General features: G+C 46.3%; 1 protein-coding gene across 3 annotated transcripts; it reads right to left on the reverse strand.

Annotated features, from left to right (window-relative positions):
• Nucleotides 1-16,270: 16,270 nt before the first annotated feature.
• On the reverse strand, nt 16,271-80,536 carry LOC147017327 (hippocalcin-like protein 1). 3 transcript variants are annotated; one of them, XM_085846875.1, is made up of 5 exons: nt 80,332-80,536; nt 72,854-73,003; nt 31,679-32,091; nt 31,312-31,417; nt 16,271-18,049 (listed from the first exon to the last, which is right to left on the reverse strand). In XM_085846875.1, exons 3-5 carry the CDS (start codon nt 32,054-32,056, stop codon nt 17,952-17,954), a joined length of 582 nt encoding a protein of 193 aa, XP_085703001.1. In that variant the 5' UTR covers nt 32,057-32,091; nt 72,854-73,003; nt 80,332-80,536; the 3' UTR covers nt 16,271-17,951. The 3 variants fall into 3 exon arrangements, with proteins under 3 accessions (XP_085703001.1, XP_085703000.1, XP_085703002.1); XM_085846874.1 differs by lacking the exon at nt 80,332-80,536 and adding an exon at nt 73,154-73,296; XM_085846876.1 differs by lacking the exons at nt 72,854-73,003; nt 80,332-80,536 and adding an exon at nt 33,236-33,255.
• Between the last annotated feature and the right edge of the window lie 26,964 nt (nt 80,537-107,500).

The raw sequence follows: 107,500 nt of genomic DNA on the forward strand, positions 1-107,500 counted from the left end.
TGCCGCGATTCGAGTTACGTGGCCGTCAGCACGCCGGCGGGCGCGAAAACCGCAACACTGGTGTCAGGTCGTGCGATACAAATTCATCGCCCTCCTCGCGGCACTGGTATTGGAGAGCGGGACAACAGGCTCTCCTGTCTCCAGCGAAATTCACGGGAATCGGTCCAGGGGTGAGAGAAGCGACCCCCGATTCCCTCCAAATTACGAGCGAGCAAATTAACCCTTTAAGAGAAGCAAGATGGCGTCTCAAGGCGAGCGGGAGCCGGGGGTATTAGAAATGGATGTAGAATGTGTAGAATCCATGGTCCAGGATGGAATCCCCGAGCAGGAAATGTTGATTGTGCAGGAACACGGACTCGCCCAACTGAACCCAGAGCCCGAAATGGGTGCGGCAGCGGCCGCGGTGTATGACACCTCCCCCCCCCTCCTCTCCACCAAAACCCTTCCCCAAACCTTGCCGAAACGGCTCACCCAAGCGCACCCGACATGGCCCAGCTATTCGCCATGCTGGCGGCAATGACAGCGAAAATGGATGCAAACGCAAATGAATTTATAAACGAAATGAAAAGCATGGGCAAGCAAATGAAAAAAGAAATGAAAGAACTACGGGGTGGGACGCAGAACATGGGCCGATGCCTGCAGGCGGGCATGAAGGCCGTGAGCAGGGAACTTAAAATGGCGACTCCACGTGTCGGAACAAACGAGCTGGAAGGGGGTGCAACGGCTGACAGGCCCGCGGTGGAGGCGGGTAAGGAAAAAGTAATTCGGGAGACAAGAGACGAGGTGAAAGTAATTGCGAGGGAGAGAAAAGAACAATTAATACGGAAAGCAAGGATGAGGTACGCGGAGATCGTGAAAGAGCAAGGAGTGAAAAACAGGGAAGGACGGGAGCGACTTAAAGAGAAAGCAAGGTTGACCTACATAAAGATAAGGGAAAGACGCCAGAAAGAAGCAGAGACCAATAAACACGATGAAGACGGGGTAAGTGACGCGCACACACACACGGAGGTAGTGGAGGACAATGGGGGTGAGCTGGCGGACTGTGTGGGGACCCAGTGCGAGCACCTGGATGGCCTCCTCCAGGAACGAGGGGAGGGAGTATGCCCCCTTGAGGAGAGTCACGACCAGGTGAGTTCGGTCGTGCTTTGCGAGGTTGAGGGGAGGAGTGCTGCGAACGGGTGCTTGGAGAGCTTGGGGGGTATAGAGGCCCCGGAGACCCTTGTGGGGACTCGAATCCCCAGTGTGGTTGTCCCTGTGTGTGTGGTGCAAGGTGTGAGTGCGTCCCTGTGTGTGGAGGCGACCCCGTGTGTGAGTGGTGTGGTGGCGATGGTGCCGGAGTACGTGCTTCCCAGCACGCCATGTGTGGATGAGGCACCGTGTGTGAGTGTCGCCGTGTGTGTGAGTGAGGAACCGCGGGTGTGTGCCCCCGCGTGTATGAGTGAGGCACGGTGTGTGGATGAGGCACCGCGGTTGAGTGCCCCCGCGTGTATGGATGAGGAACGGAGTGCGAGTGAGGCACCGCGGGTGAGTGTCCCCGCATGCGTGAGTGAACGGCTGTGTGCAAGGTCGCTGAATGCAAGGGAGACCGTGCGTGTGAGAGAGCGGTATGTGAGGGAGATGTCGGTTGGCATGCGGGAGCACGCAGCCGCATCTCCCGGTGTGAGTTTAATGGTGTGGACTGTGTGCGTCGTAACACGCAGGTATGCGTGTGTGGAATGGAGACGGAGACTGCGACAGAGGAGAGAAAGCCGAGTAGCGGCTGTAGCTATTTCGGGGACCGTGCCGGGTTCACCCAGCAGTGAGCACGAGGTTCGTGCTGTGCAACGCACGAGACCACCACGTGCTCGCTTGCGAGAGTGAAGTCCCGGTCCGGAAACGCACGCGGTGGATTTGCCGATCCCGCGGACGGACAAAGTTTAGGCAGGATAATGGATTTGGACCGGACGGGTTCTCCACGCGATCGTGTGTGTTAAGCTCCAACGGGCAAAGCACATGTGTTCGCGTGGGGAACCCCTCGAGACGTGGGGCTTGTTTTTTTTCTGCGCACGGTGACGTCATGGCTGCACGTGGGGTTGGAATCCGGCAGGAGGGGTATCTCTGCCGGATGGCACCGTCCAAGGAGGGACGAGGAACACGTGCAGCTGCATGACGTCACGGGCAGGTGCAAAGTGCGCGAGTTGCCGCGCAGGTGCTGCGCAGGAAAAAAAAAAAGGAAAAGCAAGCCTCACTTTCGGGTGCACAGGATTCCTGGGCAAGGGGTGAAAGACCCCCTTACCCTGGGCACAGGATGGAAACTAGTTAGGGGGAAGGGTTAGCTTAGTTAGACCGACTTCATGGGGCAGGGGTAAGTCCTCATGGAGTCCGTGGAATGGATTAGTTAGAGGGATTGTAGCCAGATTTAGGTTGGGAAATTGATTAATGGGATTATTTGGAGACAGTGACAGACTTGAGGATGTATAGAGGGGACGTAGTTTAGCTACGTAGTGTTAAAAGGAACGTGCTATTAGTGTAAGGGACGACGTGGGAGCACGAGTTAGTTAGGGGAGGTAGTTAGGAGGATGGCAGAGTTCGGTGGTGTGTGTGTTGAAGAGTTGGTGAGTTGTGAGGTGAGTACATGATGAGTGAGTGAGGCCAGCGGGTCTGTGTGAGTGGAGCGAATGGGGACTGCATGGTGCGATGAGTGATTGGGGGGAGGAGTGACTCCCGCCCAAGGGACCCCGGGGTCAGTGTAGAGTGAGTTAGCTGGGTTAGTCAAATTGAAAAATGGAGGTCGTTTTGCTGTTGGTGGGAATGTAGGCTCGAGACCCATTTGGAGGGGTGCAGGAGCCCTGTTGACGGGCTTGGGAGCGTGGCTGCGAAAGGTGAGTATCGCTGAGTGGGTACCCCGGGCACCAGGCTAGTCGGCCGCGGTAGGCCATGGGCCCATGGGGGGCCGGGATAGAGTAGTGGGCACGGGTGCGCCTGCTTGGTGCGGGGGCCCGGGGTGCCATTAGCCGCGTGAGCAGTGTTGTGGGCACGGGTGACCCTCGGAAAGGGGCCCGGGAGGCCGGCCTGCCACGTGTGCGTTTCAGGGGAGGTGCCATGGGGGGCACTCCCCGGTGTTACGGAGCTGGTAGGCTCGGAGGCAGTGTAGTGCCCGGGGGTGCCATAGCGGGAGATTCGGCAGAGGGTCGTGCCTGCCAAAGGGAGCCACGTGTCCCAGCCAGGAGACCGTGTGAGGGCACGGAGCGAAAATTGGGGGGCGAGGCCCGAAATTGTGAGGACACCAACACAGGCGACGGGAATCTGGGTTGTTAGAACCAATAGTTTAAGCGAGAGGCGCTTGTTGAAAGCCCCGGGGTAGTTTAACAGTTAAATGGTTAGGGTAGATTAGGAGATGTACCCCTCCGCACCATCCATCCCCTCGCTGTCGTTGTGGGCCGCTGGACCCACTTTGGTTATAGATCGCCGAACTCTGGGGAGGCCGTTCTGAGGCTTTGTTGGGCCTCGACACAGGACGTTAGCTCTCCCTTGTTCCCCTCCGGGAAGGGAACGTAGGGGTTGGGAGTAGGCTAGGTGACAGGATAGGTTAGCCGAACAAGGACGATAAAGGGGGTTAGGGGACGATTTATAGTGGGGGAGTAAAAATAAAAACAACAGAAAAAAATTAAGTTGGGGCTAAATTGGGGTTTGACAAATTAAGGGAGTGGGTATGTACAGTGACAGGCAAAGGCGATAGGTTGGGAGGGAGACAGGTAGGTAGGTCCAAGTGGCCAGCACCACCGCACTCCCTCCACCAACCTCCACTGAACGGCAAAGGCTGGCCAGCTTCATCTGCAGCTGCTTAGCTGCAAGGCCTGTGCCGGCTGGATCGTCTGCCGGCTGGCTGTTTTTCTGCAAGGCCTGTGCCGGCCAGTTCATCTGCTGGCTGTTTTTCTTCAAGGCCTGTGCCGGCCAGTTCATCTGCCGGCTGTGTTTGCCTGCAGCGGCCTTCTTCTGCGGGCTGTGTTTGCCTGCTGCCTTTGCCATGCCATGCCCACTGCCCACGTTCACCAGCCCCGTTCAATTTTTGCTTTGCCCCCCCCCTGTTCGTTTCCATGTGCGCCAGGATCAGAAAGCAACAGTTTGCAAGCTGCAAGAACTGCCCTGTTGGCAGCTACAACACGGGCCTGCAGTGGCGGCCCGTGCACCGTGTTTGTGTCCATCCATTCGTTGTGCTCATTGCGTGTGCCACTTGAGCTGGCACGGAGACTGCGTTGTGCAGCCCATGCACCTTTGTGGTTCACTGCGTTCAGTTCAAAAAGGAAGGCCTTGGACTGCGTGTGAGCGGCCAGCCACGTTCCCTGTCACCTGCATTGTTTGAGCCAGAGACTGCATGTGGGCAGCCTGGCTCCCTGCTAACTGCTTTCTTTTTGCAGAGTTCATTGATCCTGGGCCATGGTTTAGCGTAAAATTTGTAAGTTAAGGTTAAGATGTACTGTAAATATGAGTGCGCCCCCGGCATGTCTGTCTAGCGCCGGCAATTTTATTTAAGTCGTCCGTGTGAGTGAGTTTGTTTAGGTAGTTCCGCAGCCCTCAGGTTATTTATTTTGGGGACACGAATACCATGAATGTCGCACTCAGGGATCCGTAGGTAAAATGTACTAGGGGAAAACTACACATGATGGCACACGAAAATTTGACGACTCGGGACGAGTCTGTAAAAAGGGGAGGGGGTAGTGTTGTGGTTACCAAATTCGCAAACCACCATTCAGGTCCCTTAGGTGAGGTATCTCGGTAAGTACATGTGTAGTTAGGCCCAAACCCGTTGTCTAGTGGGAATACATGTCATTTATGCGTGCTGCGACTCTTCAGGATAGCCGTTTTTCTTTTGCTATCTTTATTTTGGACCAACCGCCATGATTACCACCACAACCACAACATCAACCACCAACCACAACGCCGCTTCACCACAACCGCCACGACCTTCCCGTCACACCTCGCAACCGTCGCATCGCCACCGTTCTTGCCCCGCTGTGGGTACCGGTGTTGGACTCGTGCAGGGCGCGCGCCGAACAGCGTGTACAAAATCACGGATTTTGTGCTTCAAAAACGACACACGCCCACTTTTTGCCGTCCAATCGGTGAGCGAGGGGCGGGTGGCCCGCCCCAGGGCGATCGATATATGCAAATTTATGGATCAAAAAGCCTTCACGCCCACTTTTTCTCGGGCCAATGGGGAGCGAGGTGAAAGGTCGAAGGGAGGGGGTCAAAGATGAGAGGGCGAAGCTACGGGGCGGATAAAAGGACCGTGTTCGTCAGTCCAGAGAGTCGAGAGGCGGAGAGTAGGGGAGTCCAGAGGCGGAGAGTAGGAGAGTCCAGAGGCGGAGAGTCCAGAGGCGGAGAGTAGGAGAGTCGGAAACAGAGAGTCAAGACTTCGCGGGCGGTGGAGTTGGCAAGAAGGAGCTGGTCGTCGTGTGCATTGGAGTCGGAACGGAGGGGACGGAGCTGTGGAAAGGCAGCGACACCAGACGAGGGGGTGCTCGCGTCGGGAGCTGCACCCCAGGGAGGCCGACAGCGCGACCTGGCCGAGGTGGAGACGCTCGTCGCGGGATAATAAAAATCCTCTACACCCCGAGCATCAGCAACCCCCTCCTGTTTCCCCCCGCGCTGAGATAGTGCGACCAAGGGGGCCCCTTTCCCACCCCCTACCAGACACTGTCCGCGAGGCCCGCGGAGTTGAGGCGCCATCGCCGCTCCGCGTCTCATCACCAGACGGGTAGGCGCGACCCGGTCTCGGCCTCAGGCCCGCCTCATCTTTGAGGGTATTCTTTTCCTTGGTTTTGGGTATGTGTTGTCGGCGCCGTCTGTGAAGTAGAATTGTATAAGTGTTGCCGTGTGCTCGGTAGTCGGTATTAGCTCTGCATTGTGTTTTCGCTTTTACATTTGCTTTTTGTGTAAATTACATTGTGTCTTTTCTGTGTGCATTTGGTGGAATTGTATATGTGTGCTCCCGTGTGCCGCGAATAAATGTGCTTTGTGTTGAACTGTTTCCCGCTTCGCTTCGTCTTTTCCTCTATTGAATCCCCATCTTGCTTCACGTAAAGGGTTGGTAGTGGGCTGAATACGCCCGATAATTAATCGAACCGTCGAGGTCGACGATAACACCGCTCGGTTATTCTGATAGTACGGAACGGGTCGCTTAAGTGGCCCGTGTCCGAAGTCGACCTGCGGCGAGGTGCGATCGCCCGGTCTACCCTCCGCGTGGGTACTTAGGTAGGTCGAATTTGGCGAGCAACCCTATCCCACGCGGGGGCTGATTGGCTCGATCGCGGTGAGACCGAAAGGTCCACCCGTGACTGGTTCCCGGCGTTAGTCCGAGAGGGTCACGACTGGATTGTCCGTCCGGTGGGCGACATGCCGCGATTCGAGTTACGTGGCCGTCAGCACGCCGGCGGGCGCGAAAACCGCAACAATATATATATATATATATATATATATATATATATATATATATATATATATATATATATACATATATATATATATATATATACATATATATATATATATATATATATATATATATATATATATATATATATATATATATATATATATATATATATATCTATATATACATATATATATACATATATATATATATATATATACATATCTATATATATATACATATACCCGACTATTGTCCCGCTCGATGGACCGCTTTTTTATGAAACTGGCTGCTCACACCACAGGTTTAAATTTAGTCAAATGATCTGCAGATGCTTGCCTACTTTGCCTTGCACTTCAAATTAATGCATGGATATCACAATCCTGGAGTATGCACTTCCCTCACCCCCACTGTTGGCCTTTGCTGATGATGTCTTTTATTGGAGTACCATGCCAACATCACCTTTGACACCGTTGCTCGTGAAACATCAGCAAGTTGAGCTGTCTTTATCGCTGAAGCTCATGCCAAGTGTGCCCCAACAATCACCTATCTTTCAAAGTCACTGAGGTCTCCTCTTGCAGCCATAACTATAGGCAACCACGCCTGTGCAGCATTTTTATACATGACTAAGCATGCAGGGATGTTATTTGCTTAATTAACAAATAGGCCATACCTGTGTATATATAAGAAGATGCATATATATATATATATATATATATATATATATATATATATATATATATATATATATATATATATATATATGTATATATATATATATATGAGTCAGGTCAGGTTCGATCTGTGACCTGCTACAGGTACCATGTAAACCTGCACTAACCTGTTCCATGGTCGGGTTGTCGGCGACTAAACCGTCTCCCCCACCATGTTTTGTGGTGAGGGGGGTGTTTGGATATGGACACCCAGCAGGATTAAAAACAAAACCTGTCAAAGGGCGGGGGAGCTCCTTGTGAGCCAACGGCCATCCATATCTAGTGCCCAACTGTGTCTGCAGACGTCCTCCTGCAGTTGGGTTACTTCTTATTAGGAGGTTGGTGGCAGGATTTGCACTCCGGCCACCGTAAAACCCTTCATTACGCAAAACGTAAAAACGCAAAAAAATCTGAAAACCCACTCCGTGGGAGTACCTCCTGTGCAGCTTCCCTTCGCAGGGCAGCTCACCGGATGACGGGATTGGGGCAAAGCCTTCGGGACCCCCAATCTTTGATCGGAGGGAAACCACGGGGTAACATCCCTGGGTCAGATTGCGGGAGAGTGTGTCCGAGTGGTGCTGAGGTGTCGTCCACCAGACGGCGGTCTCCTTGGGTTAACCTGAGGCGGTCCCTTCGGGTGGGTGCCTGGAATGTCCTATCCCTAAGAGAGGATGATCACCTGTCTCTGTTATCATCTGAGCTCAAGCGTTTGGACATTGGGATTGCAGCTCTCTCTGAGGTTCGGAGACCGGATTGCGGCGAGATAATGGTGGGTGGTTACACCTACTATTGGTCTGGTCGCTCTGATGGTTACCATACCCAAGGAGTTGCTGTAGCTGTGTCCAATAAGCTGACCCCAATGATAATTGAGGTAACACCGGTCAACGAGCGTATTATGAGATTAAGGATTCGTCACTCCTTAGGTGTCATTTCCCTGGTCTCTGTTTATGCTCCGACTGAGGCGAGTGATCTCACCGTGAAGGATGCATTCTACGCCACACTCGAGTCTGTGGTTGATCAGTGCCCCAGACAAGATACACTTCTAGTCTTGGGGGATTTCAATGCATCGACTGGAACTGATAGGGATGGTTATGAGGTGTGTGTTGGTCCCCATGGGTCAGGAACTATGAACCAGAATAGCACTAAGTTCCTTGACTTTGCAAGAAGTCATGGACTTAGGGTGGCTGGTTCATGGTTTCAGCGCCCACAAGCTCATCGCTGGACTTGGTATTCCAACGCTGGCGGTGTGGCAAAGGAGATTGACCATGTCCTCATTGACGGTCGTTGGAGGATGATCCAGCACTGCAGGGTCTACCGGAGTGCTCTGTTCCTCAATACCGACCACAGGCTTGTTGTAGCAACTCTAAAGCTGCACCTTAAATCCTGGAGAATGGTACCATCCCAGCCTAGGCTGGATGTTGCCAAGCTCAGGGATGAGAGAGTAGCTGAGGAGTTTGCGAACAGGCTGAGTGGACACTTGGGGGGTCTGGGTGCTTTGGGGGGTCCTGAAGAGTTGTGGAGCGCCTTCAAGACCACCGTCCTTGATGTTTCCGGTGGATGTCTTGGAACTCACCGCAGGGCAAAGAAGAATTTTTTCTCTCGAGGGACACGGATACCATTGATCAGAGTCGCAGGGCCAGGCTGAATGGCAGAGCTGAGCTGTTCAGGGAGCTGAGGCGTAAAACTGTACGTGCACTGAGGGTGAACAAGGAGGCCGATGTGCGAGGAATCTGTGAGGGGGTAGAGCATCACCTGTGGACAGGTGATTCTCGTCCCGCTTACAGGGGAATTCGCGCATTACGTTCATCCAAGCCCATCCCTCGGAGCACTGCAGTTCGAGCAGAGAGTGGTAGGCTCTTGACAGAGGAGTCTGAAGTGAAGGCCCGCTGGGCCGGTTACTTTGAGCGGTTGTACCAGGCTGATCCCCCAGCTGTCGAGTTGGACGTCAAGGGTGTTACAATCCCTGTTGCTGACCCTCAAATCAACTGTGGTCCACCTTCGCTTGTGGAAACACGGGCTGCGGTGAACCAGTTGAAACGGGGCAAAGCTCCAGGGATCTGTGGCATCCATGCCGAACTTCTCAAGGCTGGTGGAAATGCTGCACTCGTGTCGTTGCATGCAGTTTTGTGCTCTGCCTGGAACACAGGCATCATCCCAACTGACTGGAAGAGGGGCCTTGTTGTCCCTCTCTGGAAAGGGAAGGGTGATCGCCAAGACTGCAACAACTACCGAGGGGTGACGCTGCTCTCAGTGCCGGGCAAGGTCTTTGCTCGGATAATTCTTGATAGGGTTCACCACCATCTGCTTGAGCACCAGCATCCAGAGCAGTCAGGCTTTACACCAAAGAGGTCAACGATTGACCGTATCCTTGCACTTCGTGTCCTCACCGAACGCAGACGAGAGTTTTATATACGCAGACTGGATTTTAGGGAGGATGTCGGAGAGATCAAGTTGCGGTGCATCGTTTGGGAATGTCAAGATCTCGGACCTTGATTTTGCAGACGATGCAGTCATCATTGCGGAGACTTTAGACATCCTTTTGGGGGCCCTCGAGGTGCTGAATGAGGAGTCGGAGCCGCTGGAATTACGGGTTTCTTGGGTCAAAACTAAGATCCAGGCTTTCGGTGACATCTTGGATGCTGCTGTCCTGTCTGTGTCTGTTTGTGGTGAGGATGTTGAGGTCGTGGAGAGATTCACTTACCTTGGCAGTGATATTCATGTCTCTGCTGGCTGCGAGTCAGAGGTCAATAGACGTCTGGGTCGGGCCTGGGGAGTCATGGATTCACTGGTTCATGGGGTGTGGCGCTGCCGGTACCTGTGCGGGAGGACGAAAGTCCGAGTCTTCAGGTCCTTGGTACTTCCAGTCTTGCTCTATGGGTGCGAGACTTGGACTCTGACCAAGGATCTGAGACAGAGACTTAATTCCTTTGGTACCAGGTCTCTTCGGAGAATCCTTGGCTATCGCTGGTCGGATTTTGTATCCAACGAGCGGTTGTTGAGAGAGACTCGGATGAGATTTGTTACCTGCATAGTCCGTGAGCGTCAGTTGCGGCTGTATGGACATGTGGCTCGTTTTCCTGACGCTGATCCTGCTTACCAGATTCTCTCAGCGAGGGAGTCTCATGAGTGGAGGAGGCCAGTGGGCCGACCACGTGCCTCATGGTTGCAGCAGGTTGACCATCATCTCAAGGAGATGGGGATGGGCCTGGCATCTGCCTGGGGGATGGCCAGATGGAGGCCCCTGGAGTACCGGCGGAAAGTGGACGCAGCGACGCGCTGTTCTGGCACATGCTCCCATACCTGACCTGGTTGACACCCAGTTCAGCAGCTCTATGGACGATAACTGGCTCTTTTTCATATTGGGCTGAACATTGAGGTGATAATTGTTGACGTTTTATGAGCGCTTCACGTTATCACTCAGTCATTCTGGCAAATGGCTGCTTTCTGCCGTTCATCCAGCACCACGAACATGGCATCATAGGCCAGGAATGATCGCGGGACGGGCAGGTTGTCACGTGCAACGATGCGCCAATAGGCAAGGTGGATTTGACTGAAGCCTGCTTGAGGCTCCGCCCAGACGGGCTGCATATAAAGAGGACGAGAGGACCGTTTTTTTCCCAGTCAGTTAGCGATAGCTGGTTGCGGTTCTGACAGCTTTGAGAGTTTTGCGACAGTTTGTGTCAGTTGGTGACAGCTGGGCAACGGCTATTTTAAGTTCCAGTCAGACGGTTGCTTCGTCAGTTCCAGTCAGACGGTTGCTTCGTCAGTTCCAGTCAGACGGTTGCTTCATCAGTTCCAGTCAGACGGTTGGTGAGATAGCGATAGTTGAGTTTGTGACAGTTGGTGACGGCCTTGCAGCCTTACAGTTTCTCACAGCACCTCAACTTCTCACAGCTCCTAACAGCTGTACGTCGGTTGTGGCTCCTGACAGTGGGTGATGCTCCGACCGTTAATGCTGGTTCTGCTCGAGACCTGTTCTTGGCGTACCTGATTCTTGGCGTCCGTGGTTCCTGGGGGTGACGACGTGACATCAATTGGCGTTCCTGCCTGTTTGTGAGTGGGTGCATGGCCAGGCAGGGCGCTGGCAACAGACAAGGCATGTTCACACATTTCAGGACATTTTATTTGACGTACGACTTCTATTTGGTGAGCAACACTGGATTTCTCTTCCCCCTGAATGATCTGCTGCGTACCCTTGTCTCGTGTTTAATTGTTAAGTAAGGCATAGTGATAAGCATCTGCTCTTTGTCTCTTTTTCTGTCAATGCCTGATTAATTATTTATTTGCTTGCGATTATTTTGATAGATTTGAATTTACTTGTATTCACCCCAAGGAAATATAAAGTTATTTTTTCCTTATTAATAAATTCCAGGTTGACGTTACAACCTGTCCGCGCTTGTCCTTTCCTTCCATTGATCCAGTATTGTCCGAACCTAGATAGACTGGGAGGTAATTACCAAACTAAATGACCTGTCATAGTCAGCATGCATCAGCAGTTAAACGCTCGGCCACCCTCATGAATATCTAATCAAGATAAGATTGGTGCTTTGCCGAGGGCACGCTCCCCATTCAGGAAGCCACGTGACCTCTAGTTAAACAGCAAAATTAGCCGGTGGACACTGGAACTCGTGGTTATCTGATTGGTGTTCGTGGTTCTAAAGCAACCCACCATACCACAAAGTTAATTGTGAGTGGTGGCCCCAGGTCCGGTTCTTCTGAGGACAAACGGGGATTAAACCCCCTCATAATACTCGGTACCAATGGCAGTAACAAACTGCATATATATATATATATATATATATATATATATATATATATATATATATATATATATATATACACGAAAGACCCACCCACATTTCTCACCTGTGAATGGAGGGAATAACCAATCAGCTCTCACCTCATCAATTAAATCCAGATGGGTAGGATTATATAAATAAATCGACTCCTCCCATGCTCTTCTGATCAAAGGTGTTTACATGCAGCTTCTTCAGGTAGAAGAGCATGGGAGGAGTTGAATATTCATTGTTTGGGACTCATTTTTGTGTTTTGCTTGTTTGTGTCTAAAAAAGCTGATTTGTACATTTTTTTTCTACCCTAATATAAATTGAAGCATGTTACTGGGTTTTTTTTCTTCTTTAATGTGGATGTGATCAGTTGCTTCACTTATGACTTTGATGTGCTGGAATAAGCAGAGATAGCTCAATCAGCTGTATGAACCTTTGTTAGTAATTAAATTGGGAATGCAGAAGTGAGAAGGGTGGTGAGATTGGAGGTCCCAAGGATTGGTGGCATATCAGTTGGTTTATTGTATCATTTGCTATTCACTCAGTTTGGATTTATTGTTTGACTTCTGTTGATAACAGAACATTATAATGACAACACCTGGTCACTGCACTGACAGATAGTGGACAAAAAAATGGAAACACCAATGTAAAATGACATAATAGGGCGTTGGGTCAATATGTGCAGCCAGTATGGTCTGTATGTGCCGTGACAGAGTCCACCAGCATCTGAAATTCTGCAGGAGGGATGCGGTACCATTCAATTTACTCACCTTTTTGATGGAGGTGGAAAACGCCGTCTAAGGCATCGTTCTAGATATCCATAAATGCTTGAATGGGTTCATATCTGGTGACTGAGAAGGCCATGACATATGGATAACATTGTCATGCTCATCAAACCATCGGGCGGCCACACATGCTCTGTTGATGGGGGCATTATCATCCCGGAAGAAAAGAAATGCTGCAACATTGGGTGGAGATGATCACTCAGTACCATTAAGTAGCGATTGACATTGACCTTGCCCTCAAAGGGAATTACTGCACCTACACCATTCCAAGAAAATGCAGCACACATTACAGAACCACCGGAACCCTTCAATGTTGGAACCGAGCACTCAGGGTTGTGGAGTTATTTAAGTTGGTGCCACACGTGCACTCGTCCATTTGTTGAGAACATGGTGAAGGATGATCCATCTGACTATATCACATTTCTCCACTGCTCGGTAGTCCATTGCCTTTGCTCTTTGCACCACTGGACTCGCAAAAGTGCATTGCCAGGTGTGCTGAGCAGTTTGTGCACTGAAACCCGACTATTGTCCCGCTCGATGGACCGCTTTTTTATGAAACTGGCTGCTCACACCACAGGTTTAAATTTAGTCAAATGATCTGCAGATGCTTGCCTACTTTGCCTTGCACTTCAAATTAATGCATGGATATCACAATCCTGGAGTATGCACTTCCCTCACCCCCACTGTTGGCCTTTGCTGATGATGTCTTTTATTGGAGTACCATGCCAACATCACCTTTGACACCGTTGCTCGTGAAACATCAGCAAGTTGAGCTGTCTTTATCGCTGAAGCTCCTGCCAAGTGTGCCCCAACAATCACCTATCTTTCAAAGTCACTGAGGTCTCCTCTTGCAGCCATAACTATAGGCAACCACGCCTGTGCAGCATTTTTATACATGACTAAGCATGCAGGGATGTTATTTGCTTAATTAACAAATAGGCCATACCTGTGTGGAAGCTGTTGCTTCAATACACTCGATGTCCCTCATTTATCCAAGTGTTTACATTTTTTGCCCACTGTTTGTACTTTCACCTTGTGCCAGCATTTTCCCTCATATCTAGTTACTGAATTCCATCAAGTCGTGTCTGACTCAAGTGACATTCATGATTACATTTCTCCAAACATCCCGATCCTGCACTGCTTCCTGAAGCTCAGGCAGAGACAGCTTGGTTGCATCCTTTATCACATACATGGTCTTCCACTTTCTCTTCTTTCCTCAACCATATCCAACATGGTCGATTTCTCCAGACTCGGTTTCTGAACGCATGATGTGTCCAAAGTATGACAGTTTCTGTTTTCGCATCAGTGCTTCTAATGTACATGGGGTCCAATTTCCTCAAGCACTGATTTGTTTGTTCTTATTGCAGTCCATGGGATTTTTAACATTCGTCTCCAACATTACATTTCCAACTGTCAATCTTCTTCCTATCTTCCTTTTTCACAATCCATGACTCACATTGACATTTTGCAACTGGAAATACCAGAGCATTCACCAGCTTCATCGTGGTTTGTATTGTCACATCTTTCTCTTTCCAGATCCTTGTCAATCCTGATATTGCTGTTCTTCCCAACACTAACCCTCCATGAATTTCTTCTCTGCATTATCCACTCACATCAATCTTAGAACCAGGAAGATGAAACTTTCCACATGATCGTCTCCCAATCTGAACACGTCGATCTTCTCAGTTGACAAGATTTCAATCGTTCATTTTATGAGGTTTAAATTTACAAAAAAACAGCTTTTTCACTTTCCTTCTTCACGGTCTGCAGCTGTTTCATCAAGTCCTCTTTACTTTCTGCCAACAAAATGGTATTGTCAGCATACCTTTCTCTGATAACGACTTCAAATATGCTGAGAATTAGATCGTCTTACACATTTTAATGTTGGCAAATATAAGAAGATGGAAGGTTGGCTTACTCAGAAAATCAGGGGAATTGCTTAAATTTTCCACCGATTCCACTGACACACACAGAGATTGCTTGACTTGTAGACTAGTGTGTGGCCGTACGTGCGGGCCCGTATGTGCGTGGCCATACGTGCAAAAAAAACTTTCAAACCACGTGCCAGAAACAACTACACAGGCCGTTCCTTCGCTCTTGCGTGCCCATACCTGCGTGACTGTACGTGCAAAATAAAACAAAAAAAAACTTTCAAGCCGCGTGCCAGAAACAACAACCACACAGGCCGTTCCTTTGCTCTCGCGTGCCCGTACGTGCGTGCCCGTACGTACGTAAAAATAACTTTCAAACCGCATGCCAAAAGCAACAACCACACCAGGCCGTTCCTTTGCTCTCACGTGCGTGGCCATACGTGCAAAAATAAAAATAGAAAAGAATTGTGACGTCAAAGCACCGTGTCCTGTCATTGGTTTGGTAAATAAATGGCCATAACTTGGGAACCACCTGTCCGATTAATATCAAACTTTGAAAAGGCACATACTCAGGTCCCCAGCAATATACCTGGCAAGTTTCAATGAGATTAGACCAGTGGTTGTCGAGAAACAGCGGTCACAGACAGACACACACACACACACACACACACACACACACACACAGAGAGAGATTGCTGGAATTATAGATACGAGTACGTGCCCGTAAAAAAAAAAAAAAAAATTGTAAATAAATATTCAAACCGCGAGCAACAAACAACAACCACACAGGCCGTTTCTTCGCTCTCGCGTGCCCGTACGTGCGTGGCCCGGAAGTTCGCATATTATTCGCAATTATGATTATTCGCAATTTAGTTTTAATACCCAATTATTCAATTAGCGCCAACGTATTTTACCTTTTCGCAATGTCGTGGCAAGGAAAAACAAAAAGAGAAGAGAAGAGAGAAAAAAATTTACTTCCTGGTTTGGAGCATACCAGCACTCTGATGTTACTGAAATTTATGCACCGTCTAATATGAAAACGATCATAACTTGGGGCATTGTGTTTCTCGATAAATGCGCATAAGAAATCGAGAAATTATTAGAATACACGAAGTCATCATTATCCGGAAGCCCGTACGTTGTAACCCGTAATGTGGACCGCGGCTGAGCTTCCCTTCCCCATCGGCCACACCCACGCAACAACGTGTCTTGTCATTGGTTTGGTAAATAAATGGCCATAACTTGGGAACCACTTGTCCAATTAATATCAAACCTTGAAAAGGCACATCCTCAGGTCCCCAGCAAGTTTCAATTAGATCGGACCAGTGGTTGTCGAGAAACAGCGGACACAAACACACACACGCACACACACACACACACACACACACACACACACACACACACACACACACACACACACACACACACACACACACACACACACATTGCTGGAATTATATATATATATATATATATATATATATATACATATATATATATATACATATATATATATATATATATATATAAATTAATAAGGTATTTGCTATAACATTGGTATATTTTGCCGATTCCATCCCATGTTGCCCTCCTCCTCAGTATCATTATTCTACCAGGTGAGCGTCCAGGGGTAATGCCCCTATTTTTGAAGAATCAAGTCAGGCACAAATTTTAGTCAGTATTGAAAGCCAGGAAGCAGATCCATAGCACACAGCCACGCCTAGCTTTAATAGTGCAGTGGTCATGTTCATTGCAAACACGCCTCCAAGAAAAAAAGCACAAAAATAAGAAACTCTACAACATAAAATGACGCTTTAAAGCCACATTTACTAAAGCAAACATCAAAAGTAACGCTGGTGTTCCATCTTAATCAACTCACCATGAGATCCACCAAACATATGGTGTATGAATTAGGGACGTTTGGAAGTGCTGGACGTGATTCTCAGGTGACGTTTCTAGAGGCTGAGTATGAGTGAGTATTGTGTTTCATGTGTTTGGTATGTGTACATAAATGAGCACATCAGATGTCATGTGATGGATCTTGGGTTTCAAAAACGATCAGGTGACGCTTTTTGCTCACAAAGGTGACACTAAGCAGAGTGAAGATGCATGGGCAGCTTTATGTGGTTGGTGTCAGCTTTATGTGGTTGGTGTCAGTATCCAACATGATTTTAGCAGAGTGCACAGGCACAACAATAACCTATCACAGGAAATAAATAACTACATAATGCAGAATTGACCATGCTACTAATAACTATAAAAACAGTCGTGACTGGCTGATCAAGAAACAGTACAACCAGAACCATTACAAAACAAGTTAACAATATAAAACTACCAGATTCACTTACACCCGCAGAGAGACCAACGGTGGGATTTTACAACAATACCTGCAGTGTTCTGCTGCCTCAGCCTGAAGCTTTGAAATAATGCGAGTGAACGCTTCTTATGATATAAAAGCCAAGGGTACAAAGCAAAGTGTCGAAATGGCCGAATCCTTCAAAGAGTACAACGTGCTGCAAGTTACTACTGGTTAAGACAACATTGGCTGTACAAGTCTTTAAAGCAAATCGGTCCAGCCAAAAGTTACAGCCAGTAAAGGCAAGGAGGAAAGTGATATTTGTTACCTAATACTATTGTAACACTTTGGGTCATCAAGTAAGTAAAGTGCCAAAAGGTCATGGGTTTGCAAGAGTTGAGTTCCTTGCAGGTTGATAGGAAATAATTGGTCCAGCCAATTTTCAATTTCATGAGTGTTTTTGTTTCTAAGAGCTGGACCAACTAGTTCAAGGGGGGCTTCCGAAGGCAGGTATAATCATCCCCTGACTTAACCACTGCAACAAAGATTATGCTTGGCCATACTGAGCACTAAATGGATAAAAAACAAGTACCGCAGCTGATAACCTCCTGGATTTAGAGCAATGTGGGTTCAGTCTGTGCCTTGACATGAGACACACACTGGGATGATGTAGTGGGGAGTGAACAAAGCTGTGTGCAACTGTGTTGACCAATATTACAAGTGCAGAGCATGCCCTGTAGTAGGAAATTGTGATAAAAAGAGTAGGCAGTAATGTAGACTACAACCCGCGAGGTTTCCCTTCTTATAGAAAATGACTGATGAAGGAAATGAATACAAGTGGCCATGGTATATTCTCATGAGCCAATGTCTGAAAGCTAAATTAACCTCATGGGCACCGCTCTAATAGCATTAATGGTGCAATTTATTTAAAAAGTTAAAATAACTTGTGCAATCATTACCAAGGGATTTTAAGTTTGGTTGTGATGTGAGAATATTGGTGAACTAGTTGGAAAGGGGGGGGTGGGGTTCGGGATGAAGGGTGGGGGGAGTTCAGAGCTTCTGCAGTAATAGATCAGTGGGGGTGCTGCTAGATCTGGCTTGGGCTGCTTGGATCACACTGCAGCAAGCGTACAATAGAAGGGTCGCTCTTTGCTCCACGAATGAACTCATCCAATGATAGTTTGCCTGCGGAACAAGAAGCAATTCTGAGAGAATAGTAGGTTTATTTTATTCCAAGTGTTGATGCTCAAAGAAGAATAACAGGGGGTAAAAGGGTTAACAGACAAAAAAAGTGAGGTAAGGGGAAACAGGACAAGAATGTATGGATTCACAACAGCATGATTAGAGGAGATGCAGGTGAACGGGAGACAGGGACTCAACAGGTGTAGTAAAGCTTAGCAGTATTAAATAGGAGAGACAATGAGGTGACAGTGGCCAACAGACTTGAAGTACTGGATATAAGAGAATGAGACAACAGACTTCAAAAGGGACAGTTCCTGTAAAGTATCAAACAGACAAAGCAGTTCGAGTGAACTGTCAGTCTTTTATTGTTCTCAAGATACTCAAACCAAAGAGCCCGTGGAAGGCCCACCTCCACTGGATGAACATATGCCCCTGTCCCCTTGGGCTCACCAGACTTCCGCTTGATCCAATACACCCCATCAAGTGTGTAGATACATTAAATGAGGAATACAAGAGTATTGAAGACACTAGTGAAGCATACAAGGATCATGAATGTATGAGTATCAGCTAGAAATCAAAGTGGTTTGGTGCCTTTTGAACTCTGGATGATCGTCGGAGTGAATACCATTCAGGTGGATGAATTCAGTGATCGTCAGGGTGCAAGGCCAACAGATGGCTCCACTCATGATGCTGCAACATCGGAGTCATTATTGGGGATTGCCTCAAGGAGTGGTGCAGTACCATCTGTAGCAACAATGTCACTGTTCACAGGTTCAGGGAGTGGCAAGACATCATTTGTGAAGATGACAGGATTACAAGACCAATACGGACATGATCAAGGTGTCTCCGGATGCCTCGACTGAACTCAAGTTTGATCGTGTAGGACAATGACACCTCGTTTTTGTAAACCCTCCCTGGTAACCAAATCTGTCAGACAAGTTTCTCACAAACAGCGGATCCCCGATGTTTATCGAGCACTGTACGGCATTTTTTTATCGTGATGAAGTCTCTGCTCACATTGATTTTGGTACACGACCGATACAACGTCGGGTCTTAGACAATTCAGTCGTGTTCATCAGCTGGAGTCACCCTCATTGTAGTATGGGGAGTGATATGCCGAGTGAAAAGCAAACGTGATAAACTGCAAAAGCCTTCAGACCAGACCATCTTATTTCGATCAGACTTAACGAAACTCATCGAGCTTTCAGAGAGTCCATTTGAAGCTTGATGGTGTGGGCTAGAAAACCTGTGAATTATAACATTCAGGTGGATGAATTCAGTGAATTCTGAGCTCGAAAAACTGGTTCCAATGTCATGAATGATCATGCAAAACATTGGCGCAGCATGAAGTTGCTTCATGTTACATGAGCATCCATCCATTTACTCTGAGTATCAATAACAAGGATCATACGGCCTTCAATGGGTCCAACAGTCCAGTTGAATCCTCTGTCGTGGCTCAATAGGCCATTCCCAGGGGTGTGGTGATTCCTCAGCAAGGGCGGTTTGGTTGCTCTGGCATGGATAGCAGTGTTTCACACGGTGTTCAATATCGGAATCGAGGTGAGGCCACCAGACGTAGTTCCGTGCTAGCGATTTCATTTTTACAATGCCTTGATGACAATCGTGAGGCTGATATAAAATCCTTGTATGCAAGTTGGGGGTAATGATGACTGCATCCCACAGCAAGCAGCCATTCTCGATTCTTAGCTCATTTTGTTTGGTCTTGTACGAATACAATTTGGGGTCAGCATCATGTAGAAGTTCCCACCCATGCTCAGTAGCACGAATGACTTTGGAAAGAAGTGGGTCACGTCTGATGTATGTCCATACCTGGTGAGCATCAATTGCATTGGCATTCAAAAAAAACTCCATCAGAGATATCGCGTTGCCAGGTAAAGGAGGGTCGAACACTGTGCCTGGAAGTGGTAGACGACTCGTGGCATCTGCATTTGAAATTGTGGAGCCAGATCTATACATATCGTTGTAATCATAAGCTGAGAGTCAAAGTGACCAGCGTATGATTTAAAGCCGTCAGACCTCCAAGGTTTGTGGTCCATGGAAATTGTGAAATGCTGACCCAAGATGTACTGGTGAAATTTCTTCACCGCAAATACAATGCCAAGCCTTCTTTGTCCAGCTGACTGTAGTTATTCTCTGCAGCAGACAGCATCCAAGATGCAAATGCGATTCATCTCTCTGTGCGATCGGGCATGATGTGCAACAAAACGGCATCGACCCCATAAATAGCTCATATCACATGACAGAACCATGTCTTTGACTGGGTCGAAGTGATCTTGCACATTTGAAGACTGCAGTACGTCTTTTGACTTCTAGAAGGCTGATGACTCCGGAATGTCCCATTTCCAGCTGACGCTCTTTTTTAATGGGCGATATAGAAGTCCAAGTATGGTAGCAATGTTTGGGATATACCTGCTGTATTACTGTCCCGTGCTAATGTAAGCTTTGATTTCAGAGATGTTGGTAGGAGTAGGGCATCTTCGATTGCTCGGATCTTCTCTTCATTGTGATACAAGCCTTTGGCGTCAATACGGTGGCCCAAATAGGTTACAGATGGAACCATAAACTCACACTTGTCTCGCCGCAAGCAAAATCCAGTCGGAAATAATGCGTAGCACACGTTCGAGGTTGTCAAGATGATGGTGCTCTGAGCGGCCATTGACTAGGATGTAATCTTGGTGAACGACAACATGAGGTTCAGCGGCGAACAGGCTATCCATACAACGTTGGTATATTCCTGGAGCCAACTTGACACCAAAACTCTGGCAGTTGTTTTTGTAGAGCCCCCGATGTGTGTTGATGGCAACATATTCTTTGGACTCCTTGTCCAGAAGAACTTGGAGGTAGTCCAATCTCATGTCGAGCTTGGTGAAGGACTGTCCTCCACTCAGTTTTGCATACAAGTCACCGATCCTTGGTATGGGATATTTGTCTAAAACAGAACATTTGTTGGACCGTCGGTCTTTCATTGTGCTCACGATACTCAAAACCAAAGAACCCGCAGCAGGCCCATCTTCACTGCATGATTGTCTGGCCCAGTCCCCTTTGGCTCACCCGACTTCCGCTTCATCCAATACACCACAGTTCACATGCAAGAAAAGAGTGCGATGAATGAATGAAGGTGACAGTTAAGCTTAAGAATGAGAAAGCGTAATCAGGTAAGGGTTTTCTTAGGAGAAATGACCTTGTAGGGAAGGGTTTGAGCAGAGAGCCGAGTGGACAGTAGAAGCAAGACCAGAATATATCGCATAAAAGACAGCAAGGTAATCAATCTGCTTGCAGTAAGCAAGACGCAGACCCTGAGACTCGTCATGATATGCAAGCAACGTGGAGGGCCAAAAATACCATGGCCTAAAGAAGGGCAAGATTAGAAGAGGCAGTACCCGTCCGAGGGGGGGGGGTGGGGGGAGATACATTATGTTGTGTTGATAGAGCATGAATGAAGCAGGATAAACGTCGTAACTCCAAGGAACTCCATGAACAACCATTTAATTCCAATTCCAGGATGATCCAGAACTGCAGGGTCGACTGGAGTGCTCGGTTCCTCAATACCGATCACAGGATTATTGCAGCAACTCTGAAGTTGCAACTTAAATCCAGGAGAATTGTACCCTCCTAGCCTAAGCTGGATGTTGGCAAGCTCAAGGATGAGAGGGTAGCTGAGGAGTTTGTGAACAGGCCGAGTGGACATTTGGGGGGTCTGGGTGCTTTGGGGGATCATGAAGAGTTGTGGAGAGCCTTCAAGACCACCTTCCTCGATGTTGCCGGTAGATGTCTTGGAACTCACTGTAGGGCAAAGAAGAATTTTGTCTCTCAAGGGACACTGGATACCATTGACCAGAGTCGCAGGGCCAGGCTGAATGGCAGAGTTGAGCTGTTCAGGAAGCTGAGGCATAAAGCTGAACGTGCACTAAGGGTGGACAAGGAATGTGCGAGGAATCTGTGAGGGGTTAGAGCATCACCTGTGGTCAAGTGATTATTGTCCTGCTTACAGGGGAATTCGTGCATTGCATTCCTCCAAACCAGTCACTCGGTGTACTGCAGTTCGAGCAGAGGGTGGTGGGCTGTCGACAGAGAAGTCCCAAGTGAAGGCCTGCTAGGCCGATTACTTTGAGCGGTTGTACCAGGCAGATCTACCTGTTGTTGAGTTAGATGTCATGAGTGTTACAATCCCTATTGCTGACCCTCCAATCAACTGTCGTCCACCTTCATTTGTGGAAACACAGGCTGCGATGAACCGGATGAAATGGGGCAAACATCCTGGGATCTGTGGCATCCATGCTGAACTTCTCAAGGCTGGTGGAAATGCTGTACTTGAGTCGTTGCATGCAGTTCTGTGCTCTGCCTGGTACACAGACATCACAACTGACTGTAAGAGAGGCCTTGTTGTCCCTCTCTGAAAAGGGAAGGGTGATCGCCAAGACTGCAACAACAACCGAGGGGTGACGCTGCTCTCACTGCCAGGCAAGGTCTTTGCTTGGATAATTCTTGATGGGGTTCGCCACCATCTGCTTGAGCACCAGCACCAGCGGTCAGGCTTCACATCAAAGAGGTCAACGATTGACCGTATCCTTGCTCTTCGGGTCCTCACCGAATGCAGATGAGAGTTTGCGCAAGGGCTGCTTGCAGCCTATGTTGATCTCTGTAAAGCGTTTGACTCAATGAATCAGGATTCCCTCTGGAGGATTCTTGGTCTTCGTGGGGTGCCACCAAAGCTGATCAATCTGATGTCTAAACTCTACTCTGGTACTGAGAGTGCTCTGAGATGTGGTGTTACCATCTCTGATTTATTTCCAGTTGTTACTGGAGTTCGTCAGGGGTGTGTAGTGACTCCCACATTTTTCAGCACTTGTATGGACTGGATTCTGGGGAAGATGTCAGAGAGATCAAGCTGCGGTGCATCATTTGGAAATGTCAAGATCTCTGACCTTGATTTCGCAGATGATGCAATCATCTTTGCAGAGACTCCAGATATCCTTTTGGGGGCTCTCGAGGTGCTGAATGAGGATTCGGAGCCACTGGGATTATGGGTTTCCTGGGTCAAAACGAAGATCCAGGCTTTCATTGATATCTTGGATGCTGCTGTCCTATCTGTGTCTGTTTGTGGTGAGGATGTTGAGGTCATGGAGAGATTCACTTACCTTGGCAGTGATATTCATGTCTCTGCTGGCTGTGAGTCAGAGGTCAATAGACGTCTGGGTCGGACCTGGGATGTCATGGATTCATTGGATCATGGGGTGTGGCGCTGTTGGTACCTGTGCGGGAGGACGAAAGTCCGAGTCTTCAGGTCCTTGGTGCTTCCAGTCTTGCTCTATGGATATGAGATCCTTTAGTACCAGGTCTTTGCGGAGAATCCTTGGCTATTGCTGGTCAGACTTTGTGTCCAACGAGCGGTTGCTGAGAGAGACTCAAATGAGATTTGTTACCTGCATAGTCCATGAGCATCAGCTGTGGCTGTATGGACATGTGGCTCATTTTACTAATGCTGATCCTGCTCACCAGATTCACTCAGCGAGGGAGCCTCGTGAGTGGAGGAGGCCAATGGGCCGACCACATGCCTCGCGGTTGCAGCAGATTGATCAACATCTCAAGGAGATGGATATGGGCCAGGCATTGTCTGGGGGATGGCCAGACGAAGGCCCATGGAGTACCGGTGGAAAGTGGACGCAGCGACGCGCTGCTTCGGCTCATGCTCCCATACCTGACCTGACCTTGGTGGAGCATTCGTCGTTTTCAAAATCACACTATTCAACACCAGAACCCTCCTGTTTGGGAAATTGAGTTCCATCGAATCGAGCTAGTCGCTGAACATTCCATGCTTTGCCATCTTTGGTTGCATAAGTATTCAAACAGAGTTGAGCACTTATTCAAACAGGGCGTGCGAATTTGCTTTCACCTTTGGGAACCGTGTCCTTTTTGAATTTTTTTTACTCTTACAACCTCACCTGGCTTGAATACTGTACATTTCACACCTCTATGCTTATCTTTTTCATACGCTTTGCGAGACTTGTTTCTTCTTCACTATTTCAAACAATCTCCTCTCCACAGAAAGGAGTCTTAGATGTTCCAGAAATATCTAACTTGGTCCTCAATGGGACATTGGTGAAGCAATGCAGATGATTTAACACCAGTAGAACTGTGTGGAGTACATCTGTACACAGCTACAAAATTGCGTACACAGCGAACCACAGGGTGGTGTGTAATTTTAGCAGTTTGTACAGCCTCGTTCAATACCTTGTTAAATCTTTCGATATCTCAATTCCCTTCAGGGTGGTCAATGGCAGAATGTGAATGTTTAACACCTCTTTCAGCACGAAGGTAGAGAACTCATAAGAATCAAATTGTGGTCAGTAATGATCTCAGTGCGGTTAACCACAGCCTGATGTCACAGTACACATTCATCAGTGATGACCTCATCTAGAAAAACTTCTCGACTAAAACCAGAGCTGAGATAGTCTACCATGACTGAAACTGCCATAGAGTGAGTGAATGTAACTTCTGGCCATTTACTATAGTAGTCAATAAGAGTGATAGCGAATCTGTTGTCATATCATGGTAAGCATGTGGTCTGACAATATCTAATCCTAACTTAGTCCATGCATTAGAATGAGGTGGAACTGGTTGCATCAGACCATTACGACAAGTAGCAGTCTTATCGTTCATCTGACAAACAAAACAATTTTGAATAGCACAGTGAACCTGGATGTCCATTTTCGGCCACCAATACAACTCAATTGTTGTTTTGTGCAAACAATGCCTTGGTGGTCAGCATGTCCAATGTCAATCGGTTGAGTAGTAAGGGAATTGGGGATAACAACTTGATAACAACTTGGGGGGAATATAACATCATTGACAACTCGTCACGATTTATTATTGTGGTCAGCCTCTGGGAGAAGTGCAGTTTTATGGGTTCCTCGGCTACACCACTACTGGTGAATTGACAACTCGTCACGAATGGGGAAGTACGGTTTCAGTGTCATTGACCATTTCAGACTGGGACGGCCAACAATGTTAAACGTACCATTTCACTTATACTTGAGTGTCATCAGTGCCAATCGCTTCAACTAACTTGTCATGAAAAATAAAAGAGTCTTTGCGAAATACACCTGAAAACTAGAATGACACTTGGTAGAGTGCATACTTCTGCCAGGCTGAACAGTTTATGTTTTAGATCCCACCGATAGGCCGGATCTGGATCAGGACCTGAACAAAAATTGAATCGGCCTGTTCTTGTCATCTAATCAACCTGTCCACCAAGTTTTGTCACAACTCGTCCACAAGTTTTTGAAATATCGTGCCTATATATATTTATTTGAAATATTTTGTTATTGACCCTATCTCCAAATGGTGATGAATCACTTAAAAGATGTTTTTTTTTTTATTCTAGTTTCTGGATCTTCACCAAAATCGAATTATTCATCTTTATCATACACCCAACTTGTCCACCAAGTTTCGTCTGAATCCGTCCATAACTTTTTGAGATATTGTGCTATATATTGTTTTTGGCCCAATCTCTCAATGGTGAAGAATCACTTTAAAAATTCCAGTATCCCGATCCGGACCTTCACCGAAATCAAATAATCTCGTCTTGTGAAACACCCAACTTGTCCACCAAATTTTGTCCGAATCCATCCACAAGTTTTTGAGATATCCTGTTCACAGGCAGGCAGACAGACAGACAAACAGCGGTGATAAAATAACCTCTAACCACCTTCAGTGGTGGAGGTAATGAAACGGAAGACCAAGAAGGAACCCGAAGAAGTAAAGAGCAAAGATGGAGTCATCAGGAGGAACCTGGATTGGATTCTGGTTTCAGCCGCTACTACACAACCCTCAAAACCCATCCAGGTGCAGCCAAGTGAGTCCAACAGAAAAATTTCTGCAAGAATTCACTTCTCCTTGGAGAGATAGCAAACGAATGAGAGGAATAGAGAGGAAAAGAGCTGAAAGGAAAGAAAAAGCAAGAATTAGAATGAATAAAGAGAAATGTGAAAAAAATAGAAAGAAGTGTGAAAGGAACAAAGTACAAAGATGTCGGGAAGATCCCGGATGGATAGATTTCAGCAGTTACTCCCCAGGCTCAAACGCAGCAACATGTACAAGCTTCCAGGGGTCCATCAGCGGGGAAGCACAGTCCACACATCAGCATATGGTACAAACATAACAATCACACTTTGGATGAAGGCCTTGTACATTGTTACGAGCTGAAATGAGCAGAGGGAAGACATGGCACTGTGAAGAATTCTGAGGCAGTGGCTGGCCTTGTCAGCCAGCTTGGATATCTGATGTACCCAAGGTACATTATAGCTAGTGGTGTAGCCGAGGAACCCATAAAACTGCACTTCTCCCAGAGGCTGACCACAATAATAAATTGGGGGATTTGCCAGTCGGTCCTTTGATGATGCGTTTTTGTTGCATGGAAAGACATCTTCCAGTTCTCAATATTGGCAGAGAGGGATAGTGTGCATGGTGAAGAGGAGAGATAGTACCCTGCACAAAGCGGTGTCATCTGCAAAGTAATACAATGAATTTCCAGTGATTATGAAAGCTCATCGATGTACACGAAGAACAGGATTGGTCCCACAATGCTAACTTGAGGGTCACCAGACTTTAGAGGTACAGGATGGGATCAAATGCCATGCAAAGAAGCTCGTTGCTTGTGAGTACATAGGAAATCTGACAGCCAGTCCCAAAGTGAAGCCTACATGGAAGTAGTATGTCAAATGACAAATGACGTGGGTGGAAGCCAAACTGTGGTGATCGGAGATAACAGAGTGAGAGAACAGACGAGTCTTGATGTCTGCCACAATGATCAACTCCATACTCTGCTCATGATAGGGAGAAAGCTGACAGTACAACGACTGAGGGGGTACGTTTCTCACACCATTATTGTGAATTTTGGGAACAATGACAACTTTCCATGATTCAGACTGTTGGTCCTCAAAGAATGCATGACCTGGAAAAGAGCAGAGAAAGAGGAGTAAATAGAGCAGATGAATTTGTCTCAAGTACTAAAGTGCTGATATAATCAGGTCCAGAAGCAGTGGAGGAATCAAAAGTAACTCGGAATTTCTCCACCTTTGCAGGAGAAAAACGAGCTCATATGCTGGAGGAAGAGAGGGAGCCGAGGATGGGTATGAGAGGTTAGTGACCATGGCCTTTTCCACAAAGGCAGTCAGTCTATTGTGATTTCCTTCCTCGAGAGTGATGGAATGGATGAGGTGTTTGTAAATTGATTGTTTAAAAAGATATATGAACAGGACACTCACAATAGTCGACGAAACAGCAAAAAAAAAAACAACCAAAAAAAACGAGTTTTCAAAAAGAATTTTGCATATTACTATATATTGAAAAATATACCTGAAACAGACTTGACCAACTTCCCACCTAATTTTTGTCGACGGTGAGAGACTGAAGACATCAGGTGGGCCTGTTCTTGAGCTCTGGTACATCTGATGATAGAAGCACAATGACTTGAGTTTCATGGAGAGATCACAGTTTCCCATCAGTGGGGATGGCTGTCCAGGAGGAAAAAGACAACCAACTTTCTGGAAATGACCTCACCAGGATGATATGCAGAATAGATGAAGGTGTGAAGGCATGAACTGATGAAGGAGAGAAATCTCAGTGTTGAGAAACAAGTCTTATGCAGTGTATTTCTAGAGATTAAGAGCTCGTGTATCGGGAAGTGGAAGAATGGTGGGCTGCAAGTCAAACAAATCTGCCCGGTTAAACTGCCAGACACACATCACACGCCTTGCTAGTTCCCTGAAGATCACCAGTGAAATGGTCAGGTCAGGTATGGGAGCATGTGCCGGAACAGCACGTTGCTGCGTCCACTTTCCGCTGGTACTCCGCGAGACCTCCGTCTGGACATTACAATCTCCTTGAGATGCCGATCGACCTGCTGCTACCACGAGGCACGTGGTCGGCCCATTGACCTCCTCCACTCACGAGGCTCCCTCACTCAGAGAATCTGGTGAGCAGGATCAGCGTCAGGAAAACGAGCCACATGGTCATACAGCCAAGCTATAATTTGAAAGAATGCTCGAGTATTTTTTGTTATTACAGTCTGGCATCCTGCCTTACTCTCCGAACTGTCTGCCGATGGAATCCAAGGCCAACTGCACTCTTGGATTACTGACTGGGATATGGAAATTTGGAATTTCAGTGAAATGGACACTTCCAAAATTAAGTGATTTGAGGAGCCAAAGGAGGCTGACAAAGAGCAGCAAAGGTTGAAGGGGAAGTTGGACATAACTAAATGTAGCACAGAATGGGAGCCATTGTGGGGAAATATTGGATGAGACTCCAACTGATTTGGTAACAACCAAAGGATCACAAAATATGTTGACTGTAATACCACAGAAGTGGTATGAAAATAAATGATAAGCAGGTTGGAATGGCAGCTCTTAAGTTACTGTAATTAGCAAAAAAAAAGAAAAAGAACTGGGATGGAAGCATCAAAATAAGTTTGGGTTGGAAACTCCCTTTTTCTGACATAGTCCTGAGTGTCCCCTGTCCCTGTGTTCTGATGTAAACTGTCCCCTGAGTAATCATGCTAAGTTTAGTCAAAATTGGCCAAACACTGGAAAAGTAGTTTCACAAAACGAAGAAACAGATAGTCCATTCCTGCCTTGAAGAAGATAATCTGCAAATGAGTTGTCAGTGCTACCAAGTGGACTGGAAGGATGTTCTAGCTCGAGTTACACACACCTGTCTCTAAGCTGTCTAGTCTGGGTCTGAATACCAACCCGGCTATAAACTGTAATCCAGTGTTTCACAGGCAGGGCGATCATCAAAGTGTGCCGTCCTTCAAATGCACATTCAACTGGGTGTTCCGTCTGCCAGCTTTGAAGGGTGGACATTAATGATCCCACAGTGTTCTTCATGAAGAGTAGCTGAACTATCTGTCCAAATTCCAAATTCCAAATCCTTAATATCACCTACTGGGTTATAGCAAGAATTTGGAATTTCAGGGTATACTGTGAAATGATATCATCCCTTACTGACAAACCCTGCTATTCGCGGACCCCACATATTCGCGCATCATAAAGTGACTGCTTCGACAATCGTGCTTCGTGCATTCACAGATTTTTGTTTGTTTGTTTGTTTTAATTTACCTGGGGAATTAGAAATCAACCAACATCACTGCATTACATAAACTAGAAGGGCACTCAGTAGAGCGCATACCTCCACCCTGTAATGCCTGATCCACGAGAACGTATTTGGCCCAATACATTTTTGAAATATGCTACATATCGTTTTTGAACCCCACCTCTCAATGGTGAAGAATTACTTTAAAAATTCAAGTCATCAGATCCGGATCCAGATCTTCACCAAAATCTAATCAGTTCGTCCTTGTCAAACACTGAACTTGTACACAACCTTTTGAGATATCCTGTACACAAACAGACAGACAGAACGGGGTGAAAACATAACCTCCTTCACCTTCAGTGGTGGACGTTAAAAAAGTACATATACGGACGGATTCCGTTAACCGCAGCCCAATTCGCTGACTGTATTTCCAATCATCAGCAGGTTCATGGAATCCATCATTGCAGTTGACATATCATTCCTTTTCTCCAACAACCTCATTTCAGTTCATCAATTTGGATTCAGACCTGGTTGCTCTACCTTGGAAATGCTGCTTCTACAATCCCAACAATGGATGAAGGCCCTCAATGTCAGACATGAGATCAGCGCAATCCCTGGACATATCTCGAGCTTTTGATACAGTCTGGCATCCTGGCCGACTCTCCAAACTCTCTGCCTATGGAATTCAAGGCCAACTCCACTCTTGGATTTCCTCCCCTCTCGTAAACAATGTGTGGCTCTCGATGGAATATTTTCATCTCCTCCTCTCCTTGTCAAGACTGGAGTACCACAAGGCAGTGTTCTCGGCCCCATATTATTGCTGACCTTCATCAATGATCTCACTGACTGGGAAAATCCTCTTTATCTCTTTGCTGATGACTCCACTCTGCTGTGATATCCCTTATCCTTCTGACAGACAGGCAGCAGCCTCTTCACTCTCATCAGACCTTGACAAAAATCACCAACTGGTCAAACACAGTTTTGCCGATATACCATATCATCCACCCTTTGCGTTATCCCTTAGCCCTTATCGTTACCTACATCCCTCGTTTGTCCGTCTCCATCTACTTTCTCCCTCCTCCCTGCTGTTGTTGTTCCCCCTTTCTCCTGCTGTTCCCTTTGTTATGTTGTGTCCTGACTTGTACTGCGTAATCGCCCTTCATGTAAAAAAAAAAATATATATATATTTTAAACAATGCCCTGACATTCGCAGTATTTTTCAAGAACGTATCCCCCGTGAATAGAGGGGTCCGACAGACAGTAACGTCTGTGATCTGTTTGTGTCTTAGGAGGGAGAAACTTTGCCTCATTTATCGTGAGCACAGTTTATAAGTCAACATGAGTTGAAATTGCGTGTTGCCATTAAAAAAAAAACAGATAAAAATAAAATCTTAGGAGAATAAATTGTTTATCAACTGAGTCGGTCAACAAACACAACAATATGCACTGCAATTGGAAGGATTTTCTGCTCACATCAAGATCCTGGTGAGACTGGATGAAATATCATCGTCAAGAATGACCTCACCATACATAATGTAAGTGATCCAGGGCGGAGCACGTTACGTCTTTAGGGTGATCCTCGTATTCTTCATGCAAAGATCACCCAACTTTAAGGGGACTGTTTATCACGTCCCAGGAAAGTATGTTATGCGAACACCGATGTTAAAATCTTTTGCACAGTTCCACACGGGAAACCTCATAATTTTCACAACTGCAAATGGATTCCACCCACAAGGATGCTGCAACTTCAAATGAACAGCAAGAAAATGGCAATACATAATGAAACGACAAGCTGTGCTGTTCCTTCACTAACGGAGACAGATCAGTAGAACAGGCATGAGAGATTAGAGATTTTGCCAGTTGTCTTAGCGACAAAGCAACGTTGCGAATCACTGATCACAGCATCTCTCATCTCCATTTCCATCTCCCACTCTCACTGCCGGTCCGGATAAGAAGTGGAGATTGTGACAGGGATGCAGTTCATCCACGCCTACACATGCGATCCTACAAAGCCTATTTGGCAAGCGGATATTCAGCTCAGTTAATATTAAGGACACAGTGACTTGGAACAATGAATAACATGTGGATAGACGCAGGTAATAATTAAAGGAACACTGGGATGCGGTATGTTGAAATAGGATGTTTCTCACCATCACGGTTTGTGTCCATTTGACGAAATATTTTGTCCGTACGTTTCTCCGGCGTAGACTCGTCTTCTGGCATCTTCATTACAGATGCGACCATCTTGTAGATGGCCTGGCAAGTTAGGAAGATGGCATTACATCAAGCGGTTAGGTTACAATTTCCACAAAGGCACCAACTTACAAGTGGCAACTAAATGGTGGGTGGCTGCAAAATTCTTAGCAGTTGATAGGCCATCATCACAATTACTATTATTTCCCATTAGCGATCAAAGACATTGTCCACCTATATGCTACACGTACATACATACACTCTGCACATCAGCAAATATGCGTTCCATCACATGGTCTCAGTCTTAATGGGAGAAATGCTCACCTGTACGATTTCAAGCATTTCGGAGTGGCTGATGTAGCCATTTCCATCCAGGTCATACATGCTGAAGGCCCATTGGAGTTTTTGCTCAAGGCGTCCTCTTGACGTCACACTCAGCGCCACAATGAACTCACGGAAGTCTATTGTACCATCACCGTTTGTGTCAAATGTGCGGAACACATGCTCAGAGAACTTTGATGCATCTCCATATGGGAAAAAGTTTCCGTAGATCTTCTTGAACTCCTCCACAGTGAGATTCCCACTTGGGCAGTCTTTGAGAAAGCCCTTATACCACTCCTGCAGCTCATGCTCTGTGAATTCGGTGTTCTCACGCAGGTCTTGCAGAACCTCCGGGCGCAGCTTACTGTTCTGCTTTCCCATGGGGACCCAGTGCAACTCTGTTGAGCTTTGATCGTCTGTGAGCAGAGCACAAGTGGACACGATTAGACGGACTACGATTTCTGTAACAAAGCACAACGAAAGCTTGACGTTCGAGTACAGGCTGCCTGAGGCAGGAATGTTTTTGGGGAGATTAGTGATGTTACTCTAATGCCAGAGGTCCTAATGACAATTCGCTTCGTGTAAATATACCTCCTTCCTTGGCCTCAACTATCAAAACACAACGGCGTGGTGCATCTTGTTTGCCAACACTGATCTTTGTCAGCATGGTGGATAATTAAGAATTTTGACATGTCCATCTCTGATGTTTCTGTGAAACCATGTTTGTAACTGCTCCCCAGTAGGTCAAAAGTCAATCGTGTGATGGCATAGGGGGAGCTACATTTGCATGGGAGGGTGGTGGGAGATTAATTTGAAAGAATAGAATTTGAGAAAGGGAAGAGAGGGAGAATGATAGAAGAGAGATAGGAGGTTCGTGGAGTGTGCACAAAGTGGGAAGAGTAGGGAAAGGGGTTTCGAAGGAAGTGGAATTAAGGGGAGTGAAGGGCATGTATGGAGCATATGGGTAGGTTGGAGAGGTCAGACATCATCATATTTATATACGTAACTAGAAAGGCACTCGGTAGAGCGCACACCTCCACCACACAATGCCTGATCCACGAGAACATATCGGGCCCGATACATTTTTGAAATATCATGCTATACAGTGCATATCGTTTTTGGCCAAATCTCTCAATGGTGAAGAAATACTTTAAAAATTAAATAATTCTCGTATCCAGATCCGGATTCGGATCTTCACCAAAATCGAATCAATTCGTCCTTGTGACACACCAAATGTGTCCATCAACTTTCATCCGAATCCGTCGACAACTTTTCGAGATATCCTGCACAGACAGACAAACAAACAAACAAAGACAGAGAGGGGTGAAAACAAACTCCTTCACTTTCAGTGGTGGGGGTAATGAAATATTTAATGCTATTGTTAAATAATGAAGATTTTCACCACGAATCTAGATCAAATATGATTTGCTTAAAATTTTTTTTTTTTTTTTTTTTTTTAAAACAACCTTGAAAGACTCAAGTTTACTTGGTACATAAGACTAGTGTGGGTCAAGAAGATCATGTCCTTTTAAAATGTACAAATAAAACTGCAAAGTCCACCTGTGAGAAAGAAACAACGCCGAGAGTCTTTTCATTGCAGATCCAAGGTTCGTGGAAGGGTCATACAGTATACTGACGATCAGGTGTACAGAGGGAATGTACAGACAGCATGGAAGTCAGTTAGCCAGGTGTGAAAGTGTACAGAAACAAGTTATGATATAATTTCTCATGAGATATAACAGAAATCTTTTCGGCTCTTCCACAAGTCTCAACCTCGGTAAAAAAAAACAAACAAAAAAAACTGAATGCATTTTAGGGAGCAGGAAGAGACAGCATTGACCTCATTTCATGGCAAATTAAATTAATAGCACGGCAACATCCACTGAAGTGTCCAATGTGTTTCAAACCGAACTAAAGGTAACCAATTGTATATGGTATTTCTGACTGGTTCTTCATTGTTGAACACACTACTGAATAATTTGTTGAACATTTCAGCTTTATCTTTATCAATCTTCACTTACATTATGTCCTCCAGCTACAAAGAACCGATGCTGGAAGGATGCGATTCATAAATGTGTGTGCCATCTGTCAGATGGACGTGAAACTGAGTGTCACGTCTGCCGGCATTAAAGATCCCACGGTGTCCTTCGTGAAGAGTTGGCAAGCCATCACTGGCACCATGGCCAAAGTACAAAGTAATATACTAACTACTGCTGGGAGAGGGAGGGCAAACCACCCAGCATGACCCCAGGCCAAGAAGCTACTTTGGTAGAACCAACGCTCCATCACAAAGTATGGTACGTCGGATCGGACTTTTGAGTTGACACAACGCCAGAAATCTTTGGGATTATATTTGAAGTTATGGAGGAGTTTCTTCTCGTATTCCTTGTTGAGGTTCAGAGTTGCATTATGTCAGCTGCCACTCACCCTACGGTAATATTGGTGGTGTCCTCTATACCCAGAATCTATAAATCTGTACCATGCTTGATGCTTGCAGCCAGAGTCCACCTGGTAGTGTACATTTGTTTCTTTTTACGCCTTGTAGTGTCCTTGGAAACTGGAGCAAATTTGTCAATTGCATTCTGAAGTTGCTCCTTAAACACATTCCAAGAATCCCTACAGTCCTGGCCGGCAAAAAGATCAGTTCAGTTGTCTGACATCTTATCTCTCAAAGCACTGTGATTACCCGTGTAGTACCGTCGGCACTAAATATTGTCCCATTCTACGATGGGGCTAGATTCAGTGTTGATGTGGAAGTGCAGACAACAGTGATCGCTACATCTATGTTTGATCTGGGCCATGGTACAAAGCTGTGATCATTTCAGGCTTATTTGTTATCACAAGATCAAGGATGCTACAATGCCGTCCCTCTCTACACCTGGTGGACTCTTGAACAAGTTGATGCATGAAGGCTTCCTGCAGAGCATTCAAGAACCTGTGAGCTGTATAATTACCTTGACTGTTGACATGCCAGCTTTGCCACTCAATTTCTGGAAAGTTATAGTCTCCCACTATGATTACAAGTGATCATACTTTGTTACCCTGTAGTGTGAACTGAAAAACGGGGTTAAACAATTAGTTCACTTTGTTTGTTTGTCTGCGTCTATGTCTACATACATCAATCTATGATCGAGTAACAACTTAATTTCAATTGAACGGTATATCTTGAACAATGTCGAACATGAACCTGTAGTTTCGCACTACTTTGGCAAGTTGTACGGAATCTCGTCTTGATCGCACATGCACAGAGAGGAGTAAGGTAATTGTTTTACTCTGTCTGCCTGTCTGGCACTCAAACAAAATTGAAAAATAATTCCAAACAGGAAACGTACTGTTTTTAGGAAAGTCATAAAGAAAACAAACTACAGGCATGAAGAACTCATGTAACGTGTTAAATGAGGTGGTGTAAAAGATGCTGCATCAACGGCAGGAAACTTCCGAAAAAGGGTTTCTTTTGTCTACAACCGATTAGACCTTTGTTTTATTTCAATTTAATTATATACTTGAACACGGTAGAACACAAACCTCCACTTTAGCAGTACTTGGACAAAATATTACACCATTTTACGCCATCTCTACCAATCAAATTTGCTGCACTCGCTCTCAGCGTTGGGAAATATCAACATTCAGCCAAAATGGCGACTCGTAGGAAATATAGATTGTACTCGCAGAAGCACAAAGCAAGAAGATCCTTGTCATGTCCTTATTCTCAAGACTGCGTGGGGTAAGGTGCTCTCTGAACTCTCTATAGTTGGTACTTCTTTTTTCAACTATCATTTTTGCTCTGCAGTCATCTAATTAAAAAAAAAAATTTGTATACATAGGTGAGGTTCGTGGAAGAGCTGGTGCAATGAATGGATTAGAAAACAACAAGACGCAAAATAATCAGTACAGACACATGTAAAATGAACAGTAGAGAGGGGGGGACACCAACAGCAGGGTTGAAGGCCAAGAAAGAGGTAGGCTTGGACAAACAATGGGTGTGGGGAGGAATGGGAGGGCAGGGGAGGATGCATCGAGTGGACAACATGGATACAGAAGGAAAGTCCAAGAAATTTGTAAGGAGGAGGGATTGGGGTGGGTGGGGGTGGGGCGTTAATGAGGGTATAAAAAGATCATGGTTTTGGATTGGGACGATCTGAGATGATGGTGAACAGCTGTCGTGAAGGGCTAGAGGGAAGAAGGAGATTGAAGAGTGTGGAAGTTGGTGTTCCACAGGTGGGGAAAAAAATTGGAACGAATGACTGGAGGTGAGCAGTAATCCTTGATTTTGGGAGTTTCATGAGAAGGGGTTGATAGTGGACCGTGTGAGCCCTGCAGATACCAGTGCGAGGTGGGGGGGGGGGTGACAATGCATGAAAAGAGCAGAAGGTGCACAACCAGAAAGAAGAAAGAAGGCAGCCAATGATCTTAGAGTCCTTGGTTTCCATGGTGTCAAGCTGAGCAAGGATGGGGTGCAGGAGAGCAAGCCCAGAGGGGACAGCAGTACTCCATCAAGCTATGGATGAAGGCCTTGAAGGTGGATAGGAGCTCAGGTGTGCCAAGGAAGGACTTTGTATGATGGATGATGCCCAGTTGGCAGCTGTCTTTGGAGGCCAACTTCAAAATGTGGTTTGCCCAAGAAACATCGTGGCTAATAGTGAGACCCAGGAGTTTGAATGATTTAACTTCCTCAAGAACACTGTTAAGAAAATAGATGGGGGGTTTTTGCCAGATGGTCCTTTCAGAAATAATGAGGTGTGAGGAGTGAAAGACATATGCCAAGTGTTTGATCAGCTTGTGATTTTTTCAAGGACTGAAGATAGGGAAGAGGCCACAGCCTGCCTGTCTGAAGGATGAGAGATGTCATGGCAGAGGGCGAAGTCATCAGAAATGGATAGAGGATTTTCCAGTCAGAGAGATCGTTGATGAAGATCAGGAATAGGAGTGGGCCCAAAACACTGCCTTGGGGCACTCCAGCCTTGACAGAGAGAGAGGAGATGAAAGGATTCCGTTGAGTGCCACACATTTGTTACGAGAGTAGAGGAAGTCAGTAAGGTAAAGCCATGTGTAGAGTTGGCCTTGGAAGCCATAGGCAGACATTTTGGAGAGTAAGGCAGGATGCCAGACTGTATCAAAAGCACAAGATATGTCTGTCCAGAAAGACGGCCCTGATATCATGTCTGACATTGAAGGTCTCCATTCATTGTTGGGTGAGAAGAAGCAGCATGTCCAAGGTGGATTGACCAGGTCTGAATGTGAATTGGTGATCTGAGATGAGGCTGTTGGAGAAAAGGAAGGATTTTATATCAACTGTGATTATGGATAACATGACGTTGCTGATGATTGGAAGCAAGCTGATAGGTCTGTCATTAACAGAATTAGTTTTTGCACTTTTTTCATGTAATGCAGTGATGTTAGCCGATTTCCAAGCAAATGGAAGATGACCAAGGTAAAAGAGGATGCGGAGAGCAGGTTTTTAGGACACGCAAGCTGATGTTGACCGGTCCATTGACTTTTGGCTTTGAATTTCCATCCTTGGCTAGTGTGAGGTTTTCTTTTGGATCGAGTGTGGAAGCCATTTAACTATATACTAACTGGATTGGCTGTCACGGCTGAATGTTTTTTTTTTTTTTGTATACCTTGGTCGAGGCTCGTATGAGAGCTAACACACAACTCACAGCAAGGAGGCATGAGACAAGAGGGGCGGGAGTGGAAGGGACAAAACAGTGGGGAACAGACACATTAGGTGAACTGTGGAAGGGAGAGGGATGGGGATGGGACGGGGAACATGGCGAAGAGAAGATGGACATTTCAGGGACTTTCAGGAAGGAAAGTAGGAGAAATGAAGGAAGTGGGCTTGGGTGGATTATCGGGGGTAGAAAAGATCGAGGATTTGGATGGGGGAAGATAAGAGGTGGTGGTGAACAGCTGTTTTGAAAGCCTGGAGGGAAGAATGGGAAAGAATAGAGTGAGGAAGTTTATTCCAAAGGCGGGAAAAAAGAGGAATGAAAGAGTGAAGATGAGCAGTGATTCGTGATTTTGGTAGTTTTACCAGAAGGGGTTGTTGGCGGACCTTGAGCGCCCTGTGGAAATGTGGTGGGGACAAATCGCAGAGAGAGCAGGGGGGGCAAGGCTGGAGAGGAGTCGGTAGAAGACAGAAAGACCACCGACCAACCTGCGGTGATTGAGTGAGAGGCCCAAAGACTCAGCTTCATTGCGGGAGATGCCGATGATCTTAAATGCCCTGGTTTCGACAGCGTGAAGCCGAGAAAGGTGGGAGGCAGGAGCACCAGCCCAGAGGGGAGAGCAGTACTCCATCAGGCTACGGACAAAAGCTTTGTAAGTGGTCAGGAGCTCAAGAGGGCCGAGGAAGGACTTAGCACGACGGAGGATTCCCAGTCGGCGACTGGCTTTTGAGGCGAGGTTGGAAATGTGACTTTCCCAGGAAAGGTCATGGCAGATAGTGAGACCTAGAAGCTTGAAAGAAAAGACTTCTTCCAGAGGATTGTTGAGAAAGTGGATGGGGGGGTTTTGTAAACGGTCCTTTCGAAGAGACATAGTGAGAGTGTGAGATTTGTCTGGATTGAAAGACATGTTCCACGTGTTGGACCAGTTTGTGATTTTATCCAGATCTGCAGTGAGTGAAGAAGCTGCTGCTTGCCGGTCTGAGGGATGACAGATGGTACGGCAGAGGGTGGAGTCGTCGGCAAAGAGAAATAGAGGATTTTCCAGAGAGTCCGAGAGATCATTGATGAAAACCAGAAAAAGAACAGGGCCCAGAACGCTACCTTGAGGAACTCCAGCCTGCACAGGAAGAGGGGATGAAAGAACTCCATTTAGGGCCACACGTTGACTGCGACAGGAGAGGAAGTCTGCGAGCCATGAGTGGAGTCAAAGATGGATGTTGAAGTCAAAGCGCCGCCATATTGAGATCCAAAAAGAAGCGAGCAAACACATTGTTCATGTCAATTGCCCCTAACCTGCATGGAAATTTTACCAAGGAATATCATTCACCAGGACTGGCAGGATGACCTAGACTCCCAGAGGTACATACACTCAAAGCTGTCTAGCCTGGGTTTGAATCCCGACCCAGCTATAAACTTTCATTTCGGTGTTTCACAAGCAGGGTGATTCATCAATGTGTGTGCCGTCCCTTGGATGGATGTTATACTGGGCGTACTATCTGCCGGTCTTAAGTTGATGGACTTTAAAGATCCCACGATGTGGTTTAAGAAGAGTTGGTGAGCTATTGCACGTACCGTGGCAAATTCCAAGTTCCTGCCCGAACTGCTGCTGGAAAGGCAATGGCAAACCATCCAGTATTGTTGTGAATCTGGAAACTATGAGCACACAACATTCAGGTCCTATAGATTAGATATATCGGTAAGTAGGTGTTTTATAGATAGCTCCCGTCCCTTGTCTAATGGGTAAATAAATGTAAATGCGTTTTGAAGTTATTTTAATAGTCAGGTTTTCTTTTAGTTTACTTCTACACTCCCATCGACGCCAGCCACAGCTTCACCTCGTTCTGCCCGACGCCATTATCCTGATGCGTCCGCACACGTACGAGGGCGGAGTTAAAGGAGGAGTATCGCAGTGGCGCTTGACCAATCGGAATGCATCGAGTGGCGTGACCGTCGCTCGGCCAATCGGACTTCCCCGACTGTGTGAGGGGCGGTCCGAGTGATGTCACCACGCCACCTGGCCAATCGAAGGACTTGCAGCCCGTTTTGGCCAGTGAAAGCGACGGCGAGGATGTGCGTGCCAAAAACAGGCCAGCGAGAGCGACGGCAAGGGTTATGCGCACCAAAACTGGCCAGTGACAGGGCGACGAGGGATTCTGCGCACAAGACCGTCCGGTGTGGAGAAATGGGGAGGGCGGAGACACCCCCCCCTCCGCGGGGGACAACGAAATAAAAGCACAGACGGCTGGTCTAAAAAGAAGAAAAGAGATTTCTCCACTGTCCTCGTCCGCCGCCTCCTCCTCCGAATGATCGCGAGCTTAGGCGATTACCTCGACTCACCTCAACTGGGTTCGGCTGCGCTAGTCCGTCCTCGGGTGACCAGAGTTCCGGGAAAGAGTGGACGCCAGCCGCGCGCTCGCGGCCAGGTAGCCAACTACCCTGATCTTCAGCCCGACTGTCCTCCAGGCTGAGATCCAAATAAAGACCAATTGATCCGATTATTTGGGTGTGTGCGTGTGTGTGTTTGTGGTGCCAGTCTGGTAAGTAGTAAAACTGTTAAGTACTTTTGCTGTATATATTTGTATTTTCATTTCTATTATTTGGTTTAGCTCTGCCCTTACGTGCTACTCTAGTTCCCCCCATTATTCAATAAATATCCCCATTTGTTCAATGTTTCAGCTCGTTCGCGTCCATTCTTTCATTGGTTTGACATGACGCGTGATTGAGAATTAGTACGGCAGTTTCGGGCCGGTAAATTGTCATTTGGTCCGGCTCGACTTTGGTAATTCCGCTCGGTTACGTCGGATCAAAGTCGGCGATCGTGAATCGATTCGGCCAAAATCGGCCGAGGGTGAATTTCCCCAGTAGATTCTCCGCGTGGATACTTAGGTATATAGAAATTTGGCTATTCACCCGATTCCACGCGGGTGACCTGTTGGCGATCTTCGGTCCGATAGAGGACCCGTCGGCTCCGGACTTATCCAGGGCGACGACCTATACATTCCGAGCGATCGGTCAGGTCGACTTGCAGCTCCATCTAGCGGTCGTGCTCGCGGCCGACATCCGGCCCGGCAACAGTATAACCCTTGCCAAAAGCTACTTTGGCAGCACTAATGCTCTGCAACAGAGTATGGTACATCAGAATCATTCTTCAAAGTCTGCGTTGTGAACAAACAGCTGTTATTACATGAAAATAGTATCCCAAATTACCTTTGCCACCGAAGGTGGAAGGAGGTTATATGTTTTTACCACTGTATGCTTGATTGTTTATGATAAAAATTGAAAGTTTTCATCATACGTCAGTCTGTCTCGTTTGTATGTTTGTCTGTGTGCAATAACTCACAAACGCTTTCAGCTATGTTCGTCAAACTTTACCAGAGGATTCCGAAGTATAAAAGTGAGGCTATCAATGTTTTTTGACAATATATATATATATATATATATATTATATATATATACATATATACGTCAAAGGTCAAGGTGATAGTGACATCATTTGCATAAAACAGATACGACCAAAAGTGTTTGCACTACATGACGGCAAATTTAACACAAATGAATTGGAAAACATCGCCTACAAATTCCGAGCAGATTTGAAAATCCGATCGTTATTTAAACTCAAGATTTCTGTCGGGGCTTGGGGACAGAGGACGCATTTCCAAAATGGCAGCAATCCGTTGACGTATAACGTCATTTCCATGGCAACGAAGTCACCCATGTTAAAGTCTAGGGGATTTTTTTTTTCGGGAACAAAAAACACATATATATATATATATATATATATATATATATATATATATATATATATATATATATATATATATATATATATATATATATATATATATATATATATATATATATATATATATATATATATATAGTTACGAATTCGCGCCCGCCGTCGTGCGATCAGCCGCGTTTCTCTAATCGCAACCGCGTCGCCCACTGGACGGACAATTCAGTTGTGACCTTCCAGAACAACGCCGGAACCCTGTCACGGGTGGGTCTTCAACCCCACCACAGCCGAGCCAATTTTCTACCCGCGCAGGATAGGGTCAATCCCCGAATCTCGATATACCGAAGTACCCACGCGGATAGCTAACCGGGAGCCATACCTCAGCGCAGGTCGGCTGGGACACGAACCGCTGAAGCGGTCCGTTCCGTTCTGCAGTGATAACCGAGCGGGTATTATCGCCGACCTCGCCGGATCTGATTCCATTGAACGGGTATTTAAAACCCAACTATTCATTCCACGATGCAAGATGGCATTTCCAATAGGGAGAGGACGCAACGAATGGGGTACATTTGAACCAAGCACATTTATTTATAATTTACACACAACACGTATACAGTCAAGGCGATGAAATAATCATACACGTATGCAAAGAGACAAAAGTAATCACGTATACAGACAAAGCAAAAGCAAGGGAAAGCACTACGACCGAATATAAGCAGTAATAATTTACAGGCACTTAAGCAGTTCTACTTCTCAGACTCGGCACCACAACATTCATTCGGAAGCAAGAGAAAAGGAAAAGACCACCCCCATAGACAGGGGGGTCAGACCGGGTCCGTAGACCTTTATGTGCGTGGAGCCTGGCTGACCGAATGGGCCCCACGAGACCGACGCTGGTTACCTGCACCCTCGTGGTGCGACAGTCGGCGAGCTCTCTCCGGCACTCTCCTCTCGTGCGTGCCTCGACCCTGGACCACCGCACACAACCCTCACGACTTGGCGCCCAGAGGGAAGGCACCCGGAGCTCGAACCACCACGAAGCAGCAGCAATCACCAGACCAGAAGAGCTCGATGACGCCGAAACCACCAACGACCCCGAAGAAGCTGAAACCACCAACACAATCCAGAAGCTCTCCCAAAGAGATGACAACGACGACGACCAAACACACACACAACTAAAGGCTCGACGACAAAAGGGCTCGACGACGTTCAAAAAGCACCAATGTCATGAAGAGACGAAGCTCCCTTGAAGAGCCAACAACCCACATGATCACCCCCACCTTCTTCGAGCTCGACTGCGTAAGGCTCCACGACGAAAAGTGCACGATGACAAAAAGGCTCGACGACGTTCAAAAAGCACCAATGTCACGGAGAGACGAAGCTCCCCCGAAAAGCAACAACCCACACGATCACCCCCTCCTTCTTCGAGCTCGACTACGTAAGGCTCCATGACGAAAAGTGCACGACGACAAAAGGCTCCGACGACATTCAAAAAGCACCAATGTCACGAAGAGACGAAGCTCCCCCGAAGAGACAACAACCCACACGATCACCCCCTCCTTCTTCGAGCTCGCGTCCTGTCCGTCCTTTTCTCCCCTGGGGTCCAACCCCTTGCTCCTCCCCGTTTTCTGCTCTGCCCCCTTCCAGTTCTTGCGAGAAGCTTCCAGAAAAGGGGCGTTCCTCCGTTCCCAGCGCCTCATTCCAGGAACCGACCAATGGCGAACGATCTGCCTCGCCCTTTCCAACACCAAGTGCGAAGAAAACAGGCGGGAATATTGGGCGGGAAAAATCCGTGGGCCATCGAAGTTCCTTTGGTTTCCTTTTGCTTGCATTTATTGAATGAATGCGGAGAGATGGTTGTAATGTGTCTGTGGAGAAGAAGGGAATTGATAGCTGGCGTAGCGGCGAAGATGGTTAAGTGGTTGGCGGTAGAGGGGATCGTGGTTGTGGCATTGGTGGCGTGGTTGGCGTTGTGGTTAAGGGGAGCTATTTTGGTTGTTGTAATGGTGGTGGAGATGTGGTTGGTTCAAAATAATGATAGAAAAAGAAAAACCTACCTCAAAGGATCACAGCTCTGTGACACAAATAATTCCCATTAAACAACGGTGGGGAAATCTAACTGAACACGGACTTATCGGCATAACTAACTAAGAACCTATATGGTGTTCTGCGAATTTCCACAGCCGTAACAAAAAAAAAAATATATATATATATATATATATATATATATATATAAATATATATATATATATATATATATATATATATATATATATATATATATATATATATATATATATATATATATATATATATATATATATATATATATATATATATATTGTTGTGGTTGACCAAATTCGCAAACCACCATTCAGGTCCCTTAGGTGAGATATCTCGGTAAGTATATGTGTAGTTAGGCCCAAACCCGTTGTCTAGAAGGAATAAATGTCATTCATGCGGGCTGCGACTCTACAGGATAGCCGTTTTTCTTTTACTATCTTTATTTTGGACCAGCCGCCATTATTACCACCACCAACCACGTCTCAACAGCCATCACAACAACCACCAACCACAACACCGCTTCACAACAACAACCACCAACCACAACGCCACTTCACAACAGCCACACCACTTTACCGTCACAACTCGCAACCGTTGCATCACCACCATTCCCGCGCCACTCGTGGGCACCGGTACTGGACTCGTGCAGGGCGCGCACCGAGCATCGTGTTCAAAAACATCACGGACTTTCCGCAGAAAAACGGATCAAAAACGACTCACGCCCACTTTTCCTCGGGCCAATGGGGAGCGAGGTGAAGGGTCGGAGGCAGAGGGTCAAGGGTAAAAGAGCGAAGCCACGGGGCTTATAAAAATGACTGCGTTCGGCAGAAGAGAGCAGTTCGCAGTTGGCAGTTCGCAGTTGGGAGTTTGCGGAGCTAGTGAAGAGTTGGGACGAGTCCAGAGAGGAGACGGAGAGGGCGATCGGACGAAGCTGTGGAGAGGCGGCGGCGGCGAAGGCGGTTGAGGGGGTGCTCGCGTCGGATTCGGGGAACTGCGGAGGGAGAGGCCGGCGGCGCGACCGAGGTCGTGGTGGAGACGCTCGTCGCGGGACCCGAGATTTTGTGAAATCCTCCTTTCCCCGAGCATCAGCAACCCCCTCCTGTTCCCCCCCGCGCTGAGATAGTGCGACAAAAGGGGGCCCCTTTTCCCACCCCCTACCAGACACTCCGCGAGGCCCGCGGAGTTGAGGCACCACCGCCACTTCGCGTCTCATCATCAGATGGGTAGGCCCGACACGGTCTCGGCCCCAGGCCCGCCTACCCCCCTCATCCTGGAACGTGGTTCTCTTTTCTTTTGCTTTGGGAATATGTGTTGTCGGCGCCGTCTGTGAAGTAAAATTGTATAAGTGTTGCCGTGTGCCCGGTAGTCGGTTAGATCTGCTTTGTTGCATTTGCTTTTTGTGTAATATTGCATTGTCTTCTTCTTTTACATGTGCTTTTGGTGGAATTGTATATGTGTGCTTTCCGTTCATCGCGAAATAAATGTGCTTATTGTTGAACTGTTTTCCCGCTTCGCTTCGTCATTTGTTTCATTGAATCCCCATCTTGCTTCACGTAAAGGGTTGGTCGTGGGCTAAGACGCCCGATAATTAATCGAACCGTCGAGGCCGACGAATAACACCGCTCGGTTATCCCGATAGTACGGAACGGGTTGCTTAAGTGGCCCGTGTCCGAAGTCGACCTGCGGCGAGGTGCGATCGCCCGGTCTACCCTCCGTGTGGGTACTTAGGTAGGTCGAATTTGGCGAGCAACCCTATCCCACGCGGGGGCCGATTGGCACGATCGCGGTGAGACCGAAAGGTCCACCCGTGACTGGTTCCCGGCGTTAGTCCGAGAGGGTCACGACTGGATTGTCCGTCCGGTGGGCGACGTGCCGCGATTCGAGGTACGTGGCCGTCAGCACGCCGGCGGGCGCAAATCCGCAACACTGGTGTCAGGTCCTGCGTTACAAACCCATCGCCCTCCTCACGGCACTGGTAACGGAGAACGGGAAAACGGGCTCTCCTGTCTCCGGCTAAATTCACGGGAATCGGTCCAGGGGTGAGAGAAGCGACCCCCGATTCCCTCCAAATTACGAGCGAGCTTAATTAACCCTTTAAGAGAAGCAAGATGGCGTCTCAAGGCGAGCGGGAGCCGGGGGTATTAGAAATGTATATGTGTAGTAATGTAGGATCCATGGTCCAGGATGAAATCCCCGTGCAGGAAATGTTGGTTGTACAGGAAAACGAACTCGCCCAACTGAACCCAGAGCCCGAAATAGGTGCGGCAGCGGCCGCGGTGTATGACACCTCCCCCCCCTCCTCTCCACCAAAACCCTTCCCCAAACCTTGCCGAAACGGCTCACCCAAGCGCACCCGACATGACCCAGCTATTCACCATGCTGGCAAAAATGAATGCGGAACTGATCGAAAAGATGGATACAAACGCAAATGAATTTATAAACGAAATGAAAGCGAGGATGGATGCGAATACACAGCACATGAAGGAAGAAATGAAAAAGCTGCGGGGTGAGACGCAGAACATGGGCCGATGCCTGCAGGCGGGCATGAAGGCCGTGACCAGGGAGATAAAAATGGCGACTCCACGTGTGGGAACGAACGAGCTGGAAGAGGGTGCAACGGCTGTCGGGCCCGCGGTGGAGGCGGGTGAAAAAATAATTCGGGGGACGTGTTGGGCGAGGGTCGTGACGATGACCGAAAGGGAAAAATTAAATGGGGAGACCAAAACGTGTGAGACGAGACACGAGGTGACGACAACGGAAATAATAGTTGAGACAAGGGAGGTAAAGGGTGAAGAGGTGACTGAGTTGGCAGAGACACGGGAGATGGGAACGATAGAGGGAAGACTGCACGATGAATTGGACAAGGTCAGTGACGCACACACACACACAGAGGTAGTGGAGGACGATGAGGTTGAGCTGGCGGACCGTGCAGGGACCCGGTGCGAGCAGCGGGATAGCCTCCTCCAGGAACGAGGGGAGGGAGTATGCCCCCTTGAGGCGAGTCACGACCAGGTGAGTTCGGTCGTGCTTTGCGAGGTTGAGGGGAGGAGTGCTGTGAACGGGTGCACGGAGAGCTTGGGGGGTATAGAGGCCCCGGAGACCCTAGTGGGGACACGAATCCCCAGTGTAGTTGTCCCCGTGTGTGTGGTGCAAGGCGTGAGTGCGTCCCCGTGTGTGGAAGCGACCCCGTGTGTGAGTGGTGTGGTGGCGATGGTGCCAGAGTACGTGCTTCCCAGCACGCCGTGTGTGGATGAGGCACCGTGTGTGAGAGAGGCCGTGTGTGTGGATGAAACGGCCAGTGTGGATGAGGCACCGCGGTTGAGTGCCCCCGCGTGTGTGAGTGAGGGACGGTGTGTGGATGAAACACCGCGGTTGAGTGCCCCCGCGTGTGTGAGTGAGGCACGGTGTGTGGATGAGGCACCGCGGGTGAGTGCCCCCGCGCGTGTGAGTGAGGCACGAGTGCGTGGAGTCACGTGTGCGAGGGAGACCGTGTGTGTGAGAGAGCGGTATGTGAGGGAGATGTCGGTTGGCATGCGGGAGCACGCAGCCGCGTCTCCCGGTGTGAATGTAATGGAATGGAGTGTGAGCGTCGTAACACGCAGGTGTGCGTGGGTCGAATGGCGACGACGACGGCGACATGTGAAGAAAGAAAGCCGAGTAGCGGCTGTAGTTGTTTCGGGGACCGTGCCGGGTTCACCCAGCAGTGAGCACGAGGTCCGTGCTGTGCAACGCACGAGGCCCCCACGTGCTCGCTTGCGAGAGTGAAGTCCCGGTCCGGAAACGCACGCGGTGGATTTGCCGATCCCGCGGACGGACAAAGTTTAGGCAGGATTACGGATTTGGACCGGACGGGTTCTCCACGCGATCGTGTGTGTTAAGCTCCAACGGGCAAAGCACATGTGTTCGCGTGGGGAACCCCTCGAGACGTGGGGCTTGTGTTTTTTTTATGCGCACGGTGACGTCATGGCTGCACGTGAGGTTGGAGTCCGGCAGGAGGGGTATCCCTGCCGGACGGTACCGTCCAAGGAGGGACGAGGAACACGTGCAGCTGCATGACGTCACGGGCAGGTGCAAAGTGCGCGAGTTGCCGCGCTGGTGCTGCGCATGAAAAAAACAAAAACAAACAAACCTCACTTTCGGGTGCACAGGATTCCTGGGCAAGGGGTGGAAGACCCCCTTACCGGGGCACAGGATGGAAACTAGTTAGGGGGAAGGGTTAGCTTAGACCGACTTCATGGGGCAGGGGTAAGTCCTCATGGAGTCCGTGGAATGGATTAGTTAGAGGGATTGTAGCCAGATTTAGGTTGGGAAAGTGATTTTTGGGACATATGAGGACATGGATGACTTGTGAATGTGTAGAGGGGATGTAGTTTAGCGACGTAGTGTTAAAAGGAACGTGCTGTAGTTTAAGGGACGACGTGGGAGCACGAGTTAGTTAGGGGAGGTAGTTCGAAGGATGGCAGAGTTCAGCGGTGTGTGTGTTGAAGAGTTGGTGAGTGAAGTGGAAGCATGTGCTTGGTGAGTGAGTGAGGCCAGCGGGTCTGTGTGAGTGGAGCGAATGGGGAATGCATGGTGCGATGAGTGATTGGGGGGAGGAGTGACTCCCGCCCAAGGGACCCTGGGGTCAGTGTAGAGTGAGTTAGGGGGTTAGTTAAATTGAAAAATGGAAGTCGTTTTGTTGTTGGTGGGAGTGTAGGCTCGAAACCCGTTTGGAGGGGTGCAGGAGCCCTGTTGACGGGTTGGGAGCGTGGCTGCGAAAGGTGAGTATCGCTGAGTGGGTACCCCGGGCACCAGGCTAGTCGGCCGTGGTAGGCCAAGGGCCCATGGGGGGCCGGGATAGCGTAGTGGGCACGGGTGCGCCTGCTTGGTGCGGGGGCCCGGGGCGCCATTAGCCGCGTGGGCAGTGTTGTGGGCACGGGTGACCCTCGGAAAGGGGCCTGGGAAGCCAGCCTGCCACGTGTGCGTTTCAGGGGAGGTGCCATGGGGGGCACTCCCCGGTGTTAGGGAGCTGGTAGGCTCGGAGGCAGTGAAGTGCCCGGCGGTGCCATAGCGGGAGATTCGGCAGAGGGTCGTGCCTGCCAAAGGGGGCCACGTGTCCCAGCCATGAGACCGTGTGAGGGCACGGAGAGAAAATTGGGGGGCGAGGCCCGAAATTGTGAGGACACCAACACAGGCGACGGGAATCTGGGTTGTTAGAACCAATAGTTTAAGCGAGAGGCGCTTGTTGAAAGCCCCGGGGTAGTTTAACAGTCAAATGGTTAGGGTAGATTAGGAGATGTACCCCTCCGCACCATCCATCCCCTCGCTGTCGTTGTGGGCCGCTGGACCCACTTTGGTTATAGATCGCCGAACTCTGGGGAGGCCATTCTGAGGCTTCGTTGGGCCTCGACACAGGACGCTAGCTCTCCCTTATTCCCCTCCGGGAAGGGAACGTAGGGGTTGGGAGTAGGCTAGGTGACAGGATAGGTTAGCCGAACAAGGACGATAAAGGGGGTTAGGGGACGATTTATAGTGGGGAAGTAAACATTAAAACAACAAAAAAATAAGTTGGGGCTAAATTGGGGTTTGACAAATTAAGGGAGTGGGTATGTACAGTGACAGGCAAAGGCGATAGGTTGGGAGGGAGACAGGTAGGTAGGTCTGAGCCCGCCTTCCAAATGGCCAGCACCACCGCACTCCCTCCACCAACCTCCACTGAACGGCAAAGGCTGGCCAACTTCATCGGCTGGCCGTGTTTTGCTTCAAGGCGGAGGCCGGCCAACTTCATCGGCAGCTGTTGTTTTGCTGCAAGGCCTGTGCCATCGGCTGGCCGTGTTTTGCTTCAAGGCCTGTGCCGGCCACTTCATCTGCTGGCTGTTTTTCTTCAAGGCATGTGCCGGCCAGTTCGTCTGCCGGCTGTGTTTGCCTGCAGCGGCCTCCTTCTGCGGGCTGTGTTTGCCTGCTGCCTTTGCCATGCCATGCCCACTGCCCCTGTTCACCAGCCCCGTTCAATTTTTGCTTTGCCCCCCCTGTTCATTGCCATGTGCGCCAGGATCGTAAAAACAACAGTTTGCAAGCTGCAAGAACTGCCCTGTTGGCAGCTACAACACGGGCCTGCAGTGGCGGCCCGTGCACCGTGTTTGCGTTCAGTTCAAACCATGCACCCATCCATTCATTGTGTTCATTGCGTGTGCCACTTGAGCTGGCACGGAGACTACGTTTGTGCAGCCCATGCACTGTTGTGGTTCACTGCGTTCAGTTCAAAAAGGGAAGGCCTTGGACTGCGTGTGAGCAGCCGGCCAGGTTCCCTGTCACCTGCATTGTTTTGAGCCAGAGACTGCATGCGAGCAGCCTGGCTCCCTGCAAACTGCTTTCTTTTTGCAGAGTTCATTGATCCTGGGCCATGGTTTAGTGTAAAATTTGTAAGTTAAGGTTAAGATGTACTGTACATATGAGTGCGCCCCCGGCATGTATGTCTTAGCACCGGCAATTTTATTTAAGTCGTCCGTGTGAGTGAGTTTGTTTAGGTAGTTACTCAGCCCTTAGGTTATTTATTTTGGGGACACGAATACCATGAATGTCGCACTCAGGGATCCGTAGGTAAAATGTACGAGGGGAAAACTACACATGATGGCACACGAAAATTTGACGACTCGGGACGAGTCTGTAAAAAGGGGAGGGGGTAGTGTTGTGGTTGACCAAATTCGCAAACCACCATTCAGGTCCCTTAGGTGAGATATCTCGGTAAGTATATGTGTAGTTAGGCCCAAACCCGTTGTCTAGAGGGAATAAATGTCATTCATGCGGGCTGCGACTCTTCAGGATAGCCGTTTTTCTTTGACTATCTTTATTTTGGACCAGCCGCCATTATTACCACCACCAACCACGTCTCAACAGCCATCACAACAACCACCAACCACAACGCCGCTTCACAACAACAACCACCAACCACAACGCCACTTCACAACAACAGCCACACCCCTTTACCGTCACAACTCGCAACTGTCGCATCACCACCATTCCCGCACCACTCGTGGGCACCGGTACTGGACTCGTGCAGGGCGCGCACCGAGCAGCGTGTTCAAAAACATCACGGACTTTCCGCAGAAAAACGGATCAAAAACGACTCACGCCCACTTTTGTTCCGTCCAATCGGTGAGCGAGGGGCGATTTGGCCCCGCCTCCAGGGCGTTGGAGGGCGGTCGCTATATGCAAATTCATGGATCAAAAAGCATTCACGCCCACTTTTCCTCAGGCCAATGGGGAGCGAGGTGAAGGGTCGGAGGCAGAGGGTCAAGGGTAAAAGAGCGAAGCCACGGGGCTTATAAAAATGACTGCGTTCGTCAGAAGAGAGCAGTTCGCAGTTGGCAGTTCGCAGTTGGGAGTTCGCGGAGCCAGTGAAGAGTTGGGACGAGTCCAGAGAGGAGACGGAGAGGGCGATCGGACGAAGCTGTGGAGAGGCGGCGGCGGAGAAGGCGGTTGAGGGGGTGCTCGCGTCAGATTCGGGGAACTGCGGAGGGAGAGGCCGGCGGCGCGACCGAGGTCGTGGTGGAGACGCTCGTCGCGGGACCCGAGATTTTGTGAAATCCTCCTTTCCCCGAGCATCAGCAACCCCCTCCTGTTTCCCCCCGCGCTGAGATAGTGCGACAAAAGGGGGCCCCTTTTCCCACCCCCTACCAGACACAGTCCGCGAGGCCCGCGGAGTTGAGGCACCACCGCCACTTCGCGTCTCATCATCAGACGGGTAGGCCCGACACGGTCTCGGCCCCAGGCCCGCCTACCCCCCTCATCCTGGAACGTGGTTCTCTTTTCTTTTGCTTTGGGAATATGTGTGTCGGCGCCGTCTGTGAAATAAAATTGTATAAGTGTTGCCGTGTGCCCGGTAGTCGGTTAGATCTGCTTTGTTGCATTTGCTTTTTGTGTAATATTGCATTGTCTTCTTCTTTTACATGTGCTTTTGGTGGAATTGTATATGTGTGCTTTCCGTTCATCGCGAAATAAATGTGCTTATTGTTGAACTGTTTTCCCGCTTCGCTTCGTCATTTCTTTCATTGAATCCCCATCTTGCTTCACGTAAAGGGTTGGTCGTGGGCTAAGACGCCCGATAATTAATCGAACCGTCGAGGCCGACGAATAACACCGCTCGGTTATCCCGATAGTACGGAACGGGTCGCTTAAGTGGCCCGTGTCCGAAGTTGACCTGCGGCGAGGTGCGATCGCCCGGTCTACCCTCCGTGTGGGTACTTAGGTAGGTCGAATTTGGCGAGCAACCCTATCCCACGCGGGGGCCGATTGGCACGATCGCGGTGAGACCGAAAGGTCCACCCGTGACTGGTTCCCGGCGTTAGTCCGAGAGGGTCACGACTGGATTGTCCGTCCGGTGGGCGACGTGCCGCGATTCGAGTTACGTGGCCGTCAGCACGCCGGCGGGCGCGAATCCGCAACAATATATATAAGATAACTTTGAAACGCTTAAAGATACAGGTATCAAATTGCAACCATGTTCAAAGGTCAAGTTGACAGTGACGTCATCTGCATGGTTTTTATCATGCATTTTATCTGCATTTTATCATACCTTCTTGTCTGTCTGTGTCTGTGAGCAGGATATCTCAAAAAGTTATTGACGGATTTGGATGAAATCTGGTGGACAGGATGGGTGTGTGAGAGGAACGAATTGATTAGATTTTGGTGAAGATCCAGATGTGATAATTTTTTTAATTATCAAAGTTGTTCTTCACCATTGAGTGATGGGGCCAAAAACGGTATATTGTTGCGGGGCCGGGAATCGGCGAGGAGCACGACCGCTAGATGGAGCTGCAGGGTCGACTCCACCGATCACCCGGAATTTATAGGTCATCACCCCGGATAACTCCGGAGCCGACGGGTCCCTTATCGGACCGAAGTTCGCCGATAGGTCGACCATGTGGGGTAGGGTCGATTGCCAATTTCAATTTACCTAAATACCCACGTTGTCCAACTACCGGGGAAATTCACCCTCGACGATGCCAGTACGGGACGAGTCGCTCGCGTACTCGAACCGTGTACGACCCGAGCGGACGGTCACCGAGCTTCCGTCGGTCCCAATGTCCCTTTACAGCAGCAACAGCCTGGCTAATTCTCAAACACGCACCGTGTTAAACCAATTAAAGAAAGACAAAAACGAACCGATACATTTAACACATGGATTTATTTATAATGGAGCAAGGGGGGGGGGGGGACGTAAGAAGCAGAGTTATCTGAATATAAGAGGCACGTATGTACAGCAAGGAACTTGTAAACTTTCTACTTACTGGACTGGTGCCACACACACACACACACACACACACACACACACACACACACACACACACACACACACACACACACACACACACACACACACACACACACACCCAAAGTGGTCTTTATTGAGGCCTCCAGCTTGGAAGGAAAGGGCGAGCTGAAGACCAGATTCTGCCTCGGACCTGTCCACCTCGTGTGGTCTTCGCGCTGAGTCGAACCTGGGACCGGCGAGAGGTGAGCCGAATCCAGCAGCAGGGACGCGGCGCGCAACCCCCGCGGCTCTCGTGGGGGATGGTGTTTCTCAAGCTCTTGATCATGAGGAGGAGGAAGAGGAAGAGGATCTCAGTCCTAACGCGCCGCACCCTTATTCACCCTGTCTCCGGGGGGGGGGGGGACGCCTCCACCCCACCCGCTCTCCCTGACTGGATGGTTTTTGACGCGCAGAACTGCTCGTCGGCCTGTCATTGGCCAAAACGAGCGGCAAGTCCATTGATTGGCCCAGGGGCGTGGTGACATCACGCGGACCCCTTTCCTCCTGTCGGGGATCCGATTGGCCGAGCGGCGGTCACCCCACCCATAGCACGCTGATTGGTCGAGGGCCGCGACGAGGCCCCTCCTTGAACTCCGCCTTCTTCCAAAGGACCGCCCCTCCAACAGGAAGTTGAACAACATGGTTCTGTGTGGGTTCCGCCCACCAAACAGCCAGAGGAACTGTATTCTGCGTGGGCTCGGCCTACGTACGTACTGACACGCACGAAGGCATGGCGTCGGCCAGAGTGAGGCAAAGGTGATGCTGGCATTGGCGTAGTTATGAGAGGTGTAAAATAAAAGAAAACCCTGACTATCAAAGTAACTCACAGCACATTTACATTTATTCACCCATTAGACTAGGGAAAGGGAGCTATCTATCCACATTCACTTATTGAAGTAACTGAGCTGTAGGACCTGAATGTTGTGTGCTCATGGCTTCCAGATTCGCAACAATATAGCATGATATCTCAAAAAGTTATGGACAGATTCGGACCAAACTTGGTGGACAGGTTGGTTGTAATCACGTAATCGTCCCCTTCCTATCTGACTGCTTTCTCCATTCGTTTGCTCTCCAATTGTCACTTATTCCCTGCAAAAATGATAATAACTAATTACCGTCTAAATTCCATGGGCTTGGAAAATTATAGTGATCACATTTCCTCAAAATCAAATCGTAAAGACAAAAATAAGAAAATTAGAGGTATTTATGTTTTCCAACTCTGTACACATTTATGTAGAATGGTAGATTATATATACTTTAGACAGGAAACCCAAACATTGGCAAATTAAGTTACTCCCTGCATCCAAAATATTAAGTGACATTTTCTAAATGTGAGCATTACATTCATGCAAAGTTCATCGTACTACATCGTAATAAACAATGGTAAAGTATCACGTGCACATCTGTTTGCACTTCCTGCAAAAAACGTGGAAATGTTTTGGAAATGAGTCATTCCAACTCTGGAAACTTATGATGCCTTTTTTTGCATGTAATAACATCCAATATCAAGCCTCCATACTCATATGATAATATCCTATTATACATTTTCATAGAAGTATCTAATGAAGTGTATTACAAGTAGAATAACAGTAAAATTGAAGGCGTGTCATTGCAAGTACCCAAGATTCCCACGTAAAGCAAAGTTGAAAGATGACAAAAGTTCTACCAGGAATGACCTAATATGAAATTTTGAGTTAAAAAGATGTTTTTTGCTTTTTTACCCCTGTGACCCGAAGTCCCAAACCCCCTGGAGAATGAACCTGGGGTCAAATCCCCAAAATTTTTACATATTTCATGTACCCCCAATGTTGATTGTGTCTACAAAGTTTCATTTCTAAACGTTTTAAAATGTGCCAACCATTGCATTTTTCAGTGTTTCACCTTTTGACCCCACCCCAGGGAGTAGGGCCAAAAACGACACTGCTCTTACACCTTCTTGCCATGTGGTGATCATCAGTACCAAGTTTGGTGACTTTCTGCCCACCTGTTTAGGAAGACATCGCATGACGGATGGTCGGAGTCAATTTCAATATCCTCCCCACCGTTTTTTTTTCAAAAAGCGTGGAGATAATTATATTATAAATCGACTTTTTTAGAGAAGTGTATTATAAATCATGATACATTCATGTCTAGACAATGAAGGGGAAGTATGTTGCTTGTATGATGTCTGCATGTTGTATGTGTCATCTACTCCGCTGAAATGATTTGATAAAAAATGGCAAGATGGGTAAAATGAAGCTGAAACTTTCAGGGATTAATAAGGGCACCTTAAAGTTGTGCCTGTGCAAGTTTTGTTTGATTTCATCAAATTTTAATTTTAGAAAATTTCATTCATCTTGGCATTTTCTTCCTTTCGGGGAGGGGGTGATTTGGAAATATCTGAGCTACATGACCATGATGTAATATATATTCCATAAGGAGTAAGCATGTTTTTCCTTCATATATGTAACCCAGGATGTGTTCCTTGACCAATCAACTTGGAGAGCGCTCACCAAATGAGTTAAGCACTCCAACGAAACGGTTGATAAGGAACGGCTCTGGCACGGCGAGCGATAGCAAGCAGATTGGTATAATGGAACAGACCCCCAGGTTATTTTTTTATTTTATTTTCGGGAGCGATTGAGGCAGCGTTCTGTTGCCTATACACTGCCCCAATAAAGGGATGTGTTGGAAGAACGTGGTGCGTGCTTGGAACAAGATCGCCTGTACATTGCTAGTCATTATAATTTGAGAAGAGTGTGTGTGTGTGTGTTTTTTCTCACTTCCATGCACTCCTGAACTGCTGGACAGAATGAGTTGAAACTGGAGGTTGTACTCACGGTTTGCAAGGGGAGGTTTACGGCAAGAAAGAACATTAAGTCTCAGCTGTTCAGGGTGCGGGGACACCAACTCTCTCTCTCTCTACGAACAAAGAACCCATCCTTACGGACAGGTTTATTTCCCCAGAATTAGGACCGGTTGATTCCCTCAGAAATAAATAAACAAATAAATAATAAAAAATTGGCCCATTTTAATTTTTGAGTGACCACCTCGTACCGTAGAGCATTATACTGCACCTCAAGCCACATGTGTGGCGGGAAAACACACATTGAGGAATTGGCATAGGTAACTTTGACACAATCCATAATCGGGTTGAAAAATCAACTTATCAAATTAGATGGAAAAATATGATCGATGGTTAAAAACAATAACTTTGTCTGACCATGACGAAAGGCGAGTTAGGCTGCAATATTAAAATATCCTAACACACACACACGCACACACACACACACACACACACACACACACACACACACACACACACACACACACACACACACACACACACACACACACACACACACACACACACACGTTGAGTGTGAACATGGAAAACAAAGCCTTGTGACCAGACACCGTTCTCAGGAACAAAAAGGAAAAGGTAGCATTGCTGATGGAGATATCAGTACCCAGCAATTTTGGCTTAAATAATGGAGAAATCAAGAAAATGACCAAATATCAGGACCTCAAAAAAGAGATCAAGAGATCTTGGGAGCTGAAGAGAATCAAAATTACACGATCAGTGATAATTGGAGCAACAGGAATAATAATAAAGAACCTCACTGAGATTTTAAAAAGCATCCTTGGGAATATTACCACAAAGGAACTACAACTGGAGGTAGTCTGGGTTCGGTGATGATCCTGAAAAGAGCTCTCCAAACGAAACCCTGAGAACAACAAAGTTGAACAGCTTGGTCCATGAACTGTGATCCCTTACCAAAGCAGAGGTGCATACTTTGAGTCCTGGGAGGACTTCGCTCCATCTCCTTAAAACCGCAAATGGAGATAACAAGCAACGACATTTTACACACAATATATATATATATATATATATATATATATATATATATATATATATATATATATATATATATATATATAAAAGGGTGGTCCAAAAAAGTCGAAAAAAATAGAATGTTGCTCCACAAGCTTAAAATTCTTCTAATATGATCCAATAACACGCATAATTTTTTTTTTTAGCTTGATCGGAGGTGATTTAGAGGTCGCTCCATATGATGACTTTTAGTCTCATGACTTGAATAAATTCGGGTATGGTCAGGTACGATTACGGGTACTTCTGGATGTCTGAGGTGGAAATGGAGTGCATTTTCTAACTCTAAGAAATGATTGCTCCGACATTGAAATCACGACCATTTCGAAAATATGACCTAACACAAGATTTATCATTACTGGAGTTGAGTAACTAATCCTACTCATTTCGATATTTTCTAATGTAATTAATTTGTGGTCCGTCTTAACATTTCTTAGAGTAAATCGACCCCACTGAGTTCGAAAATGCAGTCCATTTTCACCTAGGAAGTTCAGAAGTGTACAGATTCGCATCTCACCAAACCCAAAATTAATATAATAACTAAATAAATAAATAACATATTTTTCGTGAATCATTGAATCTAAAACACTGGATGTTGGGCCGGCTAGAAATAAGTTCAGACGGGAGTGGAGACAGCGATAGAGGCGGAGATGATAGTGGTATTTGGTGAATGAGACGAAATATTCTAATAGTTTGTAATTCCATTGATTGAAAAATTCCCACCAGACTGCCCGTAATTGTAGGCCGTCGCACACGGATAGTTCCATGACGCAGCGGGTCGCTTAACCAACCGTGAACACCAATAACTCAACCGCGTGACCTTGGGTCCTCCCGTCTGTGGGTTAATCGGGTTACCTAATTAATCACGTGGTTTAATTACCGGGGAAACATGCCCTCGGTACGCCTTGTCCGAACCGGATCACTTTACCGGTTCGGATGCAGCCGAGCGACACTGCCAAGGACGTACCGGCTAAAAGGAACAGATCGTTGGGAATAAAGTCCCGGCTGCACTTGGATTCGGACCATGCTGGATCAATGAAAGAAAAGACAAAAACGAGCAAGGAACATTCCTAATGATAATTATTTATTAACAAGTAGGCGAGGAAAGCTATGTGGCACAGTGATGATTTCTTATTGGGGTGTGTTGTGCAGAGACAGGAAGAAATGTGTTGTGCGACAATAATACAAGCAACTTACAAAAGCAGACACAGAGCAGACTTGATGCGAAATTAATAACAATAATGATCTTCTACAGACTTACTTAACCAGACAGGCACCAGGACACACACAAACACACACACAGACACAGAAAAAGAAACCACGATGAGTTGGGAGTTTTGCAGCCAGGGAGCGAGGGGAGTTGCGGTTATGCTCTCGGTACCCGTGCGCCCGATGCACCAACAATACGTTTCGGGGGGGGGGGGTGGGAATGCTCTGTGATGCGGTACCCAACAGTAGTCGCGTTGTCTCTGGCCCCAGCTGCACACACAGAGACTGTGTTCTGAAGGAGCTTGAGTGGAGAAGGGGCGGAGTCCAGAGTGCGAGGGTGGAATGGTGGGCGGGATCAGGGAGGCGGGTGGGGTCGACGTCGAGGCGTGGGCAGAGACAAGGAGACGGAGTCGAGAAGCAGGAGGCGGATCGACGAGGCGAGGCATGGGCGGAGACGAGAAGCAGGAGGCGGGAATAGGAACACCGCGTGAAAACGCACACACGAGATGGAGGAACTTCTCCGTCTTTTATAGGGCCCGAAGCTCGGGGGGAGGGGCCATGCCAAATTCAAACGTCATCGCCCGAATCGGGCGCTCTGATTGGCCCCGACCCCTCACGTGGCCCACCAGCTTGGGCCGGAAACTGCCTCATTCAGTTTCCGGCAAGGCCATCCCCAACAGCGGGAACATTGCGCTCTGACTCCACAAGATGACAAGAATCGCCAACACCGAAATCTGCACGCGAATCACAAGCAAATCTTCATCGGGTCTGGACCCCTTGTCCTGTGTTCTGAAGGAGCTTGAGTGGAGAAGGGGCGGAGTCCAGAGTGCGAGGGTGGAGTGGTGGGCGGGACCAAGGAGGCGGGTGGGTCAAAGGACAGAGGAGCTCCTTGTGAGCCAACGGCCATCCATATCTAGTGCCCAACTGAGTCTGCAGATGTCCTCCTGCAGTTGGGTTACTTTTTTATTAGGAGGTTGGTGGCAGGAATTGCACTCCAGCCACCGTAAAACCCTTCATTCCGCAAAACACAACAACGCAAAAAAATCTGAAAACCCACTCCGTGGGAGTACCTCCTGTGCAGCTTCCCTTCGCAGGGCAGCTCACCGGATGACGGGATTGGGGCAAAGCCTTCGGGACCCCCAATCTTTGATGAAAGAAGGGAAACCATGGGGTAACATCCCTGGGTCAGATTGCGGGAGAGTGTCAGAGTGGTGCTGAGGTGTCGTCCACCAGACGGCGGTCTCCTTGAGTTAACCTGAGGCGGTTAACCCTCTAAGAAGGTCCTCTTCTCCTCCTCCGCTCGTCCCTCTAAGAAGTTAGTCCGCCGGCCACGACGGGGTCGCGGAACTAGTTAGCGTGTCGGAGTCTCGCTCGTTATCGGAATCAACCAGACGGATCGCTCCACCAACTAAGAACGGCCATGCACCACCACCCACAGAATCGTGAAAGAGCTCTCGGTCTGTCAATCCTTCTCGTGTCCGGCCCGGGTGAGCCCGGGTGAGGCGGTCCCTTCGGGTGGGTGCCTGGAATGTCCTATCCCTAAAAGAGGATGATCACCTGTCTCTGTTATCATCTGAGCTCAAGCGTTTGGACATCGGTATCGCAGCACTCTCTGAGGTTCGGAGACCGGATTGCGGCGGGATAATGGTGGGTGGTTACACCTACTATTGGTCTGGTCGCTCTGATGGTTACCATACCCAAGGAGTTGCTGTAGCTGTGTCCAATAAGCTGACTCCCAATGATAATTGAGGTAACACCGGTCAACGAGCGTATTATGAGACTAAGGATTCGTCACTCCTTAGGTGTCATTTCCCTGGTCTCTGTCTATGCTCCGACTGAGGCGAGTGACCTCACCGTGAAAGACACATTCTACGCCACGCTCGAGTCTGTGGTTGATCAGTGCCCCAGACGAGATACACTTCTAGTCTTGGGGGATTTCAATGCATCGACTGGAACTGATAGGGATGGTTATGAGACATGTGTTGGTCCCCATGGGTCAGGAACTATGAACCAAAATAGCACTGAGTTCCTTGACTTTGCAAGAAGTCATGGACTTAGGGTGGCTGGTTCATGGTTTCAGCGCCCACAAGCTCATCGCTGGACTTAGTATTCCAACGCTGGCGGTGTGGCAAAGGAGATTGACCATGTCCTCGTTGACAGTCGCTGGAGGATGATCCAGAACTGCAGGGTCTACCGGAGTGCTCAGTTCCTCAATACTGACCACCGGCTTGTTGTAGCAACTCTAAAGCTGCACCTTAAATCCTGGAGAATGGTACTATCCCATCTAGGCTGGATGTTGGCAAGCTCAAGGATGAGAGTGTAGCTGAGGAGTTTGCAAACAGGCTGAGTGGACATTTGGGGTATCTGGGTGCTTTGGGGGGTCCTGAAGAGTTGTGGAGTACCTTCAAGACCACCGTCCTTGATGTTGCCGGTGGATGCCTTGGAGCTCACCGCAGGGCAAAGAAGAATTTTGTCTCTCAAGGGACACTGGATACCATTACTGGATACTCAAGGGACACTGGATCGCAGGGCCAGGCTGAATGGCAGAGCTGAGCTGTTCAGGGAACTGAGGCGTAAAACTGTACGTGCACCAAGTGTGGACAAGGAAGCCTATGTGCGAGGAATCTGTGAGGGGGTAGAGCATCACCTGTGGACAGGTGATTCTCATCCCGCTTACAGGGGAATTCGCGCATTGCGTTCATCCAAGCCCATCCCTTGGAGCACTGCCGTTAGAGCACAGAGTGGTAGGCTCTTGCCAGAGAAGTCTGAAGCGAAGGCCCGCTGGGCCGGTTACTTTGAGCAGTTGTACCAGGCTGATCCCCCAGCTGTCGAGTTGGATGTCAAGGGTGTTACAATCCCTGTTGCTGACCCTCCAATCAACTGTGGCCCACCTTCGCTTGTGGAAACACAGGCTGTGGTGAACCGGTTGAAACGGGGTAAAGCTCCAGGGATCTGTGGCATCCATGCTGAACTTCTCAAGGCCGGTGGAAATGCTGCACTCATGTCGTTGCACGCAGCTTTGTGCTCTGCCTGGAACACAGGCATCATCCCAACTGATTGGAAGAGGGGCCTTGTTGTCCATCTCTGGAAAGGGAAGGGTGATCGCCAAGACTGCAACAACTACCGAGGGGTGACGCTGCTCTCAGTGCCGGGCAAGGTCTTCGCATGGATAATTCTTGATAGGGTTCGCCACCATCTGCTTGAGCACCAGCATCCAGAGCAGTCAGGCTTTACACCAAAGAGGTCAACGATTGACCGTATCCTTGCTCTTCGGGTCCTCACCGAACGCAGACGAGAGTTTTGGCAGGGGCTGCTTGCAGCCTATGTTGATCTCTGTAAAGCGTTCGATTCAGTGAATCGGGATGCCCTCTGGAGGATTCTTGGTCTTCGTGGGGTGCCACCAAAACTGATCGATCTGATGTCTGAACTCTACTCTGGTACTGAGAGTGCTGTGAAGTGTGGTGGTACCATCTCTGACTTATTTCCAGTTGTTACTAGAGTTTGTCAGGGGTGTGTACTGGCCCCCACACTTTTCAGCACTTGTATGGGCTGGATTTTAGGGAGGATGTCGGAAAGATCAAGCTGCGGTGCATCGTTTGGGAATGTCAAGACCTCGGACCTTGATTTCACAGATGATGCAGTCATCTTTGCGGAGACTTGAGATATCCTTTTGAGGGCCCTCGAGGTGCTGAATGACGAGTCGGAGCCGCTGGGATTACGGGTTTCTTGGGTCAAAACTAAGATCCAGGCTTTCAATGACATCTTGGATGCTGCTGTCCTGTCTGTGTCTGTTTGTGGTGAGGATGTTGAGGTCATGGACAGATTCACTTTCCTTGGCAGTGATATTCATGTCTCTGCTGGCTGTGAGTCAGAGGTCAATAGACGTCTGGGTCGGGCCTGGGGAGTCATGGATTCACTGGATCATGGGGTGTGGCGCTGCTGGTACCTGTGCGGGGGGACGAAAGTCCAAGTCTTCAGGTCCTTGGTGCTTCCAGTCTTGCTCTATGGATGCGAGACTTGGGCTCTGACCAATATCTGAGACGGAGACTTAATTCCTTTGGTACCAGGTCTCTTCGGAGAATCCTTGGCTATCGCTGGTCAGATTCTGCGTCCAACGAGCGGTTGCTGAGAGAGACTCGGATGAGATTTGTTACCTGCATGGTCCGTGAGCGTCAGTTGCGGCTGTATGGACATGTGGCTCGTTTTCCTGATGCTGATCCTGCTCACCAGATTCTCTCAGTGAGGGAGTCTCATGAGTGGAGGAGGCCAATGGTCCGACCACGTGCCTCGTGGTTGCAGCAGGTTGACCATCATCTCAAGGAGATGGGGATGGGCCTGGGATCTGCCTGGGGGAAGGCCAGATGGAGGCCCCTGGAGTACTGGCGGAAAGTGGACGCAGCGATGTGCTGTTCTGGCACATGCTCCCATACCTGACCTGACCCTTGTCCTCGGGTGAACCGACCATGGACCTGCGGTCTTCCGGAGAACCTCCCAGACCGACCACGTATCCTCCATCTGAGCCGCTTGCGGATCCCGGGGGTGTTCGCTCTGAGATCTCGGGCCATTGCGGACCGCACGTCATGTCAGGTGAAGGACGGTACGCTGTGGTAAATGAGATGAGGGGCAAGCAGGGCAGAGGGAACCGTGGATTGTCTTGCTGTCAAAAAAACACCATCCGTGCAGCCTCTTCAGAGGTATTTGTTTGCATGCCTTTCCAATGCAATCGGCAATTCTCCCCAGCTTCTTGGAAGCTAAAATGGACAGTCCAGCACCGAGCGCACATCACTCGCCACACATGCCGTGTTTCGGGCTCGCCCGGGAACGAGACTCCGGGTGCAGTGGATCCTTCACGGAGGCACGGCAGTTTGCCCACCTTACAACGAAAGCGCACGTGACTGATTTATCCCAGGAAAGAAATGAAGTGGGGATGAAATGAAAAAAATGGATTTAGCAACCCTAACTATTAAATCATTGCAACGCACTCCCTGTTGTCCCGCTAAACAAAACAAAAGAACTATCTACACGTATAATAATGGCATAACTGTCTTGGGAGACCTATCTGTTGTAGGCATGCGGTTCCGAGAACCGCAACACGACCCCCCTCCATTTTGCTAGACTCGACCTGAGTCGTTAACGTTCGTGTGGCATGCAGGTGTGGATTGCCCTAATACATTTCACCTCTGGATCCCTGAGTGCGACATTTCGAATACATGTCCCAAAAATAAATGAGCTCGTGCGTTGCGCAACCAAATTAACAAACTCATACGAACAACTTATCTACATTGCCGGAAATTTGAACGAAACAAACAGGTGGGTCAGAACTATATACATACATGTATGTGTATATATATATATATATATATATATATATATATATATATATATATATATATATATATATATATATATATATATATATATATATATATATATATATATATATATATATATATATATATACACACACATAAATGCATACACCACCGGTCAAAAGTTTTAGAACACCCCCATTTTTCCAGTTTTTACTGAAATTATGCAGTTTAATGTTTCAATGTACTCTGATATAAAAGCATTGAACAAATAAACAATTGCAGTTAAAAAAGAAATCATGGAATCGTTTTGTTGAACAAAATTTAATCTAAATTTTGACACATCAAAGTAGCCACCTATTGCACATATAACAGCCGAACATACTCGTGGCATTCTTTCTACAATGGAAATCAAATATTGTTCGGAAAGTTCTTCCCAACACTGTTGCAGAAGTTCCCACAAACGTGTTCCACTTGTTGGTTGCTTTGCTTTCACCCTTCTGTCCAGTTCATCCCAAACCAGCTTGATGGGGTTTAAGTCTGGAGACTGTGCTGGCCATTCCATGATTTGAAGCCTCCCGTCTTGTTCTTTTCTTCTGAGGTAGTTCTGACATAGCCTGGAGGTATGTTTTGGGTTGTTATCTTGCAGTCGGATGAACCCCTGACCAACTAGGCATGGACCAGAGGGTATTGCATGGCACTGCAAAATGCTATGGTCGCCCTTTTGGTTCAGGGTGCCAGTCACTCTGTGCAAGTCACCGAGTCTGGATCCAGCAAAAGAGCCCCAGATCATCACGCTTCCTCCTCCATGTTTGACAGTTGGTGTCACACACTGACGAACCATCCTTTCGCCTACTCAACGGTGTACAAAAACCCTGCGTGATGACCCAAAGATTTCAAATTTTGATTCATCGGTCCATAAGACCTTCTTCCAGTTTTCAGTAGTCCACTGGTGGTGATTCATGGCCCAGGAAAGCCTTTTTTTCTTATTTTGCCATCTTAGCAATGGCTTTCTTACTGCCACTCGACCTGTCAAACCTGCAGCTTGAAATCTTCTCTTCACAGTTGAAACTGAGACTTCCTTACTTTGACCAGTGTTAAGCTGTGCTTGAAGCTGCTGTCCTGTGAGCCGCCTATCATGCAAGCTGTTGACTCTCAGAAACTTCTGTTCTGATTGTGTTGTGGCTTTAGGTCTGCCAGAGTTTCCTCCAGTTTCCAAGTGCTTTTTGATTGTGTCAGAAACTGTACTCACTGACACCTTGGCTTACTTTGCAATTTCTCTCAAGGAAAGACCGACGCTTTTAAGGATTATATTGGTTTGTCTGTCTTCCTTTGTTAATTGTCTTTTTCTCGCCATTATGAGAGCAATATACTACTTCCTGCAGTGCAATATTGTCTGAATAATGCTTCAGAGGGTGTAGCAACACAGTTTGCTCCAACACTGCTTTTATACAGACACAGGGTTTGCAACTAATCAACAAAAGTTGGGACACCTGTTGGAATTGTTTGCATCAACTTTCAAGGCTTAATTTACTTCCATTGCTGCATAACAGCTGCAGTTTCTAACCCATTACTTGTTCCCTGAAAAGAGCCCTTTGTTAACAACTCTGAAATTTACATTATTTTTCAGTTTTTGGTAACCTAAACTTTTTTTTAACCTCTGGCAGTTTACCGCTTAGCTTTGTACCATTTCAGGTTAATCACTGGACTTGAACTGCTTAAATTTCAGTAAAACCTGGAAAAATGGGGCTGTTCTAAAACTTTCGACCGGTAGCGTATATGTACATATATACATCTATATACAATAAGACAAACGCCAAATTTTGGTGCCAATTTGCGGCGCCAAATCACATCATAGCCTCCGGACAATTGGCAGGTATTTACTTTACTATCTGGAAGGGAGCTTAATGTAATTTTTGTGGTGAATTGATGCTTATCTTTCATGAAATTCAGGGCTGAAAATGAGCGTCCATTTCAGTGACATTACCCGTCTTCGACGGGTACCCTGCTAGTATGTATATACATGATGAGAGTCTTCGTAATATGTAGATATATACGTATACACACACACACACACATAAATATGGATATATATTTATACAAAGGAACACACACACACACACACACACACACACCTTTGAGAATGTGCATTGCTGTAAAAACCAAAGCAAGGAAAGAATGGCATCAAACCATGTGAAAGGTGTGTGATATCGCAAGAGGGACATGAAGGGTGTTGGGTTTGTTCGAATTTTAAAAACATGTCCAATGTTGAGTGTTTGTTTGATTTTTGGAATGGTAATCTTACACTAATAAAGAAGCTTCGTACACATATGGCACGAGTACAGGGACATTATATTGACGGTGGATAAATCAACACGTAGTCACAACATGAGCACGTGCTGAGATGACAATGCCAAACACACTCTTACGAGCTAGGGTGTGTGCAGCGTTGTGAGAAATGTGCGGGATCATACTACCATATATAAAATTTGAAAAGTGTGTGTGTGTGTGTGTGTGTGTGTGTGTGTGTGTGTGTGTGTGTGTGTGTGTGTGTGTGTGTGTGTGTGTGACTTCAATGCATTCCTGAACTGCTGGATGGAATGTGTTAGAACTGGCGGTTTTATTTGGGGGTGTGCACGAGGAGGTTGGAAGTGGTAAAAAAAAAAATTCATAATCTCGAGGGTTCGAGGTGGGGGAGCACCAGGATTCTCTGTGTGTAACTACGTCGAGCAGAGTACCGCTCGCAATGGGACCAGGTATGACAAGTCAAACTAAAACACCTGTACGCCAATTCTTGGGGAATTATCCTGTCTGTTAGGATGGTGTCTTCACTGGTGTTATAAATTATCTGAAATGTCAGTCTACAATTGCTATCTGACTGTGTCTGTCTGATGCAAAATCCCTACATCTCTGTTCTACTTCTTTTAATATTCCATCTTTCCCAAAGTTTCCTGGAGAAGCTTCTGCTGGATACATGTATCATGCAGGACATCAGTGGACAGGAGCATACTCAACACTGCATAGGATGTGTGCTCAGATGGGAAGACCAACCAGGTCAATCCAACTCTCTTCTTAATTTCATATCATCGGATGGTCTTTACTCGAGAAATAAGGGGAAGTGCATAAAAGGTGAAAAGTAGGGATGGGTGAGGGAGTTGGGGGGGGGGAGGAGGAGGTGAGGGTGGTGCGAGGAATTGAGCTTTGCATAATCCTGAAAAATCACCTTCTGCATACTAATGGGCCCTTTTATGGTTCCAGCAAAGAAAACAAAATGATAGTTTAATTTTATCCGGCTTACAATTAAATATATTCACTCATCTCTCATTTGCAAGAAAGACCCTGGAAGCATTGTAATAGATTATAAATAATTAAACCCTTTTTTTCAACCTTATTTCAAAGGTCACATCAGTGCTCTGCTGACACATTAGCAAAAATGTCACACGGTTTTTGCTTTTGAAAGTCCACGACGGGGATTGACAAGGTTTTTGTTTTTGAAAATCCACGACGGGGATTGACAAGGTTTTTGTTTTTGAAAGTCCATGACGGGGATTGACAAGGTTTTTGTTTTTGAAAGTCCACGACGGGGATTGACAAGGTTTTTGTTTTTGAAAGTCCATGACGGGGATTGACAAGGTTTTTGTTTTTGAAAGTCCACGATGGGGATTGACAAGGTTTTTGTTTTTGAAAGTCCATGACGGGGATTGACAAGGTTTTTGTTTTTGAAAGTCCATGACGGGGATTGACAAGGTTTTTGTTTTTGAAAGTCCACGATGGGGATTGACAAGGTTTTTGTTTTTGAAAGTTCACGACGGGGATTGACAAGGTTTTTGTTTTTGAAAGTCCACGATGGGGATTGACAAGGTTTTTGTTTTTGAAAGTTCACGACGGGGATTGACAAGGTTTTTGTTTTTGAAAGTCCACGATGGGGATTGACAAGGTTTTTGTTTTTGAAAGTCCACGATGGGGATTGACAAGGTTTTTGTTTTTGAAAGTCCACGATGGGGATTGACAAGGTTTTTGTTTTTGAAAGTCCATGACGGGGATTGACAAGGTTTTTGTTTTTGAAAGTCCACGACGGGGATTGACAAGGTTTTTGTTTTTGAAAGTTCACGACGGGGATCGACAAGGTTTTTGTTTTTGAAAGTCCACGACGGGGATTGACAAGGTTTTTGTTTTTGAAAGTTCACGACAGGGATCGACAAGGTTTTTGTTTTTGAAAGTCCATGCCGGGGATTGACAAGGTTTTTGTTTTTGAAAGTCCACGATGGGGATTGACAAGGTTTTTGTTTTTGAAAGTCCATGACGGGGATTGACAAGGTTTTTGTTTTTGAAAGTCCACGACGGGGATCGACAAGGTTTTTGTTTTTGAAAGTCCACGACGGGGATTGACAAGGTTTTTGTTTTCCTTTTGCACTTTGACTTGGCTCATTAGGGAGCTGCATGTTCAATTACAGTGTCTGCAGATCTTTGGACCTATTTCACCGTGTGCCATTGGGCTAACCAGACCAACTGCCTTCAATGAACAGCTCGACATTGCGACGAGATGTTCTCTGAGTGTTAAATTCCAATTCTGCACCGAAGGAGGATTGAATAACCCCAAAACGGCTGCCAATCCACACAAACCATGCTGATGTGCAGAATGGTATTGCCATTGTTGCTCGTTTATCGAGGGGAAAATATACCTGATAATTGCTTACTGGGGTCTGATAAGATAGCGCAGAGGTCGGATACTCGCTTTGGAGATGCCAAGTCTGGGTTTTGTTTCCAGCCTGCCTGCAGACTATCATCCTGGTGCTTCACAGGTAGGACATTGCAGCGATGAGTATGATGTCATCATTTGAGGGGACGCTAAGCCGACTGTCAAATGTGCTAACATTTGCTTCCGAACATGAACGATTACAATTCCCTTATCGTATCAGTTGGGGGCACTGCATCGGCGGTATCGGCATTCTCCCATACAAAACAACATGCAGCTAGGTGTTGATACACGTCATGTGAAGATTGCTTCCTGCGGACAAATCCTCCTTTACTTGTTGGCACGAAACACACACACACACACACACACACACACACACACACACACACACACACACACACACACACACACACACACACACACACACACACACGTTTCCATTTCTGTTCCTCGTTGGCTACTCCTAAGGCATAATAATATAATTTAAAGGATTACTATAAATGATGTTACTTTCACAACATCCGAGAAATTAAACTACTTTATTTAAATTGTAAACCTCAAAACAGTTGTCTTACCTAGAGTAAGAACATTAACCTGTAAGCAATTGAATGGTTTCCCGACTCCAGTTTCCCGATGCATCATCACCTGGGCACCGTTCTTCCTCAAGGTTTCAATCCTTTTAGCCCAGAACCTCTCCAAACGGCAGATCCACATCAGTAGATTACCTTCATCAGCCGATCCACAACTTCAGTTGCGTCCGTACAGTCAGTCAACCCATCAATGCAACATTACTAATCAGACTTCACTCGATAGAAGATTTAATGGATTACAATACAATTACGTATTTATAACTCTCATAGCACATTCCATGATATAACAAAACATTAAATGATGGACATCTCACCTTAAAAATAACCTGTCTACCAAGCAGCCCGACCACCCCATGTACCACTGAATCGAACTGTCATTCGAATATTGAAACTGTCATTTTCAACATGCTGGACTGCGTCCCCTCGCAACCATTGAAAATATTTTTTAAAATCTATTTATATAAATCTTTCATTAATAATATAATCTATATATATAATGGAGCAAGTCTATGTGATTATGTATGTATGTATGTATGTATGTATATATGTATATATGTATGTATGTATGTATGTATGTATGTATGTATGTATGTATGTATGTGTGTATATCTGCTCTTCACCCATTGGCTGGACAGCTGACCTGACGTCACCCACAAATGTAACCTAAAATGCTTAACCTGCAGTACCCAGAGGACTCAAACGACCCCCACCCCCCACTTCCAAGGACCAAAAGGACCCAAACGACCCGGAGGACGCAAACGATTCCAAGGATACAAAAGACCCCAAACACCCTTAAATACCTAAAAGACCCTGAAGACCATTAGAGACCGTAAAGACCCTGAAGACTCTTAAATATCCAAAAGACTTCGAAGACTCAAAAATGCCCCAAAGACACAGAACACTCAAAAGACCAAAAATACCCCAAGGACCCACAAGACACAAAAGACCCAACAGACCCTTAAGACCCCGAGAAACCAAAACACCCAAAAGACCTCGAGGACACAAAAGACCCAGAAGACCCAAAATGACCCAAAAGACCCAACGGACACAAAAGACCCAGTGGGACTATCCAGGACCCATGGAAATTCTGCATAATGCAAATGTGACTTCAGGTCCCGAACCCCTTCTCCCACCACACACACACACACACACACACACACACACACACACACACACACACACACACACACACACACACACACATACACACACACACACACACACACACACACACACACACACACACACACACACACACACACACAATCCCAAGTCCTCAAACTCAGGACCCTAAGATCCTAAGCTCGTCACCCAAACCATGAAGCCAACACCAGGCTTTGTTGCCTGGAATTAAATCAGGCTTTATCAACCTTTTGTTTTTCACTTGGAAGTTGTGGGTTATGATGTGCATTTAAACATCGTAACCCACAACTTCCGAGTGAAAAATAAATTCTACAAATTTCAGAAAATTAATTAAAAATACAAAACGAGAATATCTTGGATGGATAGGTGTCCACCCCCCCTGAGTTAATACTTGGCGAAAGCACCTTTGGCAACAATTACAGCTGTGAGTCTGTTGGGATAGGGCTCTATCAACTTTGTACACCTTGATTGGGCAAATTCGCCCATTCTTCAGCACAACATTGTTCAAGCTCAGTAAAGTTGATACAGCAATCTTCAAGTCATGCCACAGATTTTCAATTGGATTTAGATCAGGGCTCTGACAGGGCCACTCAAGGACATTTATCTTTTTGTTCCTCAGCTACTCCAGTGTAGCTTTGCCTGTGTGCTTTGGGTTGTTGACATCTTGAAAGGTGAACTTCCGTCCCAATTTCAGCTTTCTTGCAAAAGGCAACAGGATTTCCTCTTGGATTTTTCTGTATTTTGCTCCATCCATTTTCCCTTCTGTCCTGACAAGTGCCCCAGTCCCTGCTGATGAGAAACATCCCCATAACATGATGCTGCCACCACCATGCATCACAGTAGGGATGGTGTTCTTTGGGTGATGTGCTGTGTTGGGTTGTCGCCAAACATAACGTTTTGCATTTAGGCCAAAAAGTTGAATCTTTAATTCGTGAGAGCACAAAATTTTTTCCACATGGCTTCAGAATCTCCAGAGTGGTTTTTTTGTATACCTCAAACGGGACTCATGGTGGGTGTTTTGAGTAATGGCTTCCTTATTGCCACCTGACCGTAGAAGCCAGACTCGTGGAGTGCTTGGGATATTGTTGTCACATGCACACAGTGACCAGTCTTTGCCATAAAGACCTGTAACTCTTTCAAAGTTGCCATTAGCTTCTTGGTGGCCTCTTTGATCAGTCTCCTCCTTGCTTGGTCATCCACTTTGGAGGGACGGCCTGATCTAAGCAGGGTCTTGGTGGTACCGTATGCCTTCCACTTCTTAATGATTGTCCTAATTGTGCTCCAAAGGATATTGAAGGCCTTTGAAACATTTTTATAACCATCCCCTGATCTGTGCCTTTCCACAACTCCAATCCAGCGGTCTTTCGAAAGCTCCTTGGTACTCATGGTTGAGTCTTTGCTGTGAAATGCACTACCCAGCAGAGGAAACCTCCAGGAACAGCTGATTTTATTCTGAAATAATCACTCACTGCAATTTAACACAGGAGGAGGGCAACTACCTTGGTGTGTGATTTTGAAGGTGATTGGATACACCTGAGCTAACTTACAATTGATATTATAAGGGGGGTGGACACTTATCCAACCAAGATATTCTAGTTTTGTATTTTTTTATTAAATCTATGAAATTTGTAGAATTTGTTTTTCACTTGGAAGTTGTGGGTTATCATGCGTAAATAAAGGTGGAAAAAGTCTGATTTAATGCAAATTAATTCCAGGCTATAAGGCAACAAAAGGTGAAAATTTTGAAAGGGGGTGTGGACTTTCTGTAGGCACTGTGTTTAGTATACGTCTGACTAGTTGTTTTTTTTAATCTTTTGACAAGTTCATGGTATATTCGTATACGTATAACTAGTTTTAATTGATTGACAAGTTCGGTGATATACTATTATAGTCTGACTAGTTGTTTTCATGCATTGATAAGTTTGGTGTTGTGAGTGGTTGCTCTCATGGTCGTCATTATTTCACCTGAACTGCCGAATTACGCTTTCCATTTGTAACCATCTCACTGCATCATCCTCAATTTTCCTTGCAAAACAACTCACTCTCGTTCCTCCCTCCTCAATAAGCAATAACCCACATGACCATCTACATACCCAACAAATTGCATTCTACATCTGCAATATTCCGCAGACCATTCTCTAATCCGAAATCCACATTCCATTCTAAATTCCAATTAACCCCCACCCCTCTCTTCCCCAACCCGATTCCATTCTGCTTCCCAAATCATCCGCTTTACTTTAAACATCTCAATAATCCACACTCTATTCTACATTCCTTGTAAAATCCCCCATGAAGCCAACTAAAATTTGTTTAAAATCCATCTTCTATCCCAAATATGGGTATACAGGTCTATCCTCTTTGATGCATCTTATACGAGCACCGAACTCATGATGATGGATCCCAGGCGCAAATCTCAAATACACGACACTGGTTTGTCCATCTATACAATACGCTTGTCAGTCTCTTTGTTCTTCTGCCACATCTCGCAAGATGGTGAATGAAACGTGTGTGTGTGTGTGTGTGTGTGTGTGTGTGTGTGTGTGTGTGTGTGTGTGTGTGTGTGTGTGTGTGTGTGTGTGTCTGTGTGTGTCTGTGTGTGCAAACGAAACGTCAACTTTTTGAATATTGTTGAAGTCACATTTTACATTGCATGGAATTTTTCTGGGTTCCTGATAGTTAGTTGTATACAAATGTCCTCGTTTGTTTCTTTTAGGTTCTACCTGAAGGCAGCCCCATGTTAAGGATTGCATTGGGTTGCTTATCATTGCCTTTGCAGTGGTAGTCATGGCAGGAATTTGGAATTTGCTCCAGGATGCTGGCGATAATTCGCCTACTCTGAATTGAAAGACACCGTGGGATGTTTAACGTTCACCAACGCAAGCACTCAAGACCGCCAGCTTAATGTCCATCCACACAATTCCCAACCTACGAAGCACTATAGTCTGACGGTTTATAGTGAGGCTGAGAATTAAACCCAGACGAGACAGCTGAAGGACATGGACACAACCTCCGCACCATCCTGTTTGACTACAAATGCCCTTCTAATTCATGCAAAATTGTCCTGACGTCTCCCAATCTCCTTTTCCTGCATTCAACTTATGTCTGACTCCAAGAGCCTATAGCTGTAAAAAAAAAATATATATATATATATATATATATATATATATATATCAAAATTACAAAACCTTACCCCCCTGGCCAACCCTACTCACAATGTCCTGCTGTCTGAGTAAAGCTCCAAAAGGCAATTCAAGCGTTATTGAACACAACAATGTTCGCAGTGACAGTCAACATACCCACAAACGTAACTTTTGCTCTGCATTTGTTAAAATTCCCCTCTTTTTTTCCCGTTGATAAGCTGACACAATCACTGGGATGCGCTTTAGTACGTACAACCCACGTGCACAGTCATTCAGACAGGAATCACCAATTTTGCTCATAATACGGTTATAAAGGATATAATCAAATAATGACGAAAAGAACAAGATCTTCCCATAAAAAGGGCAATCTGCTCACCTCCTGAACTAGTTTGCTTTAAACAACCTGACATTTCATTCAACACCCACATGCAATCACCACCTGAACAATTCCTCACTTACCGTACTACAGGACAAAGAAGTCACCTTGGAAACCTCAGGAACCCAAGCGCTGCTGGGGCCAGGTATCCAGGAATAGGTGGGGCCGAGATCTGGCCAGCGGGGGAGTCTCCGAGAGTTGAGCTCGGTCGATGATCCTCAGAGAGAGCACGTCTGCAGTGCACAGGGTGAAGTTGCGGTTAAGAAAAGCCGAAGCAACAGCGCTGCACACTTGGTGTGACACATGCACACACACACACACACACACACACACACACACACACACACACACACACACACACACACACACACACACACACACACCCAGGTCTGTATGCACGAGCGTCAGGGCCAGCACCGAGGCGGTGCTGCGTTGTTGAGGGGGTTCTTAGAGGACAAGCCAGTCTTTACTGCTCCACAGGAGCTTTATTTGGTGGCAGCTCCGCCTTTTATACAGTGGAGAAACATAGGCGACCGTGGGTGGAGGTAGGAGGCGTGGGATGGCGAGAGCAAAGGGAGGGGGAATTGTGAGATGGGGAATGAGCATGCAGCTGGACCTCCAGCTGGGCCACGGTGATGCTGTGCAGCCGAGCTGCACGGAGTGCGTCCATTAAATTGCATTATGCTGCTGGAGAGCATCACAAACTCGATGATCTATACGAGGCCAGGGAGGAGGGCCAGTGAGGTCTCCACAAGGTAGGGGGGGGGCGTCTAACGTTGCTGCAATATAGCTTCACAAGTGGAATTGCACCACCGAAGGTCACTTCGTACGGTACCGTAAAAAAAAAACCACAAAGCATTTTTGGAAAATGTTATCGCATTCCCGACAACCGCGGCAACCCCGCACCACTTGGAGCCAATAGCTCTCTCCCATCCGCAGGCAAATGCAGTGTGAATCACATGACCCGGTCGTGCGCACATTTCCACCGAGATTTCCAGCCATCACAGTCCGACACAGCTCGGAGAAGGAATTTAAAATAGACCCGAATTTGCTTTCCCTCCCCTGGACCAGCAGGAAAGGTTGTTCAGAGGCACGGTGCTTCTGGACACGATGGTGGGATTGCAGAGTGGGCGTACACAGGAGGTCATGGTGTTACAGCTACAGTACCTCCAACACTGCATGGATGCAGAGCCTATAGTGTGGAATACCAATTTTAATTACACCTCTCCTTCCCTCCTGGAGACAGGTGATGCAATGCACTGTACACCGTGATGTACAAAATTACAAATACCTTCCCAACTGTTTCCATTGAAGGGAACATCTTGCCACCATTAAGCGAACGCATCGCCATGTCCTTAGGACCGTTCTCAGAATTTTCTCAATGGGTGAAACTCCTGCCATAACGTGTGTTCCCACAATTGCCTTCGGGCCTGTACATCCCGAGTTTATTGTGCATAGTTTTTTTTTTATTATTGAGAATGGCTTGGGTTTATTTCGCATAATTTCCCTCCAGCCCTGCACCACATCCTTCCTCGGCCCATAAGCATGTCCACACGAGTTGGAAAAGTGCAGCACATTGTGTTTTAGGCCATTGCTTCGACTACAGTTTGCACTGTTTCTTATACATTTCCCTCTGAGTATTTATACTGCTACGTTTGATTTGTTAGCACTTGTTCATCTCCTACATGGGCTCACTTCCTCTGATCAATATGCACTTTCTGCAGGAGCACCAGGGCTGAGGTTGTCATAGCAACAACTCAATCACATATGATTGTTACACTTCCACCGTCATCGCCCCCCCCCCCAGCCTCACTCGTTCCACCATTGCATTTCTCCAACCCATCACCGTGAGCTCTTCCTGCCTACCATACCCCTGGCTTTCTCATCCACATACTCACCGAAGACCGGGTGAAGCTGCCGTGTAACCCAAACTGCTGCTTGTACAATTGTTCGAGAAATTGTGTGACAAGAGATAAATCACTTGTAATTCTGACTATATGGTTTGTTCGGCCACACCATTTGCTGCAACTGCACAACGAATAACCACATAACGATCAACCATAAAAAGGGGTGCAAGTGGTGTGCAGTGCGCCAGCAAAAGGATGTGTTGCACCATAAAGGGGAAATCTGTGCGACGGTTCTAAAAGTCCAGACTTTGGAACTGAATTGCTGTTTGGCTCAAAGTCAAGAGTGAGCAGCATTGCATTTGCCATGGCTCTCAACCTACAAACAAATTTCCGTGTTGCATTACTAATTGGCCAAAGTGGTATTCTCTAGTAACGTCATTTCAGTGGACAGGGAAGAAACGTGACCATGATTTGGATTACATAGGCCTTCAGGACACCTTATTCCAAGGTGACAGAGTGAACTTATTTTCACACCCTCCCCCAACCCAACTTTACTCCTCAATCCCATATCCGTACAAATATGACTGGATGTGATTACTGTTCTGTTGTAAATATATATATATATTTTTAATGAACCAAATTCAAAACCAAACACTTGCCGATGATGCATGTTGTGCAGGTAGACAAACATACCGGGGTACCTGTTTATCACGTACCGAGTGGCTTGCAGTGGGCCAAGTTGACAAAAATAAAAAATATATTATTACAATTGCAGAATTTTACAAGCAAATGCAATGTCCCCCCTCCCTCCTCCACTTTGACCCCAGTGAAATTGAAAAAGAGACACCAAATCACTATCTGTCAGCTTTTGCTCTGCAGGAGTTGTGGCAAGGTATGTTTGTGCAGGTCTTGTCTGCATTGGATAAAAACTGGGAGATGCCAAAACCCTGAATTCCTCCACCAATTTTGAACTTTTCCCCCCTGTAAAAAATCAGAAACAATACACCAGACAAATGTTTACTTGCTTTAGTCTGAAGAGGCTGTGGCAAAGTATTGTTATGGATCTGGTCCAGGGGGGTAAAAGGGGAATAGATTAGAATAGTTATTTCCCAGTACATGTTCGAGTAAGTGTGATGCAATTCTCCTGAGGGATAAAGTGTGTCGAGCACGTGTTTAGAAAGATGTTGTCTCCCCTCCCCCAGCATCTGTATCGAAGCCTCGCATTTCCCCCCTCCCGAGAATCTTAAACCTTCCCGTCGTACATCCTGTGGTGGTAAATTTGGCCAAAGGTCACCATCTGTCACCGCAGGGCCATGAAAAGTGCTGGTGAATATGCCCATATATGGACATCTGACAGGCTCTACGCCATCGGACTGTCCGTGACGTGAAATTTCCCCGGCTTTCCAGCCAATCAACACGGCCCATAAATCATCATCCATCAGGCGCATGGACCGATGGGTGTGCGCCACACATGGTCTGAGGGGTAGCGCCTACCTAAACAATAGTGCTGCATACTTGTTGTGACGCTGCACAGCAACAGCCCTGCAGGATGGAATACGCATGTACGGTGGTTCTCGGTGGTTGGCCGTTGTTGGTTCCTGCCTGGCTATTCGTGGTACTGTAGTGCACGGTGGTTTGTGGTTCGGCTTCGTGGCACAAGTCACGGTTCACTGCAGAGTTGGTGAGCTGCGAACACCGCTTGGGAAGCATGTGCGGAAAAGCTGGCGGGGTTCCGAGAGCGTGAGGGATTAAATTATTTATTATCATTGGTTACCGACTGGAATTGCCGCCGTTTCTCTGCATTCTTCTTCCTCCCCCCTTTACTTCCTGTTAATAAATATTCTCGTTTTGATGAAACATCGTGTGGTTGGCGGGAGCGCGCTCCATAGCGTTTAGTGGAATTGGCATATTAATCCGATAGACAGGCAGATTGAGTTGGTGCTAAACCGCAATAAACGCAGATCACTGATAGGCTCAACTCAGCCAACTCACTCAGCAGATTCGCCGAGGTTGTGTGTTGAAACGCCAATTGGCACCAAACTAACCTGATGGATGTGGAGATCATTTTGTCCCATACCCGCAGGCGCCGTGCCCATCATTGAACACGTGCGTCTGTTACAGTATTTCTTGTGGCGAGTCTTCTGTGGAATGTTTGAAATTTAACCATTTAGCAGGCCAGAAATCTTGATTTGTGACCAATTTTGACATTTGACCCCTGTGAAATCCAAAGAAAGGCAATAAACTAATGTCTGGCCACTTCAATCTATAAAAACTGTGTTGAGGTATCATTTTTTTTCCAATTCATGTCTGGACTACGGAGGCATGGCAAGCCAAAAACCTCAATTTTGTGACCGATTTTGATCTTTGACCACTGTATAATCGAGAAATAAGACGAATCCAAAAAAAAAAATATCTCAGGAACCCTATAGGGGCTGTTTGAATGCACCTTCATGCCAAATCGGATCTCCATGGGCTAAATGCAAGGAAATGGAAAGGCAAAATGTGTGAATTTTTTTTGGTGCTTCGCCTTTGTCCCCTTAAAATGGAAGCGTGGCCCAAAATCAAAAAACAAACAAGCAAGGTCTCTGGGTGTATTAATTTGTTGAAAAGAAAGAAATATAATTAAAAAAAATATATATATATATTGTATATCTCTCCTCCCGATTGAAGGGATAATTACCGTTCCACCGTTGGGTGTCCACAAATTACCATTCCAAATTTAACCGGTAATAAAAAATAATCATGAAATGGGATGCAACGATGCGGTTCACTGCATGTGAAAGAGCATTTCTCAAAGTTTTATTGACCTTTTTTGGGGCCATTATTTGCACCAAGCGGAGTCATTGGATCATTTTTCCTTGTTGAAGCCACTGTCAAGTCTGTCAATTACCGGGATATGTTGGAGAACGTTTTACTCCCACAATTGGCGGACCTGCAACCAGAGGTAATTTACCAACAAGATGAATCTCCCCCACACTGGATTCTGATAATGTGCGATTTCCTCAACAAACACTTCAATGATCGATGGATTGGGCGTGACGGTCCGATTCTGTGGCCACCATGTTGGCTGGACATAACCCCACTGGATATTTTTACCTCCGCCACTGAGGGTGAAGGAGGTTATGTTTTCACCCCTCTCTGTCTGTCGTCTATCTGTTTGTGTGCAGGATATCTCAAAAAGTTGTGGACGGATTCGGACGAAATTTGGTGGACACGTTGGGTGTGTGACAAGGAAGAATCGATTCAATTTTGGTGAAGAATTGATTCAATTTTGGTGAAGATCCGAATCGGAATCCAATAATTTTTTAAGTGATTCTTCACCATTGAGGGATAGGGCTAAACTGATATATATCACGATATCTCAAAAAGTTGTGGACGGGTTCGGATGAAACTTGGTGGACAGGTTGGCTGTGTGACAATGACGAATAGATTCGATTTTGGTGAAGATCCGAATCCAGATCTGGGTACGAGAAATATTTACTTTCTTAAAGTGATTCTTCACCATTGAGAGATAGGCCAAAAACTGTAGGAATGCTGAACTTAACCTGTAAGGAGATAAAGTATCGCCTCAACATGTTACACGTGACACGGGGTGCTCACAAAGAAGTGCACTGATGAAGATCAATGATGATCTTGACAATAAAACTTTCTTCTTCTTTCATGTACAGCACAAGGCTGCAGCGTAGCATCTTTAACTGAGAATGCGGGTGTGTTGCTGATGCAATGCCCGCTGTAGGTTAGGGCAGGAATTTGTAATTTGTTTAGGGTCCTGGAGATAGCTCGGCCAAGATTCAAACCCAGCTACACAGCTTAAAGGCGAGTGTGTGTACCTTTAAGCCATCCTGCCAACCCAATTAAACTTTGAGAAATGTTCTCTCACACGCAGAAAACCACGTCGTTGTATTCAATTTCATTATTTTTTATTACGGATTGAATTTGGGAAGGTAATTTATGGACACCCTGTATAGAAAAAAGAAAATAGGAAGACAAAGGGGTGATATTGTTGCGAACTTGGAAGCTAACTGCACACAACAGCCAGGTCCTATAGATCAGCTATATTGGTAAGTATGTATTTCTAGTTAGGGTCCCGTCCTCTGTTTAATGGGTGATTAATTGTACGTGCGCTGTGAGTTATTTTATAGTTTGGATTTTTACATTTTAAACTTCGACAACAACAACGCCCATCTTCGCTTCTTCACCATCGGCCTTTCCCACGCGCGTGCATGTCAAGCACAGCCGTGGGCAGAGTCCAATGTGCCAGGCGGGATTTCTTTGGATGTTGGCGTCTTGGATTTCGCTCCAAATACGGGCATGGCGCCAATCTCAGCCAATGGGAGGGGTGCGAGCACGTCTGCCGCCTCTCGGCCAATGGGGAGCCAACGCAACATATTGCTGCTCGACTTCCTGGTCGAGGGGTGGAGACATGAGCACCCTCCCCCCCCCCAATCTCGGACAGCCAGGAGATCGCCCAACATGCCTGTCCAATTAGGGGAATGGCACGGACGGATCCCTCCCACCTGTCAAGAAAAAGAGATAATTGTGTGGGGGCGACCCGCTGAGAGAGTCGTCCCACCTGAAATCGCCTGCCTGCGAGCCGGAGGAGAATCGCTTGCCTGCCTGCCCAGCTGACTTGCTTTGCCTGCCTCGTCGCCTGTTTTGCCGGTGGAGCGTGCCAGCACCCGACGCTACACTTCGTACCCGGTGCTTGGAGCGGCATAGTGTTGCGGGTTTGAGTCCAGCCGGGCCAGATCGTCGAGAACCGCACAAAGCGGGAAGGTCCAAGCCAGTCTCTTACCTCCAGCTCACCTTCCCTCCAAGCTGGGGGTACCAATAAAGGCAGTGGCCACCATTTATTTTTGGGGGGTGTGTGTCTGTGTGTGAGCCCGTCTTTTAAGTGCCGTGTGTGTAAATTGCATTCCTTTTATTCGGTTAACTCTGCCTTCTTGCGTGCTCCCCTGCCCTATTATAATATAAATAAATATCCCTTTTGTTAAACGTTCCAGCTCGTTTCTGTGTTTCTTTCATTGGCTTGGCACAGTGTGTGTTGAGAAATAGCGAGGCAGTAAATTGTTCATTTGGACCGACAGGCCTTGGTAACATCCGCTCGGGTTACACACGGTTCGGGCACGGTGACGGCTCGTTCCGCTCGAGGTCCGTCGAGGGTGTGAATTCCTCGGTAGCTTTGCCGCATGGGTAATTGGGTATATTGAAGTTTGGCAATTGACCCTACCCCATGCGGTCGAATTATTGGCGATTCATGGTCCAGTAAGGGACCCGTGCCTTTCGGACTTATCCAAGAGTCACGACCTCAATTCCGGTGGAGCAGACTCCACTGCTCCCCCAAGCGGTCGTGCTCGCAATTGATACCCGGCCCCTTAACAATACGAGGTAGTTTCCGCCCATGAGTGTGGGAGACAATTGAATGGTAAAGCAGAAGGAAAATAGTCTTGTATATGGAGCAGACAGGTGGGGTGGAGTGTTGGATGTTAGGGGTTAAGGTAATACCACAATCTCAAAATTCCATTGCATTTATGGATATAATAAAGTTGACCCCATCAATACAAGGTAAATGTTACATATTTCTATACCACAAGCTCAACTCATCACCTATGTAGCTCTATTCCCATCCCAACAGAACAGTTCTTCTTCTACAGTTCATCTCATCTTTGAGTTCTTCCTCATCTCATCTCCCATTCCCCCCCATCCCAGCTTACCTGTCCACTGCTTGTATCACCTGACCATGAGAGAGCATGACGCAGAGTGCAGAGTTGGGATGACAGAGTGAGCTGGGGTTTTCAAAAAGAAGGGAAGGATGGAAAAGGTATATTGGCTTGAGAAGAATTGGAGAAAGGCAAAGGCAATGGAAGGGGCCGTGGGAGGGAAAGGTGGATTTGAGAAGGGAAAGAATGAGAAAGCAGGAGAGTGGGACTTAGTTATGGGACAGCAGGAGCAGGCGGAGTATCACGGAATGGAAATAGGTTTTGGAATGGGCGGAAAGCAGTAAATATAATGGAAATTTAATGATAAATAAAGCATTTATATCTTGATAACTGGATTGCAGGTCGGCCAGCATTGCTGACACTTGATACTGCATGACCCGTTCAAACGAGCTGATTGACAAATGTATGGACTGATATAGATCGCACCTTCTGAGTGTTTGATTAATCGCGGGTTCAATATATATTGGAAAGGACTTTGGACTGAATCTTGAGCCTGAAACGAGCTCTCAGTTCCAGGTTAATGATAAGCACAACTTGGAGGCTCTTTGTATCGAGGGCTCTGAGAGCATGATTTGTGTGATCATGATGATGAGACAAGTTCATGTTCTTTTTTGTCGGCTTATACAAAGTCAAGGCTCCTGGAAAAGTTCGGATCAGGATACAACAGAACAAAAGTAACAATAGAGAAAGAGGGGAAACACCAACAGCAGGGTTGAGGGACAACATCGAGGGAGATAGACAAATAAATGGGTGTGGGGAGGAGTGAGGAGAAGGCGAGGATGCACAAGGTGTACAAGATGGGTACAGAAGCAAATTCTCAGGAAGGAAAAATTGGAAATTTGGAGAGAGGTGGGCTTGGAGAGGGTTAATGAGTGTGGGGGGGGGGGGGCTGGGCAACAGAAAGAGCAGAGTGCAAGACTATAAAGGAGGCGGTAGAAGACAGAGAGACCACCGACCTGTCTGCGATAGGAAAGTGATAAGCCATGAACTCAGCTTCATCGTTGGAGAGTCCAATGATTGTGATGGCCTTGGTTTCCAGGTGGTTAAGCAAAGCAAGATGTGAGGCAGGAGTACCAGCCCAGAGGGGAGAGCAGTACTCATCAAGCTGAGGATGAAAGCCTTGTAGGTGGATAGTTCAGGTGTGCCAAGAAAGGACTTTGTATGAGGGAGGATGCCCAGTCGGCGGCTGGCTTTGGAGACCAACTTAGAAATGTGGTTTGCCCGAGATTGTTTCTTGTTGCTGAGAATGCAGCCTGTGGCTGTGCTGGTTGCGTCATTTTCTGGAAGCACGCTGTGCCACTGATACAATGCCTTTGTTGCGAGTAAGCTGGTACTCATTTTGCCGACCTTGGAAGGATGACAGGCTGAGTCAACCCAGCTGGTGTTTTTTCAATGGTACAAAGGGGCTCCAACTCAAAAACCCAAGATCTGAAGCCAGCCATCTTCACCCCAAGATTGCATCTTGTTATGATTCCAGCAACCTCGTGTGGGTAAAAAAGGGGTTCATCTGACCCGGCTATAAACCGTCATCCTAGTGTTTCACAGGCAGGGTGATTCATCTATGTGTGTGCCTCTCTCAGATGGACGTTAAACTGGGCATCCCGTCTGCCAGCATTAGTTAGTGGATGTTAAAGACCCAACGGTGTCCTTTGCGAAGAGTAGGTGAGCTATCACTGGCACACTGAACAATTTCCAAATTGCTGCCCTAACCACTGCTGGGAAGGCAATGGCAAACCACCCAGTTTAACCCTTGCTCAGGAAACTGCTTCGACGGGGGAGAGAGATTGTGGAGTTGGTTGTCTTGTTCTGTTGCCCTTACCACAGGTTTGGATCCCATTCCCAAGGCTGCTCATGGTGAAAATTTGCCCACAATGCGATGTAATGGAGACCTTTCCCACATTGGTTCTAATTTATTAACAACGGAATCGTTCACGTGTCATGGACACATCATTCCCCTCCATGATCTCCCAAGAGTAGACAGATCTCCATCGGAACAATAGACATTGTATTATTGTACGTCATGCAAGAACTTGTATCCCTCAGTTTCGTTTTTCTAAGAATATAGATTAGTGTTTCCAGGTTGCCCTTCAGGATGTTGGTGTGCTCCTTGATGCCGCACCCCCGGTGGCACCGTATCAGAAAACTCAAGAGCTCAGTGTGTGCGGAAAAACAATCATTGTGATGGCAATGACGTCATAAACGAGTTTATTTAAAACCGAAGTTCAACGCTCCTCCGGATAATGTGCTGCAGAAGTCAGGAAACAGGTGGGCGGCACCACAATAGACCCAAGATTACACTTTTCTTTGGCCCACGTACTGGTTTATAATCGAGCAGTAAACAAAAGCAAATGTCAAAAAGGTACTTACCAGTGCAATAGATGAGAAGTAAAGATTGGCAAGTGAATCACTGGAGTCTGGAGGTCGAGCTAATTATGAAGGAATACAAACAGTACTGCTTTATGGAGAGAATGAGACACATGAACCTGATGAGAAATGCGAGGTCACATTTAGGGCTGTTGGGACAGAGATTGGTGAAACAAAAGCTGAAAACGACGATGCAGAGTTCGCAAGCAAGTTTACCATCAGCTGCAGTATTTGGCTTTGCCACAACTTAGCCTCAATCACCTTGGCCAAGGGCCAGCCAAGTGGCTGTGGGCACATTCTTTAAAATACCAGAGCAAGTTGGCAGAACAAATGGTCGCTTTGCTATAGGACTTGCTCCTATCTGAGTTTAACACCTCCGACATTTCTTGTTCAATGCCTGTTCCAATCTGAAGATGCATCTCTTGCCACTGTGTTGGTTCCTCCATTGTGGACTGCACTGTGATGGTTCTTTATCCTGCCTCTGGTGTGCACGCACTCTCCACAAGACAAAAGCATTGTAAACCAGAATGGCACCCGGCAGAACGCATACCTCTGCCACGCAATTCCTGATTCAGTAGAACATATCGGGGAGTTTTTGGCCACATCTCTCCTGGTGAAGAATCACTTTACAAATGAAATAATTCTCATATCTGGATCTAGATTCGGATCTTCACCAAAATTGAATCAATTCTTCCTTGTCACACCCAACGTGTCCAAGTTTCATCCGAATCTGTCCACAACTTTTTGAGATATCATGCTATATATCATTCTTGGCCTTATCTCTCAATGGTGAAGAATCACTTAAAAAAAAAAATTAAAGGAGTCAGATGCGGATCCGGATCTTCACTAAAATCTAATCAGTTCGTTCTTGTCACACACCGAAGCTATCTACATTTCATCCAGATCAGTCCGCAACATTTTGAAATATCCTGTACACAAACAAACAAATGAAAAAAAAATCACTCAGAATGACAACTTGGCAAAACAACACAAAGTAGAACGGCAATCGGTCGAGCGCATATCACTGCCAGGTGGAACAGTACACATTTTGTATCCCACTGATGGGTGGATCCAAACCAAAAAGTAATCCGCTTGTCCTTGTCATCCAACCAACTCATTCCATCCACCTTGTTTTGTCATCTCGTCCACAACATTTTGAGATATAATGATAGATATATATATATATATATATATATATATATATATATATATATATATATATATATATATATATATATATATATATATATATAGTTTTTGGCCCTATCAGTTTTAGAAATTAGGCCTGTGTTGACCTTTTGACCTTAAAATTAATTGGTTGTTGAATTCAGTGACCTGATATGCAAATGCTCTTCAAATTTCAAGTCAATGTGATTAAAATTGAGGATTTTAGAAATTCGGCTTTTGTTGACCTTTTGTCCTTTCATGACCTCAAAATTAATTGGTTGTTGAATTCAATGACCTGATATACAAATGGTCTTCAAATTCCAAGTCAATCTGATTAAAATTGAGGATTTTAGAAATTCGGCCAATGTTGACCTCAAAAATAATAGGTGGTTGAATTCAGCGACCTGATATGCAAATCCTTTTCAAATTTTACATCAATAGGATGAAAATTGAGGATTTTAGAAAATTTGACCTTTTGGCCAAAGTTGATCTCAAAATTAATAGGGGTTTGTATTCAGCGACCTGATACACAAATGGTCTTCAAATTTCAAGTCAATTGGATGAAAATTGACAATTTTAGAAGCAATTAAAAATTTGGCATATATTGGGTTGACCTTTTGGCCTATGTTAACCTTAGAAGTAATAGGTGGTTGAATTCAGTGACCTGATATGCAAATCCTGTTCAAATTTCAAGTCAATCGGATGAAATTTGAGGATTTTAGAAAATTTGGCTCAAATTGCCCTATTGGCCAATGTAGACCTTTTCGATCGACCGGATTTTACAAAACTTCAATGCGGAACCGTCGCAGAGTTGGGTGACATTTATCTCTGAAAATTTCAGAACGATCGGTTTGGGCCGGAGGCGAGCGGACAGACAAACAAACACACAAACACCAAAACACCAAAACAAACAAAAGGAGGTGATCAACCATACTTGTCAAAAACAAATATTTTTTTGCCAAGTAACACAACAGACAGACAGAAAGGGGTGAAAAAAAAACCTCCTTCATCTTCGGTAGTGGAGGTAATGATAATACAAGTTTCCTTACAAGGAACAAACTCATCACTGGAGGCCATCTCTGCGATGGTTGCCAACCTATGGTTGTTTGTCCATGCTCTCATGTTTAAATTGTTGAGCATCAAGCAAGGGAGCAGCATATAGTGTAGCATTTTAAAAGTCTTTGGGATGACACGGCTGGGATTCGAATGATGGACCTCAAACTCAGAGCGGATGTGCTCTCTGACCATGTGCTTGTGTGATGTCCAGCTTTTCCACGAGTATTATAAACCAGAAACAGATGTATGTGTTCACGACGTGTATGTTTCCTGGTTTCTAAGGATGCAAAAGCTGGGACACAAAGCAACACATAATGCACATGACTAAAGACAGCACTTGACTCCAGACAAGGTTTGGAGGAAGGAAGTTCCAGGAATACACTTATGGTGCCCTCTCGCGGCTACATTTTCCGCTATGTAGAAAGTAGGGTAATTTTCTTTCAGCAGTGAGGCTCATGAAAGAGCAAGGTGGAGCTGAATGTGCCACAAACATCACGGGGGTGAAACGAGAGGTAACACTGAAACTACCAAGTAAGATGCTTGGGTTGGGAAAGGTTAATGGGGGTAATAAAGATCATCTATACGAATAAAAGCCTGTGTGTGTGGTCCATTAAGCATAACATATTCTTTCTCCTAACTCCTCTCTGGCTGTCTCCGGATGCGTCTGGGCAATGGTTGCGTCTCCTCACGAGGTTTTACATAGTTCCTAGTGCGATGTTCTCGCACGGTTCTTGTGATATTTTGGAATAATTAATAAAACGCAACTTCTGAAATGATGTACGACTGCTAAATGAGGCATTTCACACATGCGTTGTGTTTAGTGACTCAGTTCTGTTCCACAGGAACTATCCCTGTATGAGAGAAATTGGGTTCATACAATTTCTGGTTAATACAAGCGAGCTGGGGCAGTGGATATAACACACACACATACACACACACACACACACACACACACACACACACACACACACACACACACACACACACACACACACACACACTAATCGACTTCTACTCACCGCCAAAGGTTGATGACTTCAACCAGGATGGGTGGTGTCCCGTAAGCTGTTGAGCTTGAGTTACATCAAAGGAGACGCAAAGCACCCTCCCTTTATATGGGACAGTTTCTCTGTATGCAACTTTATCACAGGGACTGAAAATTCATTTCTCGGCTTCTACAAGACGAAATTGGCTGCAAATATCAGAAGTTAATCCTCTGAACGTCGAGGTAAAGTTTTCCAAATTTCAGCAACGTCCATTTCTGCATTCTGCAGTTTTAAACAAAAACCCTCGAAATCAACGTTGGTGTCTGTCAGTCAGTCCACCCAAAATGGGTTGGTGCTTATATCTCAAAGGCTATACATTGAAACGAGCTTAGCCTTGGAATATACATCGGACAATACATCTAATTAATGGATTCCAAAACAAATTCCACCTAAGTGCCATCATGTTTGCTTTTGTGCTCATCAGGGCAACACCAAAAACTTGGAGATCAAAAAATTTCGACTCTGGTAATAAAAGTCAAACGCGAGAGCTCATAACTTATTGAACTGTTGGATGAAAGTTCGTGAAATTTTGAATATGGATAGAGGGACACTTGTTGAGACTTCGAAGTTACCCGCAGCCCTATAATTAGGGACATCGCAAAAATTATGGGCACTGTAAAAGTAGACTTTGGGAAAAAATATCGGTTTTTCAGATGCTCCAATTCGAGACAAAAACTGGCTGAAACATGGAATACCATATGTAATACAGAGAAACCGTTCCATTCTTGGTAAAAATGCCAGGGACATATAAAAGGCCCCTTGAAATGATATGTGCAAAAGAAGGAACATTCCATGGATTGTAGAAAATGCCAGACAATAGAAAGTAAGGCACATTAAAAAAAAACATCTCGTGTGAATGCTGTACTGCCCTTGTGTTCTTCGGAGGAACCAAGTAATGCTCCAGAAAAGTTAATATGAAGGGTTGCTACACATATATAGGTTAAAACCCATGAGTAGGTAAAGTTTTTTGTGGACCTTAAAAACGAAAACACACAAGACAATGTGCATGTGTGTGATTGATATGTTTAAAAATAATAATGATTAAAAACACAAATCACACGGGCACATTATCTTAGATTCCCCATTGAAGGAAGCATAGAACAACCATAAAGGAACTCGGTAGAGCGCGCACCTCTGACACGTAATACCTGATCCATTAGAACATATTGGACCCAGTACATTTTTGAAATATCATGCTATACAGTACTATATCGTTTTTGGTCCCATCTCTCAATGGTGAAGAATCACTATAAAAATTAAACAACTCTCGTATCCAGATCCGGATTTTCACCAAAATCGAATCAATTTGTTGTTGCCACACACCTAACATGTCCACCAAGTTTCGTCTGAACCTGTCTGCAACTTTTTGAGATCTCGTACTATCAGTTTAGCCCCATCTCTCAATGGTGAAGAATCACTGAAAATACTTATCAGATCCAGATCTTCACCAAAATCGAATGAATTCTTCGTCACACTCAACCTGCTCAGTAATTTCATCTGAATCCGTCCACAGCTTTTTGAGATATCCTGCACACAGACAAACTGACAGAAAGGGGTGAAACCATAAACTCCTTCACCTTCGATGGCAGAGGTAATGATGTGTATGTGTGTGATCAATTTGTTTTAAAAAATGGTACTCCTTTATATGAAATTCTCTAGAACATTACTTTGCAAGTATTTGTGTCACACCAATGACATGTTGACAAATGAAAAAAAAAAATACAAGTTACAAATTTGAGCTAGCTTATAATAATTATTAGAGTTCAGAATCATAAATTGCCGAGCTCCTGATACAAAAACATGTACAGTGCGTTTTGTTAGCACCCCAAGGATGTCTCTCTCTCCATGTTCCACCATTCAAATTTGAAGGAAGCATTGAACATTTTATAATGTCATCGTGTTGACTAGAATATATTTGATGTTGGTACAGTTGTAGAGGTGAGTATTAGATATAGGAATGTTTTGTTGGACAGTTCAAATCACAAGCAGCAGGTCATTCAAAATCCAGGAATATATAATACTCTCCAGCATTAACTAGAATCAGGACAACCAGCATCTTATCTCTGGTGTATACGATTTTGGCCTCCAATTGAGTAGCCAGCAAACACCATGACAGACACTTCATAGTTATGGCCTTGAACATCTATTATTTCGCCAGGATACTGCTCACCATCATAGTAAACAACACACCAGTCATTGACCTTGATGTCTTGCAGGACAGTTTCAGTTGGAAGTGATCCTTCTTTTGCATCCTTCATCAAGGTGAATGGGACAGATTCCCCATTGATGACCCTAAGTTTAACTGAATTGGACAATTCAGCACAACGTTTGTCAGCGAGGCAAGTGTAGACACAATTATTTCATGTTCTTGGATGATGTCGGATGAAATTCATATTGGTATAGTATCCTATCGTTCATTGCCTGTTGGAACGACGACAACATTCCAGAATTTGGATCAAAGGAAATATCCACCAAAAGCTATAAACTGAAGTCAAAATGACACTGTTATTCAGGAAAATGTTTATGGAAATGAAAATCACATCAAAAAAATTATATGTATATACACACACGAGCAAGTCTACACCCTGAAATGAAAGCGAGAGAAGAACCTTCAGTGTAGGCTTTATTCCATTTGATTGAAGCCGCTTCTACGGGCAAATCAGGGAATACAGGTGCAGCAAGGAGTACATAAGCAGTAAGGTATACACGTGCAACTAATCACTGCAAAATAAATCAGTATAAGCACGGAGTCCGATATACTCTCAATTCTCACCATTCAACGAGCACCAAGTGAGCCGCCGCCGTAAACGACAATGCCCCTGGGACAATCCCCCCGACTGAGCGGAATCTTAGCTTTATCTATTCCGTGCTCGAGCCGTGCGACATGTGATCACACGTCACGTCCTTCAATTCACCACATTTTCCCGGTCTTTAAAATGTAACTAGAGGCCCAACTAACGCACCATGATTACTTCAGCACGATAGGAGTATACATTTCAAGCAAAGCGAACTATCTAAACTACAGAAGCATACATGCCAAGCAGTGAGGATTATTTTGAGTTGTAGGAGCATGGTAATGAGCATCGATATATTATGTAACGAGCATATAGGAGCATGAGCATCGAGGATGCCGATAATCCCCTTTACAGATTGAGTCGGCGAGGGGGTATTATCCGTCGACCTTTCCGGGAGTAAATGGCGGTTTCACTTGAGGGAGGCTTCCGATCCTCTTGATGAGCCTCGACTCGTGCCGGGGATGACTCCCCGATCGCTCTCGGGTGGAACGCGGCAGCTCCGTCGCCACCGTTCCCGGGTGGAGTTCCTGGGGGGGAAACACCTGGGGAGGGGATGTCAGAGGGAGGAGTGCCAGATGGTGGTGTACCTGCGGGAGGAGTACCTGAGGGAGCCAAATGGCGAACCGACACAGTGGTCTCCCTGCCATCTGGGAGCCTGACATGAGCATACTCTGGATTAGTATCGATGAGTTCGACCCCCTCCACCATGGGTTCATACTTGCTTTGTCGTACCGGGTGCTTCATGAACACTGCTCCGGGATGGGTTAGCCAGTTGGGCACCGATTGGCCGTCAACATAACGTCGCTGGTGAGTAAACATTCGTTCGTGAGGAGTTGCATTGGTGGACGTGCAGAGCAAAGAGCGTATGGAATTCAGAGCGTCGAGAAGGGTAACCTCCCACCGCTCGGGCCCCAGTCCTCTTGATTTCAACGCCAGAGTTACGGCTTTCCAAATAACTCCATTATATCGTTCCACCTGCCCATTACCCTGTGGGTTGTAACCCGTCGTTCGACTAGTTGCTATGCCGTGCTCTAATAGGAACTGTTTTAGCCCGGCCGACATGAAACACGGCCCTCTGTCTGAATGTATGTACGAAGGTTTCCCAAACATAGCGAAGAGGTCAGACAGACATTTCACGACAGTGCCCGAGGTCATATCCGAGCACGGAAATGCAAAAGGGAACCTTGAATATTCATCAACAACAGTGAATATGTATCTGTTGTCTGTCTCGGTCGGCAGGGGCCCTTTGAAGTCAATGTTTAGTCTCTCGAAGGGAGAAGTGGCCTTGATCAATCTGCCAGAAGCCGCGCCATAGAATCTGGGTTTTAGTTCAGCACAAACAGGGCATGAAGCATTCATTTGTTTAATATCTTCGATAGAATAGGGAAGGTTTTGTCTGCGCACGAAATGTGCCATTCTGGTTACCCCCGGGTGGCACAGAGACACATGGAGGTCTTGCAAAGCCCGACTGATTGTCGCCGAACAGTAGACCCGAGAGAAGGTGTCTGCAGCAGGGTTTTCCCTCCCGGGCCGGTAAACAATGTCGTAACTATAGCAGGCTAGGTCTATCCGCCATCTCATAATTTTTTCATTCTTAATTTTCCCGTTATTTTTCCCATTAAACATGAATGCCACAGATCGTTGGTCCGTGACAAGCGTGAAATGGTTTCCCAGTAAATAGTGTCTCCATTTACGTAGGGCTTCGACAATAGCGTACGCTTCCTTCTCTATTGCTGAGTGTCTCTGCTCGCTTCCAGAGAGAGTTCTCGAGAAGAACGCGACGGGTCGCCCAGACTGATTAAGCGTCGCAGCTATCGCGTGATCAGAAGCATCTGTTTCCACCACGAAGGGCACCGAGCTATCGATCGATAATACCACGGAATTACTGATATCATCTTTGAGGCTGTGGAAAGCTTTTACAACAGCGGCATCTGGTGGGAAGTTTTTGCAATGCACTAGGGGATGTATTTTCTCGGAGTATTGGGAAATCCATCTCGCGTAGTAAGCGAACATGCCGATCACCCGGCGCATTGTCTGCAGGTCCTGAGGTGGGGGTAGCTCACGAAGTGGGCGCAATCGTTCAGGATCAGGCTTTATCGTGCCGTCGGCTATTGTGTAACCGAGAAGGTCAATTGACCTTGCCGAGAATACGCATTTCTCGTAGTTGAGGGTCAGATTATATTTTCTGGCAATGCTCAAGAATCTGTCCAGATTCATATCATGTTCCCCCTGATCCCTACCGCACACTGTGACATTGTCCACGTAAACAAAAGTGTCTGAGGTTTTCATCTGAGATTATGTCGTCCATAACTCGTTGGAAGCAAGCTACTCCATTCGTGACACCGAACGGAATCCTCCTGAATTGGTAGAGGCGTCTACCTGCCTGGAATGCGGTGTAAGGTTTGTCTTCCTCTCGGATGGGAATTTGATGATAGGCGCTTCGCAAATCGATGGTGCTGAATATCTTATAATTGGCCACGCGTTCGACCATCTCGTCTATGCGCGGCAAAGGGTAGGTATCGAGTTGGGTGAAACGATTGACCGTTTGGGAATAATCGACAACCATTCGTTTCTTATGATTCTGATTGGCGGTGACCAACACCTGTGCGCGCCATGGCGAATCGCTCGGTTCTATAATTCCTTCTTCCACTAATCGCTTGGTCTCTGAAGTGATGAAGTTCATATCAGCAGTGGTATATCGCCGTGATTTGATCGCTATCGGTTTACAGACCGGTGACAAGTTAGCAAACAGCTGGGGGGGACGTTACCTCTGCGGTGGTCAAAGCATTTAAAATTAGACGAGGTTTGCTTCCTCCAAAGGGTATTTCGACGCTCGTGTGCTGCTTGAGGACATTATGACCCGGAATTACGTCTGCGCATAAATCACGAAGCACCAGTACCCTTACATCCCGATGCGTGTACCCTTTTACGTCCAATTCAACATTGCAGTACCCTCGTACGCGGGACTGTAGTGATGTGGCGGCCATGCATACCGTATTGTCTGTCGGGTGGATCTTCCATTTCCTGCCCTTCACTAGCGAGCTGTTGACGAAACTTTCAGAGCTACCGGTATCAATCAGAGCCTCAGCCATATGCCCGTTAATTCGTACGTTGATGATAGCCTTGGATAGATTCTCCGGTGAGGCTGCAGTTAGTTTCTTTTGTGAGTAGAGGGCCGCAGAAGTGGGTTTATTTCTCCTTAGAGTAGATTTACATACCCTGGCATAATGCCCTTTCTTGTCACAATTCATGCATGTGGCATCCCTGGCAGGGCATTTGTGGCGGGGTGTCTTTTGTACCCACAAAAGAAGCATTTACCAACCGGAGTAGTTGCTGAGGAGTTTGACGAGGTCTGGGTATCCGACTCCTCGGGTTTTTCTCCATCCCCTGTGTCAGGCTGTGTCTGTGTCTGTGGGGTTCCTTGAGTTTCCACCGTAGCGGCGTTCATTAGCAGCATCGGTGTCCCAAATGACTCAGATTGCTGCTGAGCCGTATCCATCGCTCGAGCCTGGTCGACTACCTTTTCAAGAGTGGGTTGCGCTTTCTCTAGTAAGCGTTGCCGTATGTGGGCTGACCTGAGTCCTTGGATAAATGCCTCTCGGGTCGCTTCATTTCGGTGTTCCTCGGCGTTTACGGCCCGGAAGCTGCCGTCTTTTCCCAGCTGTTTCAGAGCTTGCAGGAACTGATCGATTGTCTACCCGGCTGCTTGCTTGCGTGTGTTGAGAAGATGTCGTATGTACACCTCGTTCTTGCGCTTCACGTAGAGCGCCTGCAGCACGTCGATCGCTGCTTCGTAGGTGTCACACTCCGAGAAGAGCCTGTATACGCTGGGCGAGACATGATTCACAAGGGCAGCCAATTTGTCGGCTCCCTCTTCGATGATGGTCAGATAGTGTGAGAAGGAACGGAACCAATGCGACCATTTCATTTCTGAGTCAGTCGCGTTTGGGTCTGCGTCGAACCTCTCTGGTTTGTAGATCTTGTCCATCGTTGGTTGAGAGAGCCGAGAAAACCAAATGGAATAAATTGAAATGAAAGCGAGAGAAGAACCTTCAGAGTGTAGGCTTTATTCCATTTGATTGAAGCCGCTTCTACGGGCAAATCAGGGAATACAGGTGCAGCAAGGAGTACATAAGCAGTAAGGTATACACGCGCAACTAATCACCGCAAAATAAATCAGTATAAGCACGGAGTCCAATATACTCTCAATTCTCACCATTCAACGAGCACCAAGTGAGCCGCCGCCGTAAACGACAATGCCCCTGGGACAATCCCCCCGACCGAGCGGAATCTGAGCTTTATCTATTCCGTGCTCGAGCCGTGCGACATGTGATCACACGTCACGTCCTTCAATTCACCACACACCCCTTTCAAATTTTTCACCTTTTGTTGCCTTATAGCCTGGAATTAAATTACATTCAATCAGACTTTTTACACCATTATTTGCACATCATAACCCACAACTTCCAAGTGAAAAACAAATTCAACAAATTTCAGAAAATTAATTTATAATACAAAACTGGAATATCTTGGAAGGATAAGGGTCCATCCCCCTGAGCATAGAAATTGTAAATTAGCTCCGGTGTAACCAATCACCTTCAAAATCACACACCAAGTTAATTAGCCTTCACCTATGTGAAATTGTCGTGATTCTGATTATTCAAGAATAAAATCAGCTGTTCCTGTAAGTTTCCTCTGCTGGGTAGTGCATTTCACAGCAAAGACTCAACCAGGAGCACCAATGAGCTTTCAAAAGACCTCCAGGATAAAGTCGTGGCAAGGTACAGATCAGGATATGGGTATAAAATATTTCAAAAGGCCTTGAATATCCCTTGGAGCACAGTCACGACAATTATTAAGCAGTGGAAGGCATATGGTACCACCAAGACCCTGCCTAGATCAGGCCATCCCTCAAAGCTGGATGACCAAGCAAGGAGGAGACTGATCAGAGAGGCCACCAAGAGGCCAATGGCAACTTTGAAAAAGCTACAGGACTTTATGGTAAAGACTGGTCACTGTGTGCATATGACAATATGCTAAGCTCTTCACAAATCTGGCCTGTATGGTCGGGTGGCAAAAAAGGAAGCCACGACTCAGAAAAACCCACCTTGAGTCCCATTTGAGGTATGCAAAAAAAATATTCCGGAGATCCTGAAGCCATGTGGCAAAAAGTTTTGTGGTCTGAAGAAACCAATATGAAACTTTTCGGCCACATGCAAAACGTTATGTTTGGTGCAAACCCAACACAGCACATCACCCAAAGAACACCATCCCGACTGATGCATGGTGGTGACAGCATCTTGTTATGGGGATGCTTCTAATCAGCAGACTGGGGCACTTGTCAGGATAGAATGGAAAATGGATGGAGCAAAATGCAGAAAAATCCAAGAGGAAAACCTGCTGCCCTCTACAAGAAAGCTGAAATTAGGACGGAAGTTCATCTTTCAGCATAACAACGACCCAAAGCACACAGCCAAAGCTACACTGGAGAGGAAGTTTGTGAGCCATGAGTGGAGATGGCCTTGGATACCATAGGAAGAGAGTTTGGTGAGCAGGGCAGGGTGCTAGACCGTGTCAAAAGCACGCGATGTGTCTAGGGATATGGCTCAGATTTCATGTCCGGCATTGAGGACCTCCATCCATTGTTGAGAGCAGAAACAGCATATCCAGGGTAGTGACCTGGTCTGAAACCAAATTGATGATCAGAAATCAAGCCATTGGAGAAGAGGAAGGATTTAATGTCTGAAGTGATGATGGATTCCATAACCTTGCTGATGATTGGGAGAAGGCCGATTGGTTTGTAGTTGCAGGGATCTGTTTTTGCACCTTTTTGTGCAGGGCAGTGATGTTTGCTGATTTCCAAGCAGATGGCCTTGAGCAAATGAGAGGGTGAACAGAACAGAGAGAGGGTGAGCAAGGGCAGAGGAGCAGGTTTTTAGGACACGTAGGCTGATGCCGTCTGGACCGGTTGCAGAATCTGAGTTGAGGTTTGACAGCAAACTCTCCACTTTGTCAGAAGAAAAGGACCCAGAGTCCAAGGACAGTTGGGTGTGACTGGGTAAGGTGGGTACAGAAAGCGATGGGTTTCGGCCACAAGATTTCGATGCAAACACCGAGTTTAGGCATTCAGCCTTTTCACATGCGGTATCAGCAGTGTCGCCATTTGAGGTAAGGGAGAGGATGGAGGGGGAACATACACCAGAAACGCCACCATTTGACGCCACCAGGATTTGGAGGAGGGAGAGAAATTTTCATAACATTTGAACCAAATGGACTAGAAACACAAATGAAGCATTTATTTATTCTGCACAATTATGGCACATGAAATTAAACCAAATCATCATTTTTAACATCAGATGACATCTCATATGAGAAAATAGAAAAATGTCCTATTTCAGCATAATATACAGGGGGCTGCAAAAGTAGGTATACAGTAAGGATTATACCAGTATTATAATAGTGGTGCATTCATTCAATACTTGATAATAATATGTGAACATTTGAAGGATTAATGTTTATTATTGATATGCTTGTATAATCAATAAAATAAGTTTTGTGCGCACGTTTTGTTTTTCATGACTGTATACCTACTTTTGCAGCCCCCTGTATACAAAAATCTGTCATCATCAAGGTAATCTTTGTTCCTCATAGTCAAAGTTACCGGCGAGCTTCCTCTTCATTCTCTTCCTGCTCCTCCTCAGGGGTGTCCAAGAGGTCCGCTCGGGAAGTGCGGAGAATTGGACCATGTGACCACACAGGTTGCAGGAATCCATCCATCTTCATCCAGCCATGATTATCCTCTGGTTTGGGAAGTTCATACATGGGCACATGGGCATGCTTCCACTGACCAACCTTGTAGTTGACCCTGTCAACATGAGGCATTAGGGAGTCTCTGCATGGAGGAAGATGAGAAAGTTCAACCTTTGACTTCAATGTCAGTGTTTCCTCTGCATCCACCTTCTTCTGCAGCATCAGTGTGCACACTTCATCCACACTAGAGATGTGAGGATAGTCATACATCAGGCAGTGAAACTCTTCCACACAGTCATACAGCTTGTCTTTCACCTTCCAATATATGCCCAGCTGCTTGAATGCTGCCTAGAACCTTGGGTACTTCTGGAGTTTCTTCAGTGGACCAATCTTTCCTTTGCCTTTGAAGGCACTGGTACAATCTTTTGCAGTAAAACAATAGAGGCCCATAAATGCTGTACAGTGGTCACACCCAAGTGTGTGAGCAACAGAAGTGACATCCACAATGCGTATGTTTCCCCAACACCTGTATGAAGAAAACAAAACAAAAATACACTTTTAAAATGTAGCTCAATGGATGTCTTACTTGAAAAATTAAATAATTGTCGAACCTCTCACCTGTCTGAAGGTAAATCTTGAGCTCAACATCCAAAGCATGGTGCAGAAGTCGGAAGATGTCTGCGTCAGGTGTGCGGACAACAGCACTTATAACCAAGCTCTACAGCATAGTTGAGCGAGAGGATCACACGAGTCTGTCTAATCCTGATTTGACATCACGCTGTGGATCTCTGATGCTTCAACCTTGGCATCTTGAGATGTCAGCTCATCGACCTTGCCCTGCACAATGAGCACAGCAGGTGAACATCCATGCAGTCTTGAAGCTGCATCTCTGCTGCTCCAGACCCTCAGAAGAAAATCACACAATTGTCTTTTGTTCTCATCATTCTGGAGAAATATGTTCATATCTGGGGGTTTCCTTGTGGCTGGGCCATCAATGTGCAGCTTCTGTGACATACCACGGCATCTCCTCTCCTGTGTCTTGATGGAGTCTTTGAAATACCAATCAGTTGAGAATACATAGCCATGTTTCTTTGAAACAATCTAATCAAGTACTTTCAGACAGATTGCACCAAAGCTAGATGGCAAGTCCTTTCGGCCATGGATAAGGGCATTCCCATCCTGGATGTAGAGTGCATTTTGAGGGTAATGCACTTCATCTGAATGGTCACTCGGGAGATAATGGAGCATGGTGGCCTTATTTGACACAGCAACAATTGGGAAACAGCATAAATTCCTATTATTGTATTTGATTTAAAATTCAAGTTCCAGGATCTTATCACTTAATCAAGCTGCCTCATTTTAGGGTACTTCTACTCCACACATAAGGCGAGTGAGACTATTCTTACCAAGACCCAACATGGACCAAGAGTTCTAGGAAGACTGACAAACATGTCACAAGGTTATAAAATTTTACAAGTAATGACCATTGCTGACACAGTTATCAGATGCCAGTAAGCAAGGCCTATACAATGTGAAATAAGAGTTATAATGTTGTTGGTCATTTTATATGTGGCAATTAACCACCATGGATCTAACATAAGGCAAATATATGATTCCTTAGGCATGTTTTTTTCACCATTTTGAGAAGTACGACCCATAAAGCATCAAATATTAAAAATGATATTATAAATAAGTTTGTCATGTCAACATTGTATGGAATAGATGTTTCAATTGTATTTTGAGCATGTTTGGTTCAAAAGTTATGAAAATTTGTTTTTCGATAATTGGGCATGTCAAAATCCAAGATGGCAACCAAATAGACCACAAGACCAACCTAATTTTCTTGTTAGCATCTAAAAATGTTAATTGGACACCTTAAGGATTCTAAAAAAAAAAAAAGAAGTATGTTTGCACAAGTACTCAGGGGGGGTGCACAAGTACTCAGATGAGGAGTGGGGCCTATGTCGCTGCCCTACGATCAGGTTTTGTGGGAACAAATCAAAATTAGGGAGCCAAGGAAAAGATCATGATACCTTTTTGTGGGCTTTATTATATTGTGAATTTGGGGTCATTATTCAGCACAAACCACAAAAAAAATTGAGGGGCAGAGAATGAAAAGTAATATATTTTGACAACTTCAACATTCACTTTTCCAAATACACCCATTTATTCTCACCAATGTTGAGACTTTTTTGGGGTCGTTTCAACCATAGCAGGGAATTGCCCAGAACATCTTTGCTGCAATGCCATGGCTGAAGTTTGCTGAGTTTATACCAAGTCAGTAGTCAGGTGCCATGGTGATAATTGAAATTGCCACAGATGAGAAAGTGTGAGGATGGGTGATTTTAATACAAGTTGATGAGGAAGAAATACAGGGCCTGTATATATTGTTGCGGTTCAAGGAACCGCATCCATCATAGTGGTCCCCGGACAGATATTTCATTAATATACGTAGAGATAGTCCTTTCCCTCTTGTCTAATGGGTCAAACGGGACAGTGCATTGTGTGAATCTCATAGTTAGGTCTGATTACATTTCTGACTTCATTCCTACTCTGCCTTTTCTCTTATTCCTGAGATAAATTCAAGCAGGCACTGCACTCGGACAACCACCTGTAAAAACTGCAGCCGTGCCCTTCGCTGTGAGAATGCGTACTCGTGAAGGCCATCCATGGAAAAACAAACACCAAATGCCAATGCCGTACAGTACGCATGCGGCACACTCTTTTCAACCCAAATCTCCATCTAATAATTATATCCAATCTTTTCCCTCAATTGCCAACACAGATCAGGGCTAGCACAAAACACACCACCGCTTTTGATAAATTACCCGGGGTAATTTATTATCGTACACAGAGCGGGGCACGAATGGCACACATCTTGTTCGGGTCTGCACATGGGTTTACCATATCATCTTACCGTCTGTCTTCGCTGACCACCGCGGCTGCAGGCGTCTCCCATGGATGGTGGCAGTCTTCTCGCGTCTCCGCCCGGAGAGGCTGTTGCCAGGCGGAGGCGTGCTGTGTGGCTCAGGATGCATGGCTTACGGACAGGCAGCACATTGACCGGCGCTGACCGCCAATCACCGGGGCACGGGCCAGGAGTTCGGTGCAGGGCGATTTGTGTCATGGTGTTCGGAGTGAGAGGATTCCGCAGCTTGGAATCATCTTGCCGGATGTAAAGTGGAGCCGCTTCCAGCCATCATGGCTGAGCCGTGTGGTGGCTGGGGCCCAACCAGAGCGCCCAATTCGGGTGACGACATCGCTTCGGGTTGTCGACCCCACCCACACTCCCTGCTATGTTTTTGTTGAAAAGGGGCTATAAAGGGAAGGGTCGCGGGGCCGTTCGTGCGCTCCCCATCTGCTGGTGGTTTTCCATTCCTGGTCATCGCTCCTGGTTCCTGTCGGCTCATCCTGCTCTCTGTCTGGCCTGGGATCGACAATCCGCCCATTTGCCTGCCGATTCCGCCTTCCTTCACCAGCTCGCTGCTGGCTCCGCCCATCCACCTGATCATGTCTGCCAGTACACCCACTCGCTTTTGACACTGCATTTCTCCACCTACTGGCTTCTGACTCCGCCCAAAGTCCTTCCTTCACGCCTGACAGTCAGGCCCCATTCTTTGGATCGACACTTAGCTGCACGAAGCGGGACACGATGAGCCAGCTGTCAGTGATGTATCGCCCAGCGGAGCATACCCCCAAAACGTACTGGCGGCACAGTCCGTCAATCGTGCAAGGTATTGAGAGACCGTTAGTCTCATCTCCTCTTTCTTCTCATTAACTCTTCTTCATCGTGTGTGTGTGTGTGTGTGTGTGTGTGTGTGTGTGTGTGTGTGTCATGGTGCCCATCCTCGTTGAAGTTAAGAGAGTAGAAGAATGACATCGGGATAATTCTGCTCTGTGTCTGCTCTCGCAAGTTGCTTGTATTATTGTCGCACCACACTTTTCTTCCCATCTCTGCTTGCATACAACAATAAACTCAATTGATTGTGCCACATATCTTTCCTCACCTGCCTGTTAATAAATTATTAGTGGAAATGTTCTCAGCTCGTTTTTGTCTTTTCTTTCATTGATCCAGCATGGTCCGGATCCTAACCTAGCCGGGACTTTATTCCCAACGATCCGTTCCTTATAGCAGGTACGTCCTTGGCAATGTCTCTCGGCTGCATCTGATCTGGTTCGGACAAGGCGTACTGAGGGCGTGTCCCCTGGTAATTAGATCACGTGATTATTTTTTAGGTAACCGGATAAACTAGACGGAGGACCCTATGTCACATGGTTGGGTTGTTGGCGTTCACGGTTAGTTAGCGACCCGCCGCGTCAGAGTTATCCGTGTGCGATGGCCTGCAATTCTGGGGAGTCTGGTGGGAACCCAAGATAGCTTCCCCCCCCAGACCCTTGGCCCACAACAATATATTTATAGTTGGTATGGGTGGGTGGATGGTGTACAATACAAAAATAAAAAAATATAAAAAATAGGTGGCTGCAGAGGTATGTGCAGCAAAAATGTATTCCAGAGGGCTTGGAGGAGTAGATGAGAACAATTAAGTTCTTGACATATACAGCCACATCACAAGGGAGAGTACAGCCAAAGCAGAAAAAGAGAATAGCCATCGAGAGACATGGGAAATGGAACAACAACAAAAAAGAGAAATGTTTGTTCAGAGCAGCAGTAGCATGAATGGGTATCAGAAATATTATAAAAGAGAAACCTAATGGTGGACAACAGTGAAGGAGGGGGATGAAATGACCAGATGGAGAGCACGAGCAGGAAAGCAGCACTGTGAAAGGGACGAGGGGTGTGGAAAGCATGGCAGGGTGTGGCAAAGGGAAGTGGGAGTGGGAAAGGCACCAATAAGTTGTGGAGGGAGAGGGAGTAGATTCCACGATTGGGGGGGGGGCATGGAGGCTGCATGTGAGGTTGGGGGGTAGGTGCAGTTCAGGGGGAGTGATTTGAGAGGCTGGGGCAGGTGAGCGAGATGTGCGATGGGACACGCGATGGCAGGATGCGCACTGGAGGTGGCATATGCACAGCAGGGAGTGTGGGATACATAAGGGGTACAGAAAGAGAAGAGTTGATGGTCATCTGAAATTATCTTCTCACGATTGCCAATTCTGACAAACGAAGACAAATATCATAACAAATATGAAGAATTGGTATTGAAAGCGGAGGAAAGTGGTGGTGCAAAAAATTTGCAGGGATGGTCCAGGACGTGATAATGCAGATTTGAAAAACGTATTGTGTGAAGAAATCTTCCTTTCTCCACAAGGAAAACCTACCTATGGAGTTTCTCCTCACTCGTTCATCCAAATGCCAAGCATCAAGTACCATTGTTAAAATGTTTGGCCTGACTTAACTTGGGCTGGAATTTAATCGCCGAAGTTCTCGACTGAGTGGATGCTCCAATCACGTCACTCATTGTGGTACTTCCACCAAGTCAACAGAATTCAAGGTTTTTGATGTGACCTCTCACAAACTAGAATTTTTTTCCACCGAGTTATTTCACAACCAGTTAAAAAAGCATGAACGTGAATAATTCACTGAGATCTTCCATGCTCGACAAAGACGTTCAAGATCGATCCCATCACCAAGACAAGTCAATGGAGATTACAAGCATCGGCACATTGTTTCTCTCAGCATTTGGTAAAAAAACAATCGATGGAAAGGTTTGGTTCAGCCATTGCTGATCCAAAATGCAACCAAAGCTTGCCCTTGCTCGGCGACAAGCTAAGTTATCTATTTTCCAGACCGTGATACACAAAGATTCGTGGGTAAGCAATCACTACCACACAGGCTCGCCTCCTCCGCCTGGAGGGCAAAACTCACTGCTGGCAACCACAATGTAAACCACAAAGCCAGGAACAACAGGCTAGCTTCACACGTGACAAAGATCAGGCAACTAGTTAAACCCTAAAATAAAAACTTTTCAAAACCTTTCGGATCAAGAGACAGCCGACATAGTCCATCTGAAACATACCTCTTGTTTTAATGGAGGGCTTTCTGCTATTAATAATCAAAGGAACCAGCTCTTACTTCAGTTTGAAATACAGCAGTTGAATACATTTTCACTTTTGCAATGCATTGAAAGCGCAGACACCTTATTCAAATTTGTCGGTGTAGATATATATCTATGTGCGTGTGTGTGTTTAGCACGTCTAAGTTTCGTTTGCAGTGTGAAACCACGAATTATATACAAGTGGTCTCTAATGTCAAATCTACATACTAATCAAACACTTCTTTCGTATGCAGCAAAAGGCTGTGGGGTAGCACAATGAGCAGAGGGCATGAATGTGCCACTGATGCTATATCATCTGCTGGTTAGGGCAGGAATTTGGAATTTAGCCACAGTGCCAGAAATAACTCATCTACTCTTCACGAAGGACACCATGGGGTCTTTAACGTTCACAAACGAAACTGGCATATGGGACACCCAGTTTAACGGCCATCCGAGGGACGTGACACACACTTTGACGAATCACCCAGCCTGTGAAACACCGGATTATATCTGGTTTATATCTGGGTTGGGATTCAAACCCAGGCGAGATAGCTTAGCGGTGTGTGTGTGTGCACCTCTCGCCCAAGCACATTTCCAAAAGTCAAAAGATTTTTCTTCCTTCTAGTTAATATTCCTCACCATACACACCATCTTTTATAGTTCATGTAGCACAGTGCCCACACTTTCAATGACATAACCATGTCTGTTTGGGGGTAAAAACTTATCAACTGAAAGGTCACAAAAGAAAATCAAAATTTGCTTTTTTAAGCATTTTGAACTTTAACGGATGATGCTGGAATTGCAGTACAAAACAAGAAAAAGAGCAATCAGATTGCAAACCCTTACCGGGACTTTCGAAATGGTGTATTTTTCTTTTTTACAGGTTTTAGGGTAAATCCAATATGGCTGCCAAACCATGTGACCAATGAGCTCATGTGTATGAATCTTTTGTTCCTCATGGACAGGCAATTATATGTGTAAAGTTTCACCTCGATCTGTTCAGCCACTTCAGAAAAGATTTTTTTTTAAACAATGTGGCTGCCGAATCACGTGACCGATGACAGTCATAAATTTTCACACCGATTGGATTTGGCGTTCTACATATGCAATTATGACATCATAACGAGGGCACCGATGACGTCATGGGAAAAAAAAATGACATTCCCCACGAGGAGTACTTGCTTTGTGCCAAGTTTCAATTTTTTCCTTGGTGCGGTTTTTCAGAGATAGAGGTCCAAAAATTTCCCGTTTTTCCAATATGGTTGCAACACCACGTGACCTATGACGTCTTGATTATCATTAAAACATTCCACATGAGTCGTCGCACCAATGGTGAAAATTGACTCAATCTGACAAGCGGTTATGGAGATAAACACAAAAGTTCTGTGCGAACAAACAAACGGACCCCAATGCAATATCCTCTCCAAATCCTTCTGCGAGGGTAAAAAAAAAAGTGTAGCCCCCCCCCCCTACTCAAAACGTATATTCTGCTGAGAACCCACTTCTGATGAAACTCAAAATCCAGCCTCACTGTTAACCTCCACTTCGTTACCTGCAATCTCTTCAATCTCAGGGTGGTTCTTGTACCGAAGGAAAAGCCGGCTGTTCGCAAAAAGTTGAGACCGGTATCCAAAACTTCCTTGTGCGTTAAGGTTTGCAAAGGGTTTGTTGCCAGATGGATGCAGAAAGATATGATCCCCAATACTGATAGACATCAATGCAGGAGTCTTAAAGAGTCTTCAACCACACACTGTTTGAAATGCTGCATAAATTATATCAGGGCTCTGATGAAACCGACACCATTGGGAATCTCGTTGTTATAAACGTCTCCAAAGCTCGACTCCATCGATCATACCATTGTCATCAAAAAACTCAAGTTAGGAGTCAGAAGAAAAATTATTCTATGGATAGCAGATTTTATAACAAACAGATGACAGAAGGTGAGAAATACCAAAGCACTCTATCGAATTGGACTCCTTGATCTGTGGAGTGCAACAGGGAACAAAGATTGGTCCTCTGGCATTCCTTACCATGATCAATGATGCAATGTATTTATCAGAGTTGCAGCAATGGAAGTATGTCGATGATCTGAGTATCGGAGATGTGAGATGTGATATCGAGAGCCCCCTCTACAATACAAAACACCGTTACTGAACTCAGCGAATGGGCTGATGAGAACCATCTTCACCTGAATACAGCTAAATGCAAACAGCTGCAAATGTACACTGCCAGAACCACCTGCCCTCAACCTTGGAACTAATACCCTCGATGTTGCGGAGGAAACCAAAATACTAGGAGTATGGATCCAAGATAACATAAAACGGGATGAGCAAGAAGAGAGCGCATTTGCCGAGTCGACTGAAAAAGTTCAATATCCCACTACACGATCTTGTTAACATCTACAAGTCATACATCCGGCAATCACTCGAATATGCTGCACCGGTATGGCATCCTGGATGGACAAAAGGGCAAACTAAAGACCTTCGAGAAAAATCCAAAAATCAAGAGCAATGAGGATTGTTCTCGGTAAACAGTACGACTCTTATTCGGATGCCCTCATTGTGACTGAGATTGAACCACTCGAGGAAAGAAGAATAAACCTATGTTCGAAGTTTGCATCCTCTTGTGTGTGATCTCAGAGGTTAGAGTAACTGCTTCTTGAAAAACGACGCCACTCGTGCAATGCATCTTAGTGGTAGTCACGAGTACAAAAATAAATAAATAAATAAAAATCGACCAGTGCCAAACAGCAAGATATCAAAATAGCACGATTCCATTTTTTGTAAAGCCTCAATGACAAAGCGGGTGGTAGGATCGATTAGGTTAAAGAGGTTTAATGTTAGGTGGTCCAGGGGAATTATTTGTTCAGATACTTTTCACAAACTTGACTTTTTGTATACTATTTATCTCTGAATTTTACCTTTTTATCTCTATTTATCTTCTTGCATCAATTTGATATTATTCCTCAGATTCAATATAAACTAATGATCATGAGTGAACCCACACGGGAATGTGAATTTATATTGAAATTGTATTCACCTTCGTTTGCTTCGATTTATAATAGTGGATCATTTTGTGGGCAATTTTTTTGTACATTCCCATTTTTAGGTAATTTTTTGGTGATCGTTTGATGAAAATATTGTATATCAATATGAAATGTTGAATGCATAATACATTTGTAAATTGTCATACAATTCAGTGGAAGCTGCAGTGATTAAACTGAAATTAAGTCAAGGACTTTAACATTTTTTAGGAAGTAGAATACACCTTTCCTAGTCTCATTAACCCTCCCCTTCCCATCCAAGTTATTTTCTCGCCTCGCATTCCATTACAGTTTCATCACTGGATTTCCCTGTTTTCACCTCCATTCATGCCGTTTTTGAGCTTTTATTCAGCTTCTTCCCACCCCACCCCTGCTGTGTTCTCCCCCTCCACATGTTCATTCTTACCCTCACCCATTCTTCCCCCAAATGCCCCATTACACCACCGATTCTCTCCGTTGACAGTCATTGAGCTGTTCTGTTCAATCCCTCCCACGAGCGTCCAATTTGTCTTAAGGCATTCAGACATCAGTACGAATCAGCCAGGCTCAGTTTCTTCCAACCTTATCTCTCCCCCACACAAGTGACAGTAAATCAATCATATTTTCTTACATCAGGCCAAGTCTGTTTTCTTTCAAAACACCACAGGAAGGTCGGTGGTCCTTCTGCCTTCTACCGTCGCCTCTCACACCTTGCCCACCCACCAATCCCATATTTCCGTAGGGTGCTCAAAGTCCGCCAGCAACCCCCTTCTGGTTAACTACCAAAATCTAGAATCACTGCTCACCTTCACTCTTTCATTCCTCTTTTTTCGCACCTTTGGAACAAATCCCACACACTCTTCAATCCCTCTTCCCTCCAGGTTTTCAAAACAGCTGTTCACCACCATCTCTTATCTTCCCCCATCCAAAACCACAATCTTTTCTACCCCCGTTAATTCACCCCAAACCCACATCCTTCAGATTCCTTGGTTTCCTTCCTGAAAGTCCCAATCATGCAAGGACCTGAAAGTCCCTGTCGTGTATGTTGTTCACCCTGTGTACCCTGCCACAACCCTCTCCCTTCCACAGATCTCCTCATGTCTCTGTTCCCCTGCTCCACTTGTGCGTTTATGTGTGTTAGCTCTCATAGAAACCTCAACAGTGTATACAAAAAAAAAACTGCAATCACCTCCATAATCAGGTACTTCAGTCCATAAAGAATTAGCCATTGCACTCTGTTGCCAATTATACCAAGCCATTTTTTTTTCCACAAGTTTGTGTGTATGTATTTGCCTGCTCTGTGAAGCAAACATCACTGTGGATTAACCATCATGCAATCAAATTTTACCAAACCTCAACCTCTATATGGTAGTGGTAAAAAGAAAGAAAGAATAAAAAAATAATAATAATAACAATCAGCAACTTTTAAAGATAACACAAGGATGGCCACCATGTGGGTAGGAAATAGCTACATTATAAATTCCTATTTTAATACACGCCTGTTCTTTACACAAACCATGTGGAGGTCTTTCATTAACCAAGGAAGGAAGAAGATTCATTTGACAACCAGCACAGAATATTTTATGTGGTTATTATATTTAATCAAAGAATATTTATTCTCTTAATATAATCAAAACCACTACAAATGTTAAGAACACACACACACACACACACACACACACACACACACACACACACACACACACACACACACACACACACACACACACACACACACACACACACACACACACACACACACACACACACACACACACACACACACACACACACACACACACATACACACACACACACACACAGGCCATTTTCCCCACTAAAGCAGGGGTTAGCCTTGCGGGCCCCATGACAATCTTCTCCACTTTACCCTATTTTCTGCATCTCCCTTTCTTAATCCCCTTGCCCACATTTCTTCTGCCACCACCTTTATCCAAGTTTTTCTCGGTCTTCCCCATCCTCGACTTCCCACTACACTCATTTCCAACACTCCTCTCACCCAGTCACTTTCATCCTTCCTCAACACATGACCCAACCATCTCAACCTATTTCTCTTCACAACCTCCATCACAGACTCTATTCCCATCATCTTCCACAAGTCATCATTTGTCTTCCTCTCTCTCAACAATACTCCACACATCCACCGACCCATTCGCATTTCCACCCTTTGTTGCTGCTCCATGTTCAGTACCCATGTCTCACTCCCATAAATCATCGTACTCCTCACACATGTAGCATACACCTTTCCCTTCAGCTTCAACGACACTCCCCTCTTCGTCAGCACACCACTCAGTTCCTGAAACTTCTTCCATGCACATCTCACTCTAGCAACCGTCGAAGAGTCTGATCCACCTTCTCCATTCAGCATGTCTCCGAGATAGCAAAATGTTTTCACACCATCTCCAAGATCCAACTCAACAATTCCTTCATCTGCAGCTCCCTCTATGCACACCTTACACTTGAATGTAGCTGCCACACTGGTTAATGACCCTCTCACCCCACTACATTTTCGATGAACCCATTCAGCACACATTGTACACTAAATGGAGTTCACTCCGACACCCTTCCTGCACACAGCACACGGCCACTTCCCAGTCCCTTCCACCTCACCACATGCTTTACCACTTGCCATCACCTTCGTCTTTCCGATATTAACCTTCAAACCTTTTGCCTCCATACAATCCTTCCACTTGTTCATCTTCTTCAGTCCATCCATACTCTCTGCAATTAACACCACTACAAATATTAACTGAACTTTTTTTTTTTTTTGCTCAGAACAGGATATTTCAGACACTTGTCAGGAACAGGCCGTTGGATAATTCACACTTCTTGAATTGGACAAGCATGACAATTTTTCAAAGAGCACCACCTGTCGGAAATTCGGCAAAACAGCAGATACGTTTGAAAATAAATAAATACCACACAGAGCTGCAGGTGGCACACAAAATGGGA

This window comes from Eptatretus burgeri, chromosome 11 (genome assembly GCF_056783735.1).
Source record: "Eptatretus burgeri isolate ZD-2024b chromosome 11, Ebu_testis_v1, whole genome shotgun sequence".
In the NCBI taxonomy this organism is placed as follows: Eukaryota; Metazoa; Chordata; class Myxini; order Myxiniformes; family Myxinidae; genus Eptatretus; species Eptatretus burgeri.

What these genes read in the sequence shown, in the direction of transcription:
- LOC147017327 (XM_085846875.1), bottom strand. Translation starts at nt 32,056, where the DNA reads ATGGGAAAGCAGAACAGTAAGCTGCGCCCGGAGGTTCTGCAAGACCTG. An exon ending in AAATGCTTGAAATCGTACAG is followed by an intron (nt 31,418 to 31,678) that starts GTGAGCATTTCT and finishes CTAACTTGCCAG; the next exon opens with GCCATCTACAAGATGGTCGC. An exon ending in AATGGACACAAACCGTGATG is followed by an intron (nt 18,050 to 31,311) that starts GTGAGAAACATC and finishes CTTGTTCCGCAG; the next exon opens with GCAAACTATCATTGGATGAG.